The sequence below is a fragment of the Macrotis lagotis genome, chromosome X (assembly GCF_037893015.1).
Source record: "Macrotis lagotis isolate mMagLag1 chromosome X, bilby.v1.9.chrom.fasta, whole genome shotgun sequence".
Taxonomy (NCBI): domain Eukaryota; kingdom Metazoa; phylum Chordata; class Mammalia; order Peramelemorphia; family Peramelidae; genus Macrotis; species Macrotis lagotis.
In genome coordinates, this window is record NC_133666.1 from 72,299,501 (window position 1) to 72,443,679 (window position 144,179).

Here is a 144,179-nt window from a genome sequence, read left to right on the forward strand (position 1 = left end):
AGTTCAGCCAGCTTCTGAGCTGAGCCATGGATTCTATTTATGAGGGTTGGACTGCTTTATTTTTTAATACAAAGCTCTATCTTCCTTCCTTATCACTTCCTTCCTTTATTGGCCTTTTCAACATCCCTTGATTCTCCTGATGATTTCCATTTTCCTTTCTGGAGTTTCAAGTGTCAAGATTTCAAATTCTTTTCTCTGACTGAGAAATTCTCCCAGAATTCTTTTGCCTCATAGGATTTCTTCATTGTATTAAGAACTTTTCTTTATTTCCTCATTTTGTCTGTCTCTGCTGGGTTTTCTGTGGGAGATTTCTCTGGGATGATTTTTCCCCTTGCCTCTTTTTTGCTGGTGGTCTTTTCCTTTGCTTGGTACATTTCTTGTTGTTTTGACGTGATGAAGGAGAGCTGGGTTGAGACAATCTCTCCCTCAGCCATCTTGCTGAAAGTCCCCTGCCAAGGCTTTTCTACCAAATGATGACAGTGGAGCCACCTGATTTGGACTCCGGCATGACTGTCTCTGTTGTGCTAGATGAGAAAATTGAGATGGCTCAAAGACAGGAAGAGCAGCTGTACCAGACCATATAGACACAGAGGAAGCCTGCACTGGAAGGGTCACAGTTCCCATGGCTTCAAAGGATTCATTCTCAAGATGTCTGAAAAAAAAGGTAGGATATTGCATCCTTGAAAAAAATAATCACAGATGCTATTTCTATCATGAGAAAAGAAAGACAATTGAGAAAATGGTCATAACTAGAAGCCCAGGTGGCCCCTTTCCTATCTCTCAAAAATCTTTGCATTTAATTTACTCATGTAGCAAGGGTATCTTTGAAGGTATTTGAGAAGGGCATCCACAGATTATATCCTAATGCAGAGCAAGTCTTTAGAATCATGCACTTGACTGAAAATACAGACCATAGAATTTCATTGTGCTTAGGGTCGGTTGGTTTTCTTTTTCCAAAAAAGCATTTGGTCCTCTTAAACAAAATGCTGCCTTCCAGGCTAACGCTCTAACAAGGTATTTCTTATACATATGTTAAGAACCATACAAGAGGCTTTTAAAAAGGCAAAATTAGGAACAATTTTTAGTCGCCTATTATCATTAAGCTGGGCGTGATATATGGATAGCTATACTTGCCAGAGTATACAGGATCCAAAGAAAAAAGGCAGTGCCCAGAGATGGCAGTATTTTCCAGATGCTCCTGCTTATAAGTTGCATTGGGATTACTTTTTTCCATTGTGATTATTTTATCAGGTCCTGGAATGTTACAAAATCTTCTAAGTGTGCTCCATAAATGCTTATAGGAATTGGGCCCAATCATCTCCATGATATAAGCTCAAGTGGAAGAGCAATTCCTGCTGTCTAACTTTGCTGTGCAATTTGATGGACGGCTGGACGATTGGTACATCTAGCTTGGATAGATATGGCAGGTACATAAGGACCTGAGCCCATAAGTATCAGTCTGGATTCTGACCCCGTCATTCAACGAATACTATCTTTTCTTAAGTTTTCAGTGATTACCAAATCTGATGGCCTTCTTTCAGTTCTCATTCTGTTTGACCTTCATGAAGCATTTGACACTATTGACTACCTTCATATCTTGTGTATTCCTTCCCACTGAATTTTCAAGGTACTGCTTTTGTCTTCCTTGTTCTCCTACTTGTCTGACTGCTTATCCTCAGTCACTTTGCTGTGTCCTCAGCTGTACTCTTTCCCACAACTATGATGATACACCAAGGCTCTTCCTGGACTTTCTTCCCTCCTGTGTACATTCTCTTACTTCATTGCCTTGTCAGTTTCCATGGTTTAAATGATCATCTCTATGCAGATGCCTCCCAAATGGACACATCTAGCCCTAGTCTCTCTCCTGTTTTCCAGTTCCCCCATCACCAAATGTCTACTAGACATTTCCAAATGGATGTACTGTAGGCATCTCAAAGTTTAAACATCCCCAACAGTCTCCAAATCCACCTCTTGTCCAACCTTCCCAATTCCTAGTCGCTGCTTTCCTTTCAGTGACTCAGATACCAACCTCAGAATCATCCTCAACTCCTTACTTCCCCTCCCTGGGATAGATTCAGATAGTTGCCAACTTTTGTCAATTCTACCCCCACAACATTTCTTGCATGTACCTCCTTATTTCTACCCATCTGACTGCTACTCTACCAGGAAACCTTTTTCTTCTCAGGCTACTGCCTATGGGGATCCAATGACTAGCAATTCAAAGACAGCAAGTCAACAATTTTTTACCTGGTAGATCCAGACAAGGGTGTCAGGAGCCTGGTATGGCCCTGGAGGACAGAGAATCAATGGACACCTTCAAATTCATGTGTAAAGTGGTGGACTAGCAAAGAGCAGCCAAAGAGAAAAAGGAAACAAGGAGAGTTCTTAAGTCACTGACTTCTGGTTATAACCAAGTCTGAGCCATCCCCTCTCCCCCAGTTCTCTGGACTGGGCTTAATTAGAGGGCTTTATAGTATTGGAGAGTAACTATAGAGATGCTGACCATGAAAAAGGCAGTCAATGTTGGGTTTGTTAATCTTGCCCCAGTAAAATGTTACTTCTAATACACCTATGCTTTTTACATCCTCTTTTCTCTTGCCTTGAACTAAAGCCAAATTGGAAGGCCCTGGACCTGCCTTGTTTTCCTCTTGTGATTCTAATTCCAGAACAGTCTGGAATGATGGAAACCTTTACCTGGGCTCCTCTCAGCCCTGTGAAAATTGGGTACATCCTGTGAGATCAAAGGGAATGGAGAGAACGTAGTACCAGGGATTGTACTGCCTTCTGGGTTAGGCCAGAATAATTGGCATCTGGCACCAGACCGACTCAGCCTTTGCCTAGCCTGCATTTAACTGACCTGTCCAAGACTTTATACTCCTGCCACAGCTCATTGCTTCTCTTGCCCTTCAGACATGTCATCTGTATTCAGTTTGGGTTGCATGGCCAGCTGAGGTTGGTTCAGAATGTCAAGGTCTACCCAGACCAGAATCTCAAACAACTGGGACTTCCCTTACCAAACCCTCCCTCACCATACGGGGTTCATCATGTTTCACCTAGGCTACAGATACAGGTCTGACTCCTCATTGTCTGTGGAGTGACTCATTTGAGCAATGAACCAGGCCACTGAGATCATGGTTTGCCTTCTTATACTTATATAAGCCTGCTCTCTCTCTCTCTCTCTCTCTCGCTCTCTCTCGCTCTCTCTCTCGCTCTCTCACTCTCTCACTCTCTCGCTCTCTGCATCTTTCTCTGTATCTCTTCCCCCATAGTAGTTGTTTCATACATACAGCAGCCTAGGTGTTTGGATGAGTATGTCCAAATGCTCCTATTGGTTAGTAACTATCATAATGCAAGGAACTTCCAGGAGCCTACTTTGTGGGTCAGGTGGAGATGGGGGCTCAAAACAAGGATTCTTAGTCCTTTTGTGTTACAGATGTCTTGGGTAATCTGTTGAAGCCTAGGGACCCCTTTCTCTTCAGAGTAATGGTTTTAAATGCATAAAGTCAAATACAGAGTATGACAAAGGAAGCAATAATGTCAAATTACAGTTATTGATGTTTAAAGACCTGGGCCCCAGCTTTAGCATCTTTGCTCTAGAGAGTCTGCTCACAAAGGAAGATTAGACTACAGCTAAATGAGAACTGGAGGCCACTGAGTCAGACTCTCCATTTTGCAGAGGAGGAAAGGGACTCAGACAAGAGAGGAGTGGTGGTCAACATCATATAGGTAATGGGCAGCAGAGCTAGATCTAGAACCCAGGGCTGTTCTTTTCTCTTTCCACTGAACTACACAGTCTCAACTCTGGCAGACTTGCTCAAGACAAGATCTGGGCATTGGCAAGGTGCCTTCACAGAGATAGAAGGGAAGGAGGTGAGGGCAGGAGTCCAGCAGTCTGTCAGAAGAATGGAACCCTCAATTAGAGCCCAGCCTGAAAGGCAACCACAAGATACAAGAGGTCAGGGTCAGGTTGATGAGACTAGGAAGCATGTGAGATTCGAATCCATGAGGTTCAAGACAACAGATTGTTCAAGAGTTCCTGTACAATCAGTCCTCCATTTTGTTTGGTCCTGGAGAGGATAATTGAGACCCCCAGATAATCTCCCCCCCCCAAACCCAGAGCAATCAACAATTTCCATCTTGTCTTGCAAAGCTTGCCCAATCCATCTAATCACCAGTCAGTCTCATTGGCTGAGAGAGGGGCTGGTGAGCAGAACTGGCCCCCTATACCAAGCCCAGAGCAGGCGAAGGAACGGAGGCCTGGCATGGGCACAAATGAGATAAACAGCCTCAGAAGAGTTGGCAATTGACTACAGCCTGGAGTGGGGAAAAGGCAACTTCAGTGTGCATATTGATTATCTGGCAGGAGAAAAAATTCTCCTCCAGGCCTGGGCCTCTGGAAACATGAACAATGAGAAGAAAACATTTTCAATAAATAACCTAAGCCAGCTTGACAGGATTCTAAATCAGACCAAGGCCTGACTTCCGAGATAAGTAGCATATTATGCAGCTGTACTTTTAAAAGCAGCAGTTGACAGAGTCAACGGAGATCATCACCAGGCAGGTCTCCTCCCTGAGGGTCCATTTGGATTTTTTCCTCCCTCAACACAAAGAAGCTTGCTCGTCTCATCACCCTGGTAATGCAGTGACTGTCTGTGCTGGAGGAGCAGCCTGTGGGGTTGAGATTGAGCCTTCACATGTCACCCAGGCAGCCCTTCCTTCCCCTCCCCTCTCTCTGTGGAGCTGCTTGGCAGATTAGAACTGAGGCACCAGGAGATCCCAAGTTCATTTATTGCCATAGCATGGGTTCTGCCCTGCTTGTATCTCTTAAAGAACCCCATCTCCTTCCAGGAGCCTAGAAGTTGGGGAGGCGGGTGTCATGCCTCAAGGAATCAGGACCTGGATCCAACCCTGGAACTGTCTTCCTCTTTACTTAAGACTGATGTCTAATATAAGACCTACTAAAGGCCTAGGGGAGGGAGAGACTGCATTCATTGCAGGAGTTTTTGCAAGTTTGGCTCCTTTAAGCTGTGAGTCCTTCTGGGACATTAGGAGACTGGGACAAGGCCATGCAGTAGCTTGGATAAGGAAACTCTACTCAAATATTTATGGAGATTCAGTTCTCTAGGATTGAGGAAGAGACAAAGTGTAGATAAAATATTGCCCCTGCCCTCATGGAGTTTACATGGAGTTAGAAGAATGAGAACTCTAGCTATACACAGATAACTATAATATCAAATATTACATGCCAAGTATATTAGAAAAGTGCAAAAAGCCATAGTGAGCTAATTTTCAAGGGGGGACATCAAGACCAGCTACCTGGAGGAAGAGGCACAGGAGTTGACTTTCAAGATTGAGAAGGGATTCTATAGGTGAAGAAGGGAGTGGGAGAAGGGGGGGGGCATGGAAACTGGAAGATGCAACTTGTGTTTAGAGAGAAAAGTTGGCTAGAGGGTAAAATACTAGGAGGGGAGCACTATGAGATCAGGGATTTGGGGATGTCCTCCCCAACCCCCTCCAACTTCTACCCAAGGTGACTGGAGAAGCAGCTTGCATTTGTTTAAGAGTTTAGGGCTTAATACAAAAGACACGTGAATTTAGAGCCAAAAGCTACTTTCAAGATCAGCTAGTCCTACTCCCTTATTTCACAGAGAAAGTAGAGGCCCCAAAATGGCAAATGACTTTTCAGAAGTCATTTACATCTGAGTCATGAACCCATTCCAAGCTTATCTTAGTATGTGGAGTGATCTATGGATCCATAACTAATTTATGTTAGACTGATTTCTCATTTTCACCATTGTTTTTCTTTTTTTTTCATTGTTTTTCTAGAACAGGGAGTTCTTCCCTCCAGTATCTAGGATCTTTGGATTTATCACACATTCTCACCACTGTACTCATTTGCTTTTGCATGTTATGGATCTAATCTGTTCTACTGGTCAAACTCTTATTTCTTAAGCAATACCAAATTGTTTTGATGATTATTGTTTTGTGGCATAAATTAGTCTAATACTGCTACGCTTCCTTTCTACTTTTTTTTTCATTTATCCCTTTTAGTTTCTTGACTTCTTGTTCCTCCAGATGAATTTTATTTTATTTTGCAGTACTACAAAGTAATTTTTTGGTAGTTTGATTGGCATGGCACTGAATAAGTAAATTCATTTATATATTTTTGTTATTTTTATCACATTGGCTTAACCTGTCCATTAACAATCAATATTTATCCACTTATTTAGATCTGTGTGGTATAAAGAATGTTTTATGGATGTTTTTATATAGTTGCTATAATACCAGGTGTGTATTAGAGGTAGACTCCCAAGTATTTTATGTTTTCTGTAGTCATTTGAAGCTAAATTTCTCTTTCTGTATCTTCTTACTTAATTTTGTTGTTAATAGATAAATAGAAATTCTAGAGAGCTGCTAGAGAGCAGTGGATAGAGCACTAGCCCTGGTGTCAGGAGGACCTGGATTCAAATTTGACCTCAGACACTTAATAATTGCCTAGCTGTGTGACTTGGGCAAGTCACTTAACCCCATTGCCTTAAATAAATAAATAAATATTTTTTTAAAAAAGAAATTCTAATGATTTACGTAGGTTTATTATATATTGTGCAAATTGACTGAAGTTGTTGATTATTTCAGTTACTTTTTTAGTTCTCTCTGGGTTCTCTAAATAAAACATCATATAATTTGCAAGAAGCAATAATTTTTTGTTTCCTCTTTGCCTATGTTTATTCCTCTAATTTTATTTTCTCATATTATTGCCATAAGTAGCATTTCTACATTATATTAAATAGTAATGATAATAGACAACCTTGCTTTATCTCACTCTTACTGGAAAGACCTCTAGGTTATCCCCATCACAAATAATCCCAAATCTTGGATTTAGAAAGATACTACTTCTCATATAAAGGAAAGTTGCATGTATTCTTATACTATCTAGTGTTTTATTTTTTTTTTAGTTTTATTTTTTTAGGTTTTTGCAAGGCAAACGGGGTTAAGTGGCTTGCTCAAGGCCACACAGCTAGGTAATTATTAAGTGTCTGAGACAGGATTTGAACCCAGTTACTCCTGACTCCAGAGTGTGGGCTTTATCCACTATACTACCTAGCCACCCCCTATCTAGTGTTTTAACAGGAATGGGTCTTTTATCTTGTCAAAGTTTTTTTGCATCTATTGAAATAATCATGATTTTTATGGTTTTTGTTATAAATCCTGACATAAATCCAAACTGCTCATAGTATATAATCTTCTTAGCATATTACTATAAGTGTCATTGCTACATTAGTATCCATTAGAAACATTGGTCTATAGTTTCTTTCTGCATTTGACTCTCTTTGCTTTGGTATCAAAACCAGATTTTGTCATTGAAGGAATTTGGTAAAATACCTTTTTCCTAATTTTTTCAAACACTTTATGTAATATAAGAATTAATTGTTCTTTAAACATTTGATACATTTCACTGACAAATCCGTCTGGTCTTGATATTTTTTCTTTGAGAATTCATTTGTGGCTTGTTTAACTTCATTTTCTAAGATTGAGTTATTTTTCATTGTCTTAATCATTTTATGTTTTGATAAATATTAATCCACTTCACTTAAATTGTTGGTTTTATAGGCATATAATTGGGTGAAATAGTAACAAATAATTTCTTTTATTTATCCAATGGTTGTGAATTTACCTTTTTCACCTTGGGACTAGTAATTTAATTTTCTTTATTTTTAAAATCAGGTTAGCTAATGGGTTTTTTAATTATGTTTTTAAGAAGCTCCTAGTTTTGTTGATTGATTCAGTGGTTATTTTGCTTTCAGCTTTGTTGATCTTTTCTTTGATTTCTAGGATATCTATTTTAATGTTTAATTGTGTGGGAGAGTAGGAAGTCATTGGGAAAAGGGGTAGGTAGTTTTTTAGTTATATGCCCAATCCACTGAACTCTTTTTTTTTTATTGCTGAGAAAGTTTAGAGAAATAAATTTTATCTTAAGAACTGCTTTAGTTGCATCTCAAAAATTTTGACATTTTGTCTCATTGTTGTCATCTTTAATGAAATTTTTGATGGATTCTATGATTTGTTTTTTGACCAACTCATATTTTAGGATGAAGTTGTTTTGTCTCCAGTTAATTTTTGTTTCTTATTTCTGCTACATTGTAGTCCATAAAAGAAGTATTTAATATTTCTGCTTTTCTGAATTCTTGTAAGGTTTCATTCCCTCATTTCATTGTCAATTATTACAAAGGTGCCCGAACAGCTGAGAAATATCTATACAGCTAGGTCCCAATTGCTACAAATAACAAATCTGTACAAGAGGTTTAAATTCAAGTTATTCAAGTAAATAATTGCATAGAATATGGTACTTGATTCTAGCCCAATGAAAATGTGCAGTGCAGATTCAGATAATGTGTCCTCTGGAGGAGCTCCATTATTCACACTAAGCAGAATCTAGCTATACTCCTTTCTATTCCCATTCAGTAATCTCTAGGGATCTAACTTTATGAAATTCTATTCACATCCTCCATTTTTTTGGTTAGATTTATCTAGGTTTGAAAGTGGTAAATTGAGACCCCTCCCCATTTATTATAATATTAGTATTGATTTTCCCCTGTAAATGAACTAATTTAACTATTAAGTATTTAGATGCTACACCATTTGGATCATAGTATTGATATTAATTCATTGTCTATGTACCTTTCAGCAAAATGTAGTTTTCCTTTTATCTCTTTTAATTAAGTTTATTTAATTAAGTCTATTTGCTGTTGCTTTGTCCAAGATCATGATTGCTATCCCTGCCCTTTCTACTTCAGCTGAAGCATAATAGATTTTGCTCCAGACTTTTTTTTAACTCTTTATGTTTCAAGTGTTTCATATAAACACTTATTGTTGGGTTCTGCTTTCTAATACATTCTGCTGTTTTCTTCCATCCTGTTCTCTTTATTTTTCCTTCTCTTTCTTTCCCACTCCTTTTATATAAAGCACAAGAAGGTGATGAGAGAAGAGTTAACTCAGCACCAGTATTTCAGATTTAGTGTAATCTGTTTCTGCTCCCCTGTCTCTTTTCTTTTTCTCTCACTCTAAGTCCAATAATAGATTTTTATCCTTTTTTTTCCTTTTAAGCCCCTCTTTGAAATCTACCCTCCTTAGTTAGAATTTGTTTTGTTTAAAACTAATCTCTCCCTTAATCTTTCTTCTCTTATTCCACCCATTCCTTCTTCCCTCTTCCTCTTGTTTAGTTAGATATATTTCTGTACCCCCTAGGTGGGTATTCTTCCCTGCTTTAAGCAATTTAGATTAATGAGAATCAAATGTCATCTGCTCCTCCTTGTTTATATAGATTTCTACTTGCACTCCATTTATGAGAGACAATTATCCTCATCCTTCCTCTCCCCTTTCCCCCTCCCCTTGTATTCTTCTTCCCCTCCCTTTACATTCTTCTAAAAGGTTGCACAGTGGATAGAGCATCAGACCTAGAGTGAGAAAGATCTGACCTTAGATATTTACTAGCTGTGTGACCCTGGGCAAATCACTTAACATCTGTTTGCCTCAGTTTCCTCAGCTGTTTGAAAGAGATTATAATTGCACCTACCTGGCAGGTTGCTGTGAGGCTAAAATGAGATGATATTTGTAAAGTGTTTAGCCCAATGCCTCACACATGGTAAGCTCTATATAAATGTTATAGCTATTATTAAAATGAAGTCTTATTATATATATTTTATATATATATTATTTATATTATATATAATTTCACTCCCTCTATGACCTTTAATGATATGATAGAGTTCTTATTTTACAATGTAAACAGTTTATCTTTGTTTAGTTCCTTATGATTACTTACTCACGTTTACCTTTTTATGCCTTTCTTGGTTACTGTGTTTATGTTTCAAATTTTCTATTCATCTCTGGTCTTTTCATCAGGAATGCTTGGAAGTCCTCATTTCATTAAAGTTCCACTCCCCTACCCCAACCCCCAGTTTTGTTGGGTAAGTTATTCTTGGCTTTCTGAAATGCCATAGTCCAAGCTCTTCTCTTCTTTATGTGGTAGCTTCTCAATTTTCTGTGATTCTGACTGTGACTCCTCAGTCCTTGAAATTGTCTTCCTGGCTTATTGCAATTTTTTTTCCTTTGATCTGGAAGCTCTAGATTTTGCCTATGATATTTCATTTCAGAGTTTCTCTTAGGAGACCACCAGTGAATTCTTTTTCTCCTTTGCCTTCTTCTCCTAAGAGATATTGGGAAGGCTTTTTTGTGATTTCTTGAAAAAAAGCTGTTCAGGGGTTCTTCTTTTGTTGTATAGTGTTCAGACAGGCAAATGATTCTTAAATTGTCTCTCGTTGATCTGTTTTCTAGGTCAGTTGATTTTACTATGAGAAAGTTTGTATTTTCTTCTCTTTTCCAGTCTGACTTTGTTTTAATATTTCTTGATATTTTGTGGTAGTCATTAGCTTCAATTTTTGATCAATGTTAATTTTCATGGAGTTTGCTTCTTGTATAAGAGTTTGTACTTCTTGTTCCAAGCTGTTAATTGCCTTTCAAAATCTTTCTTTCTCATTTTTCTTTAATACTTTCATTTGATTTTTAGAATTATTTTTGTTTTTTTTAAATTCTTGCCTCATTTCTTCCAAAAATTCTAGTTGAACTTATGCCAATGCTGTTTTCCTTTGAGACTTTGCTTGCTATTATTTTGGAATCATTCTCTTCTTCAGGGTTTATGCCTTAAGCTTCACTGTCACCAGAATAACTCTTTTTGATAGACTTCCTTTTCTGTTGCTTATTCTTCTAAGCTACTTCCCTGACTTGTGACTTTATGTTAGGGCTATTCCCTGGTAGGAATATTTGAACTATGCTTTTTGTCTTTTTAGATCTTCCTGATGTTTTCTGTGTTATTTCAAAACCTGAAGTAATTCATCCTGGGCACCTGCAAGCTTCTGGGTGCTGTAATGGAGGCGCTCTCCTAGGTTTGGCTCTGCTTGGTGCTCCTCTTGCACTTGCCCCTGGTTGGAAGATTCAGTTGGCCCCTATCAGACTGTGGGAAAGCCCTGCAGGTTTAGAATTGCAGAACTGTAGGCTCCCCTTTGGTCTCCAATTTCTGCTCTAGGCATTAGACTAGAGGCTGGAACTGAGACCCTATTTATCTCCTGGATTAGAGTCATGCAACCATGGTTTGCTTCGAAACTTGTCCTTTGCTCAGTGTATAGCCAAGATCCTATCATCTGCTCCTCCCTCTGGAACTCCATCCCTTACTCAGATCTGAAGATCTGTGAACCAGAACTTGCTGGCTCAAAACAGCAGTTCACACCCATTTCCACATCTTGAACAAGTTGGGAGTCTCCCCTATGGAGGTAGCACCCCTTCTTTCTGTTTGCACAGCATTGATTATCTTTCAGTTCCTATTCCTATGTACAAGAATGCTCTATTCATCATCCTAGCTAGACTCTGTTCACAGCATCCTTAAGACCTCTCTATGCTGGCTTGGGATGAAAATATGGTTCATTGTAATTTTTTTAAAATTTCCAAATCAAGACTGGGTCTATTATATCTTCTAGATTTTTATGAGGGAATTGTATTGGGGAGCTCAGTTGTACTTTTTCCTGCTACCCTGCTGTCTTGGCTCTGCCCTAGAGTGTTTATTAAAACCTGACCCTCTAAAAGACATGGATGAAGTCTTTATGGCCACACAGGCTGTGAGGAGGATAAGATGAGCATTACTCATTTAAGTCCCTCTCTTGTCCTGTTAGTTGCCCTTTCTTAGTCAAGAAGGCATTGGCATATTCCAGGATGACACCAATCTCTCATTTGCTGTACTTTGGGAGGATATTCAATGGCTAGCGTTTTATTTGGTGTATAATAAGAAAGATTCCAGTTACTCTCATGCAGAATCAAAAAATACTAATCCTATCCTTTACCTCATTAGGGAGATCCTGGGAACCCAGAAATCCTTTCATCCTAGGAGTCAGGAGCACTGAAAAACAAAAGTCCCTCCTTCCCCAAGAACAACCCTTAAAGGTAAGTCAGATCATCCATCAGTAAACATTTATTAAGTAAAAAGATAAAAGTGAAGCAGTGCCTTCCTGAAAAGTGCTCACAGTCAAATGAGGGGAGATAACACATTCACAACACATACCACGAGATAATATGGTAACTTTTGAAAATAGGGAGCCAAAGTTTCTAGCAGCTGGATGGACTAGGAAAGGAGCCATACCACAGTTGGCCCTTGTAATGTGACAAAGAAAATCAGAGATTCCATGAAGGAAGAGCCAGAGGGGGCCTTTGTCAGAGGCGAGCCAGGTAAAAGATACAGAAATTGGAACTGATATGTCTTGTGTAAGAATCAGCAAGAACCATAAGAGAATGTGGGAGCAAATAATGTGTAATAGGTCAGGTCTAGTTTGTGGAAAACTTTAATCAGAGGCTTTGATATTTGATCCTAGAAGTCATAAAGGGAGTTGACTGAGTATCAGAGTGTCATGACCTAACCTCCACTTTAAGACTAAGCATTGGAGTATCTTGTAATGGAGAGAGACTGTATCTAAGGACTTTGCAGTAATGGGAGCCAGAGGTGTCGACAGCCTTTTCTTGGCTGGTAGCCCAAGGTGAGTAGAGAGGAGATATAGAAAAGCCATTGGAAAGATTGAATCAATAAGCTTTAGCAACTGATTGGATGGGGAAACAGAAGAATAAAGAATGACATCAAGATTTTGAGCCTAGGTGCTTGAAAAGATGGTCGTTCCCTTTCCAATGATAGTGAAATACTGAAGTGGGGGGGGTACAGAGAAAGCTAATTAGTCCTGTTTTAGACATATTGAGGTTGAGATGCCTTTAGGATATCCAGTTCATGTCCAAGAGATATTTGGTGGTTGAGGAATGGAGCTCAGGAGAGAGGCCAAGGCTGATATGTAGATCTAGGAGTCATCTGCATAGAGATGATAATCAAATTCTTGGGAGAAGATGAGTTTATCAAGAGATCATGGAAAAAGAGGACTCAGGACAGAGCCTTGAGAGGAAACTCACAATAAATAGGTGTGACCTGGTTGAAGATCCAGAAAAGGAAACCCAGAAGGGGTGATCAGACAAATCGGAGAAGAGCCAAGTGACAAGGATGTCACAAAAACCTAGAAGGGAGAGCATTTCTAAGAGGAGAGGTTGGTCAACAATGTCCAATGCTGCAGAGAGGTCAGGAGGGATGAGGACTTAGGTTTGGAATAGGACAGGAGAAGGGTATCTATCCCAAAGGAGATGGCAGAAGCCAAAGGCTGGAGTAGGTACCCCCAGAAGATCCCTTCTAGTTCTGAAGGTTCTATATAAACAAATGATGGTAAAAATACCCTTGGAAGTGTTCCTCCTAACCTCAAATGAACTGTAGATGTGAGGAAGGCATCCTTTAGGAGGAAGGATGCCCAGGGTCACTTCCCTGCCTAATTTGACCCTTTCCCTTTAAAAATGTCAGCATCTCAAGTACTGGGCCAATGTCCTTTTCCTGCTCTTATCTATGCTATCCTTTGCTCTCCATCTGTATTCACTTACCATCTCCCAAAGCTTACCATCCTGTCTCTGCTTAAACTCAGGGTCTTACTCTGACTGGAGGTCCAGGACTCTGAGTGTAGATACTGTGTGAGGGCATACCCCCTTCAAACTCTGCCCTTCTGCTATAAGGACAAGAAATGGAACCCAGGTCTCCTCATATCTAGTCCAGGGTTGTTGTCCTGCCTCTCCTCCAGAACACAATGGTCTGAATAGTTCCCATCTGGCCTGAGTCTGAAACAAGAAAGGAAAGAAGGGGAGAGCAGATTAGAGAATGGTTAGAAGCATGTATCCCTGAGGAAAGATTCCAGCTAATAGAGTCCATGAGACCTTCTTAAAGACTTCTAAGAAGGGGCTTGCTTTTTCTCTCTGCTCTCTCTGACATCTGCTCCAAACTAATGGAGTCCAGTCCCTTTACCTGGATGAGTATAGCAAACCAAGACAAAGGCAGAGCACTGAGGCCCCTGATCAAAACTGCTTTAATATAGGACAAGGGTCATCATTGGCCAGGTGAGCTGGGACATCACTGTGTTGGCTGAGGCTGAAGAAAAAGCCGAGCCCAGCCTGAGGCCCTTACAGTGAGGCAGACTTGGAAAGAAATGTGCTGCTTCCTTTTTTTATCATCTTTCCCAATGGGGGCAGAAAGGACCAGGTCTGGAGAAGAGCCCAGGCAAGGGTTTGCTCATAAATTTGAGCATTAAACTCCTAATGGCCTAATGAAATCCCCAGACCAGTCCTAAGATTGCGATTAAACTTGATTTCTAAAGGCTTCGGGGATTGAACAAAGCTGGGCTGGCCACAGAGAGTGAGCAGGATCTTTGGGATAATAGGTTGGTTTTCCTCTTACTCATTGATGGCCCCTCTTCTTTAGGAACATCTCCATGGCTTCCTTATTCATGGTAATAGTTTTTGCCCTTGGCAGGTTAACCCTTTCTCGGCCCTGCCCTAGCACCTCATCAATGGTAGGGAGCCTGGATCATATTTAGAAGAGAGTTTTTACTCAGTGGGAGTGTGCAAAACCCTTAGGCCAAGGCAGGAGGCTCATCCATGGTGTTATCCATGAGGTGTATGGGGAACAAAGAGGCAGAAGCCTAGGCTGGGGTCATTGGCTACAAACGGGAACCTTTCATTTGCTTCCTCCTGGATTTGTGACTCTGAGGTGGTCATCTAATCTCTCTGGTGAATCTAGTGAGGTTAGAAGCAAGGGGAATTGGGGTCAGGAAATGGTGCAAGCAACCCCAGGGACTGAACCCTCAAGTGAAGATAGCACTATCCCCTCCCCATTCTTCTCCCCTGAATCCTCAGCCTTTCAGTGGCCTTGGCAGAGAAGCTTCCTCCTTTATCACTGCACCAGGCTGGCTTTTACCCCATTTCCATAAACTTGAGATTTTATAGGAGACTTAGGCTCTAACCTATCCTGTGACCTTGAGCAAGTCTTTGCTCCCTTTCTCTGGGCCTCAGTTTCCCTCCTACCCCACTCTAAAATGTAAGATGTTGAAGTGAGCTCTAAAGGCCCTCCCAGTTCTATGATTTATAGATCTGCTGGTCCTGGGGCCTACTGGTTTTCAAAAGGCATTGGAGAAAGAAAAATCTGAGGCAGATCTGTTCCTCCTCTTAAACACACTCTACAGGCCTCACTGCCAAACCCGAGCAAATACTAGCCATTACTACTGGAGGTGCCTTAATTACTAATGTGTGTCAAGTCCCCACCAGATCAAACAAAAGCCTGAAAAGGCCAGCTAATTGCCAGTTGAGTAATGACAGCCTTCACTTGTCTGTGGCATGCACAATCTTCTCTCTAGGTAGGAAGAGAGAGGTTGGGACTAGGAGTTGAGGCCTGGGCCAGGACCCAGGGCCACGGTTCACATCAGAGTCAGTAGGGTTGGGCCAGCCCCAGGCTGTTGGAGCTGGACCGTGCCCTCCAATTTGGCCCCAACCTTAATCCCTGATTGGGGCAGTCAAGCTTTCCTTGGAAATTTCAGGTGATTGAGATGCCAGAATCCCAGCATCTTGTTTGGAAGCTTTTCTTTCCCACTAGATGAAGCTCCTCCCATTGTATTCTTCCCCCTGGCCTAAGCATAATCAAAGTCATTTTTATTTCATGTGACAGTCTTTAAAGAATTTGAACACAGCTGTGATCTCTCTCACCACCCCCTGCCACCCGTGCCCAAGTCTTCTCTCCAGGATGAACATCCCCAGTTTCTTCAATGGGTCCCCAGAAGGAGTGGCCTTTCCTGATAAGAATTCAAGTAGCATAGTACCTGACATGGAGTCAGGTTGACAGGTACCATTTGGTGCCATTGGGGGAGTCACTTGGCTTCTACCATCCTCCTGGTTCTCTTTCTGTCATGTGACCCAGAGTCATGTTAGTTTTGTGGGCTTCTCGGGACATCCCCAGATCTCTTTTAGACAGTCTGTTAGCTAGCTGCAGCTGCCCCATTTGGTACTTAGGATGTGGATAAGATGTTCATTTATTCCCTATTCTGTTTCAGTTTATTAGATCTAACTCAATGCTCTAGCTTGCTGAAATGAATTGGGATCCAGATGCAATTAGACAATATGTTAACTCTCTCAAGGCCAGGCTTTGAGACATCTCCAGCAAATGCTCTAGCTTTCTCTCTGCCTTCATCCAAGGCCTTGATAAACATGGCAGACATGCCTCCCTCCTCTCAGCAAAGGCTTGGGCAGCCATGAGAGGAGGATATTACAGGTGCTGCCCACCATGATAGTTGGATCGGTCTGTCTCACACAGAGCCAAGCCCAGATAGCTAGGTCATTCTATCGGAGACCTTCTAAGGTGACATTGAAGCTTTAGTGACCACACTTGGACTTCAGCTATTCAAGCCTTTTCAAATTCACCAGATTGTCTTTTTGTCTTCCCCACATTTCTCCATCACATGGATGAGATTAGGTCTGAGGGACTTAGCCAAATGCTTTTCCAAGACTGATATAAACCATATCTAAGGCCTGCTCTCCTGATCCAACATAACCTAGCCTAAAAGGACAAAGTGTTAGTCTGGCATAACCTGTCCTTTTGAAAGCCAGTTTTTTATGCTTTTTGTTTTATATCATGATCACTTATTAATATACAACTTCCCCTCCCACAGCAGCCTTGGAAATGAAAGGAAAAATTGTACAACAAAAAATCAACTGATTGACCAAGCTTGCCTGGTGGCGCATTCAGCATTGTGCCTTTATGGGTCCCCACCTCTCTGTTTCCTTCCTGGTTCTCCAGGATCATTGTTGGTTTCCATTGCTCTGAATTCAGATGCCCTTTAATGAACTTGTCATTCCCATCCCTGTAGCTGTTGCATGTACAGTGCTGAAGGTGAGGTTTGGAAGCCAGCCCAGAAGATAAGAATTGCATGGCATTCAAATTGCCCTCTCACCACTGCAGATCTCCAATAGGAAGCTTCTGCTATAGTGGGGCAATGTGGCTAAAGGGCGTGGGCAAAGCGGACTTGTAACCCAAGGATGAGAACTGACTCCAAAGGGTAGTACAAACGCTAGTGGGAGAGGAGGGGAGCAGGGCACAAACACAACGGACTCCAATTTGACCAGGCAATGCCAACCCCTACATGGGGTCCTGGGGCCCACTCCTCCTTTTCTCATCCCTATGCCCTTTCCTCCACCGCCTTGTGAAGGGTTAGAGAATGGAAGATAGGCACATTTTGAAGGTTCCAGTTGAGAGCCTACTCTGGAACTATTGTCCTTCTGGAACTATTGTCCTTCCCCTAAAAGACCTGTCAGACTACTTAAATGGAAGAGCATTTGTAAAGGAGGTATTACAAGGGGATGGGGTACAGGGTTGGCCTGGGCTGGGTTGCAGATGACCAGAAAAGGCTGTGGAGCCTGGCTTCAGAGGAAGGGGAGTTAGAAGTCAGTTCCCTAGGAGCAGAGTCCAGTGGTCTGGCCAGGAATGTAAAAATAGTGGCCAGAATGCGGGCAGGCTGAGGTAGAGGTGGGAAGCCTTGTAGATACCTGGCATGGGACAAGATATGGCAAAAGATCACCAGGTAGAACTTAGCTTTCTTAGGGGGGATCTAGAGTTGCAGCCAAAGGAACCAGTAGAGGGGCATCTGCTTCAGAGACACCGCTCTCCCATATTTCCAAGAGTCCGATCACTTCTCAGACAATCGTGTATTTGAGATTGTTTTTGCACAAGTCCTCCAATGTTGACTATTTCCATTTTTTGCTATCTATGCCAATTTTCAGGGTGTGAAGTGAAGCCTCAGAATTAATTTGCATGTCTTATTATCATTGATTTAGAGCATGTTTTCATGATTCATTCAACCCAGCAAAGGAAAAACAGGAGAGAGCAATGGCAGAAAAACCAGAGGAGAGAAGACCCAGGAAGAGATGGTATTCAGTAGCATCAAAGGCTGTAGAGAAGGCAAGAATGAGAACTGGGAAAATAGCCATTCGATTTGGTAACTTTGGAAAGAGCAGTTTTAGTGGAATAATGAGGTCTGAAGCCAGAGTACAGAGAATTTAGGAGAAAAGAGGATAGGAAGTGTAGATAGTAGATAGTAGAGGGCCTTTTCACAGAAGGAAGGACAACTCCAGCTGGGGGACAGAGGATCCAGTAAAGGTTTTGTCTTAAGGGGGGGAAGACTTGGACAGGAACCAGTAAATAGAGGGATAGGGAGAGATCAAAACTTAGAGCAGGGAGAAAAGTAGGGGCAATCTGATGGAGAAGACTCAAAGGGACCAAATTAAGGGTACATGGTGATGATATCTAATTTTTTTGAAACCTTCTCATCTCCTTGGACCATGATCTGTTTTGAACAGAATCATGCTGTTTCTTTGTTATTATGGATTCCTTTGCTGAAGGTCTGCTAATGATGGGAGGGGATAAGGAAGGAAACAAACATTTGTCCGATGTCTACCATGCATTGGACTAACTACTTTTCACAAATATGATCTCATTTGCACCTCACAACACCCCTATGAGGTAGGAGCTATTATTATCTGTATTTTATAGTTGAGGAAACTGAGGCAAACAGAGGTGATGTGACTTGCTCAGGGTTACACAGCTAGTAAGAGTCAGATTGATTTGAGCTCCAGTCTTCCTGACTCCAAACCCAACCTCTAACCACTGTGTCACCAGTTGACCAATGATTTCTTTAATAATACTTTAAAATTTAGTAGGCAGTCCAAGTCAAGTACCAAGCTAGAGTTTGCAAACCTCACTCTCTTGGCTTTTTTAAATTGATACATTTACCATTCTTCAGTTTGCTTTTCCTCTTCCATTCTCCACGATCTTGCTAAGATCACTGACAGGGACCCCACAATCCCACCTTGTAGGTCTTGCAGTAACTTGGAAAGTAGTTCATTGGAGCCTAGTGACTAGGCTTACTTGCACCTTTTAATTTTTCAATATTCATGTTGGCCTCCCAGCTCCCTATTAGGCTCTTTGGATCTGCCCTTTCCAAACCATGCAGCACTTTCCTTGAAAGGGAAAGCAGAAACAGAATAAAAATTAAGCGAGTTTGCCTTCTTTCTGTTGTCTATTATGCCCCATCCATTCTGATCAGCAGCCCTGTCCTTTCTTTGACCTTCTTTTCCCCAGAATAGCTTTCAAAAAACCAATCCCCTTTGTGATGCCCCTGGTTTCCCTAGTCAGCTTTAACTCATTCTGAGCTATAATGCTCCTGTCATATTCCTCCTGGACCATGCCAGGCCATACCATGCTTTGTCCTTGCTTTCCTTTATTTACATCTTCTATGTCTCTTAAATCCATGCTGCTTAATGAGTTGCCTGTGCATCCACATCATGTTCTTTAGACAACTTCTTCCTTTGCAGAACGGCATCTCCTTTTCTTTCAAAGGCCATTCTTTAAATTTTCTGTCCTTAAACTTAGTTCTTTTCTAGAGTTCTAAGCCATGGATTTCTACCTATTTTTCTTTTGAAGTCTTTGAGAGAGAGACAGACAGACAGACAGACAGACAGACACCGAGACCCCAGATGTCCAACTAACTGACACCCCCCTTCACTGCCTGGCTTGTGATCTCTTTTTCCTAACTCCTCATGTGTTTCCTCTTTCTGAGATAGTTTACATGGTACTCCCATGACAATATCAGTCCTGGCTCTGCCCTGGTTGGTCGTTACCTCAGCACCCCAGTGTTCTCAACTATGTGATCCCCTTCTCATTTCTTGATTTATGATGTCTCCATAATGAAAGGAAAAGGATACTTCAGTACTCATGCTATGCATTCTAAGAAAACATTGTGCAGTGGGCTTTATTTAACCAGCAAAAAGGACTCACAGCCAAACCCAATGAAGAACCCAAGAACACATTCCTTTCCCTTCTATGAATCCCTGCTCCTCCTAGACCCCAGGGACTTACACAGTTCTCCAGACTCATACTATTTCTGTGCATTTGAGGCCTCCCCCAAAGGGAGCACATCTGAATCCCTACAATCCAAAGAACTCACCCATAGAACCAATGAAGTATAAGAGCCAAGTTTATGTCTTGCTGGTGAATGGTTCTACCTCCTGCTTGGTTAAGGAACTCCTCCACTGGGGTCACTGGATTTGGGCCAGAACTTCCACTATCACTGCATCTCTGGTGCTTTGTTGTTTGGGGTTCCATGGTTACACAGACTCCCCTTCAGAGAATTGGAGCTTATATGTCTCACCTGCTAATGGTTGTGTTTTGTGTGTGTGTGTGCATGTGCCTCTATGTCTCAGTTTTCTCTTTAAAAGGTTGTGGCCCTGGTGCGCATAAACTGGTTCATCACCCTGAAAATAGTTATCAGTAAGATAATTCTGGATTGGCAAGGAATTCATACCTTGGTCAGGTGTTAAGGGAATTTCATAGGCTGTAGAGGAAGATGCTGTCAGTAGGGTACCAAGCCATTAGAGCTTGGAAGCTGAGAGAACCTTGAGGATTCCAGAAGATGCTTGGTAACCATTGCTCTGCTACTCCTCCCCACCCCCTTTGTTGAGACTTTTTTTTGAATAACACCTTTATAGAACCATATCCCAATCGTGCCTCCCATTTCCATTAATTCTCAGTGAGACCTCCAAGGTCACATTGGCCTCTTTGAGCTCAAATCTCCAGTTCACTAGTATGTTACTTCTACTTTTTGCTTTAGAATATAGCAGGCATTTTTAACTTTTGGTCTGTGGATCTCCTCAAGGGGTCCATGGTTTCAGGACATCTACAAACTTGAATGGGAAAAATGACAATTTTCTTTTCACTGTCCTTAAGTTGTAATTTAGCATTTCCTTCTACTGTGATTCTGAGGAAGAGTATATCTCTAGACTATACCAAATAGATCAGATAGGGGAAGCTAGGTGGCCCAGGGGATAGAGCACTGGTCTTGGAGTTTGAATCTGCCCTCAGATACTTGCCACTTAATACCTGTGTGACCTTGAGCACATCACTTAACCCCGATTGCTTCGCATCCAAGACCATTCTAGTCATCCTGATTCATATCTGACCACTGGACCCAGATGACTCCAGAGGAGAAAGTGAGGCTTAGCACATCACCTCCTCACTCCAGTCCAACTCATGTGCTTGTCATGGCATCACCTTCCTGATGGTCTTCTTCAAGAATGATGGCTAGGGGCAGCTAGGTGGCACAGTGGATAGAGCGCTGGCCCTGGAGTCAGGAGTATCTGGGTTCAAATCCGGCCTCAGACACTTCATAATTACCTAGCTGTGTGGCCTTGGGCAAGTCACTTAACCCCATTTGCCTTGCAAAAAAACCTAAAAAAGAATGATGGCTAGACAAAAACTACACCAGATAGATCTCCAAGGGGTCTGGGACCCAGACAAGGTGAACAAGTTCTGCCACCATTGGTCCTAGTGCCAGTGCCCTTGGTCTCTAGTGAAATTCTCCTAGTCTCTACTGCTGTCTTTCCTGTTTGAAGCTATTAACTCTGCTACTTGACTTGGTGGAAATCTGGAGGTCATTATGTCCCTCCCATATTCCTTAGGGAATTTCTTTTGCCTTAGCATGGAGAAGCAGAGTGGGGACCTCCTTTCCTTGGGCAGTCAGCATAGTCTTGGGATCCTTCCCTTCACTTGCTCATCTGGACTTTCCTGCTTGTGCCTTGGCACCTTAAGGTCCTGGTGTTCCCTCCCTCTCCAAGGGCAGATCAGAGCATTTCTGTGATATAGAGGATAGCCTTCAAGAGTTGATACAGAGGGGCAAAGAAGAGAAGAAATGCTCCAGCCCATGACTGAATCATTCTGCGGCTGACCTAAAGCTGAGTCACCTTACTGCTTCACAGATGATATCCACTGGCCATCCTTAGATCCAGAGGTCATCTCCACACCAAGATGAGGCATCAAAGGAGGACTTGGACAGAGGCAAGAACAGAGCCTAGCTTCTTCAGGGACAGTCTCAAATTTAGCTCATTCCTTGGGTCTATCTTCTGCCCCTTCCCCAAAGTAAATAACAAAACAAAATCCCTGATCAGACCACGTGAGCTAACTTAGAACATGGATGCCAGGACCACCACAGGGACAAACCCCACTAGTTTAGGCCTTCATCACTACTTGGACAACCTCCTATTTGGATTCCCTACCTCCCATCCAATCTCTCCCCTTTCCAATCTGTCTTCTACCCAGTTGCCAAAGTGATTTTCCTAAAGCACTGTCACCCCTGTATTCAATAAATTGTGGCTCCCTATTGCCTGAAGAATCCAATGTGAACTCTCTTTAGCATTTATTGTCCAACAGAATCTGATCCCAGCTGACCTTTCCAGCCTTATTTTATGGCACCTTCCTTCCTTCCCCTAGGTCCACCACATGCTTTTTTTTTTTTAGGTTTTTTTTTTTTTGCAAGGCAAATGGGGTTAAGTGGCTTGCCCAAGGCCACACAGCTAGGTAATTATTAAGTGTCTGAGACCGGATTTGAACCCAGGTACTCCTGACTCCAAGGCCAGTGCTTTATCCACTATGTCACCTAGCCGCACCCTCACCACATGCTTTTGCACTGGTTCAGGTCCCTCATTTGGGGAATATTCTCCCTCCTCACTTTGATCTCAAAGTCCCCAAATTCTTTATGATGCAACTCAGCCATGACCTCCAATATGAAGTTTTTCCTGATCCCCAACCCCAGCTGAGAATGCTGTTCTCCTTCCACCCCTCATTTTCCTTCCATGTATTTTGTGATGCTTCTCCCCTCCTTGAAGGAGGGGCTTTCCCCTTGATCTGTGCCACCCCCAAATCTAACAAAGTGTCTGGCATATTGTAGGTACTACCTAAATGTGTCCATGCTATTTCCCTAATAGAATGTAAATATTGCAGGCAGGACCTGCTTTCATTTTTGTCTCCTGGGATGTCTGGAATCCAGGAGGGCCTTGATGGATGGATGGATGGATGGATGAATGGATGGATGAATGAATGGATGGATGGATGGATGAATTGAACATGAGAGGTTTTGATGGCAAAATCAGATGGGCTTATGTCAATGCCTTCTTCAAAGACCCCACAGAATGGAAATGCCTGAGTCCTCAAGGACCTTCCTCAAGCCTTAGGGAAATTTCCCGGATTTGAGGCATGGACAAAAGAAAGACACCTTCTTGTGCCCTTAGGAAATTTCTAATCTTACTAGAGAGACTAGATTTAACTTACCAGAAAAAGGGAACAATCATGGATGACCTCATGAGCTACCCCTGAGACTTGGAGCATCCAGGACTGGGACTGTGGCTAGTCTCCCTAACATTTCTTCCCATCACTCCCCTGGTTTCTCTGGTTTCTCTCCCCTCCCTGCTGGTAGCCAAGCTAGGTTATAGAAATTTGAAGCATCCCTGTGCTGCCTCTGGCCCAGTCCCTGCTGAGCACTCTCCTCAAGGCCCTGGGCCCTGGAAACTGACCTGGGCCAAGCAGATGATGCAAGTACTGCAAAATCTTGGACTAGACAGGTAACAATAGATCTGTTCTGCTGCTGTCAGCACAAGGGCAAGCTCTTTGACAGCTCCAACCTTTGCTAAGAGACAAAGAAAATCAAACTGTTTCCAAGCAGCATTGAATGAGACCCCCTGTGATCTTTTCATAGGAGAGCTATTTGTCTATCTCAGAGAGTCTTGGCATCTACCTTAGGGCAGCAACATTGGAGGCCCCCAGGGTCCTGAATACTGGCACGAGCAGAGTCAGCCAAAACAATTGGTTAGGCCCTGCTCAGTCAGAGAGGGTGGAGGCAAATGATTCTTGGGAGTAAATGGTTCCACTGTGAGCCAAAGTCCAGCTGTGGCCCTGTGCTTCCTCTGCTCCCTCTCTCATCTAAGGAATAGCTCCCTCAAAGAGAATCCATGAAGGCTTCCAATCTCTACAGATGGTGGCCTAGTTTGGAGCCTGTGCTTTGAAAGGTTCTAGTGAGTAAGAGCCCAGACAGTAGATTGACCCCTCAAAAAGCAGCCCACCCTTGGCTGTTCCCCCCTCCCAGACCTGAGTATTGCAATGGTCAGGGTGAAGGGGGGAGCAGAGAGGGCATCTAGTCTGAATCACTCCCTAACTCAGGGAGAACCATGGGAGGCCTCCCTTCATAGCCCACAGAAAGCAGGCATGGAGTAGAGTTGACTTTGTCTGTCACAGTAACAATACATCTGGAAGGGAGCAGATGAAATGTGGTCTGCCAGCAGGGAGATATCCAAGGGACCCCCAAAACCTAAGGGAATTCAGGCAGAGAGCAGCAGCCTCTAGGAGCCTTCCATGGCTTCCTAGCATGGCTTCCCAGGCCTCTTAGCATTAGTGTCTTTCCTTTGACATTCTCCCCAACTTATTCTTTAATGTTCTGGTTTTCGGTTGTCTCCCTCATTAGATTGGGAGCTCCTTGAGGGCAGGGCTAGGGTTTTGCTCTTTTTGCTATATCCCAAGCACTCATCACAGTCCCTGTCAATGGTAACATATCTATTCCCTTATCAAACTCCCTGGTCTCTATATATTTGCCTTCTTGGTTTTTCTTGTGCCTATCTGGCCAGGTACCTGGGTTCAAGAGCTCCCAGTTACCTCTGAGCACTATCTCTCCCTTTTCCCTCCACAGCCACAGTCAGTCAGTCATGAAATCCTCTGAAGTCTTCCTTCTAGCTATTTCCTTTCCATTCTCACTTCCTCCACAATTGTCCTCACTATCTCAGTGGAGATCAGACTGACCTCCCAAGTAGTTTTCCTTCCTTCTGGCTTATCTTGTCTACTTGGAACATGTCCATCTCCGCCCTGTTCAATTCATCACAAACAACCTTCATTAAGCATCAGCTACATATAAGACTTGAGCTTAACACTGAGGATACAAAGGAAAGTCCCTGCCTTTAGGGAGTCTGTATTCCACCACCCAGTCACAATGGGACTCAGGCCCCAGATATCATACAAGGAAGGGGGTGATCAGAGCAAAGGAGAGAAATCCAAGCACAAGGCTCTAGAAAGACTTGGAGAGGGACAGAACATTTAGTTGAGGACCAGAGAAGCCCCTCAAGCTATATCTTGAAGGGAGAAAAAGGCTTCTGAAAGGTGGAGTTGAGGAACTTGTGTATTCCACATTTGGGGTGTGTCCTGGACCTTTATACAAGTTTCTATTGGCTTCTCATTGTTTTAGGCTAAAGGATAAGACCCTCACCTCTCTACCAACTCCTATCATTCTCTACTCAATGCCCAAGTGATTTTCCTAAAGCACAGGTGTACACATGTCCCCTGTCCTGCCACCCAATAACCTTAATCTCTGGGTTAGTGTCCATCTCCCTGGAATCCCTGGGGAGGTGCTTCCCTTCCAAAGGGCCATGGCCTTGGGAACCATAATAAGACCATAGCATCATACCATGCTGTCAAATGGTGGAGCCAAGATTTAAACCAGAGTCCTCTCATTCTAAATCCATGGCACTGAAGGAATGAGGGACCAGAGTTGGAATCAGCAACTCTTCTTCCTCTCCCTTCCAAATTTCTATCCTGCTCACATTTTCCAGTGTCTTAAGGTTTATAAAACATTTCATATTTTATGATCTCAATCTGGCCTGTCAAGATTCCTGTGAGGCAGGGGCTAATAATGTATCCCCAATTTACAGATGAGAAAAGAGTAGAGGTGAAGTGACTAGTGTGGGGTCATACACCCGGGGTATATCTGAGATGAGATTGGAACCCAGGTCTTTTGACTCTTTCCTGGTATATATTGCTCCTATAGACTTCACTCTCCCTCTGTGGTCTGATAATTAATTTAAGCTAAGGTGCCAGTGAACGATATTGGCTAAATGTATGCCTCCTTGCTTCATATGTGTCTCTGTACTGTGTGCCAATGGAACTTGATTAAAAGGTAGGGTTGGCCTTTTAAGCCCTGAGACAGATGGTCAGAAGCAACTAGCTATCAAGAAGTCTAAGTTTCTAGGATCCTTAGGACAATGATGTGCACGGAGGATGTCTTTGGTGGGGAGGGGGACAGAAAAGATCTTGCTTTAACAGCCCTGTTGGCACTGATTCTCCCTCTGGGAGTCCCCATGGGACACTCCTGGTTACTCTGATTCAGAACTCAGACCTCTTGAATAACAAGCTGTGGTCCAGACAGACATTCAGATTGATGGCTTGGCCCCAACACTACTTACATGAAAACAAATGGGAGACTCCTTTAAAAGTGTGTGGTTCGGTCAGGCTTGGCAAGGGTTTTTCTGAGTTTCTGCAGCATCTGATAAACACCTTGTAAACACTCTAACAATCTTGGATCATTGCCCCACAGTCTCCTTGGGAGATGTTTTCCCTGATTCCTGGCCTAGAGTTTACAGATTCCATTCTCTTTCCTTTTGTGAAAATCAGGACAGCAGCTCTTGTCCTTCAGTTGACCCTAATCTTTCAAAGATGGCTGACAGTGACTCGACAGGATATAGTTCATTGAGACCTCATAATTTTAACTTCTTAAGGGCTGTTAGGTCTGTCTTACTGTCTCCTCATTGCATTTCCACTCCCTTTAGACTATTCCTGTCCCGTCCTCCATAGTCCAAAGGTCATTCTCCTTAGCAGAGAAACCAGAAGCAAAACTAAGAGTTGAGAGCCTTTACACATCATCCCTCCAAGAAGTGCTCTCTGATGATCTTCTTTTCCTCCTCTCTGAGGGTATTCTCTCCACCCCTACATTGCTTCACCTACCCCCTCATCCCATGCAACTCTCATCCATGTTTTCCATGACTTCACCATAGGGCATCCAACCAAGATGAAGGGGTCTTTCCATCAGATCTCTTGCCAGGATCTGGATGCCAATGGTTTGGGCAGGAAGTCCACTGATCCTTCTTTGCTCTCACTGCGTCAAGATGAAGGGGTCTTTCCATCAGATCTCTTGCCAGGATCTGGATGCCAATGGTTTGGGCAGGAAGTCCACTGATCCTTCTTTGCTCTCACTGCGTGCCTGCTTCCCATCCTTTCCAGACATTCAGTTCTCTAATGACATCTTCCCTCCAATTTTCTTGTCTAGCTCTTCATTGGTAACCTGCTATAACATCTCATCACCCTGATGGAGATAATCCATCGACCTTTACATGACCCTCAATTTAATATTCAGGTGACTGACATTTTAAAACAACATTCAAGGGGTTCTTATCAAGGCTCTATCAGCTGAACTACTTGCCTTCTCCTCCCTTCATCATCATAATCATCATCATCATCATCTAACTTAAACTTATATAACATTTGAAGGTTTGCAAAACACTTTCTAGATATTACCTCACTAGATCCTTTCAATGAACCTGTTATTATCGCTACTTTTTTCAAATGAAAAAATGGAAGCAGTCAAATATTAAGTGACTTGTCCAGGATCACATAGCTAGTAAATGTATGTGCCAGGATTTGAACTCAGGTATTCCTGATTCTAGGTCCACTGATCTATCTTCACCACCTAGTTCACTTTGGAATATCTTTTTTCCCACCTGTAAAATACAGATATAATATTAAATCAATTTTCATTTAGGACTATGGCATCAGGCTTTCTGGGGGAGAGGGAATAGAAGCAGTCCCTGACCTGAGGACTTATATAAGCCTTTGTTGGGAAGAGTACCATCACTGTGATATCATTGCCAGTGATAGAGGAAAGAATTTTTGTACAGGTTGTGAGATTATATGATATATATATATATATATATATATAATATACATATATATTATATATATATATATATATATATATATATATATAAAACCACATACACACATATTTTCCATTTTCCTATCTCTTTGTTGGCCTTCTTCCAATTTTACCTTTGAATTCCCTCAGCGTGATTTTTTTTACCTTGAATCTCACACAAATGTTATTTCCCCTCTATTTCTCACCATTTATGAAGTGCTGCTGCTCATAATCTTCTCTCATCTTCCTTTTGTAAGATTTTAAAGGATTTGCATTCTAATCCTGGGTTGTCCTTGACTGTATATGCCTCTGTCTGACTAGGGAAATCACATATTTGATTGAGGTGCTTGCTAAACTCTTTTCTTTAACTTTTTTTTTAGGTTTTTGCAAGGCAATGGGGTTAAGTGACTTGCCCAAGGCCACACAGCTAGTTAATTATTAAGGGTCTGAGATCAGATTTGACCTCAGTTCCTCCTGATTCCAGGGCCAGTGTTCTATCCCCTGTGCCACCTAGCCATCCCTTTTCTTTAACTTTTTAAAAAAAAAATTATTTAAGGCAGGGTGAAGTGACTTGCCCCAGGTCACACAGCTAGGCAATTATATTCTGGATTTGAACTCAGGTCCTCCTGTCTTCCGGGCTGGTGCTCTATCCACTGTGCCACCTAGCTGCCCCTTGCTAAACTTGTGATGATGATGTTTATCCTTCAATTCCAAAAAAGACCATGACATCAAGGAGGTGATGCTATGACAATCACATGCATTGGGTCTGAGTAGGGGGTGTTGTGCTAGCTAAGTCTCCAGCCTCACATTCTCCTCTGGAACCATCTGACTCCAGTGGCCAGATATGAATCAGGATGATTGAAGAGGACCCTGGATGTGAGGAATCAGGGTAAAGGTTGCCTAAGGTCACAAAGATAGTGTCAAGTATCTGAGGATGGGATTCAAATTCCTGTTCTTCTGACTCCAAGGCCAGTGGTCTATCCATTGCACCATCAAACCAGACCTTTTCTAAGCTTTCACCTGTACATTGTGGTGATGACTTTAATCAGTGTTAGACTGTCAGTGTGTATATACTTTTGTCCATTTCTCCCCCCATTTTTTGGCATCAACAGGTTGCTTAAATAGTTCAGATTCCTGGAACTGCTTCAATTACACACCAGAGCGCATTTTCATTCTTTCTTCTAAATTATCACTGATTTTGATCTTTGATCTGACAAGCTGATGGTGTGACAGTCCAGACAGCTGATCGAGAAATGACTTCCATGGTAGCAACCAAGTATTTATTTATAGGATATAGCCATTTTAAAACATTACTTGGTCTTCAACATGTCCAGTCTCTTCTGCCTCTCTTGGGAAATAAAAACATTATGAAAACAATAGTAAAGCTTGAATGTAGTCTCCAAGTCTTTGGCTTCTCGGGCTTCTTACTCCTGAAACTGGCCTTCCCACCAGCTTCCACTTGGCTTTTGTCCTCTGCTCCCCTTTACCTGGAAGTGAAAGACCAGCAAAGAGCAGGTTGACTTAATTAAGACGTTTAGAGTAAGTGCTTTGTAGCGTTTCTCTGCCTCATTCCCTGCCACAGATGTTGGCACCGAAGCAGCACTTGGATTCCTGGCAATCTTTTTGCAAATACTTATCATGAGCAATGCAGGATGAGGGAACCACGTGTCCCATGTGCCTAAGTTCCTTCTTGCCTTTAGATACACAAGAAAAACAACTCGGCCCACTCTTGACTTTGCCTCTGCAAATACAACTTGTGTCCTCCAATCTAGATGGCCCCTCCTTTTGTCATCTCGCTTCTTTAATAAGGACCTTCTCAAGATAGATAGGACTCGGCTCCTCCAGACCTGGCCACTTGTTAGCTACTGGACGAGGATCCCATGTCCATAGTTCCAACAGCTAAGCTAATATTAATCTAGGATCAAAAAACTGTATGATTATTAGTGCCCTCTGCTGTGGTGCAAGGTAGAATGATACAGGGGAAAGAGCAATGACTTGGAGTCAGAGGACTTCTGACCTCAGTTACGTACTAGTTATATGACCCAGGGCAAGCCACTTGACCTCTCTGAGCCTCGTTTCCTCCACTGTGGAATGAGGGGTTGGACTCAAGGTTGTCTAAGGTACTTTCTAGCCCTAACTCATTCTCTATCACATCCACCACAGAGGCTGGTCTGAACCCTCTCTTTTCTCCTTTCTTCAAAGGTCCTACAGTAGCCCCTCCTCCTCTCCTCTCAGCTGAGGAACCTTCCTAATGATTTACAGGGAACATAGAGTCCATTTGATGAGCACTCCCTCTTCTCCCTTCCTCATCTGCTTTTTCTTTGGTCTCTGATGAAGAAGTGACCCTTTTCTTTGTCAAAGCCCACCCCGCGACTTGAGTGTTTGATTCATCCCTTTCCTGTTTTCTCTAGCAGACTGTTCCCACTATTGTGTTCCCTGCCCCTATATCCAGTCTCTCCTTGTCTACTGCATCCTTTCTGGCTGCCTACAAACATACCCAAATCTTCTTAAAGATGCATCATCCCTGCTAGCTCTCATTCTCATCTCCCTCTTCCTTTCTTAGCCAAAATCTTTGAAAAAGCCATATATAACTAGTGCCTTTTCTTCCTCTCTATTCAGCCTTCTACAATCTAGCTTCCAACCTCATCACTCAACGGAAATTGCCCTCTCCAGAGTTACTAATGAGTTCTTAATTGTCAAATCTAAAGGCCTTTTTTCTCAGTCTTTGTCCTCCTCTCCCTCTCTGCAGTGTATGACGCTGGTAACCACCCTCTTCTCCTGGATACTTGATCTCTTTTGTTGAATCATTGTCTGTATCACTAACCCTCCCTGACTGGGGGGTGTCCCCTAAGGCTCTGTCCTGGGCCTTCTTTTCTTCTATGCTATTTCACTTAGTGACATCAGCTCCCATGGGTTCAATGATCTTCTCTGTGCAGTTGATTCCCAGATTTTGGTATCCAGTCCATCTTTCTCCTGTGCTCCAGTCCCCCATAACCAAGTGGATGTCCCATTGGCATCTCAGGTTCAGCATGTCCAGAAGAGACCTCCATATTTTCCCCAAAACTCTACCTCTTCCCAGCTTCCTCCTAATCTCCCATGCCCTTGACCTCAGTATTGTCCCTAACTCCTCATTCACACTCACCCCACATATTCAATCCATGCCAAACCTTCACAACTCTTTCCCTTTTTTATGTTCAAAACTGCCTTGTTAAAAGCTTTCCATCTCCCCCAGGCTGACTTCCCCAGGAAAATTTTAGGCCACGGCTTCTCCTCTATCTTGGAATCATTTGAAATCTACTCTTCACAAATCTAAGAGGCATCGGCCTGGATGTTTTCATCTTCACCATGATTTTTTGGCAAACAGTTCATAATTGTTGGTGAGCCTTAATCCAGCATAGAATTTCCTCCTTGTTAATTTCTCCATATTTTAAATAATGAAATTAGTATTTAGGCAAGCCAAGGAATTACTAGGTGTCAGTGGAGTTCTTCAGGAGCACATATTTGTGGCAAGGCTATGAACTACTTCTATTTGCTCCTTCTCTCCAGGCAGTATGTAGAGACACTGATTGGTTCTCTTCTTCCCTCTTTACCTTCACCCCAATGTTTTTTAACTTGTGTTGTCTATCTGATTCCTAGGTTTCCTCCCATGAGTATATATTTTAAAATATATGCAATTCCCCCATATCTTTTATCTTGTCTCTTCCTTCTGAGTGAGATGTGCAAATTAAGAGCCATCTCCACTCCAAATGTTCCTAGGGACTTTTAATGTTTGATCTGTGGTGGGGCCTCCTGACTTGTTTGGGGTTGATCAGCTATAGCCTGACCCTTGGGATACTGACCCTGATATTGTAGTGGCATTCTGGTCCTCTAAGTATGAAGGACAAAGAACAACATCCTTGGGAATAAGGTATATCCTCCAGGGTTCCATTCTGCAATGATTCAATACTATCACTGAAGATGAATTTGCCACCTTGACCCAGCCCTCAAGACCCTCCCTCCCTTGGCTCTCAGGTGCCTTTTGTCTTTTGTCCCCTTTGTTATAACCAAACTGGAATGATCATTGTTCCTCCAGTAGAATAGAAACATCTTGAGGGACTTATATGTCTGGGATGGGAAGGGGAGGTGTGTTTCTGCCCTACTGCCTTTATGTAGTTCTCCATATCTGTGTCTTTTCTCTGAATTGGGAGCCAAGATAATAAACACCAATTCCAGGCTCCAAAGTCACCAATGATCTCTCTCAACTATCCAATCATTAGTCTTCAACATAACTACTGCCCCTACCCACCCATCCTCTCAGTTATTCTTCCTTCCTTGGGTTTCTATGGTGCTGCTTTTTCCTGTTTGGTCCTTCTCAATTTCACTTACTAGATCATCATTAAGCTTCTTCCCTCTAATCATGTGTATTCTCCAGGGCTCTCTCCAAGATCCTCATCACTCATCATACCCCTTCCTTTAGTGATCTCATCAGCTCCCATTGGTACAATAATTAACTCTGCAAATGACTCCCAAATTCAACCCTTCTCATCCTTCTTGGACATAAGTCCTGTATCACCGCACTTGGATGTCCCTAAAATTCAGTATGTTCAATTGGACCTCATTCTCTTCCCCACTGCCCTGGATCCCCTCCTCCAACCATCTCTGCCATCCTTCTGACCCCCCCCCCCCCCATGTTTGCCTCCTTAGAGCCATCCTTGACTCTCTGCTCCCCCTCAGCCCCTCATATCCAGTCAGTTGACACAGCTGGTCAGTTTTGCCTCCGCAATATCTCTTGTCTTCAATATTCAATTTCGAGCCCTCATCACCTTGATCATGATAGTAACCTCCCAATTGATTCCCCCCCCTCCAAACCATCTCCTACTCAGTTTCCAAAATGATTTTTCTTACAGGACAAGTTTATGTCATTCTCCTACTGGATAAGTGGCAGCAGCAGCTGGCAGACTAGAACCCAACCTACAATCCAAACTGGCATTGCCAGCCCTCCAGCCTGCCCAGACTTCATAGCTGACCTTTAAGGCAGGAAGGACTGGATCTCCCTGGAGCCTCCCAACCAGCCGGGTGTCATTTTGGTTTTAACCATCTCATGATAAGGGTATTTCACCAGAAATGCTTTCCTTTATAGTCATTTTGTTCATTTTATACATTTAAAAACATTCAGAGAAGAAAAGGCTCCACCAGGCTGCTAGCAAGAGGGGCCTGGGACACAAAAATACTGACAAGAATAAGAGACTTACCTATAGTCACACAGTTCGAACATGCGGAAGCATCAAGCATTTATTAAGTGCTTATTCACTCAGTGTTTTACACATATCCTAACAAAAATTCTGTGAAAGAAGGGCTCTTACTACCCCCTTTCTATCAGTGAGGAAACAAAGACAGACAGAGATGAAGTGATTTGCCCTGGGTTACACTATTAGTGTCTGAGGCTAGATTTCAACTAGCCTCCAAGTCCAAAACTCTGTCCATCATCATGCTACCTTCTCTACATTTTTTTTCAGGTTACCTCCCTTCAGTTATTCTATGTTCCAGGCAATCAACTGTTTTCCAAACTTGTCATTGCATCTCTAGCCTCCATGCCTTTGCAGTGACTATCCCCCATGTCTGGAATATGCTCCCTTCTCTTCTCCATCTTTTAGAACCCTTATCTTCCTTCCAAGGTCAGCTCAGATGCTACCTCTGCCAGGAAGCCTTTCCCCATCTCCCTAGATATTATCTCTCCATTCTCAAAGTATTTTCTTTTTTCTTATCCATTGATTTATGTTATATCCTCTCTAGCATGAGTAGAAGCTCCTCAAGGGCAGTGACTGGATTTGGTTTTAGTTTTTGTATCTCCTAGCACTTAGTAGGAACTTAATTTTTGAAGAATTGAAGCGCAGTGAGTCTTTTTACACCTTCCTTCATGACATGTCCTCTTTGATTCAGTGGCCCCAGCCTCTTGGCCATCCCATGAACAAAACCCTTTATCTCTCCACTCCATGCATTCTCTCTGGCCACCCTCCAGGCCTTGAATGCTCTCACTCCTCCAGTTAGCCTCCTGACCTCCTTGGCTTCCTTTGAACCCCAACTCAAATCCCCCTTTCTACAGGAACTCTTCCCCACGTCCTCTTCACGCTGTCACCCCCTTCTGTCTAGAGCCTGCTTTGTGTTTATTGTTGCTTTGTTGTCTCCCCATTAGAGTGCAAGCCCTTCAAGGGCAGAGACTGACTCTTAACTTATTTTTGTACCCCCCAGCACCTGGCGCACAGTAGGCTCTTCATCTGTGTTTATAGGATGAAGAGAATTGAGTGCCACGAGGGGAATGAAGCAGAACGGTGAATGGCAACCAAGAAGACTCACTCAAAACCCATCAGATAGTCTGTTTCTTTTCTTCTTATAAGCCACGTAAAGGAGGCAGCTCTTTAGCTTATGAATGGAAACCAAGCAATCTCTCTGGAGTCTGGCATACTGGCTTTGGGATTCATACCCTCCTGAAAAATCTTTCCATTAGCCCCTGGAGGGCCTATCAAGTCTGACAAAACTGGTGCAACTCAGAAGCAGGAATGCTCATTTCTTTATAAAAATAAACCCAGCCTATTTATATGATGAATGAGACCTGAAATAGATGAATTTTCTTCAAGTTTTTAGACAGTGGTACAAGGCAAACCAAGAGGCTTTCATTAACCAAGTCTACTTATCTACCTACCATATTCCTTCCCAGATCACTCCTTGTCTTGTTAGCCTAGGGTCCTCAGTCTCAAAGGGTATGTCATGTCTGTGAATCACATCTCCCCCCACCCCTGGGCCTCTACTTAGAAACCAGAAATTTGGGAGTTTAGAACTAACAGTGCAGAGATAATACATCACACTAGAAAATTAGTATCAGAGCTCATGACTTGGACCTTAAGAAGCAGATGGTTTTTTTTAGGAATTTTGCAAGGCAAATGGGGTTAAGTAGCTTGCCCAAGGCCACACAGCTAGGTAATTATTAAGTGTCTGACACTGGATTTGAACCCAGGTACTCCTGACTCCAGGGCCGGTGCTTTATCCACTACACCACCTAGCCGCCCCTAGCAGATGGTTTTAGAATCAAAAAGAAGCCCTACAGCTCTGAAATGTCAGTTGTGCCCTTGTGTCTGAGCAGGAAGATGCCTGCTGACTAGAAACCCCAGATCTCGTCCAACTGCACTTTCCACTTTGGGAGATGCCCCAATTGGAGGATTCTTCTCTCTTTGAGTAGAATATTCCCCTCCTGGAGTTTCTCCCCAGATTCTCCCAGTTCTGTCCTCTGAGGCCACGATCAGTCTGGTCCACGACAGTCCTTTGTACATTAGAAGACCAAAGGCATGCCTAGCACCCCCCCCCACACACACACACACATATCATACTTAAACCTTCTCTTCTCTAAGTACATATTCCCAGCTCCTGAAATGGATCATCCTATCTCCTTGTCTCTGCTCCCCTTGTCCTAACCTGCCTCCTGGATTCACTTCAACCTGTCTTTGATACCTAGAGCTGAAGCCCTCTGCCAAGAGCAGAGGGTAGCAGCACCATCGACTCCCAGACTTTATAGTCCAATGGGAAGAGTACTAGATTTGGAGCCAGAAGACTTGAATTAGAGTTCCTGCTCTGCCACTTGGGGATTCCAGACAGACTAAGTAAACACCATCACTACCCCAGCCTCAGTTCCCTCCTCTTTAAAATGAATGGATTGGGCTGGATGATCTCTAAAGTCTTCTGTATCAGAAGATTCTATGATATGCCCTCAGTGGGCCCAACAGCTCATCAACCATGGGCAAAGTTGGTTGCCTGCTGTCAAGTTAGGTCAGGAGGTAGCTTCAGGGTGACTCTCTGCCACTTGTGTTCCCTGATGCTTTGTCCCTTGTATTGCCCTCCCTGTGCCCCTGCACATGCTCATGTGGACATCCCTGGTGCTGGTTTGCCATTCATTATCTCACAGTCTAGCTGATCTTGTGTGTCCGCGAGTTCTTATCTATTTGTCAGTCTTTAGACAAGTTGCATCGCTGCCCTTCATCCTATTGATTGTAGCACTTTGTGCAAAATGGATCATTTGCTATTGCCCATTCTCTTTATCCTCCTCCCTCTCCTCCCTCTGTCTCTCAGCAACCTGGTCCCACAAACTCTCTCCGCTGAGAAAGAGACATCCCCTGGTTTCCAGGAGAAACATTCCATTTGGTTCAAGTCACCAAGGTTTTATGGAATGTGAACTCTGTACTCCTGGAAAGGAGCAGGGGATCATCATTGCTTTGGAGCAACAAGAGGAGTATTACAGCTACTCTAGATTAATATTTCACAGATGAGTAAACTGAGGCCCAAGATGGTTAAATGATTTCCCCACAAGGACAGCTACTAAACGGCAGGGTTCTATTTTGAGATTACACCTCCTGACTCCCCATTCAGTACCTTCTCTACTAACTGAAAGAATTTAGACTGGTCAGTCCAAAGAAGAGCAAGCTAGGGGCAGCTAGTGCTCAGCCCTGGAGTTAGGAGGACCTGAGTTCAAATCCGGCCTCAGATGCTTCATAATTACCTAGCTGTGTGACCTTGGGCAAGCCACTTAACCCCATTGCCTTACCAAAAAAGGCAAAAAAGAGTAAGCTGCAGGTTGCAGAGAATGAGAGGAAAATGATGGTTTCCACATACTTGAATGGACAATTAATTAGAAGCAAGATCTCAGACTTGTTCTTCTGGGCCCCAAGGAGTACAGCCCAAGCAATGAGTAAAAGCTGCAGAGAGGCAGACTGAGGTTCCATGTCCAGCAAAACTTGTTTAGGGGGTGAGAGCTGGGCCACGGTAACCAAGTTGCCCCCAGAGGTGGTATGAGAACCTCCTCCTCACTTGCAATGCCTGTCAATGATGATAGAGAAAAGCCATGGGCCCTTCCCCAAGGGACCTTTGCCAAGGGAGCACACAGTCACAATATGGGTGTTGAACTAGATCATCTCTGAGACCCTTTCTAGTGTGGAATCCTATGATCCTAAGTTGGGAAAGGGGAGGTGGGGAGGGAATAGGTTGCATTGGTTTGTTCTCAGCCACTTTTCATTTATTCATAGTCCAGCCTCCTTATAGTGACCTTTTCATTGAAGGTGGTCCTGCTTATTCCATGCTGTATCAATTGAAAATACTTTCCCCAGGTTTTCCTGACTCATTCATGTTTGTCATTTTGGTCAATATAATATTGCATTATGTTTATAAACCGTTGTGTTTTTTTTTAGCGATTCACCAATCTGAATCTCTTCCAAATGTAGAAAGAAAAGAATAGACACTGGCTGAATGGTGGGGCCTAGAGGTGGCTCTGTGGGAGAGGTCTTAAACAGCTATGAGGTAATGGGATGGCTCTGGGTACTTGGAAGAGAAAAGAGACTATGTAGGCCTTGAAGGCCAATCTCATTTCCCTCTCAACTGTACCCAGAACCAGGCTTGACCATTACAGCATAATTCCTGGCAATTCCCTGCTTTTCTGAGCTGTGAAGAAGGCCCTCTAGCAAATGCCAAGGCTGAGAGTTGGCTGAGCTGCCTCACTCTTTGGCAAACTTCCCAGCCCATCGATCTGTCTCTTTGAATTCCATCATTTCAACCCGCAAATGTCACAGACCAAGTTTGACAAACTCCTCTGGCCAGCGACAAGGAGGGGAGAGAATAAGTCAAAGCTTCTGGGCCAGCCTGGTGAATCATTCTTAATCATCTCCAAGGGCTGGGACTTGGCAGTAAAGGAGTGTAGCCAGCTACTTTCCTTCCTGTTGGTGGGGGGGGGGGGGGCCTTGCCTCTGGAAGAATGAAGTTTCACTCACTACTCTTCTTGTTTTGCCTTTTTGAGTAGCCAGTTCCTGCCCATAAAGCTAGATTCTGGGTTGATCCTGCCCCTTTGGTGGGCTTTTCTGTCTTAGCTTCAGATACTGAATGCCAACAGGAGCCCAGCTGATGCCTTGGCCTTGTTAGGGGAACATTGCTGCGATGAGGCCTTGTTAGTATAGCATTCGCTAATGTGTCCAGTGTCTGAAGTCCTGCTTAGAGTTGGGGAGACCTAGGTGAATGTGCCCAGAAACAGATTGTTTCATTTCTCTGAGCCTTGGAGCGAGGGGCATATCAGGAGGCTGCACTTGAGTTGATGGTCATGGTCCAGAGATGGGCAGCAGCATTAAGAGCTCTAGGATAAGTAGAGGTAAGTTGGAGACACACGGAAGGCCAGAGACTTTGGTGTGGAGGAGCATAGTGCTCTAGGTGTCCATTAGTAAGCTCCCTCTGGCTTCACGAAGTTGTCCAAAGGCAGAACAGTCTCAAGGTGGAACGAGTCCCAAGTTCTGCTCTGGCCCAAGGGTACTTTATGATCTCACCTTCTCCAAATTCACTCTCCTGATTGGGAAAATGATGGACTTGGCCTACAAGAAGCTTTTACTGACCCATCCTCCTTCTCAGATGATCTCAGTGGAATATCACCTCAGTGAACTGTGCCATTGGAGGCCTTTTCTGATTCTCCTTATCCCTCTGCCAGTGCCTGGCACTGTCTCTCTCTTGGCATGACTTGGCATTTACTTATGTGCATGTTGTTAGGCCTTTAGACAAAGCAGCAGATAGATCACTGGATCTGGAGTCAGGAAGACCCGAGTTCAAATCCCACCTAGCTGTGGGACTTAGGCAAGAACCTTCACCTTTGTTTACCTCAGTTTCTTCAACTGTAAGATAGGGAGAATAACAGTGCCGACATTGCAGAGTTGTTAGGATCAAAGAGGATATTTGTAAAGCATTGACACTGCCTGGCCTGACACCCAGTAGGTGTTTAATAGCCATTACCTGTCTGGAGGGCTGAAACTTGCCACTGCTTAGAGGGCACTGTCCAAGAAATGCCTTTGCAGTCAGCATGAAGGTCTCAGCCCTGAAACTGGATCTTCTTAGGGTAAGAGCTTCCTTGGGGGGTCGCAGAGACCAGGCCAGTTTCACAGCAGCAGAGACTGAGGGAAAGAAGCTGCCCAGGAGGGGCCTATACTCAACATGACTGGAGATGGGTAGTCATATGGAAGGAGCAAGGGCAAGGCCCTGAGCCCTTCTGATTAGCCAGGTGCTCGACTGTCCTTCCTGTCATCTACTAATGAACTCACATAATGCTCACAGGCAACCCCTACCATCTTGCCTACCCACCCTTTAGCATTGTCACCCCCCAGGGAAGAAGAGCGAGCATGCATGCATGCATGAATGAATGAATGAATGAATCTTGGCACACCACTGTACCAAAGTTGCCAATCTCCCCTCCCCCCACTCATCTAGAACTGGTGGCCATGTCTGCCTTGTAGACCCAGCTTCACATATAGACACATGTAGAAGAGAAATGGTGAGGTTTCTGCTCCTGACAGTGAGAGGCCCCTCAGGGGGCTCTGGTGGCCGAGTTACTGAGAAGGGAGGCCATCTGGTGCCACAGGTCCATTGCAGAACAATTATCTTAATCACCTAATTAGACAGTTCCCAGTGCCTCTCTGGCTGCCGGACAAAGCTGACTAGACTGAGGGGCAGCAGCTGCTCTACTCCCACCAGGACCCCAGGCCACAAAACAGGCCAGCCAGCTTGCCAAGAGAGCACCCTGGACCTTGGTCACAAACTAAAAATCAAGCCCATGGCTCCAGAGATATGACCTTCTTCCCCAAGCTACTTAGAGAATGGAGTCCAAGTCTGCCTTAGAGGGATGGCTTAAACCTCCTGCAGTGCTGAAGTTGTAACTCCCCAAAGATCAGACTTGTTCACCCAAAGTTTCCTGCCCCTAGATCCTCAAGATTCATTTCTTCCCAGGTGTCAGCCTCTGGTTCCTCCAGGCTGAGAAGTCCTCATTGGCTCCCAATGACTTCATTTGTCATTGCAATTTAGCAGGCCTTCTGGAGGCACAATGTCTTTATTCAAAGGGAAGACTTATTAATAGTAGAATTTCAATTCTTAGAGGATAGCCTGAGAGATGGTAAAGTGTTGTGTTTGAGACCCATCTGAACCAGGGGAAGTATGGCCACACAGCAGCTCCTAGAATGAATCTCGGGGGTTCTGAAGGGGGCTGGAAGCTTACCAGTGATGTGCTGGCTTGGCTTGTTCACAAGTCTCTCTTTGAGTAAAGATAATAACAGTTGCCCCAAAATTCCCCTGGAAAAGAAATTTGACCCAGGGCTTCATTAATGTAGCCAAAGAAAAAGGGGAGGGATTGTCCTTCAGTCAATCAATGTGTTTATTAAGGACCTACCAGGAATTGTAGTAGCTACTGAAGAAACAAGTTCAAAGAATGAAGTCATTTCTACTTGCAAAGGGTTTATATTCTGAGGAGGACAAGTAGATATCAAAATTAAATAATGGAAGTTAGTATGAACATATACAAAGTAGTTCAATCCAAGGTAGGTCAGGAGGGAGCATGGCCAACCTAAAGTGGAATGGATGGGTCCAGGGCATGGTGAGTTTTAAAATCAAAACCTGGGCATTTGGATTGAAAAAGTCATACTAGGACACTGGAGCTGAGTAAAGGAGATGTGAGGTCAGATCCATGTTTAAGAAAAAAATCACTTTGGAATAAGGAGAGACTTGTGGTAGGGAGACCAATAATTTAGGGAAGAAGTAAGGTGAGGGCCTCACGTAAGATGGGAACTGTGGGAGTAAAGAGAAGGATTCAGATGCAAGAGCTATAATGAAGGACTAGAGGTGGGTGAAGGAGAGGATTTACAATGAAGCTTGGATATAGGGAAGATGGCAGCCCCTTCAACAGAAAGAGGAAAGAACAGGGAAGAAAAAACTTAGGAGGGAAGAAATGAGTCTAGTTTTAGACATATTGAGTTTAAGAGATCTCCAGCACTCAGTTTGAGTTATCCAATAGGCCATTTGTGACCTGGGACTAGAGCTCAGAGGAGAGCCTAAGGCTGGATTTATAAGTCTGGGAATGATGTGCAAAGAGATGATCTTGATTTTTGATTCATTTTAATTGAGGGTATTGAAGACTTGATCTGGGGGTTGGGGGGGAGGGAGGACAGAAATAAGGGCAACACCAAGATTGGTGAGCTTGGGTAACTTGGAGCTGCTGTGTCCAAAGTATCACTGGATCCCCAGGGATCAGAACAAGGAGTGACATAGCAGACATTCAGGAAAACGTTCCAGTCTGATGGCTTTGACTAGCATCTGCCCGGTGGTTTTCCCATGAGTGCCCCTGTTCATTTACTGGGTCTACATCAAGCAGAGGCCCCAAGCCAGAGGTCCTTGCCTTACTGGTACCCTCACTTCAGTTACCTTCATTGGGGAAAGGAAACCTGGAGCTGCAATGACAGGATGCTATGTGTCTTTCTTACCTCACTCCTTTTTTTTAATGCATGGAAAGATTAGGTAGAGATTCTGTACTGAAAATATGTTTGAGATTTTTTCAATCAAGAGACCCTTTTTGTTTTTGTTTTTGATTTTTGGTTTGGTTTTTTTTTTTTTTGATGAGACAGTCGAGGTTAAGTGACTTGCCCAGGGTCACACAGCTAGTGTCAAGTGTTTTGGGTGGATTTGAACTCAGGTCCCCCCTAACTGCAGGGCTGGAGTTCTATTGGCTGTGCCACCTAGCTGATCCTACATCTGCCACTTCCTTGTAGTGGGCCCTGGGTAAGTCCTAAGTTTTCTCCTCAGTAAAATGAGGGGAATGGCCCAGGTGGCCTCCTTTCACCTGTAACTCTGTGATCTTGTATGATCTTGGTGACCAGTTGACCCACAGATATGCCCTTCCCCTCCTTGACCACTCCCATAGTCATTTGGGATCCTGAGGTTCTTTGACACATGCCCATTCTCCCTTTCTCTCCCTACCAGGTTTCAATGCCATTATGAACCATGGCCCAACTTTACTACAAAAAGGTGAACTACTCACCCTACCGAGACCGCATCCCACTGCAGATCGTGCGGGCAGAGGCTGAGCTCTCTGCAGAGGAAAAGGCCTTCCTCACTGCTGTGGAGAAGGGCGACTATGCCAGCGTGAAGCAGGTTCTGCATGAGGCTGAAATCTACTACAATGTCAACATCAATTGTATGGACCCCCTGGGCCGCAGTGCCCTACTCATCGCCATTGAAAATGAGAACCTAGAGATCATGGAGCTGCTGCTGAACCACAGTGTCTATGTGGGTGATGCCTTGCTCTACGCCATCCGCAAGGAGGTGGTTGGGGCTGTGGAACTGCTGCTCAGCTACCGGAAGCCCAGTGGTGAGAAACAGGTGAGGGCTGAATGGTAGGAGGAGGACCTGGCCATTCAGAGCCAGCCACCTGGCACCTGGCGGCCTTCCTCTTCTTTCCCCTATCGAGGTCTTGCAGACTTCTTACATTCCCATCTGCCCCAGAGTCTTTATACATCCTCAGGAGAAGGCTGCTGAGGTAGGAGGTGGTCACCAAGACTAGCTTAACCTCCTTCCCAGGAGGCTTGGCTAATCAACAGTGAGCAGGATCTGCAACTAAAGAAAGCAGGCCCAGGAAAAAGGCTGCAGGAGAGTGGGGAAGGGAAAGAGGCTGGGGCTGGGAGTCAGGTACAGTCCATTGTTCACCTGGGTAAAGTTCTGAATCCTTCTATAGTTTCCTGCTTGGTAAAACTAGGAGGAATTCTGTATGGAAAGCTGACCAATCAGTTACCAACCTATCTGCCCCATTCTACTCACTGACTTTAGGAGCTATTGATGGCACCTTATTTGGGGAGAGAGGGTTGGGTGGGCATTAGGGGGAAAAGCAATGGAGTCTAGGAGGTCTAGTTAGTGATGGGCTGAACTGGGCTAATTGTGGCACGTGAACTTGCCCAAAGTTACACGGTGACCTGGGATTCTCAGCATTTCTCACTGGGTTTAGTTTCTTACTGTGGGACTCCACTCAAGAAAGGGATAAAGAAGGAAGTCAACTGACCAGAGAGAGAAACAGAGAAAGAGGCAGACACAGACACAGTGAGACACAGGAAGAGGAAGACACACAGAGAGACATACACAGAAACAAAGGGGTTATAGAGATAAAGACATAGAAAGAGTTACAGAGATAGAGACAAAGGAAGACAGAGACACACAGAGTGACAAAGAGAGACTTAGACAGAGATATGGAGACAGAGAGACGTAGGAAAAACAAACAGACCAAGAGAGAGAGAAAGAGACGAACAGAGAGAGGAGTGACAGACACACACACACACACACACACACACACACACACACACACACACACACACACACAGATGCCCTTCTGCTCACTTGCTTTGTTCTTCCTGGTGCCACCCCTCCACCCTCTGCCTACCATGGCTGACTCCTTTATTTGACTAGAGACCTTAGTCTTCAGGGTCAACATGCAATGCATTAATTTGTACATTACATTATTCATTATGTAGCAAAGTTGTACTCCCCACCCTGGCAGACCAAGTAGATACAAACCCCAAAGCCTAGCGATCCCTGCCTTTCCAAAGCCTACATTCTTTTGTGTTTTCTGGAGCCCAGTAGCCTTCAAAGCCTTCTCTAAGGAGGCCATCCTTGCCTGCTTCTGCCTTCCCCCCTCCCTCTCCAGGCTCTCTGGAGTCTGCCATCCTTACATTTGTCCATGACAGATGGCTCCCAATCCACACTGACTCCCCTGATGTGCTAGCAAAGCTGTCTCAACACCTCCACTGAGTGAGGCTCTATTCTGTTTAGGAATGGTGGGGAGTTTGCCAAAGAACAGTGGGCTCTGGGGCTAAGTGGCTCAGGTATTGCTCTTGCCATAATCCTGAGACTCTGGTAGAGATGATGTGGCAGTTGGTCCGGCACAGTAAAGGATGGGCCCCTCAAGAGGCTGCTCTCAGCTGTGTGGATCCCAGAGGCAAAGTCTTCTTCCTTCCCCATGATTTGCAGGCTCTTGATTGACATCTAGAATGGAAGCGATGAGCTCTCTATTGTAGAGGAAACTCCCAGACTAGACTGGGGCCCAAATCCCCAAAGGCAAAGAGCTGGTCTTTATTTCAGAAAGATCTGGAGAAGGCCTTTGGTTCTCTGATTTTCTTTTACCCTGGCAACCTAGGTCTGGGCCTAAACACCTACTGAAGAAGGGCCAATTGGTTCTGAGGAGAGCCTCTCCAGTGGGGCTACACACCTGCTTAGTGTGGTGAACCAGGCACAGCTGTGGTGCTGATGAGAATGAGCCCTCCTATTGGGCCTTGGGCCTGGCCTGGCCACCAAGCACTTATCAGTGCCTGTGAGAGGCAGGGAGCCAACCCTGGAATCAGGAAACCCTTAATCCTGCCTCTGACAGATGCCTGTTAAGTGTGGGTTCACTCAGACCAGTCAACCAACCTCAAAGGGGCCTAGGCAACTTGAAGTTCCAGATTTGTTGCTGATAGGCAACAGTGGGGGGAATTTCCACACTGGGACATAAAGTCACAAGGTTCTGGACTCCCCTTTGCCAACTCCTTTGCCTCTCTCTCTCACAAAAAAAGAAAGATTGCAGAAGGATAATACCAAAATATGAGAAGTTCTTGGCCTCAAGGAAGTGTTCGTTTTCTATGGGGGGAAAATAGATTAGTAAATACGTATTCATTTCCTTATAACAACCCCATGGAGTAGGTAACTTAGGTCTAATTATTCCTGGTTTATAGATAAGGAAACTAAGACTCACTGACATTAGTGACTCAGCCATGTAGTGATTGTCCAAATCCGCTGGAGCCCTAGACTGACAAATGATAGCTCTTAGAGGCAGGATCCTCAACCGAAATCCTAATTCCAAGGCCAATGCTGCCCCAGTGACCCATGTCATTGCCAAAGAAAATCTTTAAAGGGGAACTTCTGTCTCCCTCAGTCAGTCTGTTGCTCCCCCAAAGCCAGCTTAGGACTGGACAATGAGAGTCCAGATGTGCTACGGGGAGGGAGATGTGCATTTTGCCATTTGGTTATCAATGGGTCATTCACTGAGCAGGCTCTGCTTCATAGAAAACATGGCCATCCCCACTTGCATGGCCTGTCAAACCAATGAAGCCACTATATAGCTAACTGTCAATTTGGCTCTACGGGTCATTGAATAGAACTAAAGAGCCATACTTAACCAAAGGCTCTTGGCTGGTCTTTCTCAGGAGGGGCCTAGCTAATTGAAAATGGGTTGTTCTCATATGCTGATGGCCTGTGTGTTCACTACAACCCTTTCCCTATTGGTTCTTCACACCAGCCATCGACCCTTTGGACTAAGGCAGTGGCATTTAATGTGAACTCCTTAAGGACCACAGGGCCCAAGACCTGAGCAGATGCTTACCATAAATTGTGTGCATTGAATTGAGAGAAGCAAGGCATTGACATCTCCATCTAACAGATGAGGAAACGGAGGCTCTGAAAGATTGAAATCCACCCCACCCCCCAAAGTCACCCAGCTAACAACTCCAACTCATGGCCTCAGACTTCAAAACTAGTGTCTTTCCAGTATGTCTGGGTAGGCCCATGCATGGACTCATTTATTACAAAAACAGCAGTGGGAGGGATCTAGGAATAGCTCCAATGGAACCATGTCATTGACCTCTCTTTAGCCTCAGTACTATCACTCAAGCTCTCTTTTCTTTCCTCTAACTCTGGATTCAGGCCAAAGTATAGACCAAGTGTTGCCTCTTCTAGGAAGTTCTCTCTGATTGCACTAGCCTCTATGGATGACTTCTTCCTTTTGGTGCTCTTCAAGAGCTCATGGTCTCTCTGCATTACAAGACTGGATCATAGATTTAGACCTGGAAGGAAGCTTAGAGGCCATCAGATCTCACCATTCCATAATACAGAGGTGAAATGACTTGCCCAGGGTCACACAGCTAGGCAGTGTCGGAGGCCAAATTGAAGCCAGGTCTTCCTAACTCTGAGGCCAGTACTTTAGCCACCATTCCAAGTCAGAGTACTGACTTTGGACCCAGACAACTTCTTTCAGTTACCAGCTCTGCTAGCCTCAGGTGAGTCGCTGAACTTCTCTGGTCCTCAGTTCCTTCATCTGAACCAGGAACAGCGTTTCAACTTTGAAGGCCTACATAAATGTAAATTATGATTCTGTGAGGGATTCCACAGGGTGATCTCCAGGCCTCAACCAGGTTAAGATCTTCTCACTTAAAATGATCATTCATAGCAGATTAGTTTTTTCATGGATCCAATCCACCAAGCATTTATTAAGTTCCTAATTCTTGCCCACTCAGGCTCCAGTGATTCGAGGGGCGAATGGGGAGAACATATATACAGATATTTTAAAAAGTAGTACATAATTTGAAGGGTTGGGACACGGGGATCATCAAAGACCTTGTATAGGAGATAGCTGAGCCTTGAAGGGGAGGTAAGACAAAGGGGAGAACGTGGGACATTCCAAGCATGGGATGGGGGGTGGGAAGAGAGGGAAATCCGCCTTTGCAAAAGCCTGGTGGTGGGAACTGGAATATTTTATTAAGGACAAGGAGACCAGCTTGTCTATAGAACATAAAGTATCTGATGAGAAGGAATCTGGCGCCAGTTAGGAGCCAAGCGAGCTGAGGCTCTAAATACCAAACAGAGGATTTTGTATTGGTGTAGCTGGACAGGAGGGACCTCTGAAACCCGAAGAGGGAGTGTGGAATGGCCAGATGCTTCTCCTTGAGGGCAGGGCTCATGGATATCCTTCTGTACCCCCTGTGGGACCTTCCTTACCCCAGTGCTGCACATAATAAAGAGGACCAATAGTTGTGTCCATACTATGGTGCCATCATCCTTCTGGTAAGGACTTGGAAGTGCCCTGGAAGGTCAGAAGACCCAGGTCATAGGTAATAGGAAGGATGGGGGGGAATAGGGGACAAGAGAACAATACATGTGGAACTTGTGAGGACGAGGAGGAAGAGTCCATGCTTCCTGGAGCAGACAACAATGCTTAGCTTCGTGGAAATCTAGCTGCTATTTCAAATCTGAGAAATAAGTAGTATCCAAGGAAGGAAAATCATGTAGGGAAAACATGTTCCTTTGATTTTCTTTCCATTAGTTGGTGGAGGAGGAATATTTGAGTAAATGCTGGAGCTTTTTGAAACCTTCATGGCCCTTGCCTGGGAGTCAGTCCCCTGACCCGGGGCCTAGTGGGTCGGGGAAGAACCTGCCTCAACAGGGCGGTGTTGGGGGTAGTGGCAGCCACATGATGAGCAGTGAGCCTAGAGAGACGCTGAACCACAAATGCAACTTCAGCTCAGTTTTTGTCAACAGACTGTGCTTTTGAAAAACTTCTTTAGCCAACCCAGTGGCCATTATGTACTCCTCAAATAGCCAGCTCATCTCGGTGAGCCAAACAGAGACATGGTTGTGGCCTGAAGTCTCCTGCCAGCCCTATGGGGCTAGGAGGGCAAGAAATGTCAGTAGTCTAGTGGGCCATACTTAGCTTCAGGAGCAGAGATCAGGTCCCCAGTAAACCTGGAGCGGGGAGGAATGAGGCAGGATTCCAGGCCCTGAGACAAAGGTTTGAGAGATTGGACATGACAAGGCCCCTTCTAGCTCTGCCATTAGAGACAGCTTGGATTGTTGATCATTAATAATAGATAAGCATGATCTATTGTAATCATTGGCCAGATCAAATTTTCTTCCTTCCATATTTCCTCTCTCCTCATAATATTTGTTCACTCTTCTATAAGGAAAAGTTGGTGCCAGTCTCTGCAAAGCTCTTTCCATTCCTTCCCATCAGTTCCATCCTCCACGCAGTTGCCCAACTGGGGTTCTTACAACACAGGTCTGTTCCTGTTACTTCTCTGCCCACAAAGCATCAGGGGCTTCCTAGTGACTCCAGGAGAAAAGATAGAGGTCAACCACCCCAAAACTCTCTAGAATGTGGTGCTCAGTGTAGCAGGATAAAAGTTAATAAGGGTAATTGTAAAGTCTGAAATTCGGATTCCAAAAATGAACATGACCAGTACAAGCTGGGGACAATGTTGCTAGACAGTCAGTATTCGAAAAAGAAGATCTGGGGGTCTTACTGGACTGCAAGTTCAGTATGAGTCAGTGGAACTGCAAGCATTTCTCCGAGGCCAGACCTCAGTGCTCCCAATCCAATTGAATTGTCCACATAAGCACATGTCTAAAGGTAGGCAAGCTGCCTCCAAAGCAGACACCAGTCAGGTAGCTTGGAAGGAAAGGGACCAGCAGATGGGCAGGGGAGAGTGATGTGGCTGGCACAGTTCATTATGGCAATGAAATTGCTGCCTCCATTGAGTGACTCCAACTCCACATGTTGATCTGGTGGTTAGTCTCTTGCCTCTGGGGGCTCATGATCATGCCTTTGGTCATCCACTCTTTCTCATCACCATTCTTTTCCTTTCTGCTGCCTCCTTCCCTTCAAACATAGTCAAGCCTCCTCAACCCTGCCATCATCTCAAGCTGTCTCCTCGTCACAGTGGAGAAACTAGAAAAAGTCATCGGCTTGCTATGTCTCCACCTCCTCCTACACACTCACCCCCACTCCTCCCTCCTACTCCCTTGCAGGATGGCTTTGAACCCCAGCACACAGAACAGGAGAAGCAGATCACCAGAAATCCTTAACTCAGCCTTGGGCACACATACGCAGGTCCATTCCCCCCCACCCCAGCCTCCTCTCCCCTGGCTAAAGGGTGGATCCCTCAGTTCTATCCAGAACCTTCCCTTAGAAAGGACAGAGCCTAGACTTTGCATCTTACACTTGGTCTCGACTCTATACCCCACCACTACAAACCCCCCACATGCACACACCCAGCCTACTTCCAACTTCCTCTTGTGTATTATCTTCCCTGTTAGATTATTTGGGAAGCTCGTGGTACCAGAGAGTAAAGAGTGCTGGACTTGGAGTCAGGAAGACTTACCTGCCCGAGTTCAAATCCAGTCTCAGACACTTACTAGCTGTATGACCCTGGACAAGTTACTTCACCTTGTTTCCTCATCTGTAAAATAAGCTGGAGAAGAAAATGGAAAACCCCATTTGGGGGGGTCAAAGGGAATCAGACAGTACTGAACAACAACAGATTTGATTGTAAGGTCCTTGAGGGCAAGCATTGTTTTTCTTTGTCTGTATTCCTAATAGCACAGTGTCTGCCTGGCAAGTAGTAAATACTTAATATATGTTTATTGAATTAAAATTGACCAACTTAGTCCTATGGCCCCTTCTCCCTTAGCCACCATGACAATCCCAGTGCCCCAATCAACTCACTGGGAGGACTGTCAGTCACAGAGGAGTGGCTGATCTGTTCTGGTGGAGAGTTCCTTAAACCATGGCGACAAGCAGATCAGGACCAGGGGCAGCTCACATGGATCATCAGTCTTCATTCCCAAGGAAAAGTGTCAAGACTGACCGACCATGGTTTTTCCTTGTGGTGCTGCAGAACACTGCCCTTTGGCTTTATTGGGCGGTCTTGTGGGTGGAGAGGATGATGTCAGCCCCACTGCTCTGGCCAGCTGCCCATCGAGGCAGGCTAGGAAGAGAATCTTGAGAAGCACAAACCGGGTGGCAGTTGCATTGTGGGCGAGGGATGGGTGGGACTAACTGGTCTCTGATGGCCTATTTATTTGGGAAGAAGCTGACTTGGCAATCAGTCCATTCCACAACAGGATTTGGAACCTGGAGAATTCCAATTAAAAGCTTGGATTAGTAAATCACAATAACAATTGACTTAAAAACCTTTATATAATTTGCAAAGGGCTTTACATATTAACATCCTATGTGAACCTCACCACAGCCCTGTCAGGTGGGTATTATTAACATTGTTATGCCCATTTTGCAGATGAGAAAACTGAGGCAAACAAGTTGGTGACTTGCTCAGGGCCACACAGCGAGTAAGAATCTGAAGTGAAACTAGGTTAGGTCCAGCTGGCTAGTATTAGGACTACATATGAAAAGTGAAGGAGCAGCTAGGTAGCACAGTGGATAGAGCACCAGCCCTGGAGTCAGGAGGACTCGAGTTTACATCCAGCCTCAGAACCTCATTAATTAGCTAGATGCATGAGCTTGGGCAAGTCACTTAACTCCACTATCTTGCAAAAACCTTAAAAAAAAAGAAAGGGAAAAAAAGTGACCTTGGGAGAATTCTGGACAGTTTGTAGCGGTGGATGAAATGATATAATCATCCATCCCCATTTGTCACAAGAATTGAGCTAAGATCTAAGAGAATCTACCTCAAGCCTGAGCTTATTCTATCCAATATAGTGTGATACTATTGTCATGAATGCACTTGTCGCCCATCTGTAGGTATAGGGATGGAATGGTGTGAGTACAACTGCCCACACCTGACTTTGGTCACAACACCAAGCATTTATATGCCAGTCAGTCAACAATGTACTGGTCACTTATCAAGCCTGGGGAAACCAAAAGGGCAAAAGATGCTCCTTGCTCTCCAAGAACCACCAAGCTAATGATAGACAACTAGGTACCACCAAGCCACAGACAGGGCACTCTGGAGGGAGGCCGGGGGACAGGAAAGGCCTCTTGTGGAAGAGGGGATTTTAGCTGGGACTTGAAGGAATACAGGGAGGGAAACCTGGTGGTAGACATGAGTACAGAGAGTGCCCCACTCTTGGGAGACAGCCAGGAAAAGTGCCCCAAATCAGGAAATGGGGCATCTTATTGGAGAAGCAGCCAGAGGTGACTGCTGGATCTCCAGGGGAGGTGAAAAAAGACAAAAGAGGAGGGGGAAGAGCAACTTCTGAAAACCTTTCAAGGTCAGGCAGAGATTGTTGCATTTGATCTGGAGGCCCAAGGGAACCTCTGGAGCTTATTGGATCGGGGGCTATGAAGTTGAACCTTGTACTAGTTAGGAGTGGGGCACCAGGCCTGCCTTGCGATTGGAAGGCCCCTTTCAAATGCCCAGACCCCGGAGAGAAGCTGAAGAGCAAAGGCCCCCTTTCGTTTTCCCTCTCCATCCATTCTGCTGATCCGCCTGTGCTGAGCCCCAAAGTACTGTTGATCACAAGCAATGTTAAAGCCGTTGAATAGCTAAACCTATCGATCCCCCCTTCTCCCCTCCACACAATATTGTTGTTTCTTCTCAGAACTCAATTTCGAATGGGAGGCCAGGAGCAAATGGTGTGACTGCTGTCCTGAGAGAAAGCAACAAATGCATTAGAAAATAATCAAATCCAGTTCTCCAGCTGACCCCCAAATGAGCACTAGCGGTCACTGGCTTGGTCTTATGCATTGAGGGAGTAGACAGCCATCTCCTTGGCCTAACTGGAGAGATAGGCAAGGAGAGGGAAAGCATTAGGTCTTAAACAACAGTGGAGACATCAAGTCATGTTGACTTGATGGGCTCTCACTCTCCTACTGCCCTGGATTTGATCTCCTAATAATAGCTCATTGAACATCTGCTAGGTACCAAAACAGAAGAGCCTACTGGGGAGAGGTTTACTACTTGGGGTACCATAGTGACCCTGTGACAGTAGCAAGAAGTTGGTGTCATCATCTTCTCCTTCTTTGGGTGGAATAAACCAAGTCCCTGCCCTGACAGAGTCAAACTAAGGGGAGAACTGGCAAGGCTGCCTCTCTACTCCTGTACATTTGTGGTGGGAGAAGCCCAGAGAGTTCCCTCTGGAATCTGGCCTGCCAATAACTATTACCCGCCTAGAAACTCCAGCATTTGAACCAAGAGGACCTCAGTTCCAATCTCAACTCTGTACTTTACTCCTAGTATGACATTAGGCAAATTACTTCTCAGTTTGGGCCCAGATACCTTGACTATAAAATGATAGAACTAGACTAGATAACCTGAGAAGAACTAGACTAGATAACCTGAAATTCTACTCCACAAGGCCCTGCTTAATGCCACCTCTTTGTTGAGGCTTTGTTTATCTCCTGCAACCAGGTTGCCACCAGTTGTTACAGCCCTTCATTTGGTTTTGCTTTTCATCATGATATCATCATCCCTCATGTGACATGACATAGGAGTGCCATATTTGGTTGTGAAGACCAGGGTAGAAATCCTGGCTCTGGCTTTTGTTATGGGGCCCAGGGCAAGCCATGGCATCATTCAAAGATTCTTCTTCAGGCCAAAGTAAACAGTCACATCTGGTCTACCTCCCTCATAAAGCTGGTGAAAAGAAAAGTCTTTTCAGTCCTTCAGAATACCAAAGAAATAAAATGTTATTGAGGCCCTTCCTTCTCTGGCCTTAGAGTTGTGTCCTCTTCTCTGAAGGACATTGAAATGAGATGAGCCCTTCCACCTATGGAGCCTGTGATTTCTATGTATGGAGTAAGCTTCTCCTAGGATCACAGCCTATTTGAGAGATGGAATCCAAGGTGCCCAGAGAGATTAAGTACTTTCCTTAGGGTCATACCAATAACATAGCCAAACTGAGGCAGGGACTCTTAATGTGGCATCCACCATAGCAGCTGGTAAGGTGCTTTGCTTATGGTAAGTGGCCAGAGAATGCTGGTTGGTTCATGTGGTTTGTATCCATTTTTCTGATGGCAGATATAAACACACACACACACATACACACACACCCTCTCAATGAACTTGTGCCTCTCTCATCATCTTGTTCTTAACTGTTGCTGCTTCTCCCATGTTTGTGTATCTTGACCTAGGTCCCCACTCTGATGATGGATGCCCAGTTCTCAGAGTTCACCCCAGACATCACGCCCATCATGCTGGCTGCACACACCAACAACTATGAGATCATCAAATTGCTTGTCCAACGCCGGGTGACCATACCCCGGCCCCACCAGATTCGCTGCAATTGTGTGGAGTGTGTGTCCAGTTCAGAGGTGGATAGCCTGAGGCACTCCCGCTCACGCCTCAACATCTACAAGGCCCTGGCCAGCCCCTCACTCATAGCCCTGTCCAGTGAGGACCCCATCCTAACTGCCTTCCGTCTTGGATGGGAGCTCAAGGAGCTCAGCAAGGTGGAAAATGAGTTTAAGGCTGAGTATGAAGAGCTCTCCCAGCAGTGCAAACGCTTTGCCAAAGATCTCCTGGACCAGGCTCGCAGCTCCCGGGAGCTGGAGATTATCCTGAATCACCGGGATGACCACACTGAGGACCTTGACCCCCAGAAGTGCCATGACCTGGCCAAGCTAAAAGTAGCAATCAAGTATCACCAGAAAGAGGTAAGGAGCTCCCTCCTCCTTCAGAAGAGAGTACCCATTGGATTTTGGTTGACCTCAGTGTCCTGTGCACAGAAGGCTATGATGCCCAGGCACCATCTTGTTAAGGCCTTCCCAAAGGGTCCACATTGTAGCCTCTGAACTGCTTGGCTTGACCTTGCCAAGTAACTCATTTCCCAGTCCCCGTCCTCTGCTACTTACTCACTACCACTGCCACCACCACCACCCCAATAACCATCATTTATGTTAGGTTTATTAAACACTCTCCCTTGATTATCCCATTTATTCTATAAACAGCTCTGCCAACAGCTCACCTTGGAAGCCCCTAAGGTCACCCTTTGGCTTCACTTGGATTGGCTTTTTCCATGGGATGACTTTGACCTGGAGCATTTCTCAGACCCTGGACATATGCAGCTTGGTTCTTGCTGCCTGGTGCCACATTCACTTGGGGTGAGCACAGAGCTCCTTTGCCACCTGTCCTGATGCCTGCCCTCATTGTACAGCTCAGGACAAATCACCCCAAATTAGTCACACTTCTACACTTCCACATGTGTTTGTGTCCAAGTGAAGATGCATTCAAAATGACCATTTGCAAATGGCATCAAGGGGAAAGTCATAGATGGGCTGGGGTGGGGACTGGGCAGAGGGAAGGACATCAGGGCAAATAGTAACTTACGTTATGGGTATATTTGTTGATGGCTTAGAAGCTGGTTGTAGAGAGAAGAGTAAGTCTCTAAAAATATATGTGCTTTAGTGATGCCCTCTGGCCTTTCCTGGCACCTCTCCTGCCCTTCCATCTTGACCAAGGAAATGATTAAATACAAACATTTGTGAGCTGACTCCATCTGACAGCATATATAGCATTCACTGTTCCCCCCCCCCTTTTACAACCAGTGTTTTGTTTCTATCTTTGATTCCAGTGGCGTATTAACCCAGTTGTGGGATCCCTGACTTAAAGGATAGAGACAATTGAATCACTTTTCATTCATCATTCCAAGTTGATATCCCGATTGACTGGCTTAATTCACAGCTAAACCAACAGTGGAGTTGATGTATCTGTCTTCCCACAGCCTCATCAATAGCTGCAGTTCTTTGTTTTAATTTTTTTTATTTCAGGCAATGGGGTTAAGTGACTTGCCCAAGGTCACACAGCTAGGCAATTATTAAGTGTCTGAGGCTGGATTTGAACTCAGGTCCTCCTGACTCCAGGACCACTATTCACTGCGCCACCTAGCTGCCCCATCCTTATTTTTTTTTTTTTGAATCTTCTTTGCCAGTTTGCAAAGTATGAGATCTCAGGTCATTTTTGTAACCCCAGTCTGGCAGACACGTATTTATTCATGGCTTCTGCCCAAACTTGCTGCCCATGACTTCACTAGGTTAGTGAACAACTTTAGCAGCATTAGTGCCCTTTAAAGAACAGGGTTCTGGTCAGTGGCCCTCTGTTTATTTCCATTCCCTGAGGACAGCCTTGGGTAACAAAAGGTGATGGAAAGTAGAGTCTGAGAGATTGGGCTTCGTCTCCAGTGTAGATTATCAACTCTCCTTCGTTTAGTGTAAGCAGATCCTGCATAACTACGCATACTCTTAGCAGAGCTAAAACATTTGACATCTAACCAAGCCCACTGGGCAGAATCGAGTCTGTTTTCCAGCTGATTACTAATTGGCCACAGGACCTCTCAGCCCCTCCTGACCTCCCAGTCTCCACTCATTGGAACCCTCTTGCTTGTTTCCATGTGCCACCAGGTCTCACCAGGTGATTCTGACTAATCCAGCCGTGTTCCTTTCCCTCCAACCATCAGTACCCTTTCCTGTTTGTCATTTTTCTTTCTCCCATTGGTGTCTCTCATATTCAAATGTACCTTAAGCTGAATTCCAACCCTTTTCATCCCTGTCTAGTATGGTTAAGAATCTTGCCTTCCTTACTCTTATGAGCACTGGTCTCTAAATTCAGTTTTCACAGCTTCCCAAGCTGGTCCTATTTCCCCTGTACCATGCCAATCAATAAATATCTAAGTTCTCCTTACAAAGCTTCATGAATCCTAGGGCTGTCTTCCCTCTAGTCCCAGAGACAATCCCTCAGGCTAAGAAAGTAACACCCTCTCACTGAGGTAGAGTGACTGAGTCAAAGGAGAAAGATGCTTCTTTTCCTGGATCATGCTGAAAATTAAAAAGATAATATATTCACTCTTATGAACATATGTACATATATAGTCAAAGCTTTTGTGCTATTGCTCCTAATGGTTTTTAACCACATGTTGCATATTTGCAACAATAGGCACTTGCCCCCAAGAGGCAGTTGTAATTGAAAATTTCAGAGATGCTCTGTTGCTGACAGATCCAGCCTTGCTCCTTAGCAAAGGGATCAGAGCCCCTGGCTGCTTCCCTCTACAGGGACCCCTCTTGGCTGGTCAGGCCAGTTCTTTCTGTACCTGGATCAGAGATCAGCCCTTGGGAATATTCCAAGCCACTGCTTCACTTTGGACTCCTGCTAGGATTCAGGGAGGAAAGTTGGGAGGAAGTACAGGCACTTTGGGGAGCAGCTTTGAAAGAGGCCTGACTCCAAGGCTCAGTGGGGATGGTCCAAGAGGATGGAGATGAGCCAACTCTTAGCTCCCCCTTTGTCCCAGGCTGTTCTTTCCATAGCTTTTGCCATGGCTTCTTATAGAACCTTTGCTCACTTGTGGCTGAGGCCTGGTGCGGAAAGTCACAGCTTGGGAGCAATCAAGATTTTTCAAGTCACTCAGTGGGTTGAGAGTTCCTTTACCATATTATTTGCCTGATGGCCCGTTCAGTTCAATGAAACCCTTAATATGTAGCAAGAATTCCGACTGTTCCTTCTTTGCAATCTTCAAGAACAAAGAAAGCACAGTAGCTGGAGGCTCCAGGTCCTCCCTTGCATTGCCAGAGAGAGGGCAGGGCACCTTTGGAAATACAGAGGACACAAAGCCACACACAGCCAGCACCCCCCCACACACACACACACACCTGTCATCCTGAATTAACCCATCCAGAAGTTGAGCTAGAAAGGGGCCTCCAAGGTCATGTGACTTAGCCTGCACATTTTATAAGGGAATCAGTTGGGATTTGAACTCAGAGCTTCTGAATCCTGAGGAGGCAGCACTCTGCTTTTTACCCAATACTGAGTCAAGCATGTGTTTACTGACTTCTTGGAGGCTTCCCAGATTATGGCCACCTGATTTTCCACCTAAATGGAACAGAATGTTGCCCAGAGAGTGCTTTGGAGGACCCCTTTGGGCGCTCCTGTTGCTAACCTGGATTGGTATCAACAATTGCCAAGCCTCACAGCCTACTATATCTAGCTGATCTGAGAACATGTTTCATATCCCATCTGTCTGGCTGCTCACCTTGGCTACCTCCTTCCCAAATGACTTATCACCTGTGGATTATTCTGGAAAAATAATGAAATCAATGGAGGCTGTTGCTAGCACAGTAGATAGAATGTCAGGCTAGGAGTCAGGATGACCTAAGTTCAAATCTGGCCTCAGATACTTATTAGCTGGGTGACCCCAGGCAGGTCACTTCACCTCTGTCTGCCTCAGTTTCCTCAACTGTAAAATGAGGGTAATAAAGGCACCTGCCTCAAGGGGTTATTGAGAGGATTAAATGAGATCGTATATATGTAAAAAGCATTTAGCATCGAGTCCAGTGGAAATCCTCATCTTTTCCCCAGTTCCCTGCCACCTTGTCTCTCCTCACATCATCCTCTGTGCCTAGAATATACCATCTTTCAAACTCCATGTTCCACACCTGGTCTTCTCCAAAGTCCTCCCTGTTCTCCCCCCTGTCCCCTGCCAGGTTCTCTCATTCTTGTATTACCTCCTTTTCTATCAGCTCATACTTCTCTACCCCTTTGAAAGGTAGCCCCCAGATCAGCCTCCCAGCAGTCATTTCAGACAGGGTTTTCCAATCCTGCTCTCACCATCTGTCATTGACATCTCCTTGTGATTTCCCTTCTTCAGTGGCAGACTCTGAACTCAGGAAAACTATGCCTTTGGATTTGGGGTGCCTTGCCCCTAAGAAGTGCTTAGGAAATAGGAGTTGGAGCTAGATGGCCCTGAGCATCCTGGGATAGATTTACAAACAGTGAGAGAGTTACATTTCTCAGACTTTCCTCTAATACTTTGGGAGTATTCCGAGATGGAAGCATTATAGGGAATTGGAAGGGCCTTTCCTTTAACCTGTTCTCCAGATCATTCAGTTAGCTGGAATAAGTATGTCCTGCCAGCTCTCAAAATGATGGCAAGCTTTTTGTCCTATCTAGGGGTGTAGACTAAGGGAAGCAAGCTATGGCTTATTTCTGAAAAGAGGTGCCCTTAGGTTTGATTAGAATAATCCTATGGTTGCAAAACTAATATATTTGACAGTAATTATAGACAGAGAATACTTTCCTTTAATCTTGTTGGATCTTCTGGGAACTGATTCAGAGGGGGAACATACCCCAAAAGCTCTTCAGAATCCAAGGTTAGCCTTCAGTGGAGTAGAACCCATTAATTCTTAATTTGCAACTGAGGTCTAGGTAGCAAACAGGACCAACCAAGTTTCTTTTTTTATTTTTATTAAAGATATTATTTGAGTTTTAGTTTTCCCCCAATCTTGCTTCCCTCCCCCACCCCCACCCCACAGATAGCACTCCGTCAGTCTTTACTTTGTTTCCATGTTGTACCTCGATCCAAATTGGGTGTGATGAGAGAGAAATCATATCCTTAAAGAGAACAGAATTCTCAGAGGTAACCAGATCAAACCATAAGACATCTGGGTTTTTTTTTTCCGAATTAAAGGGAATAGTCCTTGTACTTTGTTCAAACTCCACAGCTCCTTATCTGGATACAGATGGTACTCTCCTTTGCAGACAGCCAAAAATTGTTCCCTATTGTTGCAATGATGGAATGAACAAGTCCTTCAAGGTTGAACATCACTCCCATGTTGCTGTTAGGGTGTACAGTGTTTTTCTGGTTCTTCTCATCTCACTCAGCATCAGTTCATGCAAATTCCTCCAGGTTTCCCTGAAATCCCGTCCCTCCAGGTTTCTAATAGAACAATAGTGTTCCATGACATACATATACCACAGTTTGCTAAACCATTCCCCAATTGAAGGACATTTACTGGATTTCCAATTCTTTGCCACCACAAACAGGGCTGCTATAAATATTTTTGTACAAGTAATGTACAAGTAATGTTCCTCATCTCTTCAGGGTATATACCCAGTAGTGGTATTGCTGGGTCAAAGGGTATGCACATTTTTGTTGCCCTTTGGGCATAGTTCCAAATAGCTCTCCAGAAGGGTTGGATGAGTTCACAGCTCCACCAACAGTGTAATAGTGTCCCAGATTTCCCACATCCCTTCCACCAATGATCATTATCCTTCCTGGTCATACTGGCCAATCTGAGAGGTGTGAGGTGGTACCTCAGAGAAGCTTAAATTTGTATTTCTCTAATAATTAATGATTTAGAGCATTTTTTCATATGGCTATGGATTGCTTTGATCTCCTCATCTATAAATTGCCTTTGCATATCCTTTGACCATTTGTCAATTGGGGAATGGCTTTTTGTTTTAAAAATATGACTCAGTTCTCTGTATATTTTAGAAATGAGTCCTTTGTCAGAATCATTAGTTGTAAAGATTGTTTCCCAATTTACTACTTTTCTTTTGATCTTGATTACATTGGTTTTATCTGTGTAAAACCTTTTTAATTTAATGTAATCGAAATCATCGAATTGGTTTTTAGTGATGTTCTCCAACTCTTCCATAGTCATAAACTGTTCCCCTTTCCATAGATCTGACAGGTAGACTAGTCCTTGATCTTCTAATCTGCTTATAGTATTGTTTTTTATGTCTATGTCCTGTAACCATTTGGATCTTATTTTGGTAAAGGGTGTGAGGTGTTGGTCTAATCTAAGTTTCTTCCATACTAACTTCCAATTACCCCCAAAAGTTTTTTTCAAAGAGGGAGTTTTTATCCGGGTGGGCTGACTCTTTGGGTTTATCAAACAGCAGATTATTATAATCCTCTCCTGCTTTTACACCTAGTCTATTCCACTGGTCTACCACTCTATTTCTTAGCCAATACCAAACAGTTTTGATGACTGATGCTTTATAATATAATTTTAGATCGGGTAGTGCTAAGCCACCTTCGTTTGCATTTTTTTCATTAAGCTCCTGGCAATTCTTGACTTTTTATTTCTCCATATGAATTTACTTACAATTTTTTCTAGCTCATTAAAGTAATTTTTTGGAATTTGGATTGGTAGGGCACTAAACAGATAGTTTAGTTTTGGTAGAATTGTCATTTTTATTATATTAGCTCTACCTATCCATGAGCAGTTGATATTTGCCCAGTTATTTAAATCTGATTTAATTTGTGTGAGTAGTGTTTTATAATTGTTTTCAAAAAGATTCTGAGTCTGTCTTGGCAAATAGACTCCCAAGTATTTTACACTGTCTGAGGTTACTTTGAATGGAATTTCTCATTCTAGCTCTTCCTGCTGTTTCTTGCTAGTCATATATAGGAAAGTTGAGGATTTATGGGTGTTTATTTTATAAACTGCAACTTTGCTAAAATTGCTCATTGGTTCCAGTAATTCTTTAGATGATTTCTTGGGATTCTCTAGGTAGACCATCATGTCATCTGCCAATAGTGAGAGTTTTGTCTCTTCCTTCCCAGTTCTAATTCCTTTAATTTCTTTATCTTCTCTAATTTCTACTGCTAACATTTCTAATACAATATTGAATAGTAGTGGTGATAATGGGCACCCTTGTTTAACCCCTGACATTATTGGGAATGCCTCTAGCCTCTCCGCATTGAGTATAATGCTTGTTGATGGTTTCAGATAGATACTGCTAATTGTTTTAAGGAACAGTCCATTTATTCCTACACTCTCTAGGGTTTTTAATAGGAATGGATGCTGTATTTTGTCAAAAGCTTTTTCAGCATCTATTGATATGATCATATGGTTTCTGATAGGTTTGTTATTGATATAATTGAGTAAACTAACAGTTTTCCTAATATTGAACCAACCCTGCATTCCTGGAATAAATCCTACTTGATCATAATGTATTATCCTAGTGATGACTTGTTGTAGTCATTTTGCTAAGATTTTATTTAGGATTTTTGCATCTATATTCATCAGGGAAATAGGTCTATAATTTTCTTTCTCTGTTTTAACTCTTCCTGGTTTAGGTAGCAGTACCATATTGGTTTCATAGAAAGAGTTAGGCAGAGTTCCATCTTTCCCTATTTTTCCAAAGAGTTTATATAGGATTGGAACCAATTGTTCCTTAAATGTTTGGTAGAATTCACTTGTGAATCCATCAGGCCCTGGAGATTTTTTTTAGAGAGTTCACTAATGGCTTGTTGAATTTCTTTTTCTGAGATAGGGTTGTTCAGGTATTTAATCTCTTCTTCATTTAACCTGAGCAACTTATATTTTTGTAAATATTCATCCATTTCACTTAGATTATCAAATTTATTGGCATAAAGTTGGGCAAAATAATTTCAAATTATTACTTTAATTTCCTCCTCATTGGTGGTGAGTAGACCTTTTTCATTTATAATACTATCAATCTGGTTTTCTTTTTTCTTTTTTTTAATCAAATTGACCAGAGGTTTATCAATTTTATTGATTTTTTCGTAATACCAACTTTTGGTTTTGTGTATTAATTCAATAGTTTTTTTGCTTTCAATTTTATTAATTTCTCCTTTGATTTTTAAAATTTCTAATTTGGTATTTGATTGGGGATTTTTGATTTGTTTTCTCTAATTTTTTTAGTTGCATGTTTAGTTCATTGATTTCCTCTTTCTCCAATTTATTCATATAAGCATTTAGAGCTATAATATATCCCCTGAGAGTTGCTTTGAATGAATCCCATAGGTTTTGGTATGTTGTTTCATTATTATCATTATCTAGGATAAAATGGTTAATTCTTTCTATAATTTGTTTTTTGGTCCACTCATTTTTTAAGATGATGTTCTTCAGTTTCCAATTTGCTCTGGGTCTATATCTCCTTGGCCCAGTATTGCATATGACTTTTATTGCATTATGATCTGAGAAAGATGTATTCACTATCTCTGCCTTTCTGCAGTTGATTATTAGGTTTTCATGTCCTAGTACATGGTCAATTTTTGTATAAGTTCCATGTACTGCAGAGAAAAATGTATATTCCTTCCTATCCCCATTCAGTTTCCTCCATAAGTCTACCATATCTAATTTTTCCAACAATCTATTTACCTCCCTAATTTCTTTCTTGTTTGTTTTATGATTCGATTTATCTAGATTTGATAGCAGGAGGTTGAGGTCTCCCACTAGTAGAGTTTTGCTGTCTATGTCTTCCTGTAATTCTTTCAGCTTCTCCTCTAAGAATTTGGGTGCTGTCCCACTGGGTGCATATATATTCAATATTGAAATGACTTTATTGTCTATGGTACCTTTTAGGAGGATAAAGTTTCCTTCCTTCTCTTTTAACGCTATTTATTTTTGCTGCTGCTTTGTCTCTGATAAGGATTGCTACCCATGCTTTTTTTTACTTCAGCTGAAGCAAAATATATTTTGCTCCAACCTTTTACCTTTACTCTATATGTATCTCTCTGCTTCAAATGAGTTTCTTGTAAGCAACATTCCAAGCTCCCGTGCTCTTCAAAATATCTAGTTCCAGGCCCTGCGATCCCTGAAAGTTGATGTAGCCACGTCCTGCATGATCCTTACTGTGGCTCCTTGATATTTAAATTGTTTCTTTCTGGCTGCTTGCAGGATTTTCCCTTTTATCTGATAGTTCTGGAGTTTGGCCACAACATTCCTTGTTTTTTTCCTTTTAGGATCTTTTTCTGTGGGGATCGATGTACTCTTTCAATAACTACTTTGCCCTCTGATTCCATGATGTCAGGGCAGTTTTCCATCACTAGATCCTGTAATATTAAGTCCAGGCTTTTTTTCTCTTCAATGTTTTCAGGAAGTCCTATAATTTTCAGGTTTCCCCTCCTCGATCTATTCTCGAGGTCAGTGGTTTTGTTGATGAGGTATTTCACATTTGCTTCTATTTTTTCTATTTTTTGATTTTGTTTAACTGACTCTTGCTGTCTCGTGGAGTCATTAGTTTCTGTAGACTCCATTATTTTTTGGGGGGAGGAGTTTTCTTCATTTACCTTTTCCAATTGGTCAATTCTACTTTTGAAAGAGCTTTCCATTTGACCAATTGAGGTTTTGAGAGTATTAATTTCTTTTTGCATTTGCTCATTTGAGGATCTGAGAGAATTATTCTCATTTTGTAATTGTCCAATGGATGATCTGAGAGATTTATTCTCCTTTTGTGTTGGCCAATTGTACTTTCTAAGGTTTTGTTTTCTTGTTGCAAAGTATAAATTGTCTCCCCCAAATTTTCCAGTTGATTTTTAAACTCCTTCCTTATTTCTTCAAGGAAGTCTTTCTGTGCTGGAGACCAGATTGTATTCTCCTCAGATGTTCCAGGTCTCTCTGGGTTGGGGTCTTTCCCTTCCAGGAATTTTTCTATGGATCCTCCTTTCCGCTGACCCTTCTTCATTATGCTAAGACCTTGAGTTGGGGGGGGGGGGGCTGGTTCACCTGGGCTTGGGATCTCTAAAGGTTTTACTGAGTGCAGTTTCTCTGGCTGGCCAGTAGGAGGTGCTGGTTGCCCTCTCTGGGGTGTCTGTGACTTTGGTTGCGGGGCCTTCTCCCTTTGCTTGAGGGAGGGAATTGGAGCTATTGAATTCTTTTGCCTTCAATCAATGGTGGGCTTTACCCTGGCCTGGGGTGATTCTTCAGCTGGGCTGGTTCTTTTGCTCACACACCTGGGCCTGAGGCAGAAATAATTTGCATTTGTTTGGGAGGAGGCCTCAGTGCAATGGAGGTGTGGGCTCAGAGTTTCTCAGACCTGAGGAGCCCAGGGATGGTGTCCACAGCTGTCCTGCACCAGACCTCTCCCTGCAGCCCTTTCCCCAAGCTCCAGGGGGACAGCACCAACACCAGTGCCTCTGCTTCCCCCCGGACCCAAGCCCCCTTTGTCCAGCCCCACCACTGATCCAGCAGGTCTGGCTCTCGGGCCCTCAAACTCCTGGTTCCAATTCAGCTGTTGGTCTGGCTGATCTTCCCTGGGAGCTCAGACTCACCTGCCGGTACTCAGCCAAGGCTGCTGCGGGAGACAAATCCTGAGGTAGATTTTCCTCTCCTGGCTTTTCTTTCTGCGTTTCCTGGTTCGGATTTCTTTTAAAAGGTTTGTTTCATGTGATAGATGGGGAAGAGATCAGGAGACTTTAGAACTGTGCCTGTCTTCTCTCCGCCATCTTGGCCGGAAGTCCAGCAACGGAGTTTCAATGGCCTCCCTAACCCTCTGTCTCCTTGGAACCAATCATGTTCATGTCCCACACCCCAAGGACAGAAGGCCAGTGGATGGGACAAAGGCAATTCGGAGTTTGATCTAACTGGCCTCTCAGGAGATTTCTAGTACTAAGATTCCATGGTCCAGAGCCTAAACTGAGTGGGGTTAGGCTCTCTGAGTCAAAGGGGTCATGCTCTGCAAAGTATGTGAGGGTCAGGTGTATGGGGCAAGGGCCGGCCCACCAGGAGCTGCCAGTCCTCGCAGGGCTTCTGACAAGGGCTCCCTACCTGGGTAGCCCTGAGAGAGCTTGAGTCAGTGGTAGAGGCAGCCTCCTCCCAATTCCATGACCTTGCCCTTGGCCCAGCACACTCAGGCTAACAGTGGTGCTTCCATGAAACTAAAGGAGGGCAGGAAAGAAACAGAGCAGAGGACTCTGCTTCCTATGGCTTTGTGGGGCTATTGGCTAAGCTTTGCTCATAGCAGATGAGATGCAGGAGACAAATGGGTCTTTGCTGAACCTGCCTGCTCATGTCCTTTCCCCAGGAAGGGAACCTGCCAGGCTCCCTCCACAGCCTTCTTGCTGCCCCCAACACTTGATGGCCTCTCTTGTCCCATTAGGAGAGAAGTTGTTCTGGCTTGGTGCCCACATCTCCAGGTCTACCCCTGAAGGGTAGGGGTCTGGGTTTTCCCAAAGTCATTTAGGCCTTATGGGGGGGGGGGGAGATAGCTCAGGAACAAACTGAGAATTTCCTTGAATCTTCCCTTCCCCTCTCAGCACCCACCCCATAAGGCAGCAAACAAACCTTTGCCTTGAGAAAAGTGTATGATATGACATTTGCCTGTTATAGGATGTGACATTTAAATTTTCATGACCAGTGTTTAAGCGATTGAAAGAAGGGAGGGAGCTGTATTGTTGAGCTGCTTCCCATGATTCCTAGGGAAGAAAGAGCCAGGAGACCCAAACTACTCAGCCTGAACCTCACTTTGCTTATAATGCTACCACAATCATGGGAGGTTCTTCCCAGAACTTTCAAAGAAACACATTGGACTCAGAAGACTGGAAAAAGAAAATCTGCTTACGAGAAGCCATCGCTTAGCCCTTTTCATAGTGGGTCCCTAACCTTACTCCCTGGGACCTCTGCAGAGGCTGGACTGGACCTTGACCTCAGCCAGAGAAGCAGTGAAGAAGCTGCTCTGTCTGGTATGAGCTGTTTCCCTGGACCTGAAGTCATGGGCCATGATGACAACGAGACAGAAAGCAGAGCTAGGAGGACAGACAATTGGCTAGTGGAGCTGATCACATACCCAGACCCTGAAGCCCAAGGTGCCCAGTGGACCATACGGGAGCAGAGGCCCAAAGGGGGAGAGAGACCAAACCTCTAGCCTCCAACACTGACCCCTAGTCAAGCATCAGAATAGCCTGGGTGTCATCATAGTTGTAAAGACACATCAGGCCTATTGTCAGAGCTCTGGCTTCAGGGAAAAGGTCTACACTTTCCTGGGGACAACGCTGGGGTTGCTGAGATGGAGCTACCAATGGACCTCCTCTGAGAGCTGGAGGACTAGGGGCATCATCCCCGGTGATGGCCACAATCCCCTGCCCCAGTCCTGGCCCTTCTTTTAGTTGTATCTGGAGGTTGGGGTGCTATGCCCTCCCAGGGCAACAGTCACAGCTGGGAGATGCCACATGTGCCAACATGACAACTGCTCTCCACAGCTCTAGTTGCCCCTAGGCCCTAATTACTACCAAGCTCAGCTGCCTGGCTGAGAAAGTCCCCAATTTGGTGTCATCCCAGGGTTTTCCAAGCTCTAGCAAAGAACAAAAGAGGGATTGGGTTTGTTCTGGTGAACCCAGGTCATAGGTGGCAGCTTCCAAGGTAGATTTCCAGCTCATGGCATCTCTAAACTGGGCGGGGGGAATGCACAAGTCATTTTGTGTAAACCCTAGTTTTCAGAATATGAGCAAAGGAGCACTTGGGACTTTCCATGATAGCCCATTGGACTTGGGGAGAGCTCATGTTTCCTTCTATCAAATTTGACTGTATCTCTCCATCACTGATCCATCATTCCTGGTTGGAGTAAGGAAGGCTGAATATAGTGAGTTTTATTTGTACTTGGACTTAAGAGGCCCACCAGACATGTAGTGAAGATGTCCAGAAGCCAGTTGGTAATATGGGAGACAGAGATCACCATCCAAATGCCATTTTCAATGTGCTAGCAATAGCACAGACTCCTCCTCCCTGAAGGGTTTTAGACAAAAGCCAAAGCAGCCATGGAGGTGTTGGAGTGGAGCTGCCTATTCAGGCAAAGGCTCTCTCATCAGGCACCTTCTACCTCGAAGATTCTTAGGAATCCTTCTTCTAAAGGAAAGATACCTTCTGAAGCTCCCAGATTCTTCCCCTATTGGAGCAGCAATGTGCCCATCACATCAGAAGCCCATTCGTCACCTGCTCCCAAGGTCAAAGGAGGCCTCCGCTCTCTGAATGTCAGAGAAAAGGATGCCATTCCCAAAGAGACACTCTCGCCAAGTGAAAAAGCCACATTTGAATACACCAGCTGCTCAGAGAAAGCTCTCATGTGCTAGTTGCAATGGAACGTCATTGCACAGGAAGGAGTTTGTTTCAAATTAAAGCTGATCTTGGCCCAGGATTCAGAGAATTCTAATGATTTGACACGATGGTCCACAGTTGCAGTTGGCCTGCTGCCATAGGCTTTATTGAAGGATACAGAAAGACAGAGACAAATTAGCAGGCTCTTCTAGATGGTCCAAGCAGTCCTGGGCACCATATAGTCATCTCCCACCCCACCCTGCCCCTGGCTCAGATTCAGAACCCAAAGGCTGCCACTAGAAGTCTAGTCTACATAGACAGAGACTTCTATTTAGAGCCAAGAGACCTCTCCTTTGGTTGGGCAGGGCTGTAATTTAATTGATTTTTCTAGGCTTAGCTAGGTCTACGTGCTATTTATCCCTATAGAGTATTTTGTTAACCCTAGGATCAAGTCCCAGGCAAATTCTCAAGGCCCTGATCTCTAAGCAGACCTCGACATACTTTCCATATACGTCCCCTCCAGTAGTCCTCCCCACTAGGACTGAGGAAGCCTCAAAATCTGGATCTGGACGGGAGCTCAAAGGTGAGTCTCCATAGTTCCATGCACCCACCCACCTTGCATCTCTCCATTGCCTTTGGATGATCTTCCATTTGAATTCTCTCAACCATACAGAGCATTGGCAGAGTACTGCCATGGAAAGAACAGGTCATTTCAGCAAGTAGCTCGTGTTCATTAAGAGAACTTTGCCATTTTCCGAAGAGCCTGCCACCCTGTCCCTGCTTGATTCTGGGCCTGGCTCATTGTTCCTTTACAGAGGCCAGACACTGAACTGTGTGTTGCTTGTGGCCTTCAATAGGGTTCTACATGCAGCAGCTGCATCCCCCAAGCCTCAGCCACAACTGCCTGTCCTCTCCCATTTGGCCTGACAAGGCTTCTACTTTTGAACACTTCAGTCCCTCAGGGAAACAGTAAGCCCACCCACACCCTCATGGCCAACAAGAGAAGAACCGAACCAGCCACTTGGGAAGAGCCCATAACTAGCCTAGGACTTGGTGGAGCTAAAGTCATCACTGGCCCAGAGTTGGCGCATCCCCAAAGGGCATGATTATCATGTGCACCAGCTTTTAAATCCTGCTTTAAGACCTGTGGCCTGCTTTGGGACAGCTGTGGGAAGCAGGGAGACAGGTGCTATGAATACAACTTGTATTTTTAGAGAGGAAACTGAGGAAACTGAGGCTGAGAACTATTAAGAGACTCAGTTGTAAAGGACAAAATCTGACCTGTTCTATGAAGGCAGCCACCCTCTTTGGCACACAGGCCATGAGTGGCAGCTGGGCCTGAGATGCTGAACAGACACCAGCCACAAGGAAAAGCACAGGCTAGGGGAGGACATGGAGATCTCAGAGCACAGAAGCAGACAAGGAGGCCCAAATTTAAAGGCCACGCATGCCAGATGCCCAGCTGAGCCACAGGGACCTGGGGAATAGAGCGTCCCAGCTCCCTAAGTAAAGTGAGACCTTGATCGGGAGGCAGTGGACACCTCTGCCTTCTCATCATGCTAAGAACCAGTCTTAAAGGAGCTGGACAGCCTGGCCTGGTGGTTTCCTTCTGAGACCTGGAGCTGGTAACAAAGGTAAAATGCATGGGGCTTTCTGGACACTTCCTTCATGGAGAGAGAGGAAGAAATCATGGAGACAGCTAGATGGGGCTTGAGGAGCCATCTATTCTCATCCTCTTATTTTCCAGTGAAAGAAACTAAAGCCCAGAGAGGAAACTCAGGAATTAAGAGGCAAAGCTGAGTTTTTGACCCAGGTCTTCTGAATCCAATCAAAATTTCTCACTGGGTCATAGAAAGATGAATGAGACAGTCCCTGCTTGCAGGAAGCAGAGGAAGAGAGCAGACCCAGCAAGGGGAAGGATCACAGCTGGCTGGGGGGGGGGGGGGGAGGAGGCCCAAAAGAGCAGCTGCCTCTCATCAGCATCCCCACCAAGAAATCCTTGGCACAAAGATTCCCCATTCCACTTGAGGATCACCCCCAGGGCCTCCCATCTCCCTTGGCCACAACACAAGCACCTGCTACCCTGTGCTCTTCTGGGACTCCAATGAGATAACTTCTGCAAAGGACTTAGTCCATTTGGAAGTGCCAGATTAAAAATAGCTTGGATTAGAATTGGGGCTAGTACTTTTATTGCATCATTCTATCACCACCACCCCCGGTCTGCTATGGGATAAACCTCCCCGTTTCCTTCATCCAATGCCCATGCATCCTCATCTCTTGTCTTTTCCACATCTCAGTGGCTCTTGTCTCATCATATTCCAGTTTCTCGCTGTTCTGCCTAAAATGTGGCTTCTAGAACTGGACCAGGCAGGCTTCCCGGAGGAGGAAGACTCTGAGACAGGCTTTGGAGGACCATGTAATATTGAGTCACGGTAACTGTTGATGGAAGAGATCAAAAGCATAGGCAATGTAGGAAACCAGGCCTGTGTCAGGGGCTCTGCCCTGCAGGCAGTGGGGGACCCAAGGCAGCAGCAGATAGGGACTGCAGCAGAGCTGAATTATAGGCAAGGGCTAAAGGTGGTTTTCACTGTAGACAGAGGAATCGAGGCAAGCCTTGTGGAGAGGAGCCAGGAGAGGCTTCAGGCTAGGGTAACTACATGCACTGTGCTGGGGGGATGGAGAGGGCCAGTGTCACCAGTTCTGAAAACCATCCGTCTGGAGTGGGCTTGTGGGGAGGGGAGGAACACAACTCTGGGCTGATGAACAAATCCAACAGTTTGTGGCAGAGAATTAGGGAAAACTATGGCAAGTCTGTAGCTCTCCAATTCTATAGTGAACTCTATGGCTTGGTCAGGAGAAATGAGGGAGTCTACTAATAATTATCATCACCATCATTATTATTTTAGTGTTTTTATGTAGCCCTTTAAGGCTATATGTAGCCATGTACTTTACATATGGCATCTCATTTGAACTTCCCAACAACTCTGTATCCCCATTTTATAGATGAGGAGACTGAGGCAAACAGGTTAGGTAACTTGCTCAGGGTAACACAGCTGGTAAGTGTCTAAGGCAGGATTAGAACTCAGGTCTTCCTGAACTCCAAGGCCAAGGTTTTACCTACTGTGCTACCTCCACTAGGACAAAGCCTGCTAACAAGAGACTTCTCTGAGAACTCCAAGACTGACTCTGGTAGATTCCTGCAGCCTTTTTGTCCCAACCTAAGTCTCTGGAAAGATCTCACAGTCTCCAACACTCTGTAGCAGGGTTTAATCCATGGTCTCACCTGCCAAGAAGCCACCTGCATCAATAACATCAGCCACTACATCATATCTAGACTCTTTGGCTTGCATGGTATGGCTCTGCTCTCTAGTCTGCTTCCTCTCCTCCTCCCCCACAGATGGCCTGTAGACCAACCAGATCAGAGACCCAATCTGTCTTCCCACTTCTTTTCATGCTTCTTTCTTTGATAAGAATGTTCCCCAACCCCATGCAGCAAGTTCCAATGAAAAGAGGAACTGGACTTGGCAGGATAAAAGCCACATTTCCAGTTTTGACCATGTGACCTTGAACAAATGCTCTCTCCCCTTCAGGCCTCCTTTTCTCCTTTGTCCTAATGAAATGTGATGGCTTCTAATGGCCCTAAATCTTCATATCCCTTGAGTCATTCGGCTCCAGGATTGGCAGAGCCCATACCTCAGACTTGGGAGTTCCACTAATAGTTGGTCTGGTTAACTTAGGAAACGAGCAAGCCAGACTTACTGGATGTTTCTTTGTGCCTCAGTATGCCTCACTGAAGGTTCATAGGATTTGTATTAGAAGGGCTTCAAGGTCCTTTAGTCCAACTTTCCCCCCTAATAAGTGGTCTTCTAAGCTGCTCTTAAAGACCTTCTGTGAGGAGGAAACTCCTACTGCTTCAGGATGACAAAGTTGGCCTCTGCCACCTCTGCTAAATGGCTTCTGCCATTGAAGATGACTTTCATTCCCCCACCCCCAAACTTTCTCTTCTCTTGATTCATTCAGTGGAGTCTCAGGCCATAGAGAATCCATTCCCTGTCATTGTCCTGTGAGTCCTTCTCTGAGAAAGACTTGAATTTGTCAGTTGCTCCCTATAATGTGGTGCTTTCCATTAAGAATGATCCCTGTATGAGGTCTGAGCAGGACACAGCTTGCAGAGGGAGAGCTCATCCCCTCACCCCCTCCTTTTGCTCTCTGTAAGATCTCCTGGCTGCCTCAGACTCTAGTGGTGTCCACCTGGGCCTACTTCAACATTGACCTGGCAAATTCTTTCACCACAGTTTTGTCTTTCTTTGTATTCCTATCACTTAACATGATAATCAATAAATGCTGTGACTGTGGGATCCCAAGTGTGTGGGGGGGGGGGGGTTGAATGGACTGTTCGAAGTTGGACATATGTCTGCCATTGAGTTGATATAAAACCAAAGGGAGAGAGGGAGAAGATCTTAAACCATCTTGGTTCTCAATACTAGTTGATAAGGGTCTAGATGGCTAGTCATTGACTTTGTAACTCACAGTCTCCCAGTTGTGTTCTCAGCCACACTGTGCAAAAATCCCATTTTGGGGACTGCCATATAAAGGAGAGTTTCTGCTGTTTCAGAAGCTCAGCCATATAGTTGTAACCCAAGATGGAACAGAATTCCAATCAGTTCTGCTCTTAGCCAAATGTCACAAGGCTCATAACCTGGCCATGCTTGTGAGGTGGTAACAAGGCCTGTCCTTGTCCCTCCTTTGTCTCTCTACATTCACCCTAGGGTCCTTATCTACTCCCATTATTTCACCTTTCACCTCTCTAAGCCATGAGCTAACTGCTGGATATTTGTTTACACTTGAACTGTGGTTCTGTCCTTCCATATATGGAATGCATTTTCGTCTACCTTCATCCTCTTCCTCTTCCTCTTGAAATAGCTCTCTCTCTCTCTCTGAGCTTCTTTGTTTATATCCATCCTGGTCACCCAGGTATAAATACTCCAAGGAATCTTTGACCCATTGATCTCCTTTATGACTTTCCTTCCAGTCCATAAATCACCAAGGTTTCTTTGTTCTCCTTTTTATAAGTTCTCTGGTACCATATCTTCCTTTTTCCACTTCTGCCTGCCCCCACTTCCTTAGCTTTTCTACCCTGAATTGCTGCACCATCCTCCATGCTGCCAGCCCTGTCCCAGGCTCCATCAGCCCATTCTGCACCCAGAAGACAGATTCTTCTGACAGGCGCATCCCATCACTCCCCTGTTGTTGAGCTTTCAATGGCTTTACCCATGGCCACAATTGACTTTGACTTCTTGCTCCAGCCTTCAGGCTCTTTTACAGGACTTGCCCCCATCTCAGTTTGATCACAAATGAATCCCATGGCTGAGAATGGGGTAACCATCTCCCTCTGAGCAGTATCACACAGGCCAAAAGCTCCTCCAAGAGAGCCAACCCCATCTCCTGGGGTTGGTTTTAATATCTTCTAATCTCCAGAGTCTTTCCTCCCCCATCTCATTCCAAATGCTGCTCTTGTCTTCTCCCCAAGCGAACAAACAGCTTGGTGTTCCCACCTGAGCCACTGTTACAGAATTCTTGCCAACACCCAGGCCTCCTGACCCTGAATAGCAAGGCAGATGTTCACCAGCCAAGGCAGAGAGGAAGCTAATTACCATAATGATTTGCAATTGCTCAGCTATGGTAATGAAAGTGTATATTAATTTGTTCATAAAATGCAACTCCTAGTTAATAATGCTTTTCCTCTTCAAAGCACTATACAAATATTAGCTCGTGAATCTTAAGTCTTGGCCAAATTCATTATCTTTGTTGTTATAGAGGAATAAGCCCAGATGATGAGTTGGGCAGAAGAGTGGAGGCTTTGTCAGAGGGGTCCACATGGAAGGCCCCCCCTCATTAGTTCTGCATGGGGTCCTCAAAGGGAAGCTTCTGTTGTGACCAGGGTCAGAACTGACCAACCTACAGGGAAAGGGAAGACTTGCAGGGGGTAAAATGCACCAAACTGCCTACTCTGAAATCTAACCACCCTTTGGAGGCTACTACCCATCCTATCTTGAGCCATTATGGTAAGGAGGAGAGAACACATGGATTCTCATTCTGTCCTGGTACCATTGCATTCCACGTGCTCAATCTCCCACCTCAGTGCCTTTGAACAGTGGGGTCTGTCACATGTGGACTGTGTTCCTTTCTAACCTTCACCTTCAAGAATCCCTAACTTAAAGGCAGCTAGGTGGCACGGTGGATAGAGCACCGGTCCTGGAGTCAGGAGGACCTGAGTTCAAATCTGGCCTCAGACACTTCATAATTACCTAGCTGTGTGACCTTGGCCAAATCACTTAACCCCATTGCCTTGCAAAAACCAAAAACTAAAAAAGAATCCCCAGCTCAGATGCCACTCTCAGCATGGACCCTTTTTATACTTGGCACATTTTTCATATTGTGTTATTGCACCTGTATGTTTTCTGCCCCTACCAAAACATCTAAGTTCCTTGAGGTCAATGACTGGTGTGCTACCATCTTTGGTTTCTCCATCCAAGCGCAGCCTCTACTGAGGGTTTTAAGTAAACACTTGTTGAAATTGAAAAACTGTCTTTTCAAGTTTCCAAGCCACTGAACAAGAGAGCCTTTAGCATCATGTATTGAGACCCGGTCAGTCACAGGCAGTGGCCAGTCTGAATTATTCCCTTCTATTCATCTCTGTGCCAAGAAGCCCAGATCTTCCTCAGCTGAGAGATCCTGAATATGGATCCTTGCTCAAACAGTAAGCATCTTTTATGAGTCATCTCTCTCTCCAATCTCCAGGCCTTTGTACTAGCTGTCTCCCTGTCCTGGGATGTTCTGCCCCCTTCCTTCTATAGCTTAGTTTTCCAGGCTTCCTTCAAAACTCAGCTCAGAGGTACTGCAGGGGGGCAACTTCATCTCCCACATCTTAGTGCCTTCTCCTTTCAGACTGCCTTCTGTCTAATCTGTTTCTATCAACCAAAAGATTAAAGGAGGGACTATTGGACAGCCAGAAGCAGAGTAGTTGTTAATGGGGCAGGTGGTCTACTCTGGCCCTTGGTAGTTTACACTTGTTATCAATGAGCTTGATGAAGCCTTAATCAGTATGCTCCTCAAATTTGGAGATTATGGTAAAATTGAGGGGAAAAGTCAGTAGTGAGGAGGTGATGATGACCAATTCAGGATCCCCAAGGGTCTTTGCCAGCATCGGGCTATACCTCATAAGGTGAAATTCAGTAGGGATAAATGTAAACTCTTGACCTTGGGGACAAAAAAATCAATTCCAAGAATATTAAGTGAAGAAATCATGGATAGACAGCATTTGTACTGAAAGAGATTGGGGAGTTTGATTAAAGGTTAATGCTAACTGGGCCTCTAAGGATTCTAAGCACTTTATAAAACTCACAAATCCCCTGGGAGGTAGGTACTATTATTATCCTCATCCTATATATGAGAAAACTGAGACAAGTTTGTTTGAAGTTAAGTGACTTGACCAGGCTCACATAACTAGTAAATGGATGAGCTCATTTGTATTTGAATCTTCCTGACTCCAGATGCAGCATTCTATTTACTGCATTTCTGAGCTGCCCCAGAGGACCAGAAGAATAGGGAGGTAATGGGCCCACAGCATTCAGCCTTTGACAGAGCTCATCTAGAGATGAGCTCTCAGCAAAGTGGTTTAAGGAGGATATCGATGGGTGTAGATAGCCAGAGGAAATCAACCAACATAGTGAAGCACTGGGATGAGCACTTTTTCATATAATGATAGTCATGATAGACCTTGCTTTTAGAATCTTATTGAAAAGACCTCTACTGAGGTCACTAGCTGGCACTACACAGTCCACAAAGTGATGATCCTGGTGTCAGGAAGCCCTGAGTTCAAATTTGAATTCAAGACACGTACTAGCTCTGTGATTTTGGGCAAGTCACTTCTATCTGCCTCAGTTTCCTCAACTGTAAAATGGGGATAAATATAGCCCCTTCCTCCAAGGGTTATTGTGAGGTTCCAATTAGATAATCATTGAAAAGTATTTAACACAGTGCCTAGAAAATAGTAGATACTATTTATATGTTCAAGAAGGCTCTAAGATTTGGGTGATGGGGGGAAGACCCCCTACAGTACTTATGTTTGTGGTTCCTGCTGCTGCTGCTGCTAATGATGCCACTGGTGCTATTGTTGCTGAGGTTGCTACTGAGGATGCTGTTGTTGCTGGTGGTGGTGGTGTTAAGGTTGATGATGCTGTTTTTGATGTTGTTGCTCCTTAACTTCTTTTTTCTTTTATTTATCTGATTCAGAGAGGGGGAAGTTAAGATCCCCACTAGGATAATTTTATTATAAACTCCTGTAATTCATTTAACTTTTTCTTTAAGAATTTGGATGCACTGCTATTTGGTCCATATGTATTTATTAATGATATTATTACATTGTCTGTTACCAAGATCTAGTTTTTCTGCTTATCCCCAAATCATTCAGAGTATGATTTGAGGTGTTCCTTTAAAGTTGTTTGGAGAGTAATATTAGGACAGTTCAACTGAGCACTTTCTCTACTCCACCATCCTAGCTCCACCCCTCAGAAGCCCCTCACTGATCACTGTAAGGAGAAGCGTGAGCTCTGAGTTACCATAGGGTAACCTCTGACCTCCAGTTGTGCATTAGCACCAGCCTACTGGATATTTCGAAATGGATGTTCTGGAGACATCTTAAATTTAATATGTCCAAGACATAACCCATCATCATTCCCTTCAAGCCTTTGACTCTTGTGAATTTTTCTATTGTTATTGAGAGTATCACCATCCATGGACACAACCTTAGTGTTATCCTTGCTTACTCCACGTTCCCAATCTATTGTCATGTCTTATCATTTACACCTTCATAATATCTCTTATACTGATCCCCTTTTCTTTCTCCACACACAACCACCATTCTGGATAGGCTCTTGGCTGCTCATTACTGGAAATGGCCTTTTATTTGGTCCTTGCCTCAAATACCTTTCTACTCCTCAGCCTTCCAAATGATCCCCCTAAAGGGCAGCTCTTACCATATCAGTGCTCCCTACACTTCAGTAAATTCCATCAGTAACCAGTTACCTCCAGGATAAGATATTATGTTTTGGGGGGATTTTAGTTTTGAAAGCCATTCTCAATTTTACCCCTTTATTCCCCTCCTATTGTACTCTGTGATTCAGTAACATTGCTTGGCTATTTTACTGTTCCTGGTATACAACACTCCATCTTCTGATGTGACTGTTCACTGGCAGTCTTTCATGTCTGCCACACTCTAACCTTCTCACATCTGGGAATTTTCCTGACTTCCTTCAAAAGTAAGGTCAAATATATATGTCTGTATGTGTCTATATCTTTTATGTACATAGTTGTTAGCATATTAAGTCCCTCGTTAGACTGTGAGCTCTTTGAGGACAGGGATTGTGTTTTTACCTTTGTTTGTCTCCTCAGAGTATAGCACAGCGCCTGGCACACAGCAAATACTTAATCAGTACTTGCTGACAATGATTATGATGCTGCTCTGTCATTGGTGTTGATGTTCACCTTCATATTGACGATGTTGTTGATGTCCGTGTTGGTGTTCATGTTGCTGCTGTTGCTGCTCTCGTTGCTGCTGTTATCGCTGCTGCTGCTGCTGTTTTTGTTATTGTTCTGTTTGTCTTCCTGATAGTGCCGATTGTTGATTCTTAATAGACACTATTTACTGTTGCTATTTGCACATTGAAAAAAGAGTTTTTGCTTCTTCTGCTTATTTTTAATTTAAACACGTACTACGCCTTGTTTGTGTTTATATGTTCTTTTCCCCATCTGCCCCAATTCTAAGGAAGTTCAATTTCTCCTTCTTTCTTCTCTCATATGTTTTCCCCTCATTTCACAGTCCCTCAATCTGTCCTCTGCACCCTCTCCTTTGCTCTAGAAGACATGGGGGTTTTGAAGGAAAAATGGTCTCTTTCCCCCATTAGGATTTAAGTCTTTGCTCATCATTGATTACTTTCAAATTGCTCTCATCATTAGACTTCTAGTTTTCTCTTGTCTCCTGAATTTGCATTTCAAAAATATTATACCCATAACTGGTTTTCTCAGCAGAAATGGTTGTTGTAAAAGTCCATTTTTCCCATTATAGAATTATACTCACTCTTGCAGTTGGTTGAGCGTAGGTCTTTATTTTTTGAAGTACTGGTGTTTTCTCTCAAGTAGTGCATAATCTTGATTGGGTTTACTGGGGATTTGATCTTTTTTCTGGCTGCTTGCAATATTTTTATTTTGGCCTAAAACTCTAGCTTTATGTTCAATTTGAGGTGACTAGTGAGTCTATTTTCTCTTTGCCCTTGGGCCTTACTAGTTCTGGACAGTTTTCCTCAAGGATTTCTTGAGATTCTAGATCCAGATTGTTTTGTTTGGTCTTCTACTTGCTCTTCTACTTTTTCAGACTTTTGTAAAAGTGAGAGAGAAAGCTGAGGCAGTTAGTGTCTTTTTCTGCAAGGCCTTTAGCTGAGGAGAAGAGCAATCTGAGGCTAGAGCTAAGAGGCATGGTGGGACCTGGTGAGAGGGTTAAGTGTGGGGAATACTAGAATATGTTTGTAATAGCATGGAAGGAACAGCTAGTCTCCTTTCCCTTCAAATGGGCAAAAATAGGGCTCAGTCTCTAGCTACTGCCACCCCTGTCAAAAAGACTCATTGCTATAGGGCTGCAAGGGTTAAAGGTTTTCCCCTTAAGTCCCCTATGGTTCTTGTCCTTCCTTCCTTATTGAAGAAGACCAAAATCACTTATGTTAGAGACATTCCGATGTATCCAACTGCCCTTGCTCAGACCAATACATGCTCGAGATGCTCTACCACAGGTAGAACACAAATAGTTAGTGTGAACACCTGGGGTGAATATTCTAAACTTATGGATGTTGTGTTTCCTTAGAGTTGCGTCAATTCTGACTTGCTCGTAGAGCCCAGCACCCTCTCTGATGAGTGCACACCATAAAGTAATAATATAATAATACTCCCCTGTGAGTTACAAATTTAACCACCAGGGGGTGGTGCTGAGCAAGCAAGTGACCTTGTCCAGCAGTAAGGCGTAAGGGCTGTTGTTCACATACTTATCCCCAAAGTGGATGGTGCTGTGGGCTAACCTGGTGCTGGCTACCTGTCTTTCCTGGTCCCTAAGGGGCCATTGATGACCTAAGTCTAAGAAGTCCAAGTGGATTTATCCAGACTCTAGCTCAATCTCTACCTCCAATAACCACCACCTTTCAATGGAGTTTAATCATACAGAAATAGTATAATATTCAGAACAGCTAGGTGACACCATGGTGCACAGAATCTGGGCCTGGCGTCTGGAAGACTTGAGATCAACTCCAGCCTCAGACACCTCCCAGCTGGGAGACCCTGAGCAAATCAATTCACCCTATTTGTCTCAATTTCCTCATCTGACAAACAAACCAGAGAAGGAACCAGGATCTTTATAAAGAAAACCCCAAATGGGATCACCAAGAGTTGGACTCCACTAAAAAATGACTGAACAAAATAGCATAATATATTCAGATGGTGATTTTATAAAAGGAAAAAAGAAACTTCCATAAATAATCAGCAAAGATTGGGAGCCTATAAATACTTTTCACCCCAAACATTTTTGGTCTGAAGAAGGTGGGCCAAAAGCCCAACAGTTCAGATGCTCAGATTTAAAACCACCCAAACACATGTGTCAAATGACAAGGAAGAGAAGAAGCCAACCAGTCAAGTGCTGGAGGATGGCCCTTACCACTCTAATGGCAGCAAGTACAAAGAATGTGTTAGGTGGGGAGGTAGAGAGAGGTGCTCATCATTAAGCTTAGCGGCATCCATAGTCTGTCCCTTGGAGGTATCTCCACAAGGCATGAGTGGCTCAGATCTCTTAGTCCCGATCCAGCAACCATAAGGGAGAATGTATGGGGAGCCTAGTCCATTGTGATCGTCTCCATTCCCTTTGTCCTTGAAAAGTTCACGCCCCAGCCACTTACTTCATTCCCTCCCCTGTGTGACCCCAAACATTACCCAATCTTTGGCTTTTTTCATCATTGATTTGACAATCAGAGTTTTGTGGGTCTACCCACCTGAAGCATGCCTACTGAATGAGCATTGTTCTTCCCATTTTACAAATTAGGAAACTGAGGTAACAGAGAAATGACTTGCCCAAGGTCACATCCCTAATAAGTCTTACAGCCCAGGCTCTTTCCATTACACCACAAAGTCCCTAGACACAGTCAGCTTGACTTAAGGTACACAAAAAGGTATCTGATTACCATGAAAATTCCCTCAAAAAATGGGAAAGCAAAGTTTTCTAAAGAAGGAGCTGAATGTTAATGTATGTCACAGTAATCTGCTTTCCTACAAATTGCTTTTTCTGTGCGTGCCCAATACCCAGTAATTCAGGCTTCTTCACAATGAGCAGCAAGGGTCTGGAAGGCGTCTGATTGGCTGAGGGGGGGGGGGAGTTCTGATGTATTTTCCTTCCTGAGCCAGCCCAATTCCTTGCCACACTTTCTCACTTCTCCATGAGGGGCTTGTGAATCTACTGGGAGCTCAGGTCTCTGGCCTGCTTCATTACAGCAGGGACACCTTTAAACCCAATCATCTCCCTGCAAATCCCAGTGGAAGAACCATGTTTCTTGGGTCCTCTCCAAACTTGGGACCCATTCCCACTCTTCTGGGCACCAGTGACTCAACATATGGAACCAGGAACTAGATTGGGAGCTCCCAAAACATGGGTTCAAAACCTTCTCAGTCACTAAGTAGTTGTAGGAGCTGGGACTAGTAAATTATGTAACCTCTCAGTGACTCAGTGTCCTCCTATGTCTACTATAACAGTTGCAGTGGGGAGGCCCAGATGGACATACTGGGAAGCCTAGGAAGAGAGCACAGGGGAACTGTGGGACCAGCAGAGCTCTGCCCCATAGCTGAGTGACTGAAAACTGCCAAAATAGCAAGCTGTTTCTTGCAGGGAGCTCTGGTACTATGGAGGGCACCAAGGGCCTCCTGGCCTCTCCTGGTTTCCTAGATGGATGTCTGTGCAGACAGGAAATGAGCGATGATAATAGCTCACACTTCTAGAGCCTCCTAAGGTCATCCTCTTCTACTTGTAGCTCCTCACTGTGGGGGAACCTCCCACAGTGAAGCAGGCCACCCCACACTGGGCTTCATGGCTAGGATGGCTCCCACTTCTGGGACATATGAAAAGCCCCCAGATACTTGAAACCAGCATGCATGTTCCCCCAAAGACTTTTCCAGGCTGAACATTCAACCAATCCACATAGAATGATATCAGCCCAGGGCTCTTCACTACCATCTTTGTCCTCCTTTGGACACATCTAGTTTCCCTGGACCTTTCCCACAACATAGCACCCAGATAGGATCTGGTGAAGTCAGAGTTACCATGAGGTAACTGCATCTTTCAGCTTCTCTTAGAGCAGCCCATATCCCACTGACTTTTTTTGACTGTCCTAGCTCAATGGTAACTCAGATTATGGTCCACTCGAGTCCATGGATCTTTTTCTACCTCTACCTTCTCTGCTTCCCAGCATTCCTTTCATTACCCTATATAGCTTCCCCATTCTGATTTTAATGGATCTGTGATTTTATCAAGACAAGGAATTCCAGGTAATGAAATTCCTCTCACCCATGCTGAGTAGCCACCGATCTATTAACTTAAAATGGGTGTCAGGGTCCAACAAAGTTAAGTGACTTGCTCATGATCACGTAGCTAGTTTATGTCAGAGGCAGGACTTCCAAGTATAAAATATCCACTCCAGGAACCATATCTAGGCACCACACCATGCCCTGATGCATAAGCATTATGAGATGGCAAAGGCTCTCAGGCCTGATCCCCCCTGCTCAGTCCTTGGCTTTACTCATCTCCTAGCAGATTCTGCCTCTGCCCCAATTTTTGTGGCTCTGAATCCTCCTTGAGAGGAAATGGAAAGAGCACTGGCTTTTGAACCACAGACCCTGGTCTCTGGTGACCCTGTGTGTATAGATAGAGGTTAGTTCTTTTCTTCAGGGGCTGGCCATTCCCATGCAGCACCCCCAGGTCTCAGGAGGGCTTTGGCCTATCACAGAACTCTGGTAGTTGTGCCAAAGGTCTACTCTGCAGGCCATAGGAAGCTGTGGAGAACTGAAGCACTGCAGAAGGAAAAGAACCCCAGCAGCCCTCTCTCCTGGCCCCCTCTGGACCCCCTTCCCAGTCCCATCCCTCCAGACCTTCTGAGGTTTGTTAGACTAATTAGCTCCCTGACTAATCTCAGCAACTTCAGGCCTGCTGAGGACTAAAAGTGCCATTTCCTCCCCACTTCCCCACCCCCATCCCCATCCCTGAGGTCACAGCATTCATTTTTTTTAACACTTACTTAACCCTGAGGTATGAGGACATATCCAGCCTCCCACCAGCCTGAGCAGGGCCAGCTGTGGGGAGCTTTGGCTCCCCAAGCCATTGACCTAAGTCGAAACTGTGTGATCTGGAAGGGAGGTCTAAGGCAGGTTGTGCTTCCCCTCCATCCTCCCAGGGATTCACCAAGTTTCCTAGCCTGGGAATCGGAACCTCTTCCAGCTTCTGGGGCCATTCCTTGTGCTTGAGGTCCAAAGCTCTGGTCCTTGGGAAGTGTCACCCAATATCATGGGTGAATGAACTCTTCTGCCATTGTTCCTAATTCACTTTTTCAGGAGCCAAGTTGAAAAAGTCAAAAATTTCTTTCAGACAACAACTCTTTGAGTACTTAGGAGCCAAACACTGGAAGGGATTTCAGGGGCCATCAACCCATTGGCCACTTTTTATTACATTTTATTAAATGTTTACCATATGTCAGACACCCTGCTAGGCACTGGAGATACGGAGGCAAAGCAAAACCACTGGTTGCCCTCAAGGAGCTCCCATTCTTCTGGGGGATCCAAGACACACATAATTAGGTCCTTGCCAAACCCAATTTGAGATGGATCCCAGAGAATCCTCAAGGGGACTGGAGAAGGGAGCAGTCCCAAAGGATGAGGCTGGAAATGGACTTTAAGGAGAATCTAATAGGCAAAAGTAAGAAAGAAGAGCATTCCAGAGATAGAGGACAGTCCAGAGATGGAGAAGACAGGAGATGTGAAAGGAGCACATGAATAGCCCAACATGGTGAGATGATAGACTTCATAAAGACTAGAGCTTGGGAGAAGACCATGATGTGTAAGAATAGTGCAAAGGTAAGAAGGAGCCAGGTTCTCAAGATATTTAAATACCCCAAGAGGAATTGATAGGGGATCCTAGAAGTTATAGGGAGCCACTGCAGTGAATTGAGTAATGGGGGCAGAGGTAACATGGTCAGACCTGTGCTTTACAAAAATCACTTAGGCAAGTGAATAGACAATGGATCTGAATTGGAAGAGATTGGAATCAGGAAGAGCAGTTCAGAGGCCATTTGCAATAGTCCAGGCAAGAGAGGATGAGGAGGGCCTGCATCAGGATGCTAGCAGAGTCAGAGGAGAAGGGTGGACATGTGAGAAGAAGCAACAAGAACTGACTATTTCAGTTTGGTTCCTGAAAAGCAGAACTTGGAACTTCTGAGTTACTACCAAGAGTCCCTTTGACTTTGACTCAATGTCAGAAAGGCCTTCCTAACAATCACAACTGCCCCAATTAAAACAGGTTGCCAGGGGAGGTGCTGGGCTACCCTCCATTCAAGGTCATTGAGAAGAGAGAATTTAAGGGTGCTGGAGAAAGGATCTGGGGTCAGGAAGAGATTAAATAAGCTTCCTCAGAGGTTGGATAGCCCTCCCATCTTGTCTTCTCCTGTCCAGATCTGTGCCTCTCATGTTATATCATCTATTCTCCAATCTACTCTGCTTGCCTCTTTTTAAGGTAGTCCCATGCTTCCTAGTCCCAGTGGCCTAGTTGCTTGGAAGCTGTGAGACCAGCTGTTCATCTTCATAGCCCTTCATTCATCTCCTTTCCTTCCAAGCTATGGCTACACTGACTCAAGGCAAATTTGAGATGTTCCTGTTACTGTGTCTCTAGTCTTGTTTTCCCATTTTCAAAGGTCTTCTTGCCACCCTGCCCTCACCCCCATATACATCTGTACACCCTGGGTCACTCACCCATGTGATTCCAGGAATTCTCATGAATGTAAGATGTTCGTACTTGGGGGCCCCAGAAAAGTTGTGTGGCATACATCCAAATGAAGTGAGAAGAGACTACACCTCTTTTCCCATCAGTATCATTGGCTGACCTGCTGTTGATTGACAGTTCAGCTATCCACAGGAATTCTAGAAGGAGCTGGTATGGTTTCCTCCCTCTTCTTACCCATCTCAGCTATTCTATTTAAGATCTCAGACTATAGTCTGGAGCATGCCCAGTGAAGCAACTGCTGTAGAAGGTCCCTAGATACCCTTGCAGTTAGACTGATCCTGATGGGACTTCCTCACCACGAGACTGTTCTTCCCTCCAGTAAACAGTTCTACTTACATGGGTACACACACACACACACACACACACACACACACTCGCTTCCCACTTAGCACACTGTTGAAAAGTGAAGAGTAAGGTAGAAAGCTTTCTGGGTTCAAAAGTTAAGGAGCCAGAAGGCACCTCCATTGTCAGGGTTTCTAAGTGGATGAATGTTAACTCTAGGAGACAAGAGACAGTCATCAGCTTTTTGGTGCTTGCTCCAGGGCGAAGACTCTGAAAGAACCAAGTTACTATGTCTCCCCTCTTTTGGAAACCCTGACCTGCTACCTACTGGGATCTGGATGATCCTGGTCTTGTTGCTGTAAATTCTTCTTCTGAGGCATTATTGAGATCAGCTGTGGACTGATAAGAGAATCTGGGGGTGGCTAGGTTGCACAGTGGATAGAGCACTGGCTCTGGAGTCAGGAGGACCTGAGCTCAAATCTGACCTCAGACAGTTAACAATCATCTAGCTGTGTGGCCTTTGGCAAGTCACTTAATCCCATTACCTTGCAAAAACCTAAAAGAGAAAAATAAGAGATAAGAGAATCTGACAAGTAAATAAGTAGGAATATGGTTGGAGAAGGCATGGTCAAGTAGCAGTTTATCTGAAAAAGTTCTGGGGCATTGCTGGACCACAAACTTAACAGGGTGTATGCACTGGTAAGGCCACAGCTGAAGGATTTTGCTCGGTTCTGGGCGCCATAATGTAAAGACATTGACAAGTGGCCTCTAGAGGAAGGCAACCAGAATACTAAAGGGTCTTTTGTTCATGCTATATGAGCATCTTTGGAAGGAAGTGGAAATATTTACCCTGGAGAAGAGAAGATTTAGAGGTAACTACAATAGCTTTTGAAGGACTGTCATGTGGAAGAGGGATTAGTCTGATTCTGTTGGACCCTAGAGAGCACAATCTGGAGTAGTGGGGAGGGGAAGGGTCATATTCAGTTTGATTTTGGGAAAACCCAACAATTCCATTGTCTCCAAATGGCCCAGGATGCCCTGGCAAGAGAGGCAAGCTAACCCATGGGTGGGGGATGCCCCCTTGTTGGAAATATTGGAGAGAGGACTCAGGTACGCATTATACTAGGTAACTGCTGGGCTGCCTTCCAGTATGGAGATGCTGTGGCTCTGTAACATCATTTCTGAGCTCCCAGACATTGTTATCTTAGCTCCCAGGCAGTGATCCAAATGACCTTTATTCATAATCTCAAGGCATCTTCATTATAGCAGAATGCCCACAGCCTAGCTCTGCTCCTGACAGAATGAACAGCAAAGATATAACCTCCCCCTCTTTTCCCAGCCCTGCTGCCAAAGCAGGATCAAGGCAAGAAAAGATGAATGCTGTAAGTTTAAATACTGGCCCCAGGGACTTGGTCAGGACCAGGATACATGGGAAATAAAAGAAACACCAGACCCAGAAATGTGCAGATAGCTCCCAAAATGTGTCTCCCAAACTCAGAAGGGAAGGATATGTAAATAAAAGGTGCTATCTTCCAGTCACTACACTTATATTCTCATTTGATCCTCACAACAGCCCTTTCAAGCAAGGTTCTATTATTATCCCCATTTTACAGCTGAGAAAAATTGAAGCAGAGAGATTAAGTGACTTGCCCAGGGTCACACGGCAAGTAGGTATCTGAGGCCAAATCTAAATTCAGATCTTCCTTACCCCAGACCCTATCCTCTATCCATTTTGCTAGCAAACTGCTTCAAGAGTTAGTAGCTTTCAGGATTCAAACTGTTAGCAGCCATGTTGGAGAAGTGAAATAGTTACTTATCTAAGGGCGGGGGGAAATATATGAGTCTCTGTTTCTTAGCCTGAGGTCAGGGTTTGAAGGTTTGAAGGAACTGCAAAACAATTTAGTCAATGCTCTCATTTTAGTTTGGGGAAAACTGAGACCCAGAGCATGGAAAGGACTTGTCCAAGGTCACAGAGCAAGTTAGTACCAAAGCTGAGACTGAAACTCAAGCCTTCTACTTGCACTCATATTTTGATGTTCTTTCCTCTGAACCAAAATGACCACTTTCACACTGGAACTCTCTTCACCTCAGGATCAGAGGGATGAAAGCTGGAAAGGACCTGAAGAAGCATTTAGTCCTATTCCCCCCCCCTTATTGAAAAGATGCAGAAATGGAGACCCAGAGAGTAGGAAAGATTTGTCCAAGATCAATGCCAAAACAAGGACTAAAACACAGGCCCTCTTTTGCCAAATCCTATAGCCTCCCCAGCAAATCTAGTTCTTCCATCTTAGTGAGGCTTGAATGGGCATACTGCCAGATTCCTTTAAAATCTGCTCCTTTACCCAGAAAAAAGGGAAGGCAAGGAAAGCCAAGGGTGTGGGGTGGGGAGATCAATGGGCAAAATTATGAGTGAGTGCTCCAGTCAGATGCACGCGGTTCAGGACCATGGACAGCTGCAATCATTCCAGTTCCATGGATGGTGACACTGAAACTTCCATTATCCTCCCAGAACCCATACTCTTGTAATTCACTGGGCGGGGGGGGGGGGGGGGGGGGGGTTCAACTCAGCCTAGTTGGGGAGCCAAGAGTGGGACAGTTTCCTGGGCTTTAAACTAAGAGCAGGAGGGGTCGTGCATGCTCGTTTAGACTGCTTGGTGGCTGGCCGGGAGCTCATGTGTGTGGGAAGCAGGATGTAGGCATGATCGCAGTTCAATGGTAGACATTGCAGTTTCCATTTGAGCCACTTGCTAGGAAGGAGCAGCTGGAGGATCCCCCGTGAAGCCAATGAGTCTTTAATTATTAATCACTGACATTTTGTAGACTGCCTTTAAATAAAATCTCACTGAGTTTCCTCCAGGCTATTATCATTTTGGCCCCAAACATTTTCTGCCCCTCTTTGTCATTTGTCTAGACTAGAGAGGATATGGAATAGAAGGCAGGCTGCAAGGGAGTTGAATTTCACTGACTTCCGCCCAAAGAGATTTTTCAGAATCCTATTGGAAACTAAGGGAGAAGGTGGCTAGAGGTTGAGCCACCAGCACTGGCTTGTTCCAGCCCTGGAGTGTGCTTTTTCTCAGCATGTGGCTTTGGAAAGGCAGCCTTGCTGCCCAGTAGCTGATGGATATCCACAAGGAATGTCTGAAGAATGACCTAAGATGAATAACTACAAAGGAGAAATTAGGAACCGTTCACTTTTCCCTCCTGGTTCATCTCTTATATGGACTATGTCCCTGTTTATTAGGACCCTGGAGAAGCACTCTGAAAGTGGTAGCAAAAGTTGGAGTCTTCACTGACCTGGTGATGGTCTCCATGGTCCTTGATACAAGAATTGTAGCCTGGACAGTCAGGGGGAAGGGAGGGAGGAACCTCCCATGGTGTCCTTGACACGTAATTCTGCCTCTTCTCTTTTCAGTTTGTTGCTCAGCCAAACTGTCAGCAGCTTCTGGCCACACTGTGGTATGATGGCTTCCCAGGCTGGCGACGGAGACACTGGGGAGTCAAGATGTTGACCTGCATCACTATTGGCCTCCTGTTCCCCATGCTGTCTATAGCCTACTTAGTGGCCCCCAGGAGCAACCTTGGGCTCTTCATCAAAAAACCGTTTATCAAGTTTATCTGTCACACGGCCTCCTACCTAACCTTCCTCTTCATGCTGCTTCTGGCATCTCAGCACATAGTCCGGACAGACCTGCATGTGCAGGGGCCACCGCCCACTGTGGTAGAGTGGATGATACTGCCTTGGGTTCTAGGTAAGTGACTGAGGTAGCAGACTGCCAGTTCATGCCTGCTAAGACTTTCATTGGCCTGGGCTGTACATTTCAGCCTCCAGGCATAGCCATGCCAGAACAGAGCTGACAGGCTCCTTCTGACCAAGTTCAGCAGGAGGTTGAAGGAAATGTTTATCCTTAAAAAAGAGAATTGTGTACTAGGGGTGGACAGCAAGGGGTGGACATGCTAACTGTCTTCAGTTATTTGAAGGCTCATTGTGTGGAGGAGGGATTGTTCTTTTGGTCCCCTGAAGGCAGAAATAGGAGCATGGCAGGGGCTGGGGAGGGGTAGAGTTGCAGAAAGATAGTTGTAAGCTGGACGGCAATCAAAGCAGTTTCAAGGTGGAATGGGCTAAAGGTTCATTTCAGGGATATTGTGGAGGGAATTGTTCAGAATAGGTTAGCGGAAATGGCCCCCAAGGTTCCTTCCAGCTCTGAGATTCTATACGTGAAGCTCAGCAAAGGGCCTGCCATCCCACCCCAGTGAAAAGGAAGGCTGGCTAACATGAGTGATATATGACCATGGGCAGTTAAGCTGGCATCCTGGCATTGGTAACTGACTGATTTTCAGTAGCTTCATTCACACTCAGAGGCTGTCCAGGAGTTAAGAGCCCACCAGGGAGTATGTCACAAATGGACTCAAGCACTAATAGGAGACTTTCTGGCATCAGTCAATGGGGAGAGAAGAGCAGGTGGTCTCAGAAATTCACCTCAGAAACTCCACTGACTGGAAATTAGTGAAAATTAGAAATAGAAATTCCTCTGCCTGGGCTGACCTGGCCTATTCACCTACTATTTTCCTTTCCTCTGGGTACCTTAAGGGAATCCCATCTCTAGTGGGGTTCCAACGGGAGCCATCAATGGGATTGTTGCCCATGGAGGTCATATAAAGTCTAGATCCTGCCTGCCATTAGCTGAATGGAGCTTTCCAGTCTGGTTCGACAGCCCCAAGGGAAATCTCAGCTTTTCACAAATCATCCATTTCGTTTACCTCATCTGTCTTCCTCTTGGGAAGATTTTATTTGGATCAATGGCTGCTACTTTAGCACTAATACCTTTTTTCCACCTTTCCCTCAGGCTTCATTTGGGGAGAAATAAAAGAGATGTGGGATGGCGGCTTCAATGAGTATATCCATGACTGGTGGAACCTGATGGATTTTGCCATGAATTCGCTCTATCTGGCAACAATCTCCTTGAAAATTGTTGCCTACGTCAAGGTATTTTGGCATCTCAGTCTCTTAACAAATGTGTGAGGCAAGGTGACTTTGAATACTTCCATTAAGCTTAAGTCCTTGGTAAGGGGCAGGGAACACAAGTTGGGGAGGGGAGAAGCAGGGGCCAGGTCCCATAGAAAATGCATCAGCAACTTCATAAGCCACAGCCATCAGCTCCTCATAAGAGCAGTTCAATTTATTTTTCATCTATGCCAAGCACTGGGAACAGAAAGACAAACCCAAAGATTCCCTGCCCTCCAGAGTTTATATTCTGGGTTGTAGCCAGTTGTTTGGGCAAGACCTTTCCTGGCAAATGGATGGACTAGGGAAGCCTGTGATGAATTCCCATATTTGGGTAGCCAGTTTTGTGAAGTCATTTAGGACAACTCCCCAGCCCCAGCTTGAGCTGCCTCAGTTTCTCTAACAACAAATTCTGGGAGTCAGATTCTATGAGAAATAGTCTCAGCCATGTCCTTCCCTTTTGTTGCAGAAAACAGGACCTGGTGGGCCACATGGGTTTTGTCAAACAGGGTTAACAATGAGGTCATATCTTTAGAGCCCCTTGTAAACTTTTGAGAGCTATGTGTCAGTTGTTGGTAATGCTTCCATGGGGGAATAGTAGCCGGCGATAGTTGTTACATAGCACAGATGGAATCAGTGATGGAGACTGAGAGGCAGTATGATGTCCAGGACAGAGCTAGACTTGGAGTCAGAAAGACTTGAGTGCAAATCCTGCCCTCCAATACCTAAGAGTCTCCAATAAGCACATGAGAAACTACCTTCACGGGCTTTTTAGGAGGCTTTCCCCGAGATCCTACCCAAACCAATAAGCACGGAGCCCTGGGCCAACATGAAGTCCTAAGCCAGTAAGAGGTGGAAATATAGTGGGACCACTCATGGTTGAAGAAATTCCTCAGAGCAAATAAAATGGCTGACAGCTGACAAATACTCCTGCCTTGAGAGGTACTTTCCCAGAAGCCCCAGTGTGAACTGAAGTAAAGGAGCAAGTGACCTTACACCCAGAATTTTGATCTTCCAGGGATGGCACGTGACCTCACTGGACACAGAGAAGCCCCCATTAGCAAATTCTCTGAAAGCCAGGACACAAAAGCCACTGCTTCCCTTGCTACTGGAAGAGTTTTGCTTCCCCTCCATCCTCCCAGAGCAGCAGCCCATTGCTGTTTGCTCCTGAGGTAGTCTCTGAAAGTCCTCCCCAACCCTCAGAGCCTTCCCTTCTTCCCTAGAAGAATATTCATCCTCAAGAGCCATCCTTACTTTCACTGGAGCCTTCTGCATCCCCCAGAGCCATCCCTCCCATACCTCTATTTGCATTTTGCCCATACTCTGCTGATTGTTGAGGTTCCTGTCCTGTCTCCGGCCAGAGCTTGCCTGGCTGCCTCCTGCTCTTTGCATATCATTTGTGGGGGAATAAAGAATTCAGTGCCATCAAAGAATGTGACTGAATATTAAGAAAGTCAGGGTACAAAGCTCTGGTGGAGCACCCTAGTTATAACTCTGAATACATGCCCTGAGAAGGTTTGCCAAAGGTGGAGCTAGGTAGCACAGTGGATAGAGTCAGAAGGACCTGAGTTCAAATCTAGCCTCAGACACTTAAAACTTAACTATGTGACCTTGGGCAAGTCACTTAACCCCACTGCCTTGCAAAAACTCCAAAAAAGAGAAAGAGTTGACACTTAGCCCCTTATTTTCTTCCCTCTGACTGGCTCACCCAACCAGACCTGCCACCAGACAGACAGAAAGACATTCCCTCGTGCCCACAGCCTTGATATACTTTCTAGTTTACAGCATAGACCTAGAAGGAACTGATTGGAATATGTGGTAGGCTGAGTTACCTGCCTATTAGTACTTCTCTACCCACCACAGAATGCATTTCAGTGTGAAACTGGTCGTGTAGAGGTCTGTGAGTTAAAAGAAAGGCAGTGCAGCACGGAATCTCCAGGGGCCCCAGAATCCTCAAATTTTAATCACTGCACTTTGGACAAGTCTCCTTAGGAAGAAGCTTTTGCTGCAATTCAGCCTCAGTTGGCTTTCCGTCCATCTGGTTCTCCCCTCTGAGGCCCGATTCCTTTTCCATTGGAGGTGACTGGCCCATCCTCTCTGGACTAGACTTCAGGCCCTTCCCCACCCTTTTGGCCCCCAGTTGATCACTGATCTTACTCCACAAACCGATTCCTCTGTCTCTCACTTGCTAAGCTACAGCTTCCTCTCCTATCAACTGGGCCTAATGCTCCTGTCCTCCTACCTTATAACATTGCTCCACCTAACCAAGCGTCTGTTCCATGCTGTGGTCAGAACACAAGTTGATCCTTGCCTTCCCAGTCAACTAAGGCTTGACCCATGAATGTGTGGAAAATGGCTAGACTTTGGAGAAAGTTACCCCATTGCTATTATTCTTGGCATGGCCTTGGGCAGGTTCCTGCCTTCTGGGTACCTTTCCTGATCTGTGAAGTCTCCCTGGCACAACTGGCATGATCCCAATGAACACTTGGCCACCTTGTACCATTTCCCAGACTGATCCTTGAATGAGAGTGAAGGCAGCTCCCTTGGGACCACAAAGCGCAAGGGAAGGAGCAAGTGGCCAGATGCAGCTGAGTCAGGGCAGCAGTGGTCTGTCCTCTGTGACTTGGAAGTTTCAGATTTGGAAAGAGCTTCAAGCAAACACCTGCCCCAGAATGCCTCTTTCCATCAAGGTGGTGAACTAGATCTCATCATTCTACAGCAGCTTTCTTCTTCCCCTTTGTAGTGTCCTGAACCCCCTTGGCCATGTCTGACCCCTTTTCCCCATTATCTGCTTAAATATATAAAATAAAATACAGAGGATGAGAGAAAAAACCAATTCTGTCCGAATACTGTGATCATAGATGAAAACAAATTCTCAGATCCCAGATTTAGCATCCTGCCCTTCCTAGAGACTCCAGAAATCTCCAAGGAGTATGGTGCCTTGTGAACTTGGAAGGTAGAAAGGGGAAGACATTAGTTGCCTTCACTGAGAAGCTAAGGGACTCCCCTAGAAACACAACACAACAAAAGCCAGACCTGGATCACCAACAACTGCTATCCCTTTGGTCTTTCAAAGGTCATGATGCAAAATAGGACCATAGTTAACGAAGTGGGAGGGAGAGGGGGGCAGACCTGTGACATCCACCATCATTGTGGGTAATTTTGTGTGTGGGGTCTCCCTGCACTGTTGTGGATTGGCATTCTGCCATCTGCTCTAGAGAGGTTCTGGAGTACTGGGAGAATCATTGATTTGTAACTGGGAGAGACCTTAAAGTTGAGGCCCAGGAAAGGGAAAACACTTCTTTGCCCTAAGTCTCAACAGAAGGGCTGGGGCTGGAGCAGACCTTAGCCTTCTGACTCCTGATATGGAGTTCCTTCCATTGGTCCACACTCCTTCTGAGAAGTGAAATGACTTAACCACAGTCATACCCCACCCCCCGGGAAGTGGCAGGATAGAATTCAAACTAGGGTCACCCTTCTACCCCGGAATAATCAGGATACCCATTTCTCAAGCACTTTGAGCTTTACAATGTTTTCCTTATAATACACTGGGAAGTTAGGAAATACAAGTACTGTTGCCCGCATTTTACAGTTGAGAAAACTGAGGCCCAAAGAGAAACGTCTTGTCCAAGTCAAAGAGCAGAATGAGGATTTGAACCCATCTCATCATTTCCAAGTCCAACATTCTTTCCATATTGCCTCTAGTAACACCTCCCTACGATACTTTGAAGTTGGTCTGGTGCTTTCCTGCCAAAATTTTGAGATTGAAGTTGCCATGGTTTTGGGGGCAGAATCTGGTTAGGGCTGTGCACATGGGCACGCACTTTGCCAAAAGTATCCAGGTGACTCCCTCTCCCTGGTAAACAGAATGGGTAGGATTAGGTGGATGTCAACCCTGGAATTTTGAGTGACTTCACAGCAAATAAAAGCATTTGAGCCTCAATTGGAACCCAAAACTTGCTGACTCCACCACCAGTGTAAGCATAAGTTTAAGGATGGAATCCTAGAATAGGAAGTCAAAACTCCAAGTTCCAGCCCCCTGGCATGCATTTCTCCAAGCACATCTTGCTTAGGCTCCCTAGGTCTTGTCTTTTAAATGGATGTTTTCAGCTGGGAAGTCTCTCCTTGAGGACAGGTAATATATTTGGTGGTTTTTTTCTATTTCCAGTGCTCAGCATAGTGCCCTCCTACATAGTAGGCACTTATTGTATTTTGATTGATTGACTGGAGGTCAACAGTCAGTTTCCAAGGTCAGGTGGCAGCTACTAGCGCATGAGGCTTCTTGGGTTGGGGCTGCCAGGCCTGATTCCTGCCCTTTCAGAATGAACTCTAGTTAACAAAGCCTAGCTTTGCTGAGTACATTTTCCCATTGAAGTGAAGGCCTCTACCTCCAGTGGTTGGGGGGAAATACTTGTGGCTAGGCTATTACTATTGCTGAAACCCTTCCATTTCAGACCATTGGCCCTGGGGAGAGGATTAGTGACGGCCTCCTTTGTTGAGATGGCAGGCAGAGTGTCTATGCCATTGACTGTCAGGGCATTAACTGTGTCGTGGGCTGCCTGATTCATGCATGGACATTAATTAGCTTTGGGGAGGGGAGTTGGGTGACCACACAAATGCTCACTGTCTGCATTTATTATTTCTTTCAGTACAATGGTTCTCGTCCCAGGGAGGAATGGGAAATGTGGCACCCAACCCTGATTGCAGAAGCCCTCTTTGCAATCTCCAACATTTTAAGTTCCTTGCGTCTCATATCCCTGTTCACAGCCAACTCCCACCTGGGGCCTTTGCAGATCTCCTTGGGACGTATGTTGCTTGACATCCTCAAATTCCTCTTTATCTATTGCCTGGTCCTGCTGGCTTTCGCCAATGGACTGAACCAGCTTTACTTTTATTATGAGACCAGAGCCTCTGATGAGCCTGATAACTGCAAGGGGATCCGCTGTGAGAAACAGAACAACGCCTTTTCCACGTAAGAGCTGCAGGCCCCAAGCCCTGCCTCTCTCCCTATCCTGTCCTCTTTCTTAGCCTTTTCTTCTTAGCCCTGGTGGGAGCTTCAAGATGACTCTTGGTCAACCCTTGTTTTATTACTGATTGAATGAAATTGAGCCCTAAGGAACAGCCCCACGTTTGTAGGGAAGCTGGAGGGGGGGGGGAGGGATAAGGGGAGAGTGGAGGAAAGAGCTGGGGTCAGAGTGCCAGATAGGCTCCAAAGAATAATGTATGGACAAGCCGGCCATTATTGGAAGCAAGTAGCAGGAATGAGGAGAGAAAGGCACAAGCATAGCCAACAAACTGATACCTTGGGAGAGATACCACCAGGGAACCTTGGCCAAGATGTCAGCAAGAGAGTCCTCAATGGTTTAGGACTTGTAGGTTGCTCAAGACTGTTCCAGGACCAGGGTAGCTTGCTCTCTTAGTATTCATGGCAGCTCCAAGGAGGCAAACAGCTGAGAGACTTGATGAGGAGAACAGAGAACCTCTTGTAGATTTGTCTACTTGATTTCCCACCCCTAAGGTCAAGGCAAGGGATATAGCTATCAGCTAGGAAATTGGATCTTTCTAGCCTAGAAAAGAAAATTCTAGTTATCAGAGGTTCCAGAAAAAGCAGAAAAATTTTCAGACTATAATCAGTCTCTCTCTCCTCTCTCTTCTGTCTGTCTCTCTTTTCTCTCTTCTCTCTCCTCTCCATCTCTGTTGTCCTCTCTTCTCTGTCTCTCTAACTCTGTCTCCCTCCCTCTGCTCTTTTGTTTCTCTCTTCTCTCTTCTATGTCTCTTCTCTGTCTCCTCTCTCCCCCTCCCTCCCTCTCCTCAAGAGCTGGATCTAGACTATGTTAGCCATTTCCTTTGTCTTTGAAGGAAATGAATGTACTACTGGGGGCTGAATTATTTCTATGACTCAAAAAGGCAGCCCACTGAGTGAAATTGCAGCTGAGGCCATCCTGCTTCTTTGAACATGTTTCTAGCAGAGCCAGCTTCCCCATTCAGAATTTAACCACTAGATGAAGTAGGGCAACCCAAGCTTAGTGCCTTTAACCCATAGACAAGGGAGGTTGTAACCCAGGAATAGAGAGGGGTGGTAGCTGAGAATTCTCCCTCTCTGGGCCTAGGGAAGGGGAGAAGCAGAGCCTCTGGCACCCAGGCTTATTCCTATATCTGACCTTCCAGGCATCCAAGGCACACCCAACCCCTCTACCACTTTCGAGATCTAGTGTCCAAAAACACACCCAGCCCTTCTGCTAATCTCAATATACCTTGCCAACCTCTGCCTTCTTGGGCCCTCTGGCTGCCAGGACAATAGCTGTCTCTCTGTACTCTAGTTTGACAAATACAATTCCAGGCAAGCAACAAGAAAAGAATCCCAAGTCAAGTAAGCAGTGAAGACAGAGAGCCAAATCTAAGCATGATCTTGTCTTCTCAGCAATTATTGATCCCTTCCTGAGGCCTAGGAATCTTCATGAGTCCTGAGAGGATGCGGGGGGAGACTGGAGGAGCAGGGTTACCTCTCAGCTCTTTAGCCAAGACAAGACAATCCTTTGAAGGCAGTAGCCCCAGATAAGAGGGCTCCTGAGATTTAAGGACCTTGGAGAGATCCTTAACAGGCAGCAGAATAGAGCAGAGATGGCTTTGGAAGCAGAGACCTGAACCTAGCACACAATGTGTGACAGTGGGCAAGTCACTGCCTCCTGAGGCCTCCGTTTCCTCATGTGTAAGGTAAGTTCCTTGAAATCTGGGACTATTTCCCTTTCTGTATTTGTTAGAGCTTTGCGCACTTCCAACTCTCAGTCTATAATGTAGCTCAATGCCAACTTCAGAGAGTGCAAATTACTCACCCAAGTTCCACAGTACATAGGTGATTTAGTGACATGACTATCTGTGTTGGATAAAATCATGTACATCATGTTGGTTGAATTCAATTGGGAAGAACAGAGACCAAAGTGAAAGCCCCTGTCCTCAAGGCTCTTACCTCTATGGGGGGGGGGGGGACAGATCAGGAAGGAAAGGGTTCTAGATAAGGAAGTACAAAATATAAGCAAAATAATTGAGTATGAGGCATCAGCAATAACTGGGGGGTCTTCATATGCCATCTTCTCCTCCCCACCTGAATTGGACCCAGTGATCATCCAGGGAAGTTCTTGGGGTTATGCTCACCCTGGTACCATCTTGCCCCTAGCCCAGCCCTTTCAAGCCACAGGACAGCCTTGGCTCTAGGAACCAAAGGTATAGACCAAACAGGATTACAAGAAAGGGAGGTAAAGCTTGTGTTAATCCCCTCACCCAAGAACAGCTGCCTCAAGCAAATTAGTGCTAGGCACTGCCATGGAATCAAAGCTGCCACAGTGACTGTGAGGTCACACCTCCTTCCCTCAGCTTGGGCTCACACCCCAGGCCGTGCCATTTGTTCCCATCAAGGCACTAGCTGGAGGGGGAACACGTGAATGGGAGGCTTCTCCAGGAGGTTTGCCCCCCTGCCTAACTGCCCTTTTCTACAGCCCACACTTAGGAAGTTTATTCAGTGTCCAAGGAGAGGTTGGCTCAGTGATTTGTAACAGCCCTGACACCGGTTGCCATTGTGTGCCCATCACATGCCCCAGTGGGGGACCACTGACAACAATGGGCACCTGTCACACAGGAAATTACAGCTTGGAGCCTGAGAGCAGGAGCTTGCTGCCACCCAGCACCAGGGCCAAGCTAGACGCCCCTTTCCTTGCATTGGCCTCAATTAATTAAATTAATTTTTTGTGCACAAAAAATATTGGAACATGATTTCCTTCCCCCTCCCATCCTCCAACTGACTGCATATTTTTAATCCATCTCCTGACTGTGCTACTAAGCAGTGGCTGCAGAAAAGGCCTTGGTTTGGGGGCAGGAAAATAGAGAAAGGTCTTAGGATCCTCTGAGAATGGAGGAGCTAGCCTGAGTCCTACCTCTTTCCAGAGGAGCAACCTGAAGCCCAGAGATGAGATTTGAATCCAAGTCCCTGGTTCCACATTTGGTACTCCTCTCCACCCTTTAGCCTTACTATTTTTCCTAGCATTCATCTAGTGCTTTTGAATTGGCTTAATCTCACCATTAGAGCTGAGTGTTTTCACTCCTAAAAAGTCCGGGTTTTTATGAAGCAAAAGGCTGTCTGACCCAGCTCCTGGGTGAGCAGTGGCCCTGCCAAGTTGCTCTCCCTCCTGTGCTTGAGCATCTCCAGCAATGAAACCAAAATGGATGCTTCCCGTGGCTACCCATTCCTCTCTGGGGCATTATCTGTCACAAGTTCCCTAGGAGGAGCACTCTGAAGGCTGCTGGTAGCCTGCCATGGAGAGCTGAGTTTGAAGCTGGCTTCCACCCTAGGCCCTGTGTGAGCCTCTGGGCCTCAGACTCCTCATCTAGAAAATGAGGGGGCCACAGCAAGGCAGCCTCTAAGGTCCCTTCAGATCTTTCCAAGTTTGCATTCAAGGCCTTTCACCAATGCTGGACCTTAGCAACACCCTGATCTTTTCCATCTCCATGGCACTGATCTAGTACCACTTGCCAGCTCTGCCAGGCCTCCCTGAAAGCATCAAGGGCAGGAAAGAGTGCTTGTCCTCAGACTTCTCTTGTTCTGAACATTATATGGCAAGGGCCAGTGAAAAGAACACTGGCTATGGAGTCACTCTGTATCTCTGGGATCTTGGATAAGACACTTATCCTCCTTGGGCATCAGTTTCCTCATTTGCAAAATGAGGGGCTTTGATCAAATGGCTTCTAAGGTCTCTTGAATTCTATCTCATCTTTCTAAACGGCAGAGGCCTGATCATTGAGATTCATCCTCAGAAGCAAAGGGGCCCTGAGATCTGGGGGCCACGATGGCACATTTTGTGTTTCTGCTTTGAGTACTCTTCCCAATCCTTTAGGTATCTGATGCAATTCCAGTGTTTTCCCATGTTCCGGGTTTCCCTGAGGGATGATCTAATAGCTGGATCCAGGCCCAAAAGAAAACCCCAGGGCAACATCCAAGAAGGGTTTATTCACTCCCTTTGGAAACCTCCAATGGACAAGAATGTATCACCTCCAAGGCAACCCCTCTCCCTTTGAGTGGTTCTAATTACTAGGCAATGTGGCCTTTGGGTCATTTGGGTTCTGCCCTCAGGGGTTCAAGAAAAGTAAATTTAATTCCTCTCCCACAGCTAAGACATTAATTAATAACAGCTAGGGCACACCACAGTGCACAGAGTGCTAGGTCTGGAGCCAGGAAGACTTGAGTTTAAATCCAGTCCCAGACACTTTCTACCCATGTGACCCTGGGCGACTCACTTCATCTCTGCCTTAGTTTTCTCATCTGTAAAATGGGAAAAATAAAAGCACCTATCTATCTCAGGATCTTTATAAAGATCGAGTCAGATAATATTTCTAAAATACTTATCCTAAGTTGCCTGGCACATAGTAATTCATATTTCTCTAATAATGATAGAACATTTTTTCACCTGACCATAGAGAACTTTCATTTCTTCAGATGAAAACTGCCTGTTCATAGCCTTTGCCCATTTATCAACTGGGGAATGACTTGTATTCTTAGAAAATTTGACTCATATTCTCTATATTTCAGAAAATGCGTCCTTTCAGAAATACTTGCTGAGAAAATTGTTTCCCAGCTTTCTGGGTTCCTTCTAAATCGTGACTGCATTGGTTTTGTATGTGCAAAACCTTTTTTAATTTAATGTAATCAAAATTCTCCATTTTGCACTTCATAGTGTTCTCCAGATTGTGTTTGATCCAAAATTCTGCCCTTCTCCATACTCCTCGATTCCTTGATCTATTTGGACCTGTTGACCTACGGTAACGCTCTTTCAAAAACCAATCTTCTAAATCCTGAGCTGCTGCAATTGAAGAGATGCTGCTGAGGCTAACAAACTTTCTGCCTACATCTCCCCCTCTATCCTTGCTGTCCTAATGCCTTAAAGTCCACCAAATGGGCTTCATTTCTTGGGTTCTAAACAATATTCCTCCTTACAGTGCAACAGCCCTAGGAAGAAGCCCTTAAGCCAGTCGTATATGAAGGAGCTTTCCCTGAAATCAAATCCTTCCCTGAAAGAAAGTCTGGATGGGACCCAAGCACACTGGGAGTCCTGTATGTGGGACTGCTTGGCTAGGTGGTGCTGTAGATAGAGCACTGACCCTGGAGTCAGGAGGACCTGAGTTCAAATCCTGTCTCAGACACTTAATAATTATCTAGCTGTGTGACCTTGGGTAAGTCACTTAACTTCATTGTCTTGGAGAGAACTAGTAGCAATGGGTGCAAGCTAAAGAGGGCCCAGAGACATGGGCTGCTGAGTCAGGATCAGGGGTGGGAGGGAAGGGCCTGCCCTCACTGGAAAGCTTTGAATACAAGTTATCCCTTGTAGCCCTGGAGCTTAGGAAGTGCAGTGAGTTGCATGGTGCCGGCAGCAGGTTGAAACCCGCCCCCCCCCCCCCACTGAGTGAGTGATGACAGTGCTAGTGTCACTGGTTTGTCCCTGCTGGCTCAGCCTCCTCCAGTGCCATGCCCTAGATAGAACAGCTCCCACCAGAGTGGAGCCAGGAAGAAAAGGAAGAAGCAGTGTTTGAGATTGGGCACCTCTAACCAGGCCATCCATCCAATAATCAGAAACCTGCCAGGAGCCCAGATCAGAAGATCTTTGTTTTCTCCCCTTAAGCCAGACCCTCATCTTTGGAGTTAGGGCTCTTCATCTACCTTGGTGTCTTGCCTTCCCCCATTCCTGCCACTGGAATGACTCTCACTAGATCTGCTGTAGTCCTCTTTCCATTCTTCACTTGGGTTAGCACAAAATCACTTCTTCCCTTCTCACCTCTCTCCCCACTGAGCAGCTTCTAGCTTGCATTTGCTGGAGCCAAAGAGGAAGAAAGGTATGGGAGCAAAGGTATGGCAGGGCAAGGTGGACCTACTCCAGGGAGGAGTGAAGGAAGAGGACAGCCCTTGGAGCCCTAGGATGACTTGCTTCCCTTCCCCTTGGGTGTGGGGAGGGTAGGGGAAGGGCTGGGGATCAGGACAGCAGACAATTTTAAGAACCAAAGGAGCTCAAGCTGGTCAATCTTTAACCACTCACCAAGTATTGTTGAATCACATCCTGTGCACCACCATTGTTCCAGGCTCTGTCGATTAGTATAAAGAAGTGCCTGCTTTCAAGGAGCTTGCGTTCTAATCAGGGAGACAACCAGGCCAAATCCTAAGTATGTCCAGCCCAACACAATGTGATTAATCCAAATGTATACGAGGTAGTTTGGGGGAGGGGGTGATATGGCAGATAATCTATAATGACTGAGAATCAATACATTATTAGCAAGACAGCACACTCCCTGAATACCCTGAATACAGAGTAGAACAGTTTTATCTATTAGAATCATTAAAAAAAGGAGAGAGAATTACGTCAGGTCATGTGATTTCTAATTAGAGGAAAGATTAGGAGTTTTGCAAGTTGGGAGGGGGAAAGAATGAGTTTTGATCAAATTCGGAGGGCAGTAGGTTTTGATTTCAAGGTCTTTTCCCAGAGTGGGGTCAGGACTGCCTTCGTGGAAGGTCAGACCTGAACTGTACCCCATAGAAAAGAGGGGTTCTTTGAGGCAGAGGGAAGGAGAGGAAGAGGGAAAGAGGGAATGCATTCCAGATCAAAGGGCATAGATATATCCCTCCCTGGTAGGAATGGCAGTAGATTGTGCCTAGTCTCTTCCCCTAATGCTTTTTTTTTCTCCTTCAGGCTTTTTGAAACCCTCCAGTCACTTTTCTGGTCAGTATTTGGACTTCTGAATCTCTATGTCACCAACGTCAAAGCTCGGCACGAGTTCACTGAATTTGTGGGTGCGACGATGTTTGGGACGTACAATGTCATCTCCCTGGTGGTGCTGCTGAACATGCTCATTGCCATGATGAACAACTCCTACCAGCTCATTGCTGTGAGTATGCTGCCTTAGTCAGAAAGTACTTCAAAATGCCTCAGTTGGACTGGTTGGCATCACCCATCTTTGTGATCAGTGTCTGGTACCAAAGAGGCACATGTTTGACACCACAGTCACATTGGTGCCTAGGGCTGTACGAAGGGTGGGACATCAAAGGGCACCTTCTCCTCTGGTTGCCACAACTGAGGGAGGGAAAAACAGTGAAAATTGCTAGTGATAACCCTTTACTCATCAAGACAGGAGGTGCAGTATGGTGGGACCAGTCCTGGATTTGGAAAGGGGACATGGGTTGAAATCTTGCCTTCAGTCACTTATTACTTGGGTGATCTCAGCCAAGTCCAGGACTTCTTGGTCTCAGTCTCCTCCTCTGCAACATGATCCAGTTGGACTAGATTTCTTCTCAGATCCCTTCCAGCTCCAAACCTATGTCAGGCAAATCCAGTTCATCCAGGCTCGGGTCAATCACTTTAACTAGGAGATTGAGGAGCAATTGCCTTGAATCCAGGTTTGTGGGAAGCTCCGAGTCCAAGGCTATTGGAGTCTTCCCAGACTAAAAGGGTTTCTGTAGGGTTTGGGTGGCTCCTATCTCCTCCTAGCTTGTATGTATGTCTCTGCTGGGACTACCAGCTAGCTAACATGCTTGGAGAGTGGGCTGCTTCTGCTCTGCCTCTGGTAAAAACCCTGCTGGAACCTGCTCCCAGGTGGCCAGTTGCTTCCACAGGCTGTAGTTTAGGTCTGGCTACTTACCTAATTTTGAATCTAGCCAACTATGTAATTTTCCCATATTTTCCCCAGTAATAATGACAAAAATGTGTGACTTGCTAAAATCTAAGTAATCTCTATGTAGCTGAACAGCCAAAGCTGGGGAGGTTCTCTGCTCCATCTTCCATCCCTGTCTGAGGCATACAGCAACCATCATGGTCAGTATGAACCCTCCTTGGCCTCTTTGGAAAGGGCCTCCCATCAACTACTTAGTCTCAAGACTTCAGTGGTCCTCTGGCTCTTTCCTTTTCTCCTCTCCTCCATGTTAGGAATCCCATCTGCCACATCACATCCCTTTCCTCCTTCACATTCATGCTGATCCACTGTACTACCTAGCTGTCCTTTTTATACATAACCCTCTCCTGAGTTTTTCCCTATTGCTCTGACTGCCCTTCCTCAGTCTCCTCCATTGCTTTTTTGTTTTTTCTTTAGATTTTTCAAGGCAATGGTGTTAAGTGACTTGCCCAAGGCCACACAGCTAGGTAATTATTAAGTGTCTGAGGCCTGATTTGAACTTAGGTACTCCTGACTCCAAGGCCAGTGCTCTATCCACTGTGCCACCTAGCTGCCCCCTCCATTGCTTCTTTATCCAGGTAATAACCACTCATTGTGGGTTTGTCTTTGGCCTATGTTCTCTTCTCTTTTTGCTCTATCCAGTCTTTCTTGAAGATCATATTAGGTCCCATGAAGTCAACTATCATTTCTCTGATCACCTGTCGGGGGGGTCCTAGTTTTTCCTTAAGCGTCCATCTATATCAGCAACTGCCTCTCGGAAATCCCAAGCTAAATGTCCTCGAGGCATCATCATTATCTCTCCCCAAAACCCTCCCCTCTTCTCACCCCCCCCAATTATTGTTGGGGCTGAGGGCACCACCATCATCCTATTCACTCAGGTTCCCAACCTCAGTTATTCTCTAGCCCTCTCTCCCACTACCCCCAATTGTCCAACCAGCATCTAAATCTCATCCTTTCATTTGTCCAATACCTCCCTAACTCTCCACTCATAGAGCACCTCATCACTGTACTATGCTTACCTCCTAGGCCATCTTCTTGCCTCAAGTCTCTCCTCACTCGTTATAACTCACAACTCAGTTACCAAAATGACTTCTTAAAGCATAGGCCTATGTCCCGCACCCGTACACACAGACACACACATACCACACACACTCAATAACCTCCAAGATCAAATATAAGCTCTTTCATTTGGCATCAAAGGTTTTCATAAACCGACTTCATTCTGCCTTCCCATTCTCCTTATCCTTGACTCCAACACTCCAAGGTCTTGATTCCCTTGGCTTCCTTCAAGTCTCACCTTTCCTGACCTCCCTAGCTTTGAGATAGCCTTCCATCTCCTCTGGCTCTGTCTTATTATTGACATATTGTCTTCACCATTTGAGTGTGAACTCCCTGAGGGCAGGGTTTCTTATGTTTGCCTTTCTTAGCATAGTACCCAACACACAGTAAACCCTTCATGAATACATTTTGATTGATTAACAAGTCAACTAAGTGCTCCATTTAGAAGAGTTCAGAATTGAGCGCAGTGTTGAGGCAGCTGACTGCCAGGTGCTGCTGATAACCACTGCCATAGCAAAGACCCTGTGCTAAGACTATGCTGGCCACTGAGGTCTCCAGAGCTCACTACTTGAGTCTGTTGTTTCATGGGAAGCTCATAGCCAAATTCCATTCTCTCACTTAATTCTGCTGTGGATGAAAGGGAAGAAAATCCAAGAGAACAGCAGGTAATCCAAAACACTCTTTCTCTTCTTGCTATTTCTTCCCTCCCAGTTCTTTGTCCTTCTCTGGACTAATATTCCTCTGGCTTTTCTTGACTGTTGAAAACTAAGGAAGGGAGTGAGATAATGAAATTGTGATTTTGATCAGGAGACAAGGAGGTTGGTCAGGACTGCATCTGTCCCAAAGGATTATAAGCTCCTCCTTAGAGCTACAAGAGGCCTTCTGGGACCATGATCCAGTGGAAAGTATTGCCTTTGGTATCAGCAGGGTCACCTGAGGTCAAGTCCTAGCTCTTTCACTTAATAGTTGTGTGACCTTGGGCAAGTCACCTCCCTTCTCTGGCCAACAATTTCTTCATCTGGAAAATTAGGTGGTTGAACTCAATAAAGTCCCTTCTGCCTCTCCATGGAACCACAGATTTCAGAATTGGAAGGGATCTTTTAGTGGCCAGCCAATTCAACTTATAGCTGAAAAAAGAATCATTACTACAACCTACCCAACACGTGATCATCCAGCCTTTCCTTGAAGACTTTCAATGAATGGGAAAGCCACTGTCTCTCCCAGAATGGGCTACAATTAACATCTGATTTATAACTCAGTTAACTGAGGCACAGAGATCTTAAGTGACTTGCTGGTGGTCACACAGTCAATAAGTGTCAAGGATGGGCTTTCTAATTCTAGGCTAGCAAATATATTTAAGTGCATAATTGAGAAAGAGACACATACAGAGACAGTCAGAGAGAGAGACAGAGAGGAGGGAGATAATTTCGTTTTTCAAAATGCAGTTAAATTTTATATTAGATCTGAACCTCATTTACAGGGAGAAATCTGTTGCTGGGGTAGAAATATTAGAACCCTTGGGATGAAGTGACTATTTCCTCCTAAATCATGACAGAGGCGAGGAAAGACAAGCATACTTTAATATGCATCATAGATTTGAGGAATTCTGATTTCCAAAGATTCAGAGGTATACTATGTAGGATCCCGAGGATGAAAATCTACAGGGCAATTCAATCTTGGAGAGATGGAAAAACTTCAAGAATACACTAAGATAAACAGTTATGATGAGGAGTAAAAATGAGAGATGCTTGAAGAGATTATTGTGGATGCACAAGGACCTCTCACCAACTGAGATTTTTTTAAAAAAATATGTACAGATGAAAGTAAAGTAATAGAGGCTGACTATAAAAGCATGGTAAAGTCCTGGAAAACTAGTGCTGAGAGCACTAAATGGACAGGTAATGTCCACAAAAAGACCAAAAATAACATTTGAGTAACATTGGGGAAAATAGTATTTGGACCCCTGATACAGGTGAATAATAATTGACTAGAAAGAGAAGGCAAAGATACTTAATTTTTATTCTGCTTCTGTTTTTTATGCCAAGGAGAATTGATTTTTTCTTTATAAAACTGTATTAATATCTTTTGTTTTCTCATCAACTTCATTTCCAAATATGTACAATTTCCAAATATATGGTACATAAGTGGTACAGTGGATAGAGAACTAGGCCTGAAGTCAAGCAATAGCTGTAGACCTCTGATCAGGTCACTTAGCCTCTGCTTGCCTCAATTTCTTCATATGTAAGATGGGGATAATAATCCTATATTCTAGAGTTGTTCTGAAGGAGCTATATTTTTAAAAATAAATTTATTGTTTATTTTTAATGTTATTTTTTAAAAAGCTTGAATTCTGAGTTCTCTCCCTCCCTCCTGTCCTCATTGAATAGGCAAGAAATGTGATATCAGTTATACATGTAAAATAATGCACATTTCCATATTAGCCATGTTACAAAAAAATTTGAAAGGAAAAAAAATTATCCTTCAATCTGCATTCAGCCTCCACCAATTCTCTCTCTGGAGACGGACAGCATTTTTCATCATGAATCCGTCAGAATTGTATTGTTTATATGACTGAGGATAGCTAAATCAGTCACAGCTGATCATGTTACAGAGCTGCTATTACTATATATAGTGTTCTCCTGGTTCTGTTCAATTCACTTTGTATCAGTTCATATTAGTCTTACAGGTTTATCTGAAACCATTCTATCCACTCTTATAGAACAGTGGTATTCCAGCATAATCATATACTTCAACATGAACAATGGTTGAGGTTATGCATGACACCCTTCAGTCCAGCAATACCACTATTAGATCTGTATATCAAAGAGATCATAAGAAGGGGTAAAGATCAACGTGTACCAAAAATATATATCAGCTCTTTTTGTAGTGACAAAGAACTGGAAATTGAGGGGATGCCCATCAGTTGGGAAATGGATGAACAAGTTGTGGTACATGAATGTAACAGTACTACTGTTTTGTAAGAAATCATGAGCAAGTGTATTTCAGAGAAATCTGAAAAGACTTGCATGAACTGATGCTGAGTGAAGTGAGCAGCACCAGGAGAACACTGTACACATTAATTTGTTGTGCTTATCAGTTATAATAGATTTAGCAGTTCACTGATCAAAGGGTTCTGAAAGTCTTGTGATGGAAAATGCCATCCACATTCAGAGAAAAAACTATGGAGTCTGAATGCAAATCAAGATATATATTATTTTCACTTTTTAAAATTGAAATTTTTTTTTCTTTTGCATGATTTTTCCCCTTTAGTTCTGATTCTTCTTTTACAACATGACTAATACAGAAATGTTAAACATGATTGTGCATGTATGACCTATATCGGATTACTTGTTGTCATGGGAAAGGAGGAATGAATGATAGAAAATGTGTAACTCAAAATCTTACAAAAAGATGAATGTTGAAAACTATCATTGCCTGTTACTGAAAAAAAATAACATAACACAAAATAAAAGTTTATGCACAGTTTTATATCCCTTTGGACATAGTTCCAAATTGCTCTCCAAAATGGCTGAAATAGCTCACAACTCCACCAACACATCCCCTCCAACATTTGTCATTTTCCTGTTTTTGTCATATTAGTCAATAATCTGATAGGTGTGAGGTGGTAACTCAGACTTGCTTTAAGTTGCACTTCTCTAATTAGTAATTGCATCCTTGCTTCAAGACCCTAGATCTACTTTGGTAAGCCACTAACATACCCATTACAGATAATGATAACTGATGGTTTAAAAAAGATACTACTTAGCACTTTTAAAAGTCTCCATTTACTCCTATGATTTCTAGTATTTTTTTTTAGTTTTTGCAAGGCAATTGGGGTTAAGTGACTTGCCGAAGGTCACACAGCTAGGTAATTGTTAGGTAATTGCTATGTGTCTGAGGTTGAATTTGAACTCTCAGGTCCTCCTGACTCCAGGGCCGGTACTCTAGGTGCCACCTAGCTGCCCCTGATTTCTAGTATTTTTTAATAGGAATGAGTATTGTATTTTGTTAGGGTTTTTTCCTGCACCTAGTAAGAGAATCATGTGATTTTTGTTATTGCTATTATCAGTTATACTGATGTTGTTACTGAGCTGTTTCAGTCATGTCCAATCCTTTGTGATCCCATTTGGGATTTTCTTGGCAAAGATACTACAGTGGTTCGAAATTTCCTCCTCCAGCTAATTTTACAGATAAGGGACCTGAGGCAAACAGATCAAGTGACTCGCCCAGAATCACACAGCTAGTATTTGTTTGAAACCATATTTGAATTCAGGTCCTCCTGACTCTGATGCCAATGTTCTATTCACTGAGTTACCTCACTGCTCAGTTTTCCTAACATTTTTGGTATAAATTCCACCTGGTCATAGTGTACAATCTTTGTGAATATTGCTGCAATCTCCTTGTTGCTGTTTTATTTAAAATTTTTATTCTGATATACATTAGGGAAATTGATCTGTACCTTTCTTTAATTTTGCTCATTATGGTTTAGGTATCAGAATCACATTTGTGTTGTAAAAGGAATTTTGAAGGACTCCTCCTTTGCCTATTTTTCTAAATAGTTTATTCAGTCTTGGGATTAATTGTTCTTTAAATGTTTGGTAGAATTCACTTGCAAATCCATCTGGTTCTGGGAATTTTTTCTTAAGGAGCTCACTGATAGCTTTTCTAAGTTAGTTATTTAAGTATTCTATTTCCTCTTCTGGCACATGGCTCATAATAATTGCTTTAATTTCATCTTCCTTAGCAATGGTACATTTACCCTTTTCATTTTTGATACTGGTAACTTATTTGCTTTTTTCTTTTATTATTCAAATTAACCAATATTTTACCTATCTTTCCCTTGTATTTCCAGGATTTCCATTTTGATGTTTAATTGGGGGTTTTTAATTTGTTCCTTTGTAGTTTTTTTTTATTTTGTGCCCAATTCCCTGATCTGCTCTTTCTCCATTTTATTGATGTAGGCATTTAGAGATAGAAATTTTTCCCTAATTACTACTTTGACACATCCCATAAATTTTTGGTATGTTGTTTCATTGTTGCCATTGTCTTTAATGAAATTATTGTTTCTATCATTTGCTCTGACTCCCTCAATCTTTACAATTAGATTTGGTTTCTAATGAACTTTAAATCTATGTTTACATGTAATTTCTAATAATTTTGCATTCATTTGTGAGGTTTTATGCCTCAATATACTGTCGGTTTTTGTGAAGGTACCACGTATACTCCTTTCTATTCCCACTCAGTTTTCTCCAGAAGTCTATTGTAGCTAACTTTTCTAAAATTCCATTTATCTCTTTAACTTCTTAAACTATGGTTGGGTTTATCAGAACCACATTTGTCTAATAACAGAGACTGGGAAGACTCATTCTTTGCCTTTATTCCCCAAATAGTTTATAGAGTATTGGGGTTCTTTTTACATGGTTGGTGTGGTTCACTCGAGAATCCATTTAGTCCAGGAGAGTTTTACTTAAGGAGCTCATTGATGGCTTGTTCAATGTCTTTTTCTAAGGTAGAGTTATTTCAGTATTCAAAGGGGAAAGTATAATTTTATTACCTATTTACTCCTGTAACTCATTTAACTCCTTTAAGAATTGAAATGTTATGCTGTTTGGTGTACTGACATGATTTCATTGTCAATGGTACCTTTTTGCGAAATGTAGTGTCCCTAACAGTTATCACTGTTAATTAGGTCCATTTTTCCTTGTCCGAGACCAAGTTTGCCATCTCTACCTTTTTTTACCTTCACTGAAGTATATTAGATTCCACTCCAGCCCCTTATTTTTCCCATGTCTGGTGTTTCAAGTGTGTTTCCTCTTAACAACAGCATTAGATTCTGGTTTCTAATCCATTCTGCTCTCCATTGCTATTCCACTTGTAGATATTACAGTATTTCCCTTCATTCTATTTTCATCCGTTTATTCCCTCCTTGATACAATGAGGAGGTACAATAATCATCTCTCCACTCAAAAGCTCTTTCTTGCATGCCCCATATCTCCCCCTTTTCCCATGTTCCCCTCTTTTGAGATCATCCCAACTTAACTCAGCCTATACCCTATAGAGAGATTCCTCTTGATGCCCTCATGATAAAGATTTTAGGTATTTTACACATCTTTCCAGGTAAGTGTATAAATAGCTTTATTGAGTCCTGTAGGATTTCTCTTTTGTGCTTAAATGTCAACTTTCCGATTTGGCTCTGGTCTCTTCCATCAGGAATGCTTACAAATCATCTACTTCACTAAATGGCTATTTTTCTCAAAGATTATAGTCAACTTGGCTGGGTAGGTGACTCTTGGTTGAAATCCTAACTCCTTTGTTTTCCAGAATATCACAAGTTGCATCTCATTCAGCTCTCTGGTTCTTAGGATACCATCAGATGAAGTTCTCTCATCTCTGATGCAGTATGGTCTCAGCACAATTCTTCTTCGGCTCAGGTCACCTGTAGAAGTTCTCTTCTCTGTTGAAAAGAGAGTGAGAAAGGGAGGAGAGAGGGAGACACAGGAGGGGGAGAAAGGAGAAAAATTGAGAGAGAAGTGGGGAGGTGATAAGCGGAAGAGAGGAGGGAAAAGAGATGGAAGGGTTAGGAAGAAGGGAAAGATGGGGGAGATATATAGAGGAATAGGATAGATGAGGGGAAGGAAGGAGAGGGAGATGTAAAGGAGAATAAGAGATAGAAAGTAGATAAGGGGAGGGAGGGAGATATATAACTTCCTTCTCTCTTATTTCCCCTTCTATAAGGGGGAGGATAAAGAAGAGAGAGGGAGAGATGAGAGGGAAGAGAGGAGAGAGATTGGGGAGGGGGAAGATAGGGAGATTTATAGGGGAATAAGAGAGAAAAGGAAGATAGAAAGGGGAGGAGGGAAAAAAGGAAAACGAGGAGAAAGATATGGGAAGAGAGATAGGAAGGATAGAGAAATTGTGAAAGGAAAGAGATATGGAGATATATAGGGGAGTAAGGGATATTGGAAAGGGGAAGAAAGGAAGATAGATGAGAGGAGAAAGATATGGGAAGGAAGAGATGTGGGGACTAAGGAAGGACAGAAAGAAAGTGAAGGGGGAGAGATGGGAGGAGAAATGTGGAAAGAAAGAGGGGGAGGGAGGGGAGAGATGAGAGGGAAGAAATGGAAAAGAGGAGATATGGGGAGAAATTTGGGGGAGTAAGAAATAGATTAAGGGGGAGGGGGAGAAATCGAGGAAGGGTAGAAGTGAGAGATAGAAGGGAAGAAGATAAGGGAGGGAGGGGAGAAAGAAATAGATAAGGGGGGCAGAAGTGAGAGAGGGGAGATATGTAGAGGAGATACAGGGGAGTAGGAGATAGAAGGGAGGTAGAGATGAGGGGAGGTAAAGGGGAGTAGGAGATAGAATGGAGGAAATTAAGGGAGGGAGGGGAAAGAGATAAGAGGAGGAGATGAGAGGAGAAAGAAATAGATAAGGGGGAGAAAGTGAGGAAAGAGAGTGAGGCAGAAGTGAGAAATAGATATGGGAAGTGAGAGAGGGGAGATATATAGAGGAGGGGGAGTGGGAGAGAGGAGGAGATGAGAGATGAGGAGATAGAATGGAGGAAGATAAGGGAGGGAGGGCAAAGAGATATGAGGAAGAGATGAGGGGAAAAAGAAGTGAAGAGAAAGAAAAGAAGGGAAAGAGATGAGGGAGATTAAGAGGGAAAAGGAAAAGATGGAAGCCAGAGTGGGGAGAGGAAATATACCAGACATATGCACACATGTACATACTCAGATATCTAAATCCCTGATTCTTCTCTTTATTACTTTTACATCGGACAGCTCTAAGAAGTTACACGTCTAACAGTATTTCTAATACAGTCTAATGCAGGCATTATCTTTATATACATTACAAATTGCATAACAGGCATGACTTGGCTTAAAACAACAAGTTTCCTTATATAGTATATTAGTAATAATAAATTGAGACCAAATAAATTCTCTGATAACAGGATCTCATTTTCAAATATTACCAAACAGAACCTCAATTTCTAATTTCAGTGATTCCACACTATATTTTATACAAGATCTATTTATTTTAAGCATTTCATATTATGGAATTCATTACTTTCAGCGAATCTACCACAAAAGATTTTCCAAATGGTAGTATAGAACAGCTTTTAATTTTAATAAATTCTATCCCACGTAGGAACAAGTGCTTATCAGAATTCTCCTTCCCCCTAAAATAGAAAACTGCCAAGTGGAACAAGACGGGTCTTAGAACACGTGGGGTCCTCCATTTTGTCTCCTTGACAGAAACATTTTTCCAGATTCCTAGTCATCCTTACCCTCCTTTTTTCCCACTTCTCTTTTCCTTCTAGAAGCTGGAGAGTTAATATTGAAATCATTTTACAGATCCAGAGAGCTGCATCTTGCCTCATTTTCCCCAACATTACTTAGAAAAAAACAGGTCTTACAATGTTAATTTATATTTTAAACAAATTCCTAAAGCGATTGCATTTAAGACCATGGTTTATACAAAGCCCTGATTAAGATGGCTTGCAAGGCAAAAAGTTTATTTTTTTTTCGGTTTTAAGTATGGTCCTGGTGGCAGATATAAGGGAGAGGTGGGGAGGGCAAAGTCAAAGACAGTCACCTAGATTTAATTTCAACATGCTCCAAGTGGCTTGAAGTGGCTCATTAATTAACCCCACTCGAGCTGCTGCTTTGCTCTGAGAATTAGGCCTCACCGGCTCCAACCAAGCCACAGGCTGTGTGGTCTAGGGTGGGAGTTAATGGGCCTGGAGCTGCAGTTAAAGCCCCACCAAAGGGAAAAAAAGATGCCTTCTCTGACTCCACCTCCTAACCTACCCCAGGGAGAGTCTCACTCTGCTTTTTTCAGTTCCCTTATTCAACAAGTTACTCTTGCCACAGAGACAAACCAAATAGGCCTTAGCACCCCAGAAATCAAAAGCCAAGATGATAATGTTCTTGGGAACACTTCCGCGCCTGCTTTTTAAACTTATGCGTTTGCCTCCTGCTTCATCCTACCCTTAGCCTAATTCCTTCCATTGCTCCACCTCAGTCAGAAAACGGGCAGAATTTCCACCTCATTTGCTCATTTTTCCAAGAGTTGGTACACTCACAGCTCACCCTCTGATCCAGGGCTCTTAATGAAACTTTACCAATCAGAAATTCCAGGCTACACCTGCTTCCCAACTCTTTAAAATTAATAAGACTGGAATGGCCAGGCTTCCAACCCCAAAGTGGAGCCCCAAACTCCTCAGGTGGTTCCCCACATCTCTGCCACACCACAAAAACTCAATGTAAAAAGATGACGACTTGTTTTCAAAGGCCTCTGGCAGGGATCGTTCCTGGAAGCCTGTTCCACAGGACCCCATGCAAGTGACAGTGAAAAATAGAGAGCTGTAGCATTAAAAACAGAGCATACAAGTTTTGCTAGAGTCCTAACACAGATAGCTCTCCTTGTGATGTGAGCCCAGTTGAGGGGAACGCCTTATTAAGAATCTCCTAAAAAAAATAAAAAAATAAAAAAAAAGAATCTCCTAACTCCCTTCTGGGTTAGCCGTAACTGTGATGATCAAAAAGGTTAAGGAAAAATAGTCTCTGCGTAATTTAATCATTTTATTCATAAAGCCAGAATATTATCAATAAAAATTTAGTCACTGGGACCCTCTCTCTTAGACAATCATGATAGTGAGATCACAGTTCAAAAGTACCCCTTCAAAGTGACGGCCCTGGATACAATCAGGGTTAAGTGGCTTGCCCAAGGTCACACAGCCACTAAAGGTTAAGTGTCTGAGGCTGGATTTGAATCCAGGTCTGGTGCTCTATCCATTGCACTACCTTATTGCCCCCTACCTATTTCATGAATACCCCACTCAAATCTGAGCAGAACACAATAGCTTCTACCAGGGTAGAGTCTTGAACAGGAGACAAAATTTTTAGAATCAGACTCTGGAGGGTTTTCCTTTCTGCCTTGGAACTGCAGAACTGCATATGGGCAATGTAACACCCAGTGCCACCAAAGGATTTCTTGTAATATCTTTCTGACCAGCTGTCTGAGCCTCTTACCATCGCTGGGCTAAGAGCTGCTGCTGCTGCCATTGGAGCCAAGTATCTGAGGCCAGATCTAAACTCAGGTCTTCCTGACTCTTACAAATTCTATGATCTTGGATGAGTCACTTCACCCTGATTGCCTCCCCTCCAGAGTCATCTCCAGGTATCCTGAATCCTATCTGGACACTGAATCCAGATGGCTCTGGAGGAGAAAGTGAGGCTGGTGACTTAACACAGCCCCCCCCCCAACTCAAATCCAATTCATGTGCTCGTCATGACATCACCTCCCTGATGTTGTGGTCTTCTTCAAGAACAAAAAACCAACATCATTATCATCATGCTGTTGCAGCCCATTCCAAGGCCCAATGCTGGTGCCGCCACTGCAGGGCTTCAGGCCAGTTCACACCCTAGTGTTACTGACCTCTCCTACCCCAACCTCCTCACCTTTTTTTGGTTCTGTTGCTCCAGAATTAGACTGTCAAACTTATTTTAAAGTTGCTTGGAGGGAAACATGATAATTCCATTTGCAGCCTTTCCTCTACCATCTTAGTCCACTCTCAATGAGAGAATATTTGTCAAGTGTTTGGCATAGTAGGGGCAATAGAAATATCAGCAATCATTATTATACTCCCAAGATCCCCTATTCAGAGAGCAATCTCTTTTAACAAATGTTTAAAAGGAGGGAAAAAGAAAGGAAATTCAATAAGTCATCAACACATCAACCAAGTCCAATGACAATTTTCTATGCCTATTGCCTCCCCGTCCCAGTCTGCAAAAGAAGGAAAGAGCTATAGTAACTTTTGATGAAAAAATATCTCAAAAGTAAAGGATTGAATTTATGGTTTGCTGGTATAGGGAAGTAGGTGGCAGGTAAGGAAACATCCTCTACCAATGCAGGTTGGCACCTCCTCTATCTTATAGTCTCAGGGAATTGACTGGGAACAAACAGCTAGTATGGATAATAAGTGGGACTTTTACCCACTCTGCCATGCTGCCTCTCTGAGAGTCAAGCTAAAGAGAGCTTTGATATAAATATTTAAGAATAAATTCATTTCTCCCTTCCCCTCAAATCAAGTGGTCAAAACAGTCAGCCAGGCATTTCTCAGAAGAAATAAAAGTCATCCACAACTTTCTGAAAGAATTTTATAGATCACTAATACTAAGATAAATGTAAACTTAAACAACTGTTAAGCTTCACCCCTTTTTCATCATATTGACAGGAAAGAGAAAAAATGGAAATGGAAAATTAGAGATACATAAATAAATAAATGCATAATTGGTAAAGTTGTTACTCTTTATGGAAAAATCGTGGAGCCCTACCCCCAAATTCACAGAACTAAATACCTTTTAACATCAGCAACACCACTATTCTATATATACCCCCATGGAAGTCAAAGATGAGGAACAAGGCACACAATATTTAAAGCAACATTTTTTTGTAATATCAAAGACTGGGAAACAAAATAAAGGGCTATCACTTGGTGAATAGCTGAACAAATTGTGGTGAGGGGAAGAGACGGGATAGAGAAGAAATGGAAGGAGAGTTAGAAGTAGAAACTAGAAGAATTAGAACTGGAAAGAGGAGGTGACCGTTAAGATAGGAAGAAATGAAAGGAGATTTGATCAAAAGATAAAAAGGGCAATTTCAATTACATAAAATGACAAAGATTCTGCACAAAATCAATGCAGTTACAATTAAGAGAAGCAGTAAACAAGGGGGAAGTATTGGTAGCAAATCTCTGTGAGAAGGGTCTGTTCTCCAGCATACATAGAGATTGGATATAAATACGAAGAGCCATCTCCCCAAAAGATGAAGAGGCTGAAGCAGTTGAGAAGAACACTCAAAAGAAATTTCAAATATCCACAACCATGTGAAACATTCTAAATCACCAAAAATAGAAATGCAAAAAAAAATCTCTGAGGTTCTACCTCATGACCGTCAGATTGGCATAGATTAAAATAGTAAATGTTGCTTGGACTATGGGAAGACATCTTGGAATTATGGTCTCCAAGTCACACATACCCTTTGACCCATCTATAACATTACTATGCTTATAAGCCAGAGAGGCCAAGATAGAGAAATGTCCTACGCAAGAAAACCCCACTGGGAAGATGCCCCCCCCCCTTCATTCCACCCCCACTTTTAAACTCTGCTGACTGAACAAGCTCCTGCCTTTTTTGCCACGCCCTGATGATGTTCCTGATTTTTTCCCTTTGAATCAGATGGACAGGTTTAACCCCTCCTTCAGTCTTCTTCTCCAAGCTAAACATTGATTTCCATATGTTCTATACTCAAGACCCTTCTCTCTTGGTTGCCTTCCTCTCTGGATATGATCCAGCTTAGCAATGTCCTTTTTTTAAGGCTTTTGCAAGGCAAACGGGGTTAAATGGCTTGCCCAAGGCCACACAGCTAGGTCATTATGAAGTATCTGAGGCTGGATTTGAACTCAGGTACTCCTGACTCAAGGACTGATGCTTTATCCACTGCGCCACCTAGCCACCCTGAGCAATGTCCTTAAAATATGATGTTGAGAATAACATCCATGTGGGATCTCATGAGAAGAAAGTATAGTAGGACTACCTTCTCCCTATTCTGGAGACTGTTCCAATTAATGCAGCCCAAATTCCATTCTCTCTTTTTGGCTATAACATCACACACCGCTGACTCCCATGGAGCTTTCATGCCCCTTTCAGAACCATTCTTATCTACCCATGCCTCCTTTTCCCCATCTCATACTTTTTATTTATTTTTATTAAAGATATTACCTGAGTTTTACAATTTCCCCCCAATCTTGCTTCCCTCCCCCCCACGGAAAGCACTCTGTAAGTCTTTATTTTGTTTCCATGTTGTACATTGATCCAAATTGGGTGTGATGAGAGAGAAATCATATCCTTAAAGAAGAGAAATCTAAGAGGTAACAAGATCAGACAATAAGATATCTGTTTATTTCTAAATTAAGGGGAATAGCCCTTGCACTTTGTTCAAACTCCACAGCTCCTTATCTGGATACAGATGGCACTCTCCTTTGCAGACAGCCCTAAATTGTTCCCAATTATTGCACTGATGGAATGAGCAAGTCCTTAAAGGTTGAACATCACTCCCATGTAGCTGTTAGGGTGTACAGTGTTTTTCTGGTTCTGCTCATCTCACTCAGCATCAGTTCATGCAAATCCCTCCAGGCTTCCCTGAAATCCCGTCCCTCCTGGTTTCTAATAGAACAATAGTGTTCCATGACATACATATACCACAGTTTGCTAAGCCATTTTCCAATTGAAGGACATTTACTTGATTTCCAATTCTTTGCCACCACAAACAGGGTTGTTATAAATATTTTTGTACAAGTAATGTTTTTACCCTTTTTCTTCCATCTCTTCAGGGTATAGACCCAGTCCCATCTCATACTTTTAAAGTTGATTTTTTCCAAGCTTTTACATTTATCCCTAATGAATTTCATCTGATTAGATTCAACTTGGTGATATAATAACTTGCCAAGATCCTTATGTATCCCCCTACTCTATCATCTAAAGTGTTAGTTATAACTGATAGCTGTGTGTTATCACATTTCATAAACATACCATGTATACTTTTATCTGAATCATTGATCAAAATATTAAGCAATTTAAGGCCAAATATGGGTCACTGGGCTTCTTTACTGGAGATGACCTGCCACACTGACATTGAACCATTAACCTCTACTCTGAGTCTGGCCACTCAACTAGTGGATGCTTCTGTTTCTCTTAGAAAAGAGTGAAATACCTTGAGAAAAGAGAAAAAACCAAAGAGAAGCCATAAAAGGGAAAGACAGGAGAGAGAAATAGAAAAAGAGGGAAACTTCATTTAGAGAACAAAAAAGAAAATAGGAGTTAAAAAAGGAAACTTTTCTGTTTCTCTGAGAAACAGGTTAAGAAACAAAACTAAGAAAAAGTAAAAGGGAAAGAAAAAAAATTAAGTGAGAGAAAAATATATGATCAGAGAAAGAAAGGAAAAACCTAAATTCCATTCTGTGGCCAGCTCATCTGGCCAATAAAAAGTCCAGAATCCTGGCTAGAACCTGGCAAGGCCAAAGTTAGCATGGTAGTGTCTCACTCATCCACCTCCATTTCCACCTGGGCCTTCATCTTCTTCATTGGCCAACTGAACTTGCCATAAAATGGAGGGCTATGGCTCCAGCCTGCAACTTCTCTCTAAATTAGTCTCTTCTGGCTTAGCACACCCTCCTCCAGCCCACTGACATGCTAATGACAAAAGAAAAGTCACTTGGTCCTAAAAGAGCAAGTTCTTTGGGAGAAGGAACTAAGAGGTCTCCATGGCCTAGAAAGGCTTATGACTGCAGGAAAGACATTGTCCCTGTGGATGAAATCTATCCTTTTTTTCTGCACAAATAAGAAATTGAATACCCATTCCTTTTTGTATTAGCTGCTAGATGACCTATGTCACATTCAGTACTCAAAACTAAAGGATGTGGATCCTTCTTTTAGAATGCAAGAACTCACTGAGTCTGAATCTAGCATCTAGCATTAAACTTGTGCTCCTGGGCAAATCATTTAAACTTTCTGTGCCTCAGTTTGCTAATCTGGAAACCCAGAGCTAACTTATAGAATCATTGAGAGGGTCAAGTAAGATAATGGATGATGGGAAGCACTTTGCAAACTGAATCACTCTTCGATATAATAATGGTGCCTAACCCTGACTCCCACAATCTTGAGATTTTCTATAGGAGTTAGAATTGGTTTATGAATGTGAAATAAAGAAGAAAGCAATTGGCAGAAAATGGCTTTGATTTCTCCTCTCCCCATCTCACTCTCTTGTTACCTCATGAGACAATGGTTCTTAGCTCTTAGGAGCCAGTTACAGAATGAATATTAGCCTGAGACAAAGGCTCGAAAGAATGCTAACACATGATTGGGTTTCTGACAATTTTTTGCAAATACACAAATACAATCTCCAACTAATGAGCTACTTGCCTCTTGACAAATCTGGCCATTACACATGGTCTATCAAATGTGTCACTTTCTCAAAATATTGAAACACCCGAGAAACTAATTAAAATGGGCTTAGTCACAGAACTGTGCAAGACAAGATGCCCAGCCAATGAAAAGACTAGTTCAGGGCTGGGGGTAGGGCAGGGAAGGAGATTCATACTGCATCCTCTCCTTCTGTATAAGGCATCCAGGATGCTGGGAGATTTAACTTGCTCAATACCCATCTAGGAAACACTAGTTTCCTTTCATGAATCCCACATGGATTTTTGCACCCACAATAATATAGTCAAAAGGCTGGTTTTGGAGTTACTGGAGCTATGTTCAAATCCCAGCTCTGCTATCTCACTACTTTGGCTGGATCACCTAATCTCCTTGGACCTAGGAGGAGTAGATGATAACTGAGGGTACTCTGAGCTCTAACTCTGTGGTCTTAGAATCTTGTGACTGTGCTGTTGGTCACACATGATCTAGGGCAACTGAAAGTACAAAAAAGGAAACTCTTGTTCTGTGTACCGTCATCTTCCTAACCCTTAGGCTTCTCTCTCTCAAACACACAGGATCATGCAGACATTGAATGGAAATTTGCACGGACCAAGCTTTGGATGAGTTACTTTGATGAAGGGGCCACCTTACCACCTCCCTTCAACATCATCCCAAGCCCCAAGTCCTTCTGTTACCTTGGCCAGTGGTTCCACAGACATTTTTATGCCAACCGGGGCTCAGCGGATAATGGAAGGAAACATGGAAACTTGAAAATGTTCACTGTAAGGCTGCTCCTTTGTGGGGGGGGGGAGGGAGGTACTTTCATGAAATCAGATTCTGTGGTGACCTCCCCCTCCCTATCCCCAAGCAGCACCTCCTCTCTCTATCCTGTAGCACTTTGAGTGTGGCCCTAGGGAGGAATCTGGCAATGTGGGGAGCATGGGGGCTGCTGGGGTAATGCCCATGTTCATTTGTGATTCTAGGAACGCCATGCTGATAGCCTGATCCAAAATCAGAATTACCAGGTAAGGCCCTAGAACATTCAGCATCATAGCAAGAGCTCCTGCCCAGCTCCTGCAGCTGCCTTGATTAAGATCATTTCTGCCCTGGAGCAGGAAGCTCCAAGTGGTTGTGGACTCATCTCTGTTCTAATTTTCCCCTCCAAGTGGACAGCAGAGGGCTTTTTCTGATTTTGCAGTTTAAAACTTCCTTTTCTATTGCTCAGTGAAAATGGACTGCCTGGAGAATGTAAGCACTGCTTAATCCATTGTGTGTGGGTGAGGGTGGAAGGTGGGGGAGGTAAGCCCCCACTAACTAAAGTCTTGAATTGAATCCACTGTAAGCTAAGTGATTGAGTTGGAGGCTTATATCTCCCTACGTGGCTGTGAGAAACTTTCTGCCAAAATGCAGGTGCTGATTCCACAGTTAGGATACTCTAACAATTCTGAGAAGGGCTCTTCCAGGCCCAAATACCCAGGAACTGAGTCCCATTCCCATCCTACCAGAGAATGATCACATCAAAATAGTATACAAAGGGGAAGATATTTCTGCCTTAGGAGACGCATCAGTTATTCCTAAAAAAAATAGCTTTTACTTATTGTGCAGATGGCAAAAACTATAGTGGCACCATGTTGTTGGAGTCAGGAAGCCCTAGGTTCAAGTTCTACATTGGACACCTACTAGCTTTGTGATCCTGGGCAGCTCACTTCACTTCTCAGTGACCCCAGCCTATAAAGTCCAGATGTGTTGTTCCCTATCTGCATCGGTGGAAAGTGTTTCCACACTTGGCTGTACCCTGTAGGGATCAAATCCTAGATCCAAACCAAAAGGGAAAACTAGGCTTGGCCTCCTAAAACCAAGAAAAGCAGCAAATACATTATTTTGGATGGGTTCTTCCTACATTTTTTTCATTATTCCTTGAATAGCCTCAGGAAAACAAGAATATTCCTGGGCTTTTGGTGTCAGAGTTGACCACTTTCTTGGATTCTAATAGTGAAAGCCAGTGGCAGCAGCTACAGACAGAATGAAGCTCTAGAAGTATCTGGGTTTTCCCCAATATTCTGCAAATGAAATAACTAGAAGTAGCTTTAGGCTGAATCACTAGGAGCTACCACTCTAGAGAAGGATTTTCAGGCCAAGAGGATTGCTTTGACAAGCCAATGAGAATAACACCTCAACAGGACAATGTTGTTATTTAGTTGTCCTTTATCCTCCATTCTGGAAGAAGACCATGTCATCAAGGAAAAGATGCCATGACATGAAAGTGCACTGAATTTAAATGAGGGGATTTAAAAGTCACCAGCCTCACTTTCTCCTCTGGAGTCATCTGAGTCTAGTGGCCAGATAGCAATCAGGACTTCTGGAGATGGTCCTGGATGCAGTGGGAGACCTGGGATTTTGAAAGTTGGGTCTTTCCCAGGGTACACTTCGACTGAGGCAAAGCCCACCCAGTCCTTAAGGTTAGGTGAGAGAAAAGAAGCAAAGACACCAATGACCACTTTGAAAAAAAGAAGAGGACAATATAGGCTGGGGGATTCATTTAATCATATGGTCAGCACCCTGGATAGATGCAGGGGTAGACAGATATTTGGTTAAGACATTGTCTCTACTCCTGTGGAGAGGACAGGGCTTCTCTAGAAAGAAGATGGCCAACTATCCTTATAATAAGAGGAACTCTGAATTTAAAGTCAGTGCACCTGGCTTCAAATGCCAGTTCTTCCACTTACTGCCTGTGTGACCTTGGGAAAGTCCCCTCCTCTTCCTCTTTGTGGGACTCCATTCCATCTATGAAATACTAGATATTCTGTAAATTCTAAATCTCTGAACACTCACCAATCCAATCCTAGAAACATTTAAGTGAGGTACCAAGAATACAAAGCCCAGATTTTGAAAAAATAATAATCTCAGCCCTCAAGTAGCTCACATTCCACCATGTTATGCATGATCTATGCCCTAGGGTCCTTTCTAGTCACCACCACTCAGAAATTGGCCATCACAACTCCAAGGCCTGTTGCACTCTACCCCAAGCTGCCCAAAGGGGTTCCCTTTGTGCCACCCTCCAGCCTTCCAGGTGAATCCTGGGCTAAGTAGATCCCAGGACCCCTCCTAGCCACTACTAAGACCAACCAGACCTCATCAGTTGTATGCTGGAGGTTGAAGCCCCAGATTGCTAGGACTTCTTGTCCACATCCTCAGATTTGAGTCCCAGCAGGCAGGAGAGGAGGCATTCAAATACTTTACATCTGTCATTGATGTGCAACTTCATGGCATGGACTGCATTGTATTCCAGAAGAGGTAAGGGGTTAGACGCCCCTGCCACTGGCCAATCATAGATTAAGAGCCCTAGGAGGATGACTTTGCCAGTAGTTTTTGGAGTCTCTGTCCACATATGACAAAGTCCTCCAGAGGCAAACGAAAGCTCCTCGGGTGCAATGAAGACAGGGGATGGGTGGTAACTGAGTTCTCCTGAATCCTAGGATGAGAGCTACCTAGGTAAGAGGAAGGAAGTGAGTGCAGTTTCTGCTTTATGTTCCAGGAAGTGATACGGAATTTGGTGAAAAGGTACGTCGCCGCCATGATCAGAAGCTCTAAAACAAATGAGGGACTAACAGAAGAAAACTTTAAGGTAAAATGAGCCTACTCAATAATGTTTCCCACCTTTTCCTCCAGATTCAGAGCTGCAAAACACAAGAACATTTGTCCAATACCATCTTCCCTCCATTCTGCCCCCAAAACATCGGTGTCACCACCTGTCACCTTCTACCATTCCTAAGTCATTCCTTTGAGTGTTAAATATATTTATTTCTGTGTTCATAAGTCCCAAATAAAAAAAGATATCCCTAGGAAAGGATCCCAGCCTTAATCTAATCTTCAGTGGAGACCAAGGGTGGAGTTGGGCAACAGAAAGGGCAAAAGAAAGAAGGGCCACTAAGGGATCTCGAAAGGCATCAGAGACTAAGTTTCCAATTTCACATTGGCTTAAAAAACCAATTCTGTCCTGAAAATGACCAATCTCAAGAGAATCCTCAAAAGACTGCTACTAGCTGTAGGGTCAGGGAGGCTGGGATTTCAAAGCTAGCTCTGCTATTTCCTAAGCCAGTACTTCCCCCACCCCAGAAGTCTCTCCCTCTGTAAAACAGAGGTACTCACCCACCAAAGGGCTCAACAAATGCCGCCTCCTCTTCCCACTCCAGGAGCTGAAGCAAGACATCTCCAGTTTTCGGTACGAAGTACTTGACCTCTTGGGCAATCGCAAACCCCAGCAAAGAAGCTTTTCCACCAGCAGCGCTGAAATCTCCCAGAAGGATGATGCTAACAATGGTAGTGGTGGGGAGAAGGCCAAAGCCAAGAGTGTCTCTTTCAACCTTACTGGAAAAAAAAGGGACTACGGCATGTCAGCCCCAATCAAGACTATGTCCAAGTCGAGTAGTGGGGCTGCAAGTGCTGCCCCCACTCCTCAAGTGAAGCCAAAAACCAGTGGATCTGGAAAGCATTCCTTTATGAGCAATCCACTCCAGAAACTGTCAAGCTCCAAGAAAGAGTCTTTCAAGAGACTGGGTCTCTTGTTCTCCAAAATGAATGGGCATCTGGCTGAGCCCAGCGCAGAGCCAATGTACACAATTTCAGATGGCATCCTTCAGCCCCACTACACGTGGCAAGACAGCAGATATTCCCAGATGGATCCAGAGAGGGGAGAGGCTAGCTGTTCAAAAAGTGAGAGTAACCTGTCAGAGGCAGACTATGGTGGGGGTGCATGTGCCCCCAGCACCAGCGCAAGGGCCTCTGGGCAGAGCAGTGAATGTCCTCTTGCATCCTCCAGTTCTCTCCACTGTGCTTCAAGCATCTGCACATCCAATTCCAAACTGATCGATTCCACAGAGGATGTGTTTGACTCATGGGGGGAGGCTTGTGACTTGCTTATGAACCGATGGAAGGATGGACAGGAAGAGCACGTTACAACTCGGCTCTGAGCTATGCCTAGGCCACCTGCTCTAGAATTGGGCAGGATGTTTGTCTTTCTTGGCTAGAGAGGGTGGGGTGGGGAAGGGGGCTCTGAATCATAACTCCTTTGATGCCCCTAGAATCCAAAGGAGACTCCCAACACCTGCTTTCAGAGTCACCCACTTGGCTTTCATGATTGCTTCAATGTTTGGTGACTTTGTTTTGTTTTTGCTGTTTTCTACCTATAGATGCTGATATCACCTTTGCTAACTGAAGGGGTTCACCAGGAAGCCCCAGAGCTTAGGTGTCATCCGCACTCTCGAACCCTTCGCTCTGCTTTTCCTGCTCTCATGTTCTCTAGGTTCCCACCCCTACCCCTCCTCTTTTCTCCCCCCCCAAAAAAATAACCCCAATGTGTAGGAGGCTCCTGAGTAAAGTCCTAGTAGCTACTGGCTGAAGCTGACTCTGCTGCTGTCCAGTGCTGTCTAGAGCCACTTACTCATAGTGGGGTCAGCCCAGGGCAGGGGTGTCTTCTCCAGTTTCTCTGGCAGAAGTTCCCTTTGTTCTCAGCAAGCTGTGACTGCTGAAGTGTTCCAGTGAGTTCTGCCCAGCAATGGATGAGGCTCTGGACAAGTTGTGGAGGCAGGGAGAAAGTTCCTGTGGTAGGTACACTTTGGATTTGCTGGCATCAGAGCTAGGCTTTTCAATGCATACATGCTATCAGACTTTGACACATGCTTAAGTGCAGCACCTCAATTGACTGGCATGATGGCTTACTGTAGCAGGTTTTCAGAATTGTTGCAATGAAAAACGTTTCCTCCTTTTTGGGGAGGATTGGGGAACACCATCATCAGAACAAGATCTTGCCAAGGTGTCAAACTCTGACAAAGACCATCTGTATCACTTTAATTCTTTCCTGAAAACAACAGAATCAAAGCAAAACAAAGCAACATCATCAGCGGAGACCCTACTTAGGGATCCCAGCCTGAGCAACTACAGCTCAACAGGATCACCAAAGGAGGCTCCACACAGAACAAACAAAAGGTCCAACGTAGAAGACTGAGTCAGAGCCAAAATGGACCAAGGAATTAGGAACCCTCAGGATGTGCTCCCTATGCATGTGCAGGGGGTCAAACAGAGTAGCAGCTGCCCCCAAATGCAATGAACAAATGCTCTGCCAATGACTCTGATTTCATTATTAGTAGCAAGGTTTTCAACATCCCAGATATGGTGCTCCTAATGGGCTAATTAATTTATTCCAAGCAACAGATCCCAGAATTCTCTTTCCCCTCGTTTGATGGTACAAGATCCCAATCTATGGCCCCCTATGTGTACATCTTGTAGCCATCTGTGGTTGCTAAAGCAGGGACAATTGTCCTGGATCTCATTCTGTTGATGCTTTTCACATCAGGAAACACGTAATTCTCAATTCTTTTCCAAGGGGACAGAAAGCCCCAAGCTTAGACCCTCTTACCAAATGGTCAGCCAGATCGCCATTTGCGTAGTCAGATCTTTTCTTTTCAACCCTGAGGCCTTCTATGTGTGCAAACATTAAGTTCTCATCCACTAGGCTGGAGTCATAGCCCAAGTGTTTTCATTTCAATGCTTCCATTAGCATCGACTACCTCCCCCACTGATTTCCTGTTCTGTATGGAGCTTGGGAGGGATGAAAGCTCAAAGTCCTCTCCCTATACTAAGAGTCACTTTCTTACAGGAACTACATTCTATGGTCTCACCAAAGGTGTAATAATACAGCTGGCTTTTGTTTTGTTCTAGAGACCCATCACAAAAGTTAGAGGCAAAAATATCGATTCCAGAACCAAATGTTCAGAACACAAAAACATATTCTGCTCCCCACTATCAAATCAGCAGAACATAACTTCATTAGCTTTCCTTGCACATCTATTTAACCCTCCTCTGTCCCTGAATTTGGTTTAAACTCTACTTGATGGATTTGTGAGCTTCAGCCACCTCAGTGTCCTCACCTCTACAATGGGATAATAAGAGCAGCCCAAGCAGCTTAGTAGGGCTAGTGTGAGAAAAAATGTTTTGCCCAAAATAAAACTGTTCTATTCAATAAGCATCTCTTTAGAGCCTCCACAACCCTGGACTATGATCTCACCTTTGCTACTAACTGAAGGGTTTCATCAGGAAGTCCCAGAGCTTAGGGGTCATCTGCACTTTCAAACCCTTTGCTTTGCTTTTTCCCTGCCCTCTTGGGTTCTCTAAGTTTCCATCCTGGCTCCCCCTCTTTTCTTCTCCCCCCCCCCCCAAAAATTCTAATGTGTGGGAGGCTCCTAGTCACTGGATGAGGCTGTCCCTCTGAGCATCCTCTGCTTTGGGAGACAGAGGCCAAGGGCCAGAAATTGGACAGATTTCACTGGCCAGAAGTGTCACAGCCAATTCATATCAGAGAGAAGACAAAAAGAAAGCAGTCCCTATCCTCAAGGAGCATCTCAACTACATTTCACTATTGGACCGAAAACTCCCCAAAGAAAACACCAACTGGTGTCCCAAGAGGCACTTGTTGAATGAAGATCTTCCCCAAAATTCCAGCCATTGCTCTGGTGGCACAAAGGAAGATGCAGAATTCCAAGCACAAATGCATCATCCTAAAGAAGGCCCACCATTTTTTTTCGGGGATGCAGGGACTAGCTCTGACTTCTCTGACCTAATTCAGGACTCTTTCAGGCAAGGTGTAGTCATCTGGCTGCCATTTTATCTCAACTACAACGGGGGAACAAATCCAGGACAACAGTGTCCTTCCTGGAAGTTCACCAAGGACTCTAAAGCCTGCCACCATGCCGTGCTGTACAGGAAGACCTCTGCTGCACCAACTCCATCTGACCTTCAAGTGAGCATTCAAGGTCTTGGCCCAGAGAACACACAGACCCATTGTTCTATGAAACTCAATTGTGGAGGAAAACTTAGACCCTCCTTTGCCAAATCATTTCATTGCCCTGACCTGGACTTTGCTCTGCTCTACCAATCCAATGAGTATTTATTAAGCTCCTGCAAGGGCCAAGGCACTGTGCAGTGCACTGGTGATAGATTCAAAGACAAAATGGTGGCCCCTGGCCCCTAAAGAGCTCACACTTTACTAAACTGGATTTCTCACCTCATGGAAAGACCTGGAAATAAAACCCATTTTCAAGTACTGGTACTGTGCACATTCCATGGGTTGACATTCTAAAGCCCCCACAAGCTCCCAACTAGAGCCTTGGTCTGATTTGGCTAAACATGCACACACCTACCTTTGATCACAACACTAGAATGATTTCTAGAAAATTCCCTTTCTTTTACTTGAACAATTTTGGTTCCCCACCCCACTTTGCTAATGTAGAAACAGCCATTTGGTGCTCCACCGTTGGCTTCAGCACAGAGATGTTGCCTCAACTACATCCCCAGTTGCTCATTTATTCTTTTCCTACCCAAGTGGCTTATGCCTTGCTTTGTTTTGTGCAGGTCCATTCTGTCCATGTGACACCCCAGCTGATCAGTGAGCTTTTTTGTTAGGGAGAGGATAAAAGGGGGAAAGTGACTTTCCCTCTAAAAAGAAGCAGCTTAAAAGTCATTCTCACCCCAAATGAGTGCTTTCAGTGGAATAGAGACCATTGTGACTGTCACAAACTTGAGATGCTATCAAGTTTGGGGGCTGTTGGCTTTATGAAAGAAAAAAAGAAATAAAGCCCTTAGGTGAGAAGTAAAGAATTTTACCTGTAAAATAGAAACAAACCAACCAACAATCTGCTAACTTTCAACTAGCATTCATTGTGAAACTTAAAGTATGAGTCTTGCAGCCTCTGTGACCTCTGTGTGCTAACTCATGGCCTAGGATCACCATGAAGGCCGGCATGGTGTGAAGAGTATTGCAAAGGGAGGACTCCCCAGCAGGAATCCATCCCCAGTTGACCCTGGCACCATGGGTCCATGAGCTCTGCTTACAATATGTCCCTGCTTGCTCTCAAAGCTTTGGTGTCTTTGCCCTTTCAGATCTTCTCTCGGGCTCAGTTTATATTCCACTTTCTTTTGCTAACAGTGTAAGGTGTGTACTTGTGTGTGTGTATGTTTTAGTGGCACTTGAGAGCCATGTACATATGAAAAATTTGAATATTTAAATATAAAGGTGAGTGGGTTAGCCTCATGACCTAAAGAAGTCCAAAGTGGACTGCCCATCATGGTATGAATGAATGGTAGCAACTTGGGGGCAAAGCCCATAGCTGGGTCCACACCTGATGAATATCTGCTTCCGAATGGATTTGAACAATTGTGCAACTCATATGGTCAGAAGGCTCATCCGATACCACTATTGATTCAGTGCATCTCACCCTGTTACTCAAGGCTCAGTGGACGGCCCTGCAGGCTCCCAGATGAAAGCTCCATCTATCTGGTCCATTCTCCATACCAAGGCCAGGTTCTAAGCTGGCCAACACTCTGCAAGCAGCCAGTAGTTCAAAGGTTGCGCCTTTTCAAGAGTCACTAACCCAAACCAGCTGGCTGTTGTCATCAATGGGGCACTCGAAAAGGCACAGGGATAAGAGGACTGCTGTGATGTGCAAAGACGTTATCTGAATAGCCTACAGAAGTCCATGTCTTTGGATAGACAGAAACTTTGAGAGACATTACAGAGATCAGTTTGGGGGAAGGCAGTGACCATACTCTTTTCCCCCTTCTGGAAGAAGCTGGGGATATTGCAACTTATGCTGATAATAGATCAAAATGACTGCTTGTTTTAAACTGGATGAAAGGTCAGATCAGATCTGGGTTGGAATTTAAATGATGGTGAAGGTCAGCTCTTGCTGTTGGCAACCACAGATACTTGTTCCAACACACTGGTCATGTGTCAGATGCCACTGGAAATCCTGTCCCTCTCAAAGGCTAGTGCTCTATATATCTAGCTTTTAGTACTTATTTATTAGAAGAACCTCCAGAGCAAAAGCTAGGCTTAATCTTGTTGGTGCTCTATGGAGAGAGAAATGGAGGCCCAAGAAACATTTCTAACAATCTAAGGTTCCAGAAAGTCATTATCACATTTTCAAATCCAGCATTCAAAATCCATTTGCACTTCATACCTTATGCATTAATGTGGCGTTCTATATGACAAGAGATACCCAAGAACACAGCAGCTACCTGAGCGACCAGGATGGATCCTCTCCAGCATTCCCCAATGCTGCTGCTTGTGCTCCTACTCCCAAGTTCTGAGACATAGTAGAAGTAGATAATAAATGCTCCAAATAGGTCTGGCTTCCCCTTTGGTAATGGCCTAGAGCAGACTGTTGGGATTGGAAATGTCCATCCTGTGATATGTGAGTTGATTTTTAGAAACAATCAAAAGTCATCGTGAGATATTTGGTGGATAAGATGGGAGGAAGAGGAAGGAAAAAGATAAGAGTTTGGGTTCCAAAGTAGGTATGGCTAGTAAGTAACAGTCATCCCCAAAGAAGGCAGCATCAGAGGCGTAAGTGGTACCTCAAGGGGATTCCTCTAGAAGACAAACAGCCAGTGGCTGGACCAGGCAAGAATTTTGCAAATTGCCAGGACCTGGTACTCCTTAAATTCATGTTTAAGATTGCTCTTTGGACATGTTTTTCCATATAACTAACATGATACATAGGGATTATCTTCTGCTGTGCCTATAGTTCGGCCCTTGGGAGTCCCAGAACCATCTAGATCCTGGGTTGGGAAAAGAGACAGGTAGTCAAGTGGGCTCAGTCAAAATGACTGGAAAAGCTGGGTTGAAATGAGAATTATTGGGAGGGATTTGATGAGATGACAGATTCAGAGCTGGAAGAGGGGTCAGAGGTCATCTAGTACAACCAAAGAAGAAACTGAGGTCCAGAAAGAAAAGTAGTCCAAGGTGACACAGGAGTCAGAATCTGAACCCTAGTTCTATGATGCTCTATGATGCTAAAATCCAGCCCTCTTTACACTGCACCAAGTTGCCTCCATTATATAGTATTGGTGACAAAAACTACCCCTTCCCCTCAGTATTTTGCTTTTGCTTTTGTTTCTTGTTGAGAGAGAGAGAGAGAGAGAGAGAGAGAGAGAGAGAGAGAGAGAGAGAGAAAGAGAAAGAGAGAACGAACTTATAACCAGCAGTAGCATTCAAATAGGTAGCTAACAGCCAACCCTGCCCAGGAGTCTTTTTTTTAAAGAATTCTCCAAATGGGTTTGGAAATGCTTTCTCTTGTTTCAATAGGACTATATTTTCTATCCTCTGTGAGGCTAATTTTCGAGTCAGGAAGAACAAGAGAAGGGAAAAGAGCAGTTAGACTGTAGTTTCAAATACTGTCTTTGAAATCAATTTTCAGAGGAAAAAACCAAGATTCAGAAGGTTCTCAGGGGGCTGGTCTTACCTAGACTCTTTTTTAAACACTGTAATCTCAGAAATACAGAAGAGCTCGATGGCAAAGACTTAATCCCTGATAGGAGAACTAAATCCAGTAGTAGGACTTGCAGAAAGAACAGTGGGACTGTTTTTCCAACAGCCCTTGGAGAAGAAACCTTGTTTGGGTAGGCCCAGGGGAGGTTCTGATCTGTCTTATACCATGGCTAGTCAGTCTGTTGCAGCCACACAGTGATGTACACACCAGCAGCTTTTGGTGCTCAGTGGGCTCTGCTTGAACAAACCAGCCTGGTTGAGAGGAGCCCAGAGGATAGTGACATCAGGTGCCAACCCTCTCTCCCAATTGCAGCTAAAGGGAAGGGGGATCAAAATTGATGAAACCCTGCTTCAACCGATACAGATGCCATCTTGTCCCTTTCAAGGCCCAACCAACTCACCACTACCCTCCAACCACCCCCCCACACACACACACACACTCCAATGTGTGGAAGGGAATTTGAAATTGACACATCTGTTCTCCAGATGGAGGTGACCAAATCAAGGCCCACAAAAGCAAGTCCAGGGCTGTCAAAATCATGATTTAAATAGGTGTTCCAGGTTTGGGGGCCAATGAGTTTTATTTTTTTTCTATGTTTATATCGTGCGACCTGACAAAGGGAGGAAAAGAGACAAGGTTTCATTCATCGAGAATTCCCTTTTCCTGGCCTAGCTGTCTCAGCTTCACGGGCACATATAGAAAGCCTATCTGCATGAACCTTAGCTTCTGAGCCCAATGATGAGGAAGTTAGAGGTTGGGCATGTTCATCTATATGACAGCTTGGCATCATGGGCTACTCTTTAAAAATCTCCATGTAGTCTCTTTGAGTAACTGTCACTTTTGTTTCAGTACTTTCTGTAAGCAGTGCAAAGTTAACGTCATCCTTAAATATAAGTGTAAAAAAAATCTTGTAAAAGAAAATTGTTTATTTTGTGTGTATTTTTGGATTTGTTGTAAACTGAACCGTGAAGCAGCTACATCCCCCTCTTTGGGTGCCAAGTGTTCTGTTCCTCCCTTTTCCGATATAAGCATTCAGAGCTGCCTATTGACAATAAACACTGATGAATGGAAATGGATTGGATAGTGTCTTCCATGGGAATTAGCAAGGAAACTCTTAGAAGGGAGCCCATGGAGGCCTATATTGGCACAAGTGGTCTGAGAATGGGAGCTTTGTGAACACTTTTCAAAAATTCACAAAAAGCTCTGGATTTCAAGTGTTGGAAGATTTCATTAGTATTTATAAAGTACTCTGAAAACTCCAGAAGGAAGGGAACTCTATGGCCATAAAGCTGGATCACTGCAATATTGGGAAACTTCATAGGCCCTATCTTAGAAATTTATCCCCCTTTATTGGGTACCCACAATGCATGCTTCTATTGTATTAACATGGTCAGAGCTCATGGGTCTATGTGACACAGTTAAAATACATACACTCTCTCTCTCTCTCTCTCTGTCATTCTCTCTGTCTGTCTGTCTCTCTCTCTGGGTTAAACTGGACACCTGCAAGAACAGTTTTAGGAAGCTGCTAGGGTATGATACTGCATTTCTTCACAAGACAACAGTCAGAACAAGAGACTAATTCAAACAGATTGTCCCACAGCAAACAGGTTTTTCCACTTAATTCCAAGTTAGGAATTCATGGGTTCTCCAGGCCCCCAAGGGGCTAAACTGGGGTACTGTCACTGAAATAGTTGATTAGGCCAACGGTTTCCAGAGGCTTCTTTATGAGCCCCCTCGTCCTGTACCATTCTTGATCCTCCACAGAGAAGCTCCCATCATGCCTAGCCAAATGGGGCGAGTGCCAGTATTGCCCTCAGGCTGTGTACCATTAGCTACTCTCCTCTGACTATCCTTCAGCTTATTAACATCCTCCCTGAACTGTGGTGACCACAGAAATTAGATTACATATAGACAGCATTTTATAAGGGTCTTCCTCATTTAAAACCACACCTGCATAACAAACAAGCAAGAAAGAAATGTTCAGCTTTCACCCAAAGAGATCCGCACACATCAGCCATATTTGACCCAGTCGACTCTGAGTATAGGTTGAAATCCATGGCAGTCATGAAGTTGACTGAAAAGGATCTTTCCACTTAGGTGCACATTTTTGCTGCAGGAACCACCTGCTGATTGCACTGAAGGGATTCTAATTCTCTTACAGGACAAGACCTCCAGCCCCACCCTGGTTTTGTGCTTAGAAGAGAACAGAAACATATACAAGCCATTTGGCAGAAGCCCAGGCCAGTTTTGATTTTACCCACTCAAGTTAAGGGGGAGATGTAGGTGCTGGGCTATGTAGTATGAGAGGCATCATTGTCTACCCCCAATATTCTCCCACAGAGCTGGACTTAACAACCAGACCACAGGATCCATAACTAGAAGGGCCATTAAGGATACAAATATGATGAATTATTAAAAACATGAAACACACTGTAAGTTAGCATCAACTCAAATGATGAATAGGGAAAATAAACCCACTGGGAGAAAAGTCCTCTTGAATCAGTCCCTGCAAAAACATACACAGACAAAGAAACACTAAACATTCACTCCTTAGAGTGAAGATCAGTCAGTGGCCTAAAATAAAGCAAGAGTCACGGTGTTCCCACGGGGAAAGTAATGCTCAGCAAGGTCTTTCTGCCCCCCCTTACTACTCTTTACTTTTTCCAATTCCATGCAAAGATAGTTTTCAACATTCATCTTTTTTACAAGCTTCTGAGTTGCCCATTTTTCTCCCCCACTTCCTTCCAACCCCTCTCCCCATGGCAGCAAACAATCTGATTAACTTGAATATGTACAACTGTGTTTAATATATTTCCATATTAGTTATGTTGTGAAAGAATCAAAACAAAAGGGGAAGGGGGAGGCTAGGTGGCACAATGGATAGAGCACAGGTCCTGGAGTCAGGAGGACCTGAGTTCAAATCCAGCCTCAGACACTTAATAATTACCTAGCTATGTGGCCTTGGGCAAGCTACTTAACCCCATCTTCCTTGCAAAAAAACCCCTAAAAAATAGGGGGGGGGGGGGCTACTGTGAGAAAGAAAAAACACAGAAGAAGTTTTAAAAGGCAAACTTAGTCTTGCTTTGCTCTACATTCAGACTCCATGACTTTTTCTCTGGATATGGATGGCATTGTCCAGCTCCTTTAGAATTGGCCTTGATCCCTGAACTGCTGGGAGGATCAGCAAGGTCTTTAAGGAGGACAGAAACATTGTCATTCATCTGGGCTGAATGAAATGAATCCAAGATTGGCCAAGCTGATCTTCTACTTGGCAGTGCTGTTAGCCTTTCAGCTCATCTAGATACTTTACACTGGCTGGGTCCACAGAGTAGAACTAAGTTCAATGCCAATCTAGGGAACCTAACCCTTCTACAAAATGAGAATGCTAAACTGAGAGAAGAGCTGGTTTATGGAAAAAAAATTAAATACAATAGGAAAACCACTAGGCAATTCAATTGAAAAGAAAATAAAAACAATTACCAGTATCAAAAAGGGAAAAGGGTGAATGTGCTATCAATAGAGATGAAACTAAATTATTAAGTTATTTTTCCACCTATATTCTAGTAATTCTGTTAGTCTAAGCAAAATGAATATCTACAAAAATATAAATTACCCAGATTAACAGAAGAAAACAAGAAGACATAAATAACTACTTCTTAGCAAAAAGAATTTGAGCGCAAGTCATCAAGGAGCAACCTTGCAACAACAGCTCTAGAATCAGATGGATTCACAAGTGACTTCTCCCAAACATTTTAAGTGCAATTAATTCTAATGCTATGGGGCAGCTAGGTGGCATAGTGGATAAAGCACCAGCCCTGGAGTCAGGAGTACCTGGGTTCAAATCTAGTCTCAGACACTTAATAATTACCTAGCTGTGTGGCCTTGGGCAAGCCACTTAACCCTGTTTGCCTTGCAAAAAAAAAAACTATTAAAAATTCTAATGCTATATAAACTATCTCAAAACAAAATACATCTCCCTCCTTAGAAGTTCTATGAAATTTCCTTTCTATGCTACAAATACAGTTTTGATACCTAAACCAGGGAGGGCAAAATTAGAAAAAGCAAGAAACTATAGACCAATTTCCCAGGTGAATATTGATGCAAAAAAATTTTGAAATAAAATACTAGCAGGTAAATTACCATGATATTTCACAAAAAGAATACAAGGAATGCAGTACTGGTTCAATATAAGGAAAACTATCCACAAAATTGAACTATTAAAAAATTGATTATCTCCATAGATGCAGGAAAAAGCCTTTTGACAAAATATAATATCCACCTCTATTTAAAAATACTACAAAGCATAGGAATAAATGGAACTTGCCTTAAAATAATTAGTATCTATCTTAAACCATGAGCAGGCATTATCTTTAACAAGGATTAACCTTAAGTGTTCCCAAAAAAGATCAGGGATGGTGAAGCAAGGATGCCCATTATTATCACTATTATTCACTACTGTACTTGAAATGCCATCAACAAGAGAAGAAAAAGTAACTGAAGGAATGAAAATAAGCAAAAAGGAAGCAAAAACTATCACTCCTTGTAGATGATACAATGCTATGCTTTAGAGAACCCTAGAGTCAGCTAAAAAAAGTAGTTGAAACAATTAACTTTAGCAAAGTTGCAGGATATAAAATAAATTCACATAAATCATCACCATATATGTATACTACCAACAAAATCCAGCAGGAAGAGGAAGAAAAATTCCATTTAAAATAACTAGACAGGATAAAACACTTGGGAGTATATTACCAAGACAACGTACCAAGAGAAACCCAGGGCCTATATGAACATAATTACAAAACACAAATAAAGCCAAATCTAACCAACTGGAGAAATATTAATTGCTTGTGGGTAGGTTGAGTCAATATATAAATGGAATGATATGTACAATACATTGTTGTAACTAAATCATCCTGAAAAATTTGGAATTGTGTTAAGAAAGTGATGGAAATTTTCATACTTTTTGGCACTGAGTTCCCTCTGAAGGAAACAAAGATATTATTCTGTGCCATGACAATCAAACAACCAAAGAATTGTTTTATAGAGCTGGAAAAAAACAGTAAAGAAATTCATCTAGAGGAACAATAGTATCAAGAATATCAATGTATTCAATAAAAATAAATGCAAAGAAAGTAGTTTAGCAGTACCAGATCTCAAACTGTATTACAAAGTGGTAATCAGCAAAACAATCTAATATCAGCTAAGAAATATAGGGGTGGATCAGTGTAATCAATTAGGAACACAAGACACAATAGTACAAAGACTGAAAGCTAAAACAAAGATAGAACTAAGGTTGGCTAACCACAGTACCGAACCCAAGTGCCAAAATGGCCATCTCAAGGTATGCGTTGTATCCTTAGGAGTTAGTTGCACCCCCTACATCAGCTCCTTCCCACTCCAACACAGTTGTACTTCTGGCTCCTGACCCAACCTGTCCAATAGCAACCAATCCTTTAGTAGCACAGGAAACTTATGGTGCTCCTCATACATAGTTCCTGCCTCCTGATGGCTATAGCCTGCATGAGTTCCCATCCCACTTTCTCCTCCCATTGGCAGGAAAGAAGAAACATGATATAGTGTATAAAAGTGATGAGATGAGTGAGAATCAAAACATTCTTCATCAACATAAAAAGACAAATAATTGGAGAGTTTCATTGCTCAAGGCTGGACTATGCCAATGAAATAAATTGGCAGTGCCTGAATTAACTTATAGACTTAATGCTACATACCAAACTTCCAGTGAGTTATTTTACAGAGCTAGACAAAGTAATAAAATTCATTTGGAGCAACAAAATGTCTAGAATCCCAAGAGAAATAACAAAAAAAGTACTAATAACATGATTAGTGCACTTCAAACTCTGTAACACATTCAGTTTTTTTTTTTTAGGTTTTTGCAAGGCAAATGGGATTAAGTGGCTTGCCCAAGGCCACACAGCTAGGTAATTATTAAGTGTCTGAGACCAGATTTGAACCCAAGTACTCCTGAGCCCAGGGCTGGTGCTTATCTACTGCGCCACCTAGCTACCCCACACATTCAGTTTTATGTTGTCAAAATTGTCTCGTCTTTTTGTGGTTTCCTCTCTCCCCTCTTTGATTAAGCATCTTCTGCTTAACATGACTAATATGGAAATATGTTTAACATTGTTGTGTATGTATAAACCTATATAAGACTATTCTCTATGGAGGGATGAAGGGAGGAAGAAAAATGTGGAACTCAAAATCTTACCAAAAAATGAATCTGAAACTTTTTACAACTAATTAGTAAAGTAGCTCAGGAGAAAAGACTAGGTAAATAAGAATCAGAAACACCAAACTCAAATGACCCAGTGTTCAATAAACCCCAAAATAAAAACTATCTGGGATGATGCCTGACATGATTGATTAGAACCACTGGAAAAACTGTTATGTCATATACAAGAAAATACAAGAAAACCACTTACAAAACTAAATAGAGCACCAGACCTGAATTTTATCCAGCATTAGACACTTACTAGCTATATGACTCTGAGAAAGTCACTTCACCCCGTTTTCCTCAATTTCTCATGTGTAAAATGAGCTGGAGAAGGAAATGGCAAACCAACCACTCCAATATCTCTGCCAAGAAAAATCCAAACAGGGTCACTAAGAGTCGGATACAATGGGAATGAGTCAACAATAAATACATTTTGTGGCAGAGTACAAAAGGTTCTAAATGGTTATCTGACATCATTTAAAAAACGGTTGAGAAAGGGACAGCTAGGTGGTGCAGTGGATATATCACTGGCTCTGGAGTCAGGAGTCCCTGAGTTCAAATCTGACCTCAGACACTTAATAATTACCTGTGTGGCCTTGGGCATGTCACTTAACCCCATTACCTTGCAAAAAAACCCTAAAAAAACTAAAAAAGGGGAGAAAATGGAGAGTTCCACATTTTCTCCCTTCATCTACCCTTCGACAACAAATAATCTTATATAGGTTATAACTGGAACAACTAAATATTTCTATATTAGTCATGTTAAGCAGAAGATTCTTAATACAAAAGGGGAGAGAAGAAACCACAAAAAGACAAGAGATAATTTTGACAACATAAAACCGAAAAGCTTTGGTAAGAAAGACTAGGTAAGGGCAACTAGGAGAAATGTAGAAATGATTGATTGGAGCAAATCTAGCTAATGAAGGTCAGTAAGACTGATTCAAATAATAAGTTTGAAAGACATCCCCAATAGTTAAGGATATCCAAAAAAAATCTCAAAAGAATGGCAAAATGTGAGTGAACAACCCTTTGGGAAAATGCTCCAATTCACTAACAGGAGAAATGCAAATCGAAACAACTCTTGAATTCCACCTCACACCCTGCAAGTTGTCAAAGGTAAAAAAACAAAATGGAAATAATGCTGAAGAAGCCAAAGAAAGAAAAACACACGGATACACATGTTGTAAATAGAAATGTAAATTGGGCCAACCATTTTTGGAAAACAATTTGGAAATTTGAAAAAGAAAGAAAAAAGGTGTCTAAAATGTCTTACACCCTCTAAAGCAGAGATCTCAAATCATTGCTAAGCTTATACCACAACAGCAGCTGGTGATGAGGTACAGTTGGCCTAGAATCAAGACACGAGTTTGAAATTGGTCTCAGAGACTTATGCTAAGATGACCCTGTCTGCAAATCATTTAATCTCAGTTTGCCTTTGTTCCCTCATCTGTAAAATAGGGTTAATAATAGCACCTATCTCCTAAGATTGGTTTTAGGTTCAAATGAGATAATTATAAAGTCAAGCTAAGTTTAGCACAATGTCTGTCACATAGTAAGTGCTATATAAATGTTAGATATTATTATTATTATTCTTACTTAACCTCTCTTTGCCTGTTTCCCAACTGCAAAATGGGAATAACAGAACCTGACCCAGATCAGATTGAGATATTGGCTTAGCACGGGGACTAGCACTCAGCCTTCTTTCCTTTCCTTATTCCCAAGGTCAATTGAAGACACAAGTAATGGTTCCTGGCACATTCCTATTTCTAATAGCTTGCTCTCTCTCTCCCTGGTGGAGCCAAAGGAATTCATTATTCTTAAACAAAAGTGTGGTAGACAAATTATTGTAGCCTTCTAAGTAATGGCAAGTAGGAAGAATTCCAAGCAATCTCAGAAGACATGGACAGTGGTGTTGGGATGAAGTGAGCAGAACTAGACCAAGAAGAACAATGTCATAAATGAGGACACATGTCAAAGTTTAACATTGGCTCTAAATGGCCAAACCAAGACCAGGAAATGGCAGCCACACATGCGGCCTCACTTCAGTTGGCATGGGGCATTGGCAAATGAAGGGCACACTAGAAGAAATAGAAATAGGAGAACCTGGCAGGCCCCAGAAGGTCCCATTCAGACTCTAAAAGACCAAGGGAGAATGCAATTCAAAGAATCCCAAGATCCTACCTGAATAGAAGGCTAATGATAAACTGAGATTTACAAGAAATACTCAAGCCAATCAGGATTTTTTTTAAAAAGGAGGGAACAGAAATTCAAGGAAGGCACAGGAACCAGGCCAGGCATGGCTAATCTCTGAGGCATCGTAGAGAATAATAATAGGCCTGGAGATGGGTAAAGGAGTCCAGCTTAATTTGACAAAGGGAAGATAGTAGACAGGCTGGCAAGTTTGCCACATATTTCTGAGAAAACTATTACACATTACTAAGAGTGATTTAAGAATACTTGGAAAGAAAGGAAATGAATGCTGTTACTCAGTCACATCTGACTCTTCATAACCCATTTGAGGGTTTCTTGGCAGAGATCCTTGAGTGCTTGGCCATTTCCTTCTCCAGCTCAATTTACAGATGAGGTAACTGAGGCAAACAGGGTTGTATGACTTGCCCAGGGCCACAGAGCTAAGTATCTAAAGCCAAAATTGAACTCAAGAGGATGCATCTTCTTGACTTCAGGCCCTGGAGCACCACACCTAGCTGCCATGAACACTACGAACAGAGAATGGATTTTTTTGGTGCCAGACTCACCTCATCTCCTTTGACAATGACAGTTTCACTCACCTTAGGCAAAGCCTCCTTCATATGTTTATCAGCTTGATCCAGGCAGGAAGGTAGCTAGCTCTGTCTGCTGCGCCGCACCACACCGCCCCACAAGTTAAGAGCTCTGAGATATTATCCAAATGTAGAGAAAGGAAGCTAGAGCTTTTTACAAATGAGGTCATCTTCAGGGAAGCAGATGAAGAGCGAGGGTTGGTGGTTGCACTCTTTTGGAGGCAGAGGCTCTGTTCCCAGATACTTGGTCATTCATTCTTCTCCATCGCCCAAATATGTAGAGCCACCCACCTCATGCCCATAGTGTCCCCTCCTACAAACATGTCCTTTTGCTGGGAGGGAAACATACCAGGCTACCACCACCAGTCACTGCCAATCCTGTTGGAGAAAATTTTTTTTAAAGACTTTCTCCAAAAAAGGGACTTATTAAGGTCCCTGAGCCTATAAATTTCAAGTAATCAAATTCATCAAATTTTGGGCTAGCCATTTTGTGAATGGTGTTGGGGGGATCACCCAGTCCCTGACCTTGGTTGGCCACGATGGTAGAATGACTCCTGCTTGCAAATCTCCTTATCTGGCTGTTCAGCTGGTGCACCCCAGTCTGTTTCCCCCACACACCCATTTCCAATTCATTTATTTGAAGGAATTCTCTTTATCCATGGCAGGGCTGAAAAACAAATAATGAGGAACAGGTCTCCTGTCACCATCCTGCTTCAACTCCCCCAAGGATATGAATCACAAAGCCAGAGAAATTGCCAGTTGGCAGTGCACCCACTCTCCCTCCCACCAATGGTATGGGCAACCTCCATTATCAGACATTCTCTCATTCATTTATTCAGCTGCAACCCAACATCAAAGCCTATCATCTCTCTACAGAACACCAACCAGGTCGCCACAAGCCCTCTGCACCACAAAAGAAACCCACACTTTGGTAAATTGAATGCTTTTTTTTAATTGACTAGTCTAGGAAATACAACACAAACCGATGCTCTCTCTGGGAGGGAGACTTTCAAGGCACTTGAGAAGACAAACAAGTGGATCTGTTCTGCTACCGCTAGAGAGGAACACCATGTGCCTTCCCCAAATTAGTACTACAAACCAACACAATTCAGGCTAAACAATAAGCAGCAGCATCTGAAGATTGCAAGAGGTAAACATTGCCCTTCTGGGAAAGTGGAGTCTGAGGCAAAACTAAGGTTCATAGGTCATGCTACCAGCTCGAGAATGACAAGTAAGGCAACTTGAGTGATCTTTTTTGACAAGACTTAGGCGAGATTTTGTCCAATTCTCCAGGGCTAAGACCCAAGGGCTGCTTCAAACCAAAGAAAGAGCTGATGTGACCCAAGAACAGTCAGCTGATGACAAGGAGCCTCAAGGCAGCTTAGGAGCAGACAGCTTAACATAATGATGGGGGTTCAGCATGGAGGGAAACCTCAACTCTCCATGGGCAACACACTAATATATCTTCTATCTTTTTGTAACTACCAACATGAATCCAAAGGAAAACCATCTGAAATCAATAGAAACAACACCAATCCTTATCCAAATATTTCCCACAAATCATTGCAATGCGAGCAAAATGGTGGTGGGAGTGAGGGCTCTGCTTGACTTCACATGTTGTGGGGGGGATAGTGAGCTGCAGCAGAATTTGCTGAGGGAACATAGCTCGCCTGGGGCACTGAGCCAGGATTCAGAGCACCATGGATTCGGGAGGAGGTGCCATATGCACCCATCTGCTGCCACGGGGCAACATAGTGATAAGCAGGGGCCATGGAAACACAGGGGTCGTATCCTTGCAGGGGATGCTGATTGTAGTGATCTGGCATAACTGGGTAGTAGACAGGCCCAGTAGGTGGTGGTGGCTGTTCAGAGCTTGTGTAGATACCTAAAAGGACACACAAATTCCACCATTCAGATAAACACAGCCACTCCCTGCAGACCCAAACATCATAGCCCAAGAGATCCAAACAATTCAATCATTTCAGTTGTGCCCAGGGGGAAAGCATGCTCAATGTGGAGGCAGAGAACCTGCCTTAAATTCACAACTCTGTCACCATAGGTGACCTTGGGCAAGTCATTTAACTCCTCCCAATCTATTTCCCCAAATGTTGCACTAGCTGATGGCTAAAGGCCCATCCAACTCGGCATTGATAACCCTCTATCAATAGAGGGGATTTGATGACCAGGGTGGTTTCAGCAGAAATGATTTGTCTGAGATGACAGAAGACCTTCAGAGCAATGAGATCCCAACAGATTCTTCTAGGGACAGACTCCAAATTTCCATACTTTCTCTTTCTATTACAGCCCCTAAGATTGGGAAATGACTAACTCAGGTCCTTTATGTCTTTGGATTCAGAACACACAACTATTACTGGGAAGGGTCATATCTCAAGATGCAGTATCAGTTTATATGGCGGTAGAACTATTTTCTCCCCAAAGTGATAAGCTGTCAGAACAAGCCAAATTTCGACACCTTGGCCTTTGTGGCAGTTAAGTATTAGGGGGGAAAAACTGTCTCCATGATGATGCAAACATGAGAGGACCAGGGCTGATTTGAAGACAACCGAGTCAAAGCTGGCACCAAGTCATCTACTCTCTTGTAACCAATGACATTAAGAGCCAGGGCCCACCTTGCAGTGGAAGGAGGAACAGCAACTTTGGAAATGTACCTGTTACCATGAAGATTATATGACCTATTTAAGAAGGCCCCTTGGAAGTAAAGTAGAACAGTATTATCCATTTGTTGGAAACTATATTCCTCGAAGACCAACTAGCACTAGAGGGACATTATTGGATTTGTAGGACCACTGCCTACACCCAGTTGTCCAGAGTCCGTCAGGGGGTTGTTATCTAGATTTAAGGCCTACTACCTGGGCACAGGATGGGAGTTGGGGCTATGGAACCCCAGTTTATATCCTGAATAGGACTAATAAAACTTCCAGCTGTAGTGGAAAAATGACCAGCTAGGGCCTTGGACTTACTGACTGATCAAGCCTTGCTAACAAAAGAGGCCATTATTCAACATAGATTGGTATTACACTACCTTTTGACTGAAGGAGGAGTCTGTGGCAAACTGAACTTATCAGATTGTTGTCTAAAGATAGATGACAATGGGAAAGTGGGTAAAGGACATAACCAGGGATATCAGAAAGTTGGCACATGTGCCAGTCCCAAACCTGGCCAAGCCCCTTTAAGTACCTCTTTGGAGAATGGGTTTACTGGTTCAAGTGGAAACAGTTACTGGGTATCTTACTATTGGCCCTAAGTGGGAGAATCCTATTAGCTACATGTGTCTCCCGTGTATGATCCAATTAATAACTCGAATAGTACAAAATTCTATCAACAAATTAGGACCGGTGTATGGCTTCAATAATGAAGAGGTAAAAATACTGATAGAAAAAAGTCAGTAGCACTATCGAAGATGAGGATTATCAATTAATTTGAGGAAAACACTGCTGGTGAAGTGTGAAGACGAGTAGTTATTTAAAAGAAAAGAGGGGAGTTTTTGAGGAATGAAGGGCGTTGTTGGTCTTCACAGGGTGTGGAGGGGGCCCCTTTGAATTCTATTACAAAGGGGGAATGGCTCCAGTCATCACAAAACTGGGGAGAGTTCTCCTAATCCCATTCCAAAACCGACAAACTAGATTAGAATAGCCCCAGTCTTGCCCTTCTCCTTTGCATGTGCTCAAGGAGATCTGTTCTTGCTCATTAGTATAATGAGCAGGGTGGGGAAATGTATAGGAACCAATGTATCCATTAGATCTGTGACCCCAGCCTATGGTTGGCATGAAAGGGGCAGGAACAAAGTCTTTCAAAGTGCATAAAAGAGCTGGTATGTTGGGGTTTCCCTGCCCCTCTCTCCCACCATGAGAGGTATGCCATTTTGTTAAGATATCTTTTTTTTTAGGTTTTTGCAAGGCAAATGGGGTTAAGTGGCTTGCCCAAGGCCACACAGCTAGGTAATTATTAAGTGTTTGAGACCGGATTTGAACCCAGGTACTCCTGACTCCAGGGTCGGTGCTTCCTCCTCTTTGTTAAGTATCTTAATAAATACCATTTTAATCAAAAAAAATATCCAGGGCCCAAGAAACTCTCAATGCAGGAGGTTCCTTGGCGAACATTAACTGTTGCCCCTTCCCCAAGTCACCCAGGCTATGAGAAGTGAGAGAAGGGGACCTTGAACCTATGTCTTCCCAACTTCCAACCTGACATGCTGGCTAGTCATTGTGCCCACAGGGTAGCAACGGGCCTCCTCAGCTCTCCTTTGCTTCCACCAGGGTCCCAGGGATTAGTGCCCTAAAACCTTCAAATCTGACAAAGACCTTACCTGCTAAGAAACCTGAAGGGGACAAGCACTGAGTCACACAGCCTTTCCTCCTGCTGTGTTAGCATTTAGCATGTGAGCGCCCCCCCCCCACCTCCACCCGAAACATGCAGCAACAGCCAGGAGCTACCAGAATGACTTTGGACCCTACCTGCCACTGCTCGACCTCTTGCATACTCACTGGATGCTGCTGCCTCGGGAGGAAGCTGACGGTTTTCAGCCCTCGCCATCTCACTGTATACTTGGGACCCTGTGTGGTCTGCCAGTGGCACATGTTCAGGATAAACAGGGTAAGCTTCCAGTGGAGCCATGTGCTGAGAAGGCATGGGAGGTGGCGGTGGAGGCATTGGCTGCTGATGCTGTGGCAGATGGGGCATATACATCATGGAGTTCCAGTAATTCTGGTGGTAATACTTAAGAAAGGTAGAAAGTAAGAGCTTTTTAATCCTCCAGAGCCCAATTGGCCAAAAGATTAACAAGGGGACCCTGGGAACAAACAGGAGCAAATCAAGTCAGGCTCCACTCCCCAGGGATGCTGAAAGAAAGGAGGGCAAAATGCTGCAAACAATGGCAAAAAAAGAGAAAGAAACCCATTTCCTGAATAATCCCGTTATGTTTAAGAGGTTCTTTGGTGCAAGTACTGAAGTCAACAATGAAAGGGAGAGAGGACTGCCCATTCAAAGAGCAGCAGCCCCATGATAGCCCCTGTTTATAAGGGGATCAAGAAAAAGCAGAAAACCAGAAAGAGGCTAGGACAGCAGGCGACTTGCCTGCTCTGTACCCCAGACGGTCATGGAAAGCCACAGGCCATTTATAAGGAGACAGAAATGAATAGCAAGTTGGTCTAAGCTCACCTCCAGTGAAGCATTTTCATTCCTCCCCCCCCACACACACACACACCTCTCCTTTCCCAGCTTTGAGCTAGAGAGGCTGCAGCAGTTTCTTGGGAGCCCTTCAAAGCTGGGTCACTGGGAAGCCAGGAGTTTCCCCTCCCTTACTGCTTAAGAGCCTTCTAAAGGATGAAGGCCCATTCTAGTACTTTTATGATTAAAGGATGGAAGGGGTGGTGCCTTTTGGCAGTCAATAAAAGAAAGCTGTGTGGAGGTAGGAAGACCCAAGTTCAAATTGTGACCTCAATATACTTACAAAAACCATGTGCTCTTATCCTAACACCAGAACAATTGCACCTACCTCTAAGAGCAGTTAGAAGTTATAAACAATATTTGGAAAGCGCTAAGCGGAGTGCCCAGCACACAGCTGGTGCCATGTAATTGCACCTTTCCTTCCCCACCCTCAGCCCATCAAACCACTAGACTTAGGAGTCCAAAAGACCCAGGCACAGCTCCTCCCTCCACCAACTAGTTGCCATACATTTCCTCATTCACAAAATGAAGAACTCCCCCCCAACCTACCCCCCCAACCTACCCCCCCCACCCCCAGCCATGGAAGACTGCTCTTCTTGTAGGAGATAGCACCTTTAAGGTCTAGCATCGGCCAGAAAGGTCCAGAGCCAGCACAAGCTGGGTAGGCCACCTGGGGCCTGCTGTCCCCCAAGGCCCAAACTTCCCAAAGAAGTCAGATGAGAGGAGGAAAAGCCTTCAGGGAACCAAGAAGACCCCCAAAGTTCTTACCTGTAACCCCAGGTTAAAGTAATACTGCAACACCTTGATATCTGCAACAGAAAGAGAGTGGGCCAGGTGAGGAATAGATGCCAACCCAAAGACCTCAATCCAAAACAAACAAGACCCTTGGTACTTTTCAAGGAAGTTGACTTGAGTGCTGTCTTCCAAATCAATAGAGCACAACTGTGTGTTAATTAGCCCCAGCTTTCGTGAGCTGAGAGTGGAGAGAAGCCAATTAGCCGAGCTTTAACTCTGAGATCGGAGCTGTTCCTTTGCTGCTCCCAAGGGAGAAGGCTCTGGTTACACAATTTTGGTACTGGGGAAAAGTACTACCAAAAGTTCCAAGAATGCCAAGTTTTGCTAGTCCAAATCACCAATCACCAGCTCACAAAAGGCTGTCCCCAGTCAGGCCTCAGTACCCCCAGGTCTGCAGATGCACCATCCTGGTAAGTAGCTCTGAGAAGAGCCACCAGGACCCTAACAAAATTCCTTCCCTCCCTCCCCCCATGCCCCTAAATGATGAGGAGGGATTAAGAACACTCTACAGGACAGACATGGCCCAAGAGCACAGCAGCCTCATCCTCTTCCTCCTCCTCCAAAGGAAGTTTGCCCATGTCCAGGCCTCTTGGGTTACCATTCCTCAGGGGTCAGCAGCCCAATGCAAACTTACATCACTATAGAGTTTCAGAGATCCAGGTCAGAAAAGTCTTTTCCTTAGTTCTCTCAACCAATTCTAACTATATACTTTTTTTAAAATGCAAATAAGTCAATGCACAACAGAATCATGCCAGGTCCTTAAGGGAATGCAGTTGTGGGAAAAGTGAAGAGGGGTTTCCAAGTCAAGAAGCAGCAGAATGAGAGACCCAAGGGCAAAGTTCACTTCTTAAAATCAAGAGCTCCTGGAGGAGTCCGAATGATAAGGAGACCCCCAGGGTCAGAACAGCGGCTAGCAGACCCATGTCCAAGGACAAGCACACCCTTCCCTTTCCTTGGGAGCTCTAGCCCCACCAAGTATGTGCTCCCAGTCACTTGGGACCCTGGTTTTGCAGCTCCTGTGATCCATGTGTTGCTCTTAGGTTAAAAGGGTCATCCAAAGAGCCAAGCAAGGTCCAGCGAGAGGCAGTATCCAGCCCAGTCACCCAGGAAGTAAATGGCAGAAAGCCAGGGTGGTCTAAGTGCAGCAAGCCCTCTACATGACCTTTCTTAAATGAGGGGCAGTGGCAACACCACTTGGCAGGACCCTGGTCATCAGAGTCCATATATTGAGACCTAGCCAGAGGCCAGGTGACTAGCATACTATTCCAGGGTAATAGAAAGCGGCAGGGAGCAAAGACAATGTCAGTCCAACAAGATAGTACCCCACAATGCCTGGTCCCGAAATCCCAAAGCCCAGGTGCTATTCTGTCAGAGTCACTCCAGCTCTGGAAGCACACAGGGCAGAGAAGGCCAGAGACCAAACATCATTCTGTAGTGTGGCACAGCAAACCAGGCCACTAAGCCATAAGGAAGCCCTAGGCCTTGGTCTGATCTGCCCTTGGTAGTTCCACCGAGCTGACGAGAAGGCAGAGGAATAGAGCAACTTCTGACAGCCTCGGTCAGAAAGCTCAGGGATCACATCCTGCTTCTAACGCTTCAGGACTGGACAACTGTGGACGAACCCTCCTCTCCAGAGTTCTCAAGGCCCTGAGGGGTTTGGACTAAGACAGGAGCTTCCATTCGAATAGGGGAGATGGAGGAAGTGGAAGGGCACCTTGGAGGGTAAGGTTCAAGTGGCCAAAGAGATTAGAAAAGGCCCCTCTCCAGGAGGCCGAACCTGCCAAAGCAGTCTGAGAGAAACGCAGGGATTCCAAGAGACAAAGATGGGTAGGCACGGGGGGTAGCCAAAGCAAAGGCAAGGAGATGGAAAAGGGGAATGTCACATGTAAAGAACAGTAAGTGGGTCACTATATCTGCACTGTACAAGAATGGGAAGGGGGGTGGGTGGTCTAGGGAAGACAAGAATTTCTGTATGATCCCACAAGTAAGAATGAACCATGGGCGTGTTTGTCGGGGAGGACAAAGAGCCAGGCAAACCTGGCCTCGTCACTTGGGATGCCCAGTGAAGTCTAAACTGGAGGGAGGAAGGGAGAGCTGGGGTGGGCGGGCAGGCTGAGGAGCAAGTTCTTATTACATGAAGGAATAAAGGAAAGAGAGGAGGGCCTAGGCCAAGGCGGCAGCATCCAGGAGTGAGGGACCAGAACAGGCAGAAGGTGATATGCAGAGAAAAGAGAGGTGTGTGTATAGGAGAAAGGGAGGAG

General features: G+C 44.1%; 2 protein-coding genes across 3 annotated transcripts; one reads left to right on the plus strand and one right to left on the minus strand.

The window, feature by feature from the left end:
- The first annotated feature begins 41,345 nt into the window (after positions 1-41,345).
- LOC141498571 (short transient receptor potential channel 5-like) lies at positions 41,346-120,594 on the plus strand. Of its 2 annotated transcripts, XM_074201781.1 has the most exons (10): positions 41,346-41,744; positions 52,027-52,548; positions 85,269-85,605; positions 86,701-86,840; positions 91,508-91,830; positions 98,582-98,777; positions 116,173-116,379; positions 116,581-116,622; positions 119,133-119,222; positions 119,791-120,594. In XM_074201781.1, exons 1-10 carry the CDS (start codon positions 41,367-41,369, stop codon positions 120,565-120,567), a joined length of 3,012 nt encoding a protein of 1,003 aa, XP_074057882.1. In that variant the 5' UTR covers positions 41,346-41,366; the 3' UTR covers positions 120,568-120,594. The 2 variants fall into 2 exon arrangements, with proteins under 2 accessions (XP_074057882.1, XP_074057883.1); XM_074201782.1 differs by lacking the exon at positions 116,173-116,379.
- Positions 120,595-137,101: 16,507 nt separating this feature from the next.
- On the minus strand, positions 137,102-142,496 carry LOC141498698 (UDP-N-acetylglucosamine transferase subunit ALG13-like). Its single transcript, XM_074201856.1, has 4 exons — positions 142,433-142,496; positions 141,892-141,932; positions 140,442-140,673; positions 137,102-137,821 (listed from the first exon to the last, which is right to left on the minus strand). Exons 1-4 carry the CDS (start codon positions 142,494-142,496, stop codon positions 137,547-137,549), a joined length of 612 nt encoding a protein of 203 aa, XP_074057957.1. The 3' UTR covers positions 137,102-137,546.
- Positions 142,497-144,179: the final 1,683 nt, after the last annotated feature.

Bases quoted from the DNA above. Each gene is read 5' to 3' on its own strand.
- LOC141498698 (XM_074201856.1), bottom strand. From the start codon at position 142,496: ATGGGCAAACTTCCTTTGGAGGAGGAGGAAGAGGATGAGGCTGCTGTG. The intron at 140,674-141,891 runs GTAAGAACTTTG...ACCTTTCTTAAG, and splicing joins ACTTTAACCTGGGGTTACAG to TATTACCACCAGAATTACTG. The intron at 137,822-140,441 runs GTGAGTATGCAA...GTGTCCTTTTAG, and splicing joins TCCCGAGGCAGCAGCATCCA to GTATCTACACAAGCTCTGAA.
- LOC141498571 (XM_074201781.1), top strand. From the start codon at position 41,367: ATGGCCCAACTTTACTACAAAAAGGTGAACTACTCACCCTACCGAGAC. The intron at 86,841-91,507 runs GTATTTTGGCAT...TATTTCTTTCAG, and splicing joins AAATTGTTGCCTACGTCAAG to TACAATGGTTCTCGTCCCAG. The intron at 119,223-119,790 runs GTAAAATGAGCC...TTCCCACTCCAG, and splicing joins TAACAGAAGAAAACTTTAAG to GAGCTGAAGCAAGACATCTC.